The sequence below is a fragment of the Rhinopithecus bieti genome, unplaced genomic scaffold (genome assembly GCF_001698545.2).
Source record: "Rhinopithecus bieti isolate Rb0 unplaced genomic scaffold, ASM169854v2 scaffold_41913, whole genome shotgun sequence".
NCBI lineage: Eukaryota > Metazoa > Chordata > Mammalia > Primates > Cercopithecidae > Rhinopithecus > Rhinopithecus bieti.
Window position 1 is genome coordinate 5,458,587 of NW_016818964.1, and position 144,179 is coordinate 5,602,765.

At 39.4% G+C, this 144,179-nt stretch overlaps 1 protein-coding gene and 1 long non-coding RNA gene across 11 annotated transcripts; both read left to right on the forward strand.

Annotated features, from left to right (window-relative positions):
• The first annotated feature begins 8,782 nt into the window (after window positions 1–8,782).
• LOC108519090 (uncharacterized) lies at window positions 8,783–18,164 on the forward strand. Its single transcript, XR_001882521.1, has 4 exons — window positions 8,783–8,846; window positions 13,026–13,197; window positions 14,933–15,107; window positions 17,990–18,164. It is a non-coding gene; the product is annotated as an uncharacterized LOC108519090 (long non-coding RNA).
• Window positions 18,165–24,595: 6,431 nt separating this feature from the next.
• On the forward strand, window positions 24,596–109,832 carry VRK1 (VRK serine/threonine kinase 1). Of its 10 annotated transcripts, XM_017857979.1 has the most exons (15): window positions 24,928–25,257; window positions 25,740–25,847; window positions 60,942–61,106; window positions 65,252–65,307; window positions 73,606–73,675; window positions 74,761–74,848; window positions 80,580–80,688; window positions 80,824–80,916; window positions 82,971–83,103; window positions 83,884–84,004; window positions 84,286–84,344; window positions 88,276–88,454; window positions 104,297–104,387; window positions 105,748–105,822; window positions 109,397–109,832. In XM_017857979.1, exons 3-15 carry the CDS (start codon window positions 60,947–60,949, stop codon window positions 109,426–109,428), a joined length of 1,266 nt encoding a protein of 421 aa, XP_017713468.1. In that variant the 5' UTR covers window positions 24,928–25,257; window positions 25,740–25,847; window positions 60,942–60,946; the 3' UTR covers window positions 109,429–109,832. The 10 variants fall into 10 exon arrangements, with proteins under 10 accessions (XP_017713466.1, XP_017713472.1, XP_017713473.1 ...); XM_017857977.1 differs by lacking the exons at window positions 24,928–25,257; window positions 25,740–25,847 and adding an exon at window positions 24,596–24,739; XM_017857983.1 differs by lacking the exons at window positions 24,928–25,257; window positions 25,740–25,847 and adding an exon at window positions 24,596–24,739 and having other exon boundaries at window positions 104,300–104,387.
• The last annotated feature ends 34,347 nt before the right edge of the window (window positions 109,833–144,179 follow it).

Genomic DNA, 144,179 nt, shown 5'->3' on the forward strand with positions numbered 1-144,179 from the left:
GTATAAAGACAAATATATTAACATTGCATATTAAAACGTTTTCTGTGATCTAAAACTTCTTTTTTACCCCCCATCTAATTGTGAAAGAAAGTCAGACGTGTTTGTAGGCCCTGGAAAGTATGAGGGACCTGGCTCTGGGCCTGCGCTGCCTGGTGGGGAAGTCGACCCTGTGGGCAGGACCAGTTGGCAGGTGCCAGGGCCTTTCTGAAAAGGGAGAGCCCAGGATGGGCGCAATAGCTTCAAAGCCATGCTGCAGACCCACAGGACTCTACCCCCATCTCCATGCCAGACCCCCGGGCTGTGCTTGTGAGAGGTTTCATGCCCCCTGTTGTTGGTCAAACACGCCCAGTGGTTTGTCCATCATAAGCAAAGCTTCTAGAACAAAGGTTTGAGTAGGGAAATGCTCTCCTTAGATCTGAGCTTCCTTCTCCTTCTCTCAACTTCTGCACTTCAACTAAGTGTATAACGGGTTCTCCTGAAAGAACTGAACTCTGTATGCAAAAAAAAAAAAAAGTCATCCTTTGAACAACTTTGTCTGAGGGTTTGTCTGAGGTTTCTAATCCCCGCTGTTGGGAATAAAGGCAAAGCCCTACCTTGATGAAAAGACAAAACGTGTGAGGGGTGGTGGGGCCCATGGCCAAGCTACTGGCTATGTTGGAAGTCTGAATTTTACAATTTCTCTCTGCACATTTTACTTTTGAGAATCGTACACATGAATCAACTGATCTACAGCAAGGATCTAATAAGTAAAATGAGGTAAATTAACATAAAAGAGCAATTCACAATAGGCTTCCATTTCACAATAACGTGTAAGCACAAAGGCCCCAGGTTATAGCATTCATTTTGAATTTGTTACTCCATAAGAATAACCTACATGAGGCTTGAATAATTGAAAATTCCCAATTACGGTTCCGGCGAGCGGGGTTTTCCAGCCTCTTGTGAGTGACGTTCTAGACAGTCTGGCTAAACCAGTCGTAAAGGGAGAGGGAGATGCTCTCCCTCCTGTCTTTCTTCCCTGAACAAAAGCTACGATGCCTTTGTCAGGCCCCTCTTGGAAACACAATATCAATCTTGCCTTATCCATATTATTGATGGGTTGTGGGTATTCTACTGTAATTATGTCAAAAATGAAATATTTCAAAATGTGATTGGCAGGCTGATTGCAATAATGCATGTGATTAAGCCCAGGGCTTGCTTATGCAACCTAAGAGAGAATGTCAGTGGCAATTAACTGTATTTTCTTTAAAGTTTGCCAAGATTTCTCTTATTTTTTCATTGTGTTGTTGTGAAATAACCCTCCAAGGCACCTGGTGGTAGGCATATTTAAGTATTCTTCCTGGGAAGAACCAATGGGGTTGGAGGCAGGGATAATAGGAATCTTCAACTCCCATCACTGCGAGGTGAGCTTTGTCAGCCTCTGGAAGGGAGGAAGGGACTCAAACCAGGGACAAAGGCTGTGTGGATTGTATGTGTGTGTGTGTGTGTGCGTGCGCACGCATGTGTGTGTGTCACTTTGTCCCAGGTTCTGTTTGTGTCTGTCTCACTTTCACCATCTTTTTTCCCCATCCCTTCAATTCACAATCTTCAAAGAAGGGGCCTATTGGCTCAGCTTGCATGAGATGCCCAGTGTACTGCCATCTTGCACGGTGTAACTTCCTGTCTCATGACCCATTGCATTGGTCACAGATGGACTGACTTGATGAGTAGGTCCATGCCCCAATGTGAAAGAGCAGGTGTCCCAGTTGTCTGCAGAAGCTGTGCAAACACTTCAAGGCCACTGTGGCAACTGGACCCCAGGAATAGGCTGGGCTGGAGTCCAGCTCTTCTCTCACTTCTGTTCAATGAACAGTTTCAGAGAACCTGCTAGGTAATATGGATCCTGATGGGGGTAGAGTCAGGGAAATGAGATCCCTCCCTCCCCAATGGAGTTCATGTGGAATTGTGGAATCATAAGAGGCCTGGCTGACCCTCCCCAGCAACCTGGCTGCTCTTCTGCTAACGAGAACCCTTCTGTGGGAAGGAGATTCTTGTCTTGGTCACATCCAGACATTCTGGGTTTTGTCTTCAGATAGGAGAGAGTAAGCCCAGTGCCAGAATCCCCAAAGTGAAACAGAACAGGGATGCTTCTGGAATGGAGAACTTGTCCCTCAGAGTCCTGGGGGTTATCCAAATTTTAGATGTCACTTATTCTCATAAACCCTTCCAGATTCCCTGGGTCAGGTTGGGAGCCTCTTCTCTGCATTGTGTTCATTTTGAACTTAGCACGTTGCTTTTCACATTGGTCTGGTCGGGCTGCCATAACAAAGTACCACAGATTGGGGAATTACACAACAGAAACTTATTTTCTCATGGCCCTGGAGGCTAGAATTCCAAGATTAGGGTGTCAGCAGGACTGGTTTCTCCTGAGACCTCTCTCCTCAGCTTATAGATGGTTGACATCTTTTTTTGTTTTTGTTATTTTTTTGATACAGAGCCTCACTCTGTCACCTAGGCTGGAGTGCAGTGGCACAGTCTCGGCTCAGCAACCTCCGCCTCCTGGGTTCAAGCCATTCTCCTGCCTCAGCTTCCCAAGTAGCTGGGACTACAGGTGCATGCCACCACGCCCAGCTAATTTTTTGTATTTTCAGTAGAGACGGGGTTTCACCGTGTTAGCCAGGCTGGTCTCGATCTTCTGACCTTGTGATCCACCTGCCTCGGGCTCCCAAAGTGTTGGGATTACAGGCATGAGCCATTGTGCCCAGCCAGATGGTTGACATCTTGCTGTGTATTCATGTTGTCTTCCTTCTGTGTGTATCTGCGTCCTAATCGCCCCTTCTTATAAGGACACCCGTCCTACTGGATCGGGGCTCACCCCAAGGACTCATTTTAACCTAAGGCCTATTTCCAAATCAACCGTCACAGTCTGAGGGTTAGGACTTCAATATATTGAATCTAGGGGGGACACAATTTGCTCATAACACTTTGTGATGAGTTTTTCTCTCAAGGGGACACTTGAGCACAAAGAGACATGTGTCCTACCCATCTCGGTACATGGGGCCCAGGACATGGGAGGAGTTCCGGGAAGACGTGTTTGCGAAACAAATCAACCTTGTATTAGTTTCCCAGGGCTGCTGTAACAAAGTACCACAAACTTCTTGGCTTAGAACAACAAAAATGTATTGTCTCACAATTCTGGAGGCTAGAAGCCCAAGATCAAAGTGTGGGAAGGGCCATTTCCCTCTGAAGGTGCTAGGGGAGGCTCTGTTCCAGGCCTCTTTTGGAGCTTCTGGTAGCTCCTTGGTTTGTGGCCGCAGACTCTGATGTTCATACAGTATGCTCCCTGGGTATGTATCTGTGTCCTAATTTCCCCTTGTACTAAGCATATCAGTTGTGATGTATTAGGGGCCCACCCTACTCCAGTATGGCTTCATCTTAACAAATTATATTACAATCGGTAAGCTCCGATTTTAGGTACTGGGGGTTAGGACTTCAACATATGAATTTTGGGGAGACAAAATTCAACCACAACAATCCTTTAGGCTCATGGTAAGGCTCTTTCTCCCAGACCTGATAGAGAGTTTGCAAGTTTAATACCTCAGTGTGACCCTGTGATGCCTGCCGCTGAGACAGAGAAGCCCCCATCATGACACAGCGAAACCCTCATAATGTCACAGAGACTGTTAGGTTCCGAACCGGGAGCTGAGCACAGGTCTCTGATTATATTTCACTCTGAAATGTGAGTGACACATAACAAAACACTCTGAAACATGAGTGAAATATGATCCGAGACCTGTGCTCGGCTCCTCTCTGGCAGCGTCTTGGTGAGGATGCTCACTCTAGGACCCTCCCCAAACCCTTTCTCTTTCCTGCAGAATGGCTTCCCCTCCCCAAGGCCCCTCAGCACCTCCCCTGCACTTCCAATACGAAAGGCAGTGGGAGGCTGTGCTTCATCTTCAGCAATGCCTAGGCAGACTTTGAGCCTTGGGAGAAGACGAATGTCTTGAAATACCCAAAAGTGCCTTCCTTGAAGGGAGGCTTTGGCTGGCTTCGCAGTGAGGTCTTGGATTTGACCCAGGAACATAAGAAATCGCTGCAGAGATGGTCTTGCCATGGGAACAAAACGACTAACGTGGTGGTATTGCCTGGCTCCTGGAATTATATTAAATCTCATTAATTAATGAAGCCCACCTACTAATGAGGTTCTCCGTATTTAGGGCCATGTTCCTTCTCAAGGGACCCTGCCCCCAGTGCTTCAGAATTGTGGCTATGAAGTGACATACGCTAGGGAAGAGGACGTGGTAAGATTGTGCTGTGAAATAGGAAATGTGTCTGAGAAGTGTGTGTGCACACACGTGCGTGTGTGTGTGCGTGCATGCCTATGCACTACTCCCAATCTTTTCACAAGACAGAGAAATTTTTCATTGTGTAAAATACACATAACACAAAATTTCCCATCCTAACCATTTTTAAATGCACACAGTTCAGTGGCATTAAGCATGTTCCCACTGTTGTGAAACCGTCAGTGCCATCCGTCTTCAGAATTCTTCATTTTCCAAAGGGAAACTCTGTAGCTATCAAACAGTAACTTCTGTTCACAGGATGGTTTCACCAGGTGAACTTCAACTTGAATTTGTCCAGTATCATGTTTATCCCTTGCTGTGTCACAAACCACCCCAAAAGTGAGTGGCATAAAACAATAGCCCCATTGTATTATATGCACAATTTTGTGGGTTAGGAATTGCGGCAGGGCATGCAAGATAGCTGGTCTTTGATTCCCAATGGCTCCACCTCAGCTAGGATGACCTGAACAATAAGAGACGGCTGAGGGACCCTGCTGGAGCTGTGTTATTGGGGTCTTGGTTCTGGCTGCTGGCTGAATTTAATTTGTCTCCATGTTGTGTTTTCTAGGGCTGGATTACCCAAGATGGCATTTGCACTGACATGTCTGATGATTTGACTGGGATGGCTAGCACAGTGGGTCTCTTTGAATATGCACCTTTCCATGTGGCTAGCTCAGGCTAACCTTAGAGCAGTGTGGTCTTTCCTAGGGGGATTGGACAGTTGACTCTCTCCAGGGCATGGGTGTCCAAACTTTTGGCTTCCCTGGACCACACTGGAAGAATTGTCTTGAGCCACACGTGAACTACACTAACACTAATGATAGCTGATCACAGATTTTTTCGCTAAAAAAAAAAATCTGTGAATAATTAATAATAATAAAACCAGTATCCAGTGTTCTTGTAGGGATCAGTCAGTTCCAGTTTCTAAGAAACCTGATACATATTGGTGCTTGGTGAATGCAGGTTCCCTGTTCCTGGTTGGTGTGCTTCCTTCATGACAGAGGGATTCAGGTCCCCCAGAGAACAGTGATGTGGTGGAAAAAAACCAGTCTAAAAAACCATCATTAGGTGGGCCCCTAATACATCATAACTGATATGCTTAATACAAGAGGAAATTAGGACACACTATGAAATGTCCTCTCATTCAAAGGGTTGGACTCTACTGCTCTAGAGTGAGTATTCTAAGAAGCCTAGGTAGAAACTGCAAGGATTCTTATGACTAGGCTTGGAAGTCCCTTCTCCCACATTCCATTGGCCAAGCAAGCCACTAAGTCCAGTCCAGAGGAAAGGGGAGGGGAAATCAACTTCATCTTTCAACCAGGAGATGGACAAGGAATTTGCAGCCATCTTTAACCTTCTAAGCACATCTTGCCTATCAGCCATTATCAAATCTTCTGGGTGGTTTCTCCAAGCCCACCTCCATAGGGTTTTAGGACTGTTGTTAGCCACAAATCTAACCATTTCACCTTAACTCCACACTAAAAAGTATTTGACTATTCCATTGCCTCTGGAGGATACTTAAGGATACCCTTGGTATGCACGGCTCAGTACATTCTTCATGGCCTGACCCCTACTTACCTTTCCACTCCTCTCCTCTTATCCCTGGCTCTCTATCCCAATTTAATTCCTTGTAATTCCAGAAATCCCCTCTGCCATCTTCCTTCTGGGCCTTTGCATGCATAGCCTGCGCTGCATCCTGCCTTCTTTGACTATTTCCTAGGGGCAGCAACTCATCCTTCAAACAAGGCTTCTCCCCAAACCCTCTGCACCTCCACCAGGCACACATTTATCTTATGAGCCTTTTCACTCTTGTTTGCTGGTGTCTACCTTCCCTTTAGCCAGGAGTCATATTTTTGCAGGTGTTCTCTTTGCCTAGGAGAGTACATGGGAAGTGGAGTGCATTTTGTCAATGTGACTACACGCGCAGATCAATGAATGCTTTGAGAACAGTCATTGGTGTGGCCAAAGAATAGCTCGGCATTGGAATACCCAAGTGTAAGCATTGAAAGTGTCAGTAGGAATATCCAATGTAGGAAATATCTCAAAAATTACACTTGAGCTTCTGGAATCTTGGAGCCCTGCTCCCTCAAGTGTGCTCTGCCCTCCATCAGTGCTGTGAAATGGTGCTTGGGAAAATGTGTTCCATGGTGAAATATGTTTGAGAAGTCTAAGACTGAACAAAATTATTTCCCCCCTCTGACCGTAGAAATTAAACACAATGATGGGCATTGGAAATCTTGCAGAAAGTGCTGGATGCAATATTTCCTATACTTATTTCACTTTGGAACTCCGATAGGGCCACTGGTCCATGGTGCACTCTCTGGGAAATGCTCTATTACTCCAGCTTTTCATTGCCTGTCTGCCCACAGCCCCTTCATGGGATACTCCTGCCTATAGCCCCTGCTAACTTGGCAGTGGACCCAATTTCCCTGGTCCCCAGGTATTGGTAAAGGGTGAATCAATGACTAGGAGGTGCCAATCATATTCCCTTTTCCATGGCAGGCAACTGAGCTGAAAGGCCATGAGGAATTGAGGTTGGAGGCAGCCATATTGGCCCATACACAACGTGAGTGGCAATGACAGTTCTGTGATATATTAAAATGCCCCTTTACAATGAGGAAATGGAGGCTTAGGGAAGTGAATGAACTGACCAGGGTAAAGCTGGGATGTCAGGGGTCTCCCTGTGCTAAGTGTGGGTTTTTTCCCACCACATCACTGTTCTCTGTGGGACCTGAATCCCTCAGTTATGAAGGAAGCACACCAACCAGGAACAGGGAACCTGCATTCACCAAGCACCAATATGTATCAGGTTTCTTAGAAACTGTAACTGACTGATCCCTATAAGAACATTGGATACTGGTTTTATTATTATTAATAATAATTTTTGAGACAGAATCTTGCTCTGTCAGGAAGGCTGGAGTGCAACTTTGTCTCCCAAGCTCAAGCCATTCACATGCCTCAGCCTCCCAAGTAGCTGGGACCACAGGCATATGCCACTGCACCCAGCTGATTTTTGTATTTTCTTTTTAGTCGAGATGGGGTTTCGCCATACTGGCTTGGCTGGTCTTGAACTCCTGGCCTCAAGTGATCTGCCCCTCCCTCAGCCTCCCACAGTGCTGGGATTACAAGCATGAGCCACCACGCCCGGCTGGATACTGGTATTATTGAACCTATTTTACAATGACGTGACCTAATGGAGGAAACACACTGAGATTAATGAGGGGAGTTAAACTCAGGCTTCATGGCCTTTCTGGATGGCTCAGATGTCTTTGCTTGGAGTGATGTACTTAAAGCATTTTGTTGAAGTCCATCCAGAATGCTTTGGTATCTGCATATGGGCCTGCAGAAAAGCTCAGCCCTCTGAAATGTGTCTTACTAACCCGCAGGAGACCCAACCCCGCATGGGATTTGCTTCTGCAATGGCTGCTTCCAAGAGCAGTCTTCAGGGGAAAAGGATCAATGGCAAAATTGGTAGATCTAGCAAGGCTTTTGCAATAAAAGCTTTTTATGCTTCTTGTTCAAAGCATTTAAGTGCCTTTTAGATCACAGATTGAACCATCGACATTATAAAGTGGAACCTTTTAATACCGAAATACACTTCCAGAGTAAAATTCCATTATGGGAAAAAGCATTTCACGGCACCAGGCTAGATAATAATTCTCTCACGTGTAATAGGAGGTATGAAATGTTTGATGATAATCAGAGTTTCTCAGTATTGTAATAAGACAACTCACATTGCAACGTGTGTGTGTGTGTGTGTGTGTGTGTGTTGTATACACATAACAAACCACTTCTCATCTCTGGACACCAGTTTCTTTATCTGTAAATAGTGGGAATTGGACTTGATGGGCTTCAAGATGCTTTCTCCTGTCAGATTTTGTGGAAAAGCTACTTTTTCATTCTGGGTTTCCATTTTCTCATCCTTAAAATGAGGGTTTTTTTTTTTTTTTTTTTGGTATCAATCAGGAAACTTAGTTGCAAGTGATGAAGTGGTTTAAGCAAAAAAAAAAAAAAAAAAAAAAAAAAAAAAAAAAAAAAAAAAAAAAAAAAAAAAAAGAAAAGAAAAAAAGGAGAAATTAAAAAAAGGAATATAATTACTCTGGCTCATGTAACTACAACTAGAGCTTGGGCAAGAGTGTTTGGAGCAAGAGTGTTTGGAGCTCAGGCAAGGTTGCATCTAGACACTCCAGCAATGTCAGTATTACCAGGACTCGGTTTACCATACTCAAGCTCCCCTTTACACTGACCTCCCTGGCTCACATAGTGGGATTCTCACTGCTTGGCAATACCAGCAGACAGAGAACTTCTTTCTCCCAATATTTGCAACAAAAGCCTCTGTACTGAATCTCATTGGCTCAGATTGGATGGATATCTATTCCTGAACCAATCGCCATCTTCAGGGTACAAAGTGCTCTGATTGGTTAGGCCTCAGTCACATGCTCACTACAGAGCGGAAGTGGTCAGCTCTTTTCAACTGCAAGGTAAAAGTTACAGATGATGGTTCCCCACTGGAAGGGTGAAGTGCAGGTAATAGAGGAAGGGGGAAACGGTGGCAGGCAATGGAAACAACCAATGTCTATTTGGGGTTTGAACTAGCTTTAGTTGGCCCTGAGGCTTGCCCAAGCTCTAGGAGCTTCGGAATAATACATATTTAGTGCTAGAGGCACTTTTGAGATTATTAAATCCACGTTTTTGCTGAAAGTTGAGGAAACTGCTGCCCAGAGGGGAGAAGTGGCTACTGAAACTACTGAAGCTCAGGTCACTAACACTCGTTCCATGCTAAAACTCTCCTATCTGAAGTGTTCAGTTATGGAGGCCTCCCGGAAAGAGCTGACCATGGGGAATCTGTCTGGGACTTTGCTGTTTAAGCTGATTCCATTGATAGCAGTCCTTCAACACAGCCAGTTTAGGATCTCTCAATTGACCGATGCGTTCCAAGTTTTCTGATGCGGAATCAGGATTCCCAGGTCTGATTTCTGATTTGCTATGTACTCCTGCTCCAGTCACTTAACCTCTCAGGGCATCCGTTTCTCAATGTGTGAGTTTACCCTCATACCAAAGCTCCATCTTAGTGTCTCTCCCTACGTGCGTGCCCCTAGGGTTTCTCAGGTTCTAGAAGAAGATGATCTAATATAGTCTTCCACAATCTGGGTTTCTAGGAAGGCTTGGGTAACCTCTCTCAGGAAGTGTCTGTGTTTTAACAAATGAGTTTTGAGAATATAGTGGCTCTCTAATAGAAGTGTTTCAGGCAGTGTGGGACGGCCATATCTCTGGCTTTGGAGAAGATACCCCTGAATTCAAACCTTGTACCTCCATGTATGTGACCCTGAGCAGCTGATTTAACCTCTTAGGGTATGTATTTCCTTCTCTGGAAAGTGGGAACCTTCCGGAGTACTTGTGAGAATAAAACGACACCCAGCACTGGGCTTGGGCCAGAGCAGGCTCCAATTTGGAGAGGACACGTAGCCGTGGAGACATGCCCAGCTTCACCCGGGGGCAGGGAAAGTTGACTGTCAAAGCAGTCTCCACTCTTTACCTCCATTAAAGGGAATTATGCAGCAACATCGGCTGCAGTGGGTTGAATTGTGTCTCCCAAAAGGGTACGTCCAAGTTCTAACTCTGGGTGCCTGTGAACGTGATCTTATTTGGAAACAAGGTGTTAAAGGATGTGGCGATGAGATCATCCTGGATTTACAGCAGGCCCTAAATCCAGTGACTGGTTTAATTAAAAGAGGAAGGAAAGAGAGCTCTGAGACATACAGGGGAGAAGGCCATGTACAGACAGAGCGGGGATTGGAGAGATGCAGGCAGTAGCCAAGGAAAGCCAGGAGCCACCAACAGCTGCAAAAGATTCTCTCCTAGAGCCTTTGGAGGCAGCATGGCTCTGAGGGCACCTTGCTTTAGGACTTGGGCCTCCAGAACCGTGCACTTCTGTTATAGGTCTCCATGTTGGTGGTCATTTGTTGCAACAGTCCCAGGAAATTAATATAGCTGCCAGCCTAACACACAATGAAACAGAAACTTTAATGGCCCGGCGTGGTGGCTCACGCTTGTAATCCCAGCACTTTGGGAAGCCAAGGTGGGTGGATCACCTGAGGTCAGGAGTTCAAGACCAGCCTGGCCAACATGGTGAAACGCCGTCTCTACTAAAAATACAAACAATCAGCTGGGCATGGTGGTGCATGCCTGTAGTCCCAGCTACTTGGGAGGCTGAGGCAGGAAAATTGCTTGAAAATCTGGGAGTTGGCGGTTGCAGTGAGCCAAGATCATGCCATTGGACTGCAGCCTACAGCCTGGGCAACAAGAGTGAAATGCCGTCTCAAAAAAAAAAAAAAAAAGAGAGAGAGAAAAGAAAAAGAAACTTTACACATTCAGTGGCACTGACTCAAACTGCTTTTCTGGCTACAAAAGAATTCTTATCTCTGTCCTTCTCTCTCCCTCTTTTCCCTCCCTTCATTCATTCTCAGCATGTGCCCTATCTTTATGTTCAGTCTGATTACCCATAGAAATTTTCCCTACTGAGCTGATTAATCAAAATACTGAGCCATTCATACTACACTTAGGAATTCCTGATCATGCTTAAAAATAGTCAGTAACAGATATGTACAAATAAACCCAGCTATAAACGAGAGTGATTATCGGTGATTTAATTCACTCCAGGATCACAAGGGGGTGAAATCATATGGCATGGATGCGTTTTCAATGATATATTTTTGCTACCAGGAGAGATATTAATACATTATACATGCTCAGGCATTGGTAAATCAGCCATACCAAATGATTCATTTATTCATTCAACAAATATTTAGTGGGTGTGGACCATGTGCCAGGGGCTAGGTAAGCTCTGTACCCAAGAATCTTCGCCTAGAGCAGAAGACAAACCACCATATATGCAATTACATTTGGATATTGAGTTTGGTGATGGGTGCTTTAAAGGAAAAACGCAGGGCACAGACAGAGACGCTGTGGAGGGCAGTGGCAAGGGCATGGGCTATAGGGTCTATCATCCTAAATCACAACCAGAGGGAGGCTTGCTAAAAGAAAAGCAGTTTATTTGGGAACAGAGCATTGGAATGGGGAAATGCATGCTCCGGTAAACTACGTGCATACTCGGGAAGGTAAAGGAAGACAAAGGTTTTTAAAGAAGAAAAATGAGGAGGATTACACAATTGTTTGGAAATAATTATCCTTGGCTACAAAGATCAATAACAAGGGTGATGCCAGTCTGAGGTTAGACAGGCAGTTGCTGGGAAGATGTCCTTACAGAAGGATTTTTTTCCGCAATGGCCTTTGTGCAAGATTGTGGTTTTTGCAGTCTTTCATGAGAGTTTTTAGTCAGAGACATACAAGCATGAGGAACTTCTCTTTATGGCCTTCCCCAGCTGTCTTTGTTAAGATTTCCTTAATATCTGTGACTTCATTTTGATTCTGACAACTTTGACAAGCCAGACCAGGGGGATTTGAATCCCAGCCTTAAACTCAATGACTGTGTGCCTAAAACAACTACTTGACATCATTGCATCTCTGTTTCTTAGTTCCTTAGAACTTGGACATAGCCTTTCATCTTCAGTCATGGTCTTTTTGTGGGTTTTCAATGGACAGCCTGAAATGTTTATTAAGCTCCTCTAACTCGGCAGGACTCAAACCCCAAACTTGGTCTTCCCCACAGTGGGCAGTTGTTGAAATCTGTGCATTGTTCTTTTAGCCTTCCAATTATTGTTTCCCCCTTGGGCTCCTTGAAATCTTGCTCATGCATGTGCAATTCACTAATCAACCAGTGATTTCAGCGGTGTATATATGGGGGTTTTAAGGCTGCCCCTTGTGGCTACCCCCATTCTGGGACATCTGCCTTCCCTCGTTTCCAATTGTTCTAGCAGTTCAGAAACCCATCCCCTGACTCCTGAGGGTAATAAAACTGTGGTTTTCCTCTTTTTTTTTTTTTTGAGACAGAGTCTCGCCCTGTTGCCCAGGCTGGAGTGCAATGGCATGATCTCAGCTCAATGCAACCTCTGCCTCCTGGGTTCAAGCTATTCTGCTGCCTCGGCCTCCCAAGTAGCTGGGATTACAGGCTCGCACCACCACGCTTGGCCAATTTTTTTTATCTTTAGTAGAGACGGGGTTTCACCACGTTGGCCAGGCTAGTCTCGAATTCCTGACCTCATGATCTGCCTGCCTCAGCCTCCCAAAGTGCTGGGATTACAGGTGTGAGCCACCACACCCGGCTAGTTTTCTTCTTGAGTTCTAGCCACGCTGTGGCATGCAGAGTGGGAATTGTCCTCAGTAGAAAAGTCAAATAAACAAGGCTATCCCCCAGTGTGGCTCCTTCTTTCAAGGGTCAAATCCACTTTGGTTTCTGCCTGCTTTTGGCTGCTGTCCAGTGGGAGGTTAGTATGATGGAAGCTACTTCACCTTTACCACTGACTCTGATTTTTTTTTAAATCTACACTCACTTCTTAGGGTGATCCACTCCCATCTGCAGCATGCAAACAGATGTTAATAATTCCCCAGGTTTCATCTCCACTCCTTGATATCCATTAGATTTGAACATAAAGATCCAAACATAAGCTGGGTGCAGTGACTGACACCTATCATCTCAGTTATTTGGGAGGCAGAGGCAGAAGGATCACTTGAGCCTAGGAGCTCAAGACTAGCCTGGGCAATAGAACAAGATTCCATCTCTTTAAAAAAATTCTAATTTATATATAGAGAAAAAGGCCTTGAAGACTTAGAAATTGGAGCCAAAGAAGAAATGTTAGCATGAGGAGCTTTCGGAGAGAAAAATAGAAATCAGGACAAAGCAGTGTTATAGAAGGCAAGAGAAGAAAGTACTTGAAGAAAAAGAGAATGGTCAATTGTGGTGAATGACGAAAGAGCCCTGGTGAGATAAAAACTGAAAAATGGTCATTGTAATTAGTACCATGTGGTCATGGGTGGCCTTAGCAAGAATGCTTTTGGTGGTATGAAGGAGGTAGATGCTGCATTAGAGAGGGTTAACGTATGGCTGGAGATGAGGAAGTGAAGACAGAGATCCATCCAAAGAGAGGGGCCGGAGCTAAGGAGGTGCTATCCCCGGAGAGTCAAGAGATGAGGGTAGCAATTTCTCAAATGCACTGAGCCTCTTTCATACTTCCATGCCTTTGCATATGCTCTTCTCCCTGCCAGGAATGCCCTTCCCATCCCTATTTGCTTGAGTCATATCTACTCCTTTTTCAGAACCTCACTTGAGGGTCCAGCCTTATCCACCAGCCCCTTCCCTCCACTGGGTTGGCTATTTCTCCTCTTTGCTCATTCATTTCCTCCCTCTCACCACTGTCATAACTACTGGTGATTAAATAACATTCTTTCTTTCCCTATGAGTTTTGAAATAAATGGAAGTATAGGCATAGAGCCACACAGATGATATCAAACTGTTAGCCTTATTATCGGTAAAGCTTGATTGGAGAATATGGGTTGACCTGTGGCTGATTGAGCTTCCTTAGACTTTGGCTGCAGATCTAAAGTTTGGGGCAACTCTGCTGAGGCCAGCCATTCACAGCCAAATGCAAGGAGTCCCTGCCCCACACCTGTGAGCCTCCAGAGAGAGATTTGTCCTTCCAGATCTGAGTTAGGAAGGCAGGTCTTGGGCCTGACCCAAGCTTTCTTTCTTTCTTTCTTTCTTTTTTTTTTTTTTGAGATGGAGTCTCGCTCTGTCGCCCAGGCTGGAGTGCAGTGGCGCAATCTCGGCTCACTGCAAGCTTCGCCTCCCGGGTTCACGCCATTCTCCTGCCTCAGCCTCCCAAGTAGCTGGGACCACAGGCGCCCGCCACCACGCCCGGCTAATTTTTTGTATTTTTAGTAGAGACGGGGTTTCACTGTGTTAGCCAGGATAGTCTCCATCTCCTGACTTCGTGATCCGCCCGCCTCGGCCTCCCAAAGTGCTGGGATTACAGGCGTGAGCCACCGCGCCCGGCCCAAGCTTTCTTACACCTTGGAGGCAGGGGCAGGCAAGCAGATAAAGAGAGACAATGAGAGAGTGGGTGGGTCAGAGGAACTCAGCCTCATGTTGGATTCTTTCTCCAAGTCTTACTAATCTGGCAAGTCACTTCTCTTTACTTGGGAAGAGTGAGTGGGAGAGAGGCTACAATTTCTTCCCAAGAGTACATCTCCTGGGGTGTGGAATTGAACTTTCCTCATGAAAACTGGCCGGTGGGAGCAGAAATTCCCCTCATAATGCCACTGTCCCCTTGTCCTATAACCATAAGTTTGTGTCCGTCTGCCCCCATAGAGTGTGGCCACCTGAGGACAGCAATCTTTTCTTGCTCATTCCTAGCCTGAGAGCCTAGCACAGTGTCTGAGACACATTAGGTGCTCAGTCTTTATTTGTTCAATGGTAAATGAGTAAATGTCAGATTAAACCAACGGAGGCACCCAAAGGCCCTGCAATATGTCCTGACTCCTCTTAAAGCTGCTTCACAGATTTGCAGAACACCTGAGGCTTATCTCTGTGTTAAGCTGAGACCAGTGACAGTGAGGGGAAAGAATGATCAAGTTCACAACTTATCCTTTGGTTTATATTTTAATTCCCAAAGATAAATGGTACTTCAGTTAGATCATGCTTTCTGTCTCTTTTGCAGGTGTTAGCTTATGAAAATATTGGCTGAGCTCAGCTCCCTGGTGTGAAATGCAAGTCCCGGGAAATTGAAACATACTTGTGTGTGGTAGCCTGGTTTCTTTTATTAGTGGTCACTAATGGTCAGCAATCAAGCCACACCTGTGAGAAACAACCAACAATTGGCTTGTTTGCTTGAAGTGAGTATAATGTATCAACTTGCTGATTGTTTATTCTCTCTCTTGATGTATTAGCTAGAGATATTTGTGCAGAAAGAGAGAGAGGAAAATGCCCACTTACCTCATTTTAGTAGGCAGTGTGGAGTTATCATGGCTTTGGAGTCAGACAGCCTCGGCTATAAAACCCCACTCTCACTAACTAGCCATAAGCACAACTAAAGATCCTGTTTCTCCTCTGTTAGGTCGCGGTAATCATACCTGTCTTTCGGAGTTGATAATGAAGGTTAAACAATCAGCATTGTCCACAGGCCTCCCATAATAGGAGTGCAACACAATTCCTTTATTATTATTCTTATTTTCTTATTAGAAATTCAATGTGGAATTTTTTCTTTATTATTTAATATTTTTTTCCTTTTAGGAATTCAATGTGGAACATAGTTTCATTCCTGTCCCATTCTGCTATTTTCCTAGGAATTCTGTCAATCTATTTAACATTTAAAAGCAGTTGCATCAACATCTCTCTCTCTCTCTCTCTCTCTCTCTCTCTCTCTCTCTCTCTCTCTCGGTTCACAGTCTGGCCTCTTAGAAGTTTCCCTCTAATCTGAGTGACAGAAGAAGAAAGGACTCCTGATGGGGCTCACACATAGGTGGCTGCAAGATGCTGGTGCAAGATGGAAATGGAGCACTGAGCCCGGAGCCACAGCCCAGACTTCAGGAGGGGCAGGGGGAGCCAACCTCTGGGGTGTGGGGATTGGCCCAGATCAGAGCCGCGCAGCTCTGCAGCTCTATGGTCATGTGTTAGTATACTAGGGCAGTCAGTGACTTGAACAAGAGAAGCTTATTTTCTCACGGTTTACTCCTGTTCTCACAGTCCAACATCAAGGTGTTAGTAGAATTGGTTTCTCCTGAGGCCTCTCACAGAGTGTGGATGGCCGTCTTCTCCTTGCATCTTCAGAGTCTTCCCTCTGCATGTCTCTGGGTCTGAATTTCCTCTTTGTGTAAGGACACCAGTGAGACTGGATGAACGCCCACCCCAATGACCTCATTTTTAAGTGATCACCTCTTTATAGGCCCTGTCTCCAAATGCAGTCACATTCTGATGTTTTAGGGGCTAGGACTTCAGCACAGGAATGAGAGGGGATGGAGTTTAGCCTGTAACACCACCAAACCAGTGCCTGAGGGAGACAGTCCAGGACACAGGTGAGACCTGATGCTCTGAGACCCATCAAATGCATCCCATGTGAGATTCTATATCCTCCACTGTCTGGGATTTGGTCTTGGGGCAAGCTACAGAGAGGGCCCTTCTCAAAGACACCTTGGCAATGACACCCTTTCTCCCTTCCTTCTTCTCTCTGTTCCTCATTTTAGGAAACATATCCACTGTTGCACTGGAAAAAGGTTTTCTGAAACTTCTGCTATGCTCTGGCCTTTCCTCCAAGGCCTTGACATTTGATACTCCAAAGCACACATTTCTGAAACTCTGAAAATCTTCTCTGAAATACATTGCTTCTACCATGAGTTTCAAGATTGTATTTTAAAATTTGGAAGCCAAGAATTGCCATCATCTTTGTTCCCTTTCTTGTGGCATTCCTTGAGGCATGGGGCTGGAAAGCCCTTGTTGCCTGAGCAAGGAGGAAACCACGAGGTCAGAGAAATTGGTCAGGGAGCAGAGAAGGGGACATGGTAATTCATATAAATAGACTATAGCCTCTGAATTTTGTCTTCTCGAAGAACCCTGGCTCACTAAGATTTCTGTGACACCTCAACTGCTGGGACAGCTGCTAGTGTGCCAGTCACTTGACATTTATCTTGATAATCAGATTACAGATTTCTGAGGATCAGGGACATGTACCCATCTTTGCTGTGCAATCCCATATTCCCTTTGACATAGAGGAGGAACATAATGATTGACATCATACAGCTGCATTCAAATCCTGACTCTACCTCTTTTTAGCTATATGACTTTGAGCAAGTTGCCTAAGTTCTCCAAGGCTTAATTTCCTCACCTGTCAAATGTGCTAATAATGATACCTATCTCGGAAGAGCTGCTGAGAAGACTGAATGAGATATGAGATATAAAATACTTAGGACCATGGTTGGCACATGGTAACTGCCAAAATATGTTAGTCATTATTATTTAAAATATTTGTAGATAGATTAATTGATAGGGTGTGGGTTTAGCTACAGCACAGTGGTGGCAATGGTGATGATGTGGGGGAAAAGGGGAAAAATGCATTTTCCATGCAGTAACTATATTTGGCAACAAGTCTTTCCAATTCTCTATAATAAAAGGATTTTGTTTTGCTCAGAGCCCCCTTTGAGTCTCATAATAATGCTTACATATAGTGCCTTTTGTCCCAGAATCTTGGAGCAGCCCTGAAATCAAAACACGACAGGAGTTAGATGGTTGCAAAAATAAAAGCAACAATTTGCTTTTGTTTTTGACAAAACTCTCCTTCCTTTCCGAGTTTGCAAGTTGGCAACTGGATATGAACATGTATGTATATTTGACTTGAGTCTATGTCTACCCACGGACAATAAATGATAACAGCTGCTTGCAGCTTGGCTCTGGCACATGGAGTGATATGAGAGGCAGACCTCATGATGTTCAGAAGGAGAGCAATAAGAGAAGGATGAGCAGAAGGAGGAGGGAAAGCCCTTACTGAGTGCCTACTAGGGCCAAGAATTGTGTAGAGGCTATCTCATTTAATCCCAACAGCCACCGTCATTCATAGATGAAAAGGAGGCTCAGCAAGATTAATAATTTATACAAGGTCGCACAGCAATTAAGTGGCAGAGGAAAGTTTCAGATTCAGGCCTCTCTCAATCACGAAACCCACGTCCTATTGCATTAACACATTGCTTCTCTCTTTCTCCAATGGTATTTGTCTTCCCTTTCAAAGAGTGTGAAGTGAAAGAAAGGAGGAAACCCTCACCCTTGGGTTTGGGGGCATTGGATCCAGTGTGCAATGTGAGAAGTAAAATGAAGAGGAGAAATGATCTGGAGAGACTTTCTAATGAAGCAAACACCAAGTATCCTAGAATTTCAACAAATCTAAGACTCTGTCAAGTGTTAGATACCCCATTATTTTATGTATTATTAATAAAGAAATTGCCAATTATAATTGGTATTGATTGAAACATACATCCAGATTTCAGAGGTATTCAAATAGGAAAAGCATTCATCATAGAAGTGATGATAGATTGCACTTATTGGTGTCTCTTTTCTCTCCTGTATTAGTCAATGTTTAACATGGGACATAGTTAACTGTATCCTGTTAACCTGTTAACCTGCTAGATGTTTAAAGCACAAAGGGATTTAATATAGGGATTAAAATATTGAAGGGCCACACTGGTAGGCACTAGCTCAAGCACTGCAGAACTGCCTTGTCAGGGGAGCCACCAGCTCTGCAACAATCTAAAGGGGAAGAATGAGGAGGCTGCCACTGGCGCTAGAGAGTTTAAGAACGCTGCAGGAGTTTTAGCCAACTGTACTGTTGGAGAGAATATAACCCATAAGACTTGCCTCACTTCTGAAATTAATTGCAAAATTTGAGGGGCTCCCTAAACCTTCTTCAGTTTGGAAAATTTGCTAGAAAGATTCCTAGAACTCATTAAAAGCTGTTATGCTCATGGGTATGGTTTATTACAGGGAAAGGTTACAGGTTAAAATCAGCCAAGAGAAGCAGCAGAGGCTAGAGAGGGTTCCAAATTCACGGTTGTGTGGTCTTCTTTTCATGGAGTTAGGATGGCGTTTCTTCCCAGTATCACTTTGTGAAAATACACATGGAGTGCTGTGGACCAGGGAGGCACATCCAAGTCTTGGTGTCCAGAGTTTTTACTGGGGCTCTGTCATGAAGGTATGGTTGTCCATATGACTGATCTCAGTCTCTGGTCCCTATGGACCACACTGACACAGTGTGACCCAAAGCACTCACCCTAAATTGCCTTGCTGGTGTTTCTGGCATGAGCAACCAGCATCCTAAGACCATCTGGTATGACCAGCCCCCACCCTAAATTATATTCAGACTATCTGATGACCCAAGGCCCCCAGGCAAACAAAGACACTTCTATCAAGCATGATATTCCAAGGGCTTTCAATTGCAGAGAATGAAGGCCAGACCTCTCTTTGGGCAAGGTCCATATCTTTACTACATAAACTCACAACTATATCGGGAAGCTGATACCGCTTCCAACCCAACATATGAGCGTCTTCTGAGTCATTACATTAGGGACAAGGCAGTGGAACACGGCTGTGGAAAAATCCCAAGACAACACCATGACCATGTTGCTACCTCACCCTGCCCTCCAAATCTTTGAGGACTTTAACTGGTGGAACTTTTTGCATCCAGAGCCCTAAGTACTAGGGTTTCTGGGAAGTGCAATTTTAGTTTTGCAGCCTGTGCAGTAGGAAGGTACAGAAGAAGGCAGTAGAAATGGATGCTGAGTGTTGACAGATCATATCGAGCACACCTCCCAACAAGGTCGCAGAAACCAACCCACCTGCAGGCAGCTTACATCATCCTCAGCTCAGAGAATTTCACCAGGGTACTGTGAAACAATTCAGTCATTCTTGGAGGCCCACACATTATATTTCCCTCTATTATTAATTGCTCAAGATTTCAGGAAGATAAAATAGCCATGGCATTTTGAAAACCATCTCAGAAGATATAAGCATATCAAATGGTGAGTGTTTGGTGAACCCCACGGTAGAATGGTTAAGCATTTGGTCTTCTGAGTCAGTAGAAACTTTGGCTTAAAGCCCAACTGCATCATTTACTAACTGTGTGAACTTCAGCAAGTGACTTACCTTCTCTGAGCTCTGATATCCTTATCTCTACACTGGGGGTAAAGTTACCAACCTCCTAAAATATTGTGAAGATTTCTGGAAATAGTGTTTATAAAGTATTAGTGCAGTTCCTAGCAAATGCTTCAAACTCAATAAATGGAAGCTGCCATCGTCAGTGTCATCATCATCATCCTTACCATCATCACCACCACTGATGTCATTATCAGGAGGAAGAAAAGAAGAAGGAAACATTTTGTAGGCTTTTAAAACTTCTTTCATCCACTTCTGACCTCAGAATAATTACAATAATCTATTATTGTGTCATAATATCTAAAAGAACCTATCTGTACCATTGTGGGAGGAATCATATTAATTCAGCAGAGTAACTGGGTTCATGCTGCCTTCTCTACCTTCTCAGGCTTCTCTGTGAGGCCTAGGAGAACACTTTGCTCTTCTTCCTGCATTCTCACTGTGTGGAGTCTGTGTACCTCCAGTTAGCTCTTTCCTCATTACCCTTTCCTGTGTCAACAGCTGTGATTAATATCAGGATGGATTTCAAGTCAGGCAGCTTTACTGGCCACCAGCAGTGTGACCTTGAGCAAATCAGTTAATTTCACTGGGGCTTTGTCTCTTCATCTGGACACTGGGGTCATATTACCCACCTCACAAGGTTACATGAGATGGTTTTCCCAGCATGTAATAGGTTCGCATAAACATCATAGTTACTAGAATTCATGGACATGTCTGGTTCTCCCACTGTATTATAAATATGTTAAGGACTATATTAGTCTGCTCTTACGCTGCTAATAAAGACGTACCTGAGACTGGGTAATTTATAAAGGAAGGAGGTTTAATTGACTCACAATTCAGAATGGCTGGGGAGGCCTCAGGAAACTTACAGTCATGGCAGAAGGGGAAGCAAACATGTCCTTCTTCACAGGGCGGCAACAAGGAGAAGTATGAGTGAGAGGGGGAAAAGCCCCTTAAAAACCATCAGATCTCATGAGAACTCACTCCTCCCCATGACACGTGGGGATTATGGGAACTATAATTCAAGATGAGATTTGGGTGGGGACACAGCCAATCCATATCAGACACTCTGCCTGACACATGGTAGATCCTCAAAACTCCTTGCTAAAAGGGAAATAAGGGTTCTGGGCACTTGGGATGAGATAAAGCATCAAGAGCGGGTGGGGGAGTACGAACCAGGGTCAGGGTACTCAGCAGACCCTGATCACATTCTGCCCCTCACTCCTCTCTCCTTCCCTTTCTCCCAGGAAGTGATATTTCCTTGGGCTTTTCCTAGGCTATTTACACTGAGTAAGGACACCCCAGTGACTTTGTTCTGGATAGATCAAAGCCCTTTTCAAACATTACCTCATCTGCCTCCCATCAGCCTGGGGTGGCAGAGAGCTGGTTGGCCCAGAATGATTGTTCCCATTCTACAGGTGAAAACAACAAGGACAAGCATGCATAAACTGACTCACAAGTTGAATCAGTGCCTGCTGGGCAGCCACCAGGACAGTGTTGCTTCCTAATGACTATGGCGTTTGTTTGAAGTTTATAGATTGAGTTTCTGCCACGGTGGAGCCAAGACCAACCTTCTCACACTTTCCCAAAGTGCCTGGATTATTTTTATTTCTCTATTCCTTTGTGTTAGGGCTCCCATAGATGAAAAAAAAAAAAAAAAAAAAAGGAACTCTGGGGTCTGACTATGCAGCAAATCAATACAGATCCCATGTATAAATTTTTAGTTGGTTTGCCTTTACCGGGAAGCTGGAAAATTTTTATTAATGAAGTCACCCTGCTTCATCCATGATGACCCCTTAACCAGGAATCTCAGTACTAGCCTATGACAGCATTCTGTACAAGTCTCCACCACTGTGCTAAAATTATTTCTTTATAAGAATTGTCTTCATGTATTGATGCTGGGCATAAAGGGGCAGTAAAAAGAACATTTGGAAGTAGATTCAGGGGACCAAGAATCATCGTCTAAATTCTTTGAGATTTTTTCCCCTCTAAGAATTGGGGAAGTAATGTGTGTTGAAAATCACAGTGCCTGACAAATAGTAGGGACTCCTTAAACATTAGTTAAACCAGAATCCCTGGAATTTGGTTCAATCCCTGGCTCACAGTAAGTGCTCTGTAAACATTTGTTTGGACTATATAGGTATTTTGAATATATGGCAGGATTATTTTTATGAGCATTTTCTGCCTAGTTTAATTCTTAATTTTTTTTTTTATTTGAGACAGAGTCTCACTCTGTCACCAGGCTGGAGTGCAGTGGCACGATCGCGGTTCACTGCAACCTCTGCCTTCTGGGTTCAAGCGATTCTCCTGCCTCAGCCTCCTGAGTAGCTGGGATTACAGGTGCCACCACGCCCAGCTAATTTTTTGTATCTTTAGTAGAGACAGGGTTTCACTATGTTGGCCAGGTTGGTCTCAAACTCCTGACCTCATGATCTGCCAGCCTCGGCCTCCCCAGGTGCTGGGATTACAGGCATGAGCCATCAATTCTTAATTTCTAAAGCCCACCAACGGCAAGTCCTCACTGGTGAATCTTATGTATGACCCTGATCTTGATACCAAGCTATCAACTCATAAAAACGTATCAAGGGTCTCCTAGCTTCGAGAGTTGTATCCCCATCTACAGCATTTCAGACGTGTTGTTTCTGTGACAGCAGCTTGGACTGGTGTCCTGCCATGCTCTGCACTGGGAAGCACTGGGAAGACATCTCAGCATGTGTGGATGATGTTGTAGGTGCTGGCAACTGCCTTGGAACATGGTTGCACGTAAGGAGTGTTTAACAGTGAGCCATCAGATGAAGGGTGCCAGGGCCAAGAGCTCCAGAATAAATGCATTCCATTCTCTCCTTACACTGTTGCTGATTTAACTGTGCTTTAAGGCCAGCCAATTGTCAACCCAGCGTGGAAGCAGGGGCATTTCTTCCCATGTCTATTGTGAGGTTAGGGGAATACGGTCACACTGTGACAGATAAGCCCTGTTCCAAGTTTTCTTAGCATGTGTGTGTTTGTATGTGTGTGGGTGTGGGTGTGTGTGTCTTTCTCTCAGTGGATCCTGGCCACAGAGTCTTGCTGGGGGATTCCACACCCATGAGATGTGCAAATCTTGAGACTTTTTTGCCGACAAATTTTATCAAGTGTTCACCTTGCCCATGTGTTTCTGTTAGGGTCTCAACAGGAAGCAGATGACATAATTCAAAATAGGATAATTTGAGGAAGGTTATTTGCAATGAGACTATTTACAATGGTGTTGGGGGTAGGAACCACGACAGAGGGAGCAGTAACTTGTGGGTCAGCAGCAGCCATGATGTTATCACTTCCAGACCTGAGGCACAAAGGAAGGGCTATTACCGCAAACTGGAGGGAGGGCCAGGGAGCAGTGACCTTCAGCTGAGGGACCTGCCAACTGGAGGTGACCTTGCCAGTAAGGATCCAGGGGCCTAACCTACTCTAACCGACCTTTCTTTTTCCTCCAATCTTCTGTGGGGTTCTCCACTGAGCACACCCTAAAGCCAGGGAGCCCAGGGAGCACGAAGCAATTTGTAGAGGTCAGCCTCCTGGGGCAGAGGGCAGGCAGGAGAAGTATTTGGAGCATACGCAGACGAGGGTATCTGGAGGGGAAAATGTAAGACATCAGGCACTATACTGAACTGTCTAATGGACAGAGTGATTCCAGGTTTTGTAGGGACTGAAGTTCACATAATTTTGGAGGATCTACTTTAAGAAAAATCAGCTGGGTGTGGCGGCTCACGCCTGTAATTCTAGCACTTTGGGAGGCCGAGGCAGGGTGGATTGCTTGAGCTCAGGAGGGCAAGACCAGCCTGGGCAACATGGTCAAACCCTGTGTCTACAAAAAATACAAAAATTAGCCAGGAGTGGTGGCCTATGCCTGTAATCCCAGCTACTTGGGGGGTTGAGGTGGGAGGATTGCTTGAGCCCAGGGGGTCGAGGCTGCAGTGAACCGAGATGGCGCCAAAGCACTGCAGCCTGGGTGACAAAGTGAGATTCTATCTTAAAAAAAAAAAAAAAAAGAAAAGTAAAGTTGACAAATAAAAAACCAAAAAGCTATGTAAACTCATTGAGGGACCTGCGCAAGTGAGGTCCTGAAGCTTATGCTTCATTGGCTTCATTGTTAATCTCCCTCTGCCTGTGACTTCAGTGATTTTGACCTAGAACAGTGACCCAGTGGCCAATAAGCTTTCAGTCTCATGGGTGATGGAGACTTAGCTGATTATAATAAACACAACGCAAACTGTGGCATACGTTGATTACAGATGAAACACTGCAGACGATTAGGTAGACATTGAGATAGGCTTTGAAATAGGCTTCGAAAAACAGCAGGATTTAGACACATGTCAATGATTGGGCAGAATAATACTAATACTATCTGCTATTTATTGAGCACCAACTAAGTTTAAAGTACTGTCTATTGATTATTTCATTTAATCCTAACAGAAACAGGAAACTTATTTTACATCCAACTCTCTGCCAACACAATAAATCAAGCTACTAAGAACAAGGCTGTAAACCATATTTCCTAGAAGGCTAGGGAGCAGATGGACGGGGATCGCCCTTTGCTGCTAAGAGACTCCAACTCCCAGGATGCCTTGGGAGCGCTGGACCACAGCTCCCGGCATTCCAGGGGAGGCGCGGGGCTAGCGTAGCCTCCGTCCCGCCCCGCCGCGTTCCCGCTCGTCCCGCCCCTCCCCGTCGCCTCCGAGCCAATGGGAAGGCTCCATACTGCAGGGTGCGAAGGGGCCGGCGCCGCTCCCGAGTTGCGAGTCGGCGAAAGCGGCGGGAAGTTCGTACTGGGCAGAAGGTGACGGGTCTGCGGCTTAGGGTAGGGAGGCCGCAGGCGACACGCCTCGAGGACTCGCGCGCCGAGCTGGGGGCGCGGAGGAGGGCGGCCGGGGGCTGTGCTGGCACTGGGTCTTCCGGGCGGTCTGTGGGTCCGCCGGGGTGCGGAAGGCGCCGTCATCCCCGGCCGCCCAGCCGGACCGCGCTCCGCCGCGTGGCTTCCGCCTGCGCGGGCGTTCACTCTTTGCTTGTCTCGCTCAGGCCCTGCCGGCGATCGCGGGGATGCCTGGACTGGCCAGGCCCGCCCCCATCTGAGCTCTACGTTCTGGACGCGCGTGGTGTCGCGGCCGAGCTCGCAAACGCCGCCTCGGGCCTCGCCGGGAAGCCGGGTCTGTCAGGCGGGGCTCCGGGTGAACACCGCAGGCGAGGCCCCTGCCCCGCGGAGCTCTGTCTAGAAGGGAAACAACACACGCAGCTGCGATGCTTTGCGGATACGGACATGCTGTCTTAGAAACGGGACAGGCAATTGCGGGCTAGAGGAATGGGCGCGAGGCTCTTTAGGTTAGGTGATCCGGGAGGGCATCTCAGAGGATGTGACCTTTGACTTGAGACCTGAGAGGGAAGAGGGAGGCTGACCCCTGAGGATAGCAGCCAGGCCTGGGGACCGCGAGGCCGCCCGTTATTTCCCTGTCACGTCGCGGGGAGGCCCCGTGGTCTTGTACTTGAGGGTCTGTCTGGTGCAAGGCAGTTAGAGCCGCTTGTGGGTTTTGCAGAGGACTTTCGTATCCCGTTTGACAGTTCCTCCTCTGGTCTGTCCCTACCTGGCAGGGTGGCATCCTTTACTGATGCAGCTCCATTCAAGGGCAACGCATAGTTTTTCCTACCACCGAAATAGTATTTTGGTTCTCGTGTCAAAACTCTTAGGTGATTGAATTAAAATTCGACAGACAGCAGCAGAGTCAGACTATAGGTTCCTGTTGAGGCCACCCATTTTTCTGATGTCCTTTCTTTCGAGTCACCCATTTTTGTTTTCCTTTGTATAGGCTCTTGCCTTCCCTCTCCTGTGTCCCTTTCTTGGAACAACTTGGAAACACCAGTTTTGCTACTGGGAGGATGTTTTAGGGAACTGTTGAAGAACCTCATTAATTATTGTGCGTGTGCTTTTCTTTTCTTTTCTTTCTTTTTTTTTTTAAAAAACTGGAATTGCCCATCTGTTGAATCTGAAATTCAAAAGAGTAAAAAAAATGTAGGGCAGCATTTATTTTCAAGAGTTCACAATAAAGGCACCTTTCTTTATGACATGCTGAGCATGATACTTTGGGGGAGAATTTAATCTAGAATTTTGAAGCGTTTTCAGAAGGAAGCAAGGTTTCTTTATATAGTCATTTTATGTAGGTTACGTTTATGTTCTTCAAAATGGCATGTAGTGATTGGAATTAAATTTCTGGGTGGATATTATTATGTTCATCTGTTACCTATAGAAGGGAATGTAACTTAGTCACTTAATAATAGCTTTCTCTGTTGATGCTACCACAGATGGTATTCTCTACATCTCAACATTGCTGATCAGATTCTGTGTTAATACAGTAACACAACTTGAATTTAATAACAATAAACTTGTGTTAGGCGTTACTGTCAATTTAGTTCTGGTATCTAGTACAAATACCAGCTTTATAGTGCAGTGGCTTCTTGTTATGCTCAGTGCTGCAAAAATTATGAGAGGATATTTGTTAAACAAATGAGATAATGGAGTAATGTGTTAAGCATAGAGCCTGGCATATAGTAAGTTAGTAAGTGCCCAGGAAATGGTTATATGGAAAGCTTATGCTAAGTTTTATTCCAGTATGCAAGTGTATATTTTAAAAATAACAGTAATGCATTCAAAATGTTGACAGACCCTAAAATTAAATTTCTTAAAGGAAATAGGCCAGCTTTTTTTTTTAACTTTGAGAACTAATGTGAAATAATAATAAATATATAAGTGAAATGTCCCAGATGTCTAGAAATGAAAAAACAAGATTTTAATTTTGACAGCTATAGTTTTTTTCTTAAAAGCATCCCTAATAAGATATAATGTACTATGATTAGGATTGTGATTTGAAAATAAAACTTTAAAATAATTTTGATTTGAAAATAAAACTTACTTGGAAATGAAGCGAAGCTTTAAGATTTACCTTATATCAAATGAAGGATGTCTCCTGAATTTATGCAAATGTGCAAATGCTTATATCTCCATAGATCAGGCAGTGAGCCTAATGGGAATTAAATGCTGCCTCTTTGTGCGTGTGAGTGAGGCTTTCATGAAAATTGCTCTTGATGGGTTCTGAGAATGGATTGGTAACTGAATAGGACTGGAGAATATTTTTCAGACTGGTAGGATATTTTACATGCTTGCCAGGGTTATTTTTCGGAGAAGGAATGGACTCATTTATTCACCAGAGATCACGTGCCCCCTATTTTGCAAGGAATTGTGCTAGGTGCAAAGTCTATTCTTGCTATTGTAGTGTTTTGCTGAAGCAAGTTTTCTTTGTTTTAAATTAATATGCGTCTGTTTTGTTTTTTTTTTAAACCTTATCTAGCATCCAGCACAGAATAATCCAATAAATGTGTAGGGCACATTTGAAAAACTGTACTATTAATGTTAAAATGTAGAAAATGTTTAATAAAGGTGCAAGATTAATTTAAAAGGGTGATAGAACCCTAATAAAACATTTAGGTAGGTGTTGTAACCAAGATGGAATTTTACCCTAGGATAAGTTTGGCTCCTTTGATGAAAATTCCTGTGAATCTATTTCTCATTGCCGTTATAAAGATGCAGAGAGCTGTGTCCTTTCGGTTTTTTTCCCTTTGGTGCTTGAATGATATTTAAGCACCCAGCATTCCAAAGTTGCTGTTTTGAAGTAATTTCATGCACTTTCCCAATTACTCCTGCTCCATCTCTCCCAATGTTGTCTTAAATCTTTGCACTCAAATTCAAGCACATCCTACTACTCTTGTCCTGAATGGCATATGGGCAACACTTTGAAAAAGAAAAGCTCTCTAGAAAATCTAGAGAGGTATGAGCGATGGCCCTTCTCCCATATTAGGAGTTAGATTTTTAGTATTCATCAATAAATACTAATGAGAAGAAACTGCTCTACTTTTACCGACATTCTTCAGGAAATTTATTAAGAATTTTATTAGCCACAGCATCTTTGTCAGCTTGGAAAAATATATGTTTGTGAATCATATTTATTTAGTCTTTAGGTAAGTACATGGATTTTGATGATTCTTTGCAGTTACTCCTATCTCTCTATGGGTCTCTTGCCCATAGGATGGGAACCAGTGCTCTAGGATTTGAAAATTAAGGTAGATACTGTTCACACTGGCAAATATTGAAGATGAATATTAAATGTGTATACTAAAATGTTTATTGGTAAGTCTTATTCATTAAATGGGAAGATACACTAGATGAAGTAATAATTAAATTGCAAGGTAATTTGAGATTTGGGAATGTTCTGTCATACACTTTTAAAGCAAATATTATACTGATAATGGAAGGACACGTGTCTTGTGGAGCTCAGATCAGGAACAATATAGTTGGTCCTCTAGGGGACTAAACATGAGAACTGAAAGTCATTAGGAACACCAGCAGCCCCATTCTACTGTTTCGAGGACCTTATAATTTCTTTCTGTGTATTTTCTTTTCTTTTTGAGGACCGTCTGTCTGGGTGTTTGTATGTCGGCAGATATGTCTGCTCTAGACTTAGATACTTGCTTTAAGAATCCAAAAGAGATTGCATTATCTAATTGTCATTTATATCTAAAATTAAACCATGACTTTAGACATAGCTAAGATAACCATAGCTTTATTTCAGGTTAATTGCTTTTCTTAAACTGTTTATCAAGTAACAGCTAAAGAAAAGTCATCATTTGATGACACTAAGTATTAATGCATTGTGATTGCATTTCACAATATTAAGTGTTAGAACTGTTAGACCTTAAGTCTTTATAGATTGTGTCTGGAAAACATAGGGAAAGAAACGTTTACCGTTTCTACTGTAGTCTTTAGAGTTGCTTTTTTCACACTTTATTGCAGTTTACTATATAATTTGGCAACAGCTATCAACATAGAGATTATATGTAATTACAGTGTACCCTGGAACAACTCAGGGGTTGGGAGTGCTGACCCCCACGCAGTTGAAAAATCCATGTATAAGCTTTGACTCCTCAAAAGCACAACGACTCAGCCTGTTGACCAGAAGCCCTACCAATAGCATAAACAATTGATTAACGCATATTTGTATGTTATATGTACTATATGCTATATTCTTACAATACAATAAGCTAGAGAAAATAAAATGTTATTAAGAAAACCCTAAGAAAGAGAAAATATATTTCTTGTTCATGAAGCGGAAGTGGGCCATCTTAAAGGTCTTCATCGTCATTGTCTTGGTGTTGAGTAGGTTCAGGAGGAACAACAAGAGGAGAGGTTGGTTTTGCTGTCTTGGAGTGGCAGAGGCAGGAGAAAATCTGTGTATAAGTGGACCTGCACAGTTCACACTCATGTTCAAGGGTCAGCTGTATACATTTTTTTCTTAGAGGTAATAAAACAAATCTGTTATTTGGGAATCAGGAAAAAAGTTCTAAGATTCATTTTTTAATAAGTTCAGATTATAACATTTAAGAAGTTTAATCTTGTTTTTTCAGACTTGCAGAAAATACTTTAGAAATGCTGATTGTAAAATTTATCTTTCATATGTTGCTGGTAGGAATCTAAAATGATTGCTGGAAATTAGTTTGGCAATTTCTCGAAAAGTTAAACATACACTTGACACACAATCCAGCAGTTGCACTCCTGAGCCTTTATCCTAGAGAAATGAAAACTTACAAAAAAACCTGTACATGAATGCTCGTAGCAGCCTTGTTTATAGTAGCTAAAAATCAGAAACAACTCACATGTCCTTCAATGGGTGAATGGTTAAGTAAAATGTGATAGTCTTGCGGTAGAACACCACCATCAAAAAAAGAAACAAACTTGGTACATGCAACAACTTGGATGGAGTTTAAGGGCATTGTATTGAGTGGAAAATGCCAGTCTCAGGTTGTATGATTCCGTTTATATAGCATGCTCAAAATGATAGAATTATAGAAATGGAGAACAGACCGGTTTTGCTGGGGTTAGGGCTGACTTTCTTTGAGATGATACAACAGTTCAGTGTCTTGTTTGTGGTGATGGTTACATGAATCTGTACATATGACACAATGTCCTAGAATTAGACACACAAAAGAATGTAAAAGCTGACATTTCAATAATTAGTTCAATGATGAATATTGTATTAGTGTCACTTTCCTGCTTTTGATAATTGTACAGTGCTTGTCCATTTTTTGACTGTATCACATTTAACCATTTACCCATGGAAGGCCATGTGGGTTGTTTCTGGTTTTTGGTGATTGCAGATAAAGCTGCTATGAACATTAATGTACAGGTTGGTGTGTGACTGTAAGTTTTAATTGTTCTAGAATAAATGCCGAGAAGTGCAACTGTTGGGTCATATAATGATGAAATCTTGAGCCCTCTTACTCTGTCCCAGGTGGGATGTGAATCATCCCTTTGTCCACCGTGTCCACACTGTATATACCACCCACCAGCTAGTTAGTCACTCTTGGTTATCAGATTGACTGTCTGGTATCTTGGTGCTTGTGTTCAAGAATCCCTTATTTTACTTAGTAATGACCCGAAGTGCAAGACTAGTGATGCTGGCATTTTTTTTTTTTTTTTTTTTTGAGACAAGTCTCGATCTAGTCCCCCAGGCTGGAGTGCAATGGTGTGATCTCAGCTCACTGCAACCTCCGCCTCCCAGGCTCAAGCGATTCTCTTGCCTCAGCCTTCCTAGTAACTGGGATCACAGGCGCCTGCCGCCATGCCTGGCTAATTTTTGTGTTTTTAGGAGAGACAGGGTTTCACCATGTTGGCCAGGCTAGTCTCGAACTCCTGACCTCAGGTGATCCGCCTGCCTCGGCCTCCCAAAGTGCTAGGATTGCAGGAGTGAGCCACTGTGCCCGGCTGCTGGCCTATTGTTATAATTACTTTAAGTATTGTTGTAAATCTCTTAACTGCCTCTAATTTATAAATTAAGCTTTATCGTATGTATATCTAATGTATATATAGGAAAAAGCATATTTATGTGGGGTTTGATACTCTCCATACTCTCCATCGTTTAAGGTATCCACTGAGGGCTTTGGAATGTATCCCTCACAGATGAAGTGGGGGCTACTGTATTTGAGAGAGAGTTTCTTCACATCCTTACTACCATTTGGTATCGGTGATATTTTTTGTGTGTACTGGTATCTCCTCATGGCTTTAATTTTCATCCTAATGGCTGATGATTTCATGTGCTTATTTACCATTTATGTTTTTTTTTTTTTTTTTTTTTGGTGATTTGTCTGTTCAAACCTTTCACCTGTTTTGTGATTGGTTTGTTTTCTTACTGATTTTAGAGCATTCTTTATATGTTGTGTATACAAATCCTTTGCCAAATATATGATTTGTAAATATATTCTCTTGGTCTCTGGCTTGTCTTTTCATTCTCTTCTAGTGTCTTTAGCATCTAAAAAGTTTTAAATTTTGATAAAGTCTAACTTCTCAATATATGGATCGTGTTTTAGTGCCTTTCTTAGAACTCTCTGCCTAACTCTAGGTCAGGAGGATGTTCTCTTTTCTTCTAAGTGTTTTACCCGTATATGTCTTACATTTAGATCCTTTTGGTTTCATTTTGCACAGGATGTGAGATTTAGATCTTGGTACATTTTTCTTTTCCTTTTGTCTATGGATGTCCAGTTGTTCCAAAACCATTTGTTGAAAAGCCTACCCTTTCTCCATTGAATAAGTTTTAAAAATCAAAATCACTTGGCCATATACTGTAAATTAGATATCAAAACAAAGACTGGAAGAAATGAATGAGCAATTAAGTATGAATAAATACAGGTTTATTGAAGGTATAACATGGCTGGAGTCTGGAAAAAGTGGGCAAACATTTTAGAGAATAACATGGGCAAAGATCTGTTCTAGAGAAAATAAGTAAGAACTGGCCGTTTTGGGGAGTTATGCAAGTGAAGGGAAGTAGAGAAGTAAAGGAAGAATCATTGGTTCATGAAAAAGAAAGAGTGTATAAACTTCTGGCTAGATTGAAGCATTTGTAGTCAGTTTCATTGGCCATTAGGAGGGTGCTGTATATTCTTAAGCAGGAAAATGGTATGATAGAAATGGTATTAAAGAGAAGTTGTTTTAGGACGATTTTTGGCGGTGATACGTTGGTAGGAAGAATGGAATATAATCATGACCCTTGACTTACTACTTTGTATTACAAATATCTGCCAGAAAGCTAAAAAAGTGGTGTTATTTCAGAATGTTATAAATTCCTAGTATTTTCTAGAAGGCAGTGGTAGATTTCAAAGTTTGCTACTGTCCTCAGTGATGGATATGGAGAAGTCTGCAGGACTTCCAAACTGTTTCATATTTATGCTACTGTTATTAAGTTATACATGTGGGAAAAAGAGTAGTTTCCATTGGCTTATTGTTGATGTGGGTGACATTTCTTACCAGGCCTGAAAAGAGTCCAAGAGTTGAGCAACTGAAATGATAAAAACATAAAGAGTTCATAAATCGGTCCAATGAGGAAAAGTTAATGGGATCAGATTTATTTATCATGGCAAAGAGGAGACTCAGGGGTTATTAGATCAGTATGTCCTGATACTTGTATGTGAAGAACTATACAGAAAATGATGGTGACCAGCTGTTCTTCAAAATCCTGAGGACTGTATAAGAACAAATGGCTCAAATTGCAGCTTTAAGGTTTTGGTCTTAGGGAAGAATTTCCAGACAGTAAGGACATGTATTTCATGTGAGATATCAAAGGATACACTAGAAACCTAGATGTAGTATAGGAACATTTTGCTTATAGTCGGGGGGATGTGAAAGATGGCAGATCTGTGTGTTTGCCCTTGAGTCCTGTTAAATTCATGAGTGAAAGTACTCACTTTCCATTTTGTTAGTGCCTGCTTCAGTTCTTGGTTTCTTTCTCCCGGCAAATTATACCCTTCCCCTCCCCCACCATTTATCTGTGGGGATCTCATTTGGTTTCTGCTTTCTTTTGTGCATTTAAAAGATTATCATGGCTGTAGATTGGACTTAAGTCATTTTAAAAACAATCAGTCAACAAATAGAACCTGTATAGTGTCGAACTACTAGAAATCAATGCATTTCTGTTCCTAATTAGAACATGGAAAAATGTATCATCCCATTAAGAAAAAAATCATTGCTGACTTGTTGGGCCAAGGATTTTACAGTGTAAGAGGTTACCATTGACACGTGTTAATGAAAGAAGGGCAGTGTTAAAAGCTTTCATGCAACAACTCAAATGTTTTTAAAGTACCTTTTCTGTTTGATTTAACTTCCTTTTTCTGATTCTTTTCTACTTGTCTAGATCTTTTTTCCACTGAAATGTTGAGATTGACCAAGAATATTTCACTTGTGATTGCAGCCCTTCAGTATTATCACAGAGATTTTTTTTTTTTCTGCAGAAGAGCAAGCTCTTATAGTGCTGTGCAAGCTGCCCATTTAAAACTATCATTGCTTGGCACCTATGCCCTAGTGACAGTTTGACCAACATGTGAGCAGGCAAACTGCCATCCTGACAGATGGGCGTGAGTATAGGCAGCCAAGAAACCATGTATCTGCATCTAGTGTATTTGTTAAGGGCAGGATTCCCAGTCGGGGATGTTCAAACGTCTGTCCATCCTGAGCTTTCACGCCTATGGATAAAGGGATGTCATCATTAATCCCAGCTTCTATGGGTATATAAGAGCTTCTTGGCTCTTACAGAAGTAGGCAATTGGGGACAATCAGGATAATTGTTCTCTTCTTCATCACAGGACTACTTCAAATAATCCTTTCCTCTTTCTCCTAGCCAGCTAGGTTTACAGTGAGTACAAACCTGTTCAGACATTGTCCTGATACTTGTGGAATATGTGCTTGCTCATTTCTTTTCCAGAGTTTGAAAGCTTTGAAAGTTATTTGATGTTTATGCTTTGGACAGTGACATATAAAATTGGATCAGGTAGATCTAGTTCAAACATTGACTGCTGTGTGACATTAGAGCAATTCAATTTAGCATCAAATCAAGGTAAAGTAATACCTATCTTAGAGTTGTTGAGAGAATTAACTGCAAAATGTATACATGAGTCATTTGGTGTAATGTCTGGCCCACAGTAAGTGTTCAATAAATGTTTGTCATCATCATCATTTTCACTTTAATATATCTGAAGATATTTTTTTCTGGAGAGGTATCTGAAACAGAAAACTTTTTTCAATTCACTCTCACTTCCCATCATCCTCCCTCCCTCCCTCCCTTCCTTCCTTCCTTCCTTCCTTCTCGCTCTGTCAACCAGGCTGAAGTGCAGTGGTGTGATCATAGCTCACTGCCACCTTGATTTCCTGGGCGCAAATGATCCTCCTCCTGAGTAGCTAGAATGACAAGCCACCATTCCTGGCCCACCATTCTTGTGACATCATCACATGGTCTGGTCTATAATGAAATGCCTCCAATGACAGAGAAACTCACTACCTCTAGGGCAGAATTTCTCAACTATGGGACTGTTGACATTTTACATGGGTCGTTGTTTGTTCTCTGCACTGTGGGATGTTTAGTAGCATCTCTGGCTACAGAGACAAAATCATCTCGGGTTGAGAACCATTGCTCTAGAGACAGCATATCCTATTTTTATTAAAGTTTTGACCGTTAGAGGGTTCTTTCTTACACTGAGTGGAAGTCTACTTGTTGCTTCTACTCACTTCTGCCTTTTGGAGAAATGTAGAACAGGCTGAATCCCTCTTCCACGCAATATCCTTTCAAATATGTGAAAATAGTCATCAAGTATTCTCAGTCTTTTTGGTTTGAAACATCTCCAGTTCATTAGCTGTTCCTTACATGGCATGGTTTCATGTCAGTTTACCACATTGGTGGCTTTCCTCTTTTTAAAGAAATTTCATTTTAAACTGTAGTGCTTTGAATTGAATTCTGTGCTCCAGACATGGCTTGATACGTGAGAAATAGAGTTGTATCTCTTGTTCTAGATATAACACTTTTCTTCTGTGAGTTAAGGGAAGATATCACCTTCCTTCTTCTACATACTATATTATTAGTATTGGCTATATCATTTTGTGACCACATCATACATTGAACATAAAGTTGAATAAAATCCCTGCATCTATCTAAGCTATGTCTTTTCATCCTGTTTGTATGCATTAGTTTTGGGGTCCAACCATGGGAGCGTATGTTTGTCTCGTTAATTTTCTTTTTATTGAATTTAGCTAACTGCAACTTTTAAAGATATTTTGCAATCCTAATTCTTGGTTTAATTGGAAGCTTCTAGCCTAAAAGAACGTGTATGTGATGATGCTATGCACCGAGACTGGAAATACAAGAGAAAGAAGTCATTCTCTCTCTCTCTCTCTCTCTCTCTCTGTGTGTGTGTGTGTGTGTGTGTGTGTGTGTGTGTGTGAGATTGGACTCTCTCTCTCTCTCTGTGTGTGTGTGTGTGTGTGTGTGTGTGTGTGAGATTGGACTCTCTCTCTCTCTCTCTGTGTGTGTGTGTGTGTGTGTGTGTGTGTGTGAGATTGGACTCTCTCTCTCTCTCTCTCTCTGTGTGTGTGTGTGTGTGTGTGTGCGAGATTGAAAAGAGATTGAGTATGGAAGCCTGGGTAATACCAATATTAAGAGGCAGCTGGGCAGAAAGGAAGTAAGAAAGGAGACCAAGAAGTGGTGGCCAAAAAGTTAGGATGAAAATAATAGGAGTGTCTTGTAATGCTGGAGTGACTCTGTGGTAGATACTGTGGTAGATACTTGAATAAAAAATGAATAAGACATGGTCCCTGCTTTCTGCCCCGTTTTTGTTTAATTGTTCAGTTCGTGTAACTGCCTGGTCAGTCATTCCTCGAGACTTGGAGGTCATCCTTTATTTCTCCCTCATACCCTTGCCTCTTTGGGTTACCAAGTTCCACTGATTAAAATAAATTTTTTGAAGTGTAACAAAAAGGTGCACAAGCATCAAGCTCAATGATTTTTAAAGTTTTACAAAGTGAACACCCTGTAATCACCACTACCCAGATCAAGGTATTCATTTTCTAGCACCCCAGAAGCCCAGATTATGTGAGGATATCTTGCAGACAGTAGTTACTCCCACCCAAGGTAACCACGATTCTGACTTACATAACTATAGTTTTACCTGGTTTTGAACTCATGTGTAAATGGAATAATGCCTTCTGGACTTTTTTTTTTTTTTTTTGCCTGACTTCTTTTACTCAATGTTGTATCTGAGATTCATTCATGTTGTTGCATGTAGTTTGTTATATTTAAAAATAGCTCTATAGTTGTGGTTATCTATCCCTACATAATACACTAGTTTTGATTATTGGTTATTGCATAACATACCACTCCAAACTTAGTGGTATAAAATAACAGCCATTTTATTATGCTCATGGATTCTGTGGATTGGGAATTTGGTGGTTATGGCTTATCACTGCCCTATAATGGTTGGGGTCTAGAATCATTTAGAGGCTTCTCCACTCACGTGTATGGTACCTTGACTGGAAAGTCTAGAAGGCTAGGATCATCTGATACTATTGACCAAACCTATATGTGGGGTCAGGAGGTTTTGGATTTTCACAGCATGTTGGCTGCGTGTCCAGAGGAAGCTTCCTGAGAGTGGCTTATCTTCAGAAGTCATATAATCTCACCTCCACCATATTCTCTTGCTTGACAAAGACACAGCCTGCCTGGATTGAAGGGGAGGGGACATAGACCTCATATCTTTATGAGAGGTGTGTCAAAGAATTTGTGGTCATTTTTTAAAACTACCACAAATTACATAGCAAAATTCATTTATTCATTCTATTTTAGGTATTTGAATGGTTTCTGTTTTGAGGCAATTATGAACAATGTTGCTATAATCATATACATATGTATATGTATGTATCCTTTGGCATACTTATATATTCATTTTGGTTGGGTATATATGTAGGAGTAGAATTCCTGGTCAAAATGTATATGCATGTAGCTATATTTCTTTTTCTTTTTCTGAAACGAAGTCTCACGTTGTCACCCAGGCTGGAGTGCAGTGGTGTGATCTTGGCTCACTGCAGCCTCTGCCTCCCAGGTTCAAGTGATTCTCCTGCCTCAGTCTCATGAATAGCTGGGATTACAGGTGCCTGCCACCAGGCCTGGCTCATTTTTGTACTTTTAGTAGAGATGGGGTTTCTCCATGTTGCCCAGACTGGTCTCCAACTCCTGACCTCAAGTGATCCACTTACTTTGGCCTCCCTAAGTGCTGGGGTTACAGGCGTAAACCACTGCACCTGGCCACGTGTCTGATTTTAATAGACACTGCCAAACTGTTTTTCATCCTTGTTGTACCTATTTATACTTTTACCAACATATGAAAGTTCCAGTTACTCTGCAGCCTTGCTTCCCTTGATATTGTCAGTTAAATACTACAAAAAAATTAATCACTAGCGGCTGTATAGAAGATCTCAGTGTGGTTTTCATGGGCATTTCTCTAATGACTGATAATTTGAGTACTTCTTTATATGCTTGTTGGCCATTTGGATACCCTCTGTTATAAAGTTCCTCTTCAAGTCTTTTGTCCATTTTAAACAGATTGGATTGTCTTTTTTCTTATTGAAATGTGGAGTTTATAAGGTATCTGGATTTGAATCCTTTGTCGAATATGTGAATTATAAAAATATCTTCCTGTCTTACAGCTTGTCATTTCACTTGTAATGTGTTTTTGATGAACTGGAATTCTAAATTTTAATCAATTCCAATGTATCCATCTTTTCCTGTATGGGTAGTGTTTTTTTGTGTTTAAGAAGTTTTTGCTACTCCAGGGCGATGAAGCTATTTTCTTATGTTATCTTCTGGAAGCTTTAGTATTTTGCCTTTCAGATTTAGGTCAAAGTCCCCAGGAATTTGTTTGTGTGTTGTGAGGTAGGGATCAAGGCTTCTTTTTCTTTTTTCATATGGTAATCTATACACGTAGTAGCAGGTGGCATTGGGTCTGGTGGGCACAAGCCTGGGAGTTAGGATTCCAGTATTCTCCACCTTAGGTTATCTTTAATGAGCCTTCGGCACTTGGGCATATTCTTAAATCCCTCTTGACTCAGCTTCATTTGTGAAATGAAGGATTTAAATTGAATGTTTTCTGATTTTCATTCTGACTGTGGTTTGCTAGATCTCTACCTACTTTTGTAGTTGTATTGAGGCTTGTTAGAATCTTTTTATATCTGGATTCTGTTATCTAAAATATTCATAACATCTCCCAGCTTTATGTTGTCCCCAGTTCGAATATGCCATCTAGAACTTAGCTGCTGCTGAAAGATAGTTTTGTTGATCACGTAGGCAAGTCCAAGATCACCTGTTCTTCTGATTTTTTTATTTTTTATTTTTTTGAGATGGAGTCTCACTCTGTTGCCTGGGCTGGAGTGCAGTGGCGTTATCTCAGCTCATTGCAACCTCTGCCTCCTGGGTTCAAGCAGTTCTCCCACCTCAGCCTCCCAAGTAGCTGGGATTACAGGCGCATGCCACCACGCCCAGCTAATTTTTTGTATTTATAGTAGAGACGGGGTCTCACCATGTTGGCCAGGCTGGTCTTGAACTCCTGACCTCAAATGATCCACCCACCTTGGCCTCCCAAAGTGCTGAGATTACAGGCGTGAGCCACCGCGCCCAGCCTCTGATCTTACTAGTATAGTATACTCTGTCCCTTGCCAGGAGCTCATCATGCTTTCTTTAGTAAGTCATGGTACAGGACACCAATTCCATTTAAAAAAAAATTAGCTATCTCCTACAGAAAGGAGCAAATTCCATTTTTGAAAGTCATCTGCACATACTATTCATCTTACTTGTCCCTTCAGTTTTGTACTTGAACTTTTAATAATCACATACACAGCATAGAGTTTCATGAATCAGCAGAAGTCATTCAAGATCAGTGAGTTGTAGTCTCGGCAAATTCTGTCTTCCATCTTGGAAAGTGGCATACATTCCAAATTACTATATCAGGTTTATGTAATATGTTTGTGTCTCTAAGAAGAGTGAGTCAGGAACAACCCTGCATGACAGAACAGAAAATCTATCATTTGCTGGTTTCTTTGTGTTCTTAGTGGCCTGCTTTGAGGTGCTTTTAACCCTTCTTTGAAAAGATCTAGTTTGGTTTCCACAGAATGCTATAATCAATTGTAGCTATTCTTTGTTATCCTTATTATCACATTGTTCCTCTCATTAACCCCCTTTTTAAAAATCAAACAGCTTTAGTGAGATATAATTTATGTACCATACAATTCATTCATTAAAAGGTATAATTCAGTAGTTTTTAGTGTATGCACAGGACTGTAACCATCACCATAATCTAATTTTAGAATGCTTTCATCAGTGCTAAAAGAAACCCCCTACTCATTAACAGTCATTTTCCATTCCCTATCCGATCCCTAAGAAACCACAAATCGTTTTGTCTGTAAATTTATCAATTCTGGAAATTTTACATAACTGGAATCATACAATATATAGTCTTTTGTGACTGGTTTCTTAACATGTATTCAGGGTTCATCCCTGTTGTACATGTGTTAATACTTTATTTCTTTTTATTGCTGAATAATATTCCATTGTATAGATGTACCATATTTGATTTATCCATTCATCAGTTGAAAGACTTTGGGGTTGCTTTTACTGTTTGACTGTTATGAATAGTGCTGCTATGGACATTTATGTACAAGTTGTGTGGATATGTGTTTTCATTTCTCTTGAGTTTGCCTAGGTAATTCTTTTAAGTTTTTTAGGGACTACCAAACTTCCCCAAAGTGGCTATACTGTTTTATGTTCTTACTAACAATATGTAAGGATTCAGATCTCTCTAGATCCTACCAAAACTTGTTACTGTCTTTTTGTTTATATACATCCTAGTGGGTAGGAAGTGGTATCTCCTTGTGGTCTTGACTTTCATTTCCCTAACAGCTAATGGTGTTGCACATCTTTTTGTTTGCTTGTTGGCCATTTGTTTATCTGTTTTGGAGAAATGTCTGACCAAATCCTTTACCCATTTTTAAATTGGCTTAGTTGTCTTTTGAGTTCATTAACCTTTTAATGTTCACTCTGATTTATTTTTAACTCAAAATGTTTTTTCTTTTTCTTCCATTTTGTTCAGAGACTCTTCCTTCTGTATTAAGCAGGATGGTTAAGAGGGTTTTCAAGCCCTTTTACATTTTCTTGGCAACAGGTTCCATTAGCAGCATACATACATGTGGATTACCTTAGACTGAAAAATGTACATCTACTGGTTATTGGAATAGATCATTTGTGGTTCATACTGGTTATATTAATAAACTGAACTCTGCTCCTTTCCCTACAAACCAGGGGGTAAAATGCCTGGCTTTGACTTTAATCCAAGCCTTTCATTTTACAGGTAAGGAAAAAAAAAACCTGGAGAAGTTGGGTCTCAAGGTCTTAAGTTCCCAACAGGTAGACCTGGACCATGACTTTAATTCAGCCCATTCTTAAGAACTATCAGTTGGTTTCACATCATGTGGCAGATACGTCAGAATGAAGGGATACCATGGTAAGACAGGGTCCCTGATTTGGAGATCCTCACAAACTGTGTCACAAGAGATTGACATATACACAACTAATGGTTATACAGTATCACAATTGCTGTGAGTTGTGTACAAGGGTGTATAGTCAGTCCAGTGCTCTTAACACTCCTCGGTGCTGACTGGGATTTTTGCCTTACTTTCTTTTGCATATAGGCAGAATTAGATTCTTGAGTAGTTGATTTTGTTTGGGTCAATTAGTAAGAAATGATAACACAAATGCCATCATTCGAACCCTGAGATTACAGAAGAAACAGACTTTAGAATCTTCAGGGTTTTGGACTAGAATCTAGAAGATAGTCTCATTAAGTGCACCATTATTATATATGTATTTTTTTTTTTAGCTTTTTTCATATGTTCTTCAGTGGCTTATACATCAAGTTTTTTTCAACTGAATTTGTGTTAGTGTATTAAAAAAAACTAAAAACTTTTCTGAAGATGTTTTATTTACATCAGTGATTTATTTCATTACTTTTGTCCTTTGGATTTTTGGAAGTCATATTTCTTTTCACTTGACAGAGTTAGGCCATGGGATATGTATTTATAGTAAGATGTAAGTATGTTTCGGTTTGATCTTTTATACTATTTTTATGGCATTTATATTTATGGCTATGTTATTAGTCACTAAAGCAAATGTTTTTCCACCTTAAGACTTCTTGTTTTGCACATGATTTATTCTGCAGTATGTGCTCTCTTTTAATTAGCAAAAGGCATTTTTACAAAAATTACACTTTCCTTGCAACTTACTGGTTGTAAGGCCATGGACAAATTATTTAATTTCCCTTATCCTTGGTTTCCTTATATAATGATACAGTCAGTATCATTACACCTTTGTTTTATGGTTATCGTAAGAATTAGAGATGATGTGTTTAAATTACCCAGCATATAGCTTGCCACATAGATGCTTGAATATTGATGGCATTAATTGTAATATATTAGTTCATTTATACATAAGAGCTATAAATTCTAGTTAATGGTTAATTGATTCTTCGTGGTATGGATTACTCATTTAGGATTAATTGAGCAAAAATAAGTGATCATATTAATGTAAGAACTTGATGTCAATATTCATTTTCAGTTACTTGTCTTTTAGAGACTGTAGTACGTTAAAGACTAGAGACTATTGCTGTTTAAAGACTGACCTCATCTTTATCTTTAAAACATGAAGGTATGATCCTGTCTGCAGATTGAGGTATTGAGAGTTATTTTTCTATGTGGTCAATTGCAGTGTTTTAACTTGTGGCAGTTGATAGGGCTGACCGTGTTGATTCTGATGCTTTAGAAGCACTGGTAAATTCCAGACTAATATTGGAAAGAATTACTTGGCATTTTATTTACTAAAGTTCTTTTTGTTATTCATGAAGAATTCTTAAAAAATACCTCAATTGAAAAATTAATACATGCACACAACAATACATTTAAACAGTATAAAAGAGCCAAGAATGAAAATTAAGCTTCACACCCTTAAGGCATCCTCTGCTACTAATTGATTATATAGCCTCCTAGTAATGTGCCCTATGTACACGCTTGGGGATACATTGTTGCACAGCTCCCAGGGGTGTGGTCATACATATTCAAGCATATATGCAGCATATATATAATGGTCCTTTTATATAAATAGGAATGTTCTAATACAAGGTTCTTTCCTTGTATTTCTCACTTAATGATATGTCTTGGTGAATATTCCATGCCAATGTATGTAGATCTACCTTATTTTTAAAACTGCATAATATTCTATTCTGTGGATATGCCATGCTTCATTTAATATTATGTTGATGCAAAAGTAATTGCGGTCCAACCCAAAAGTCCCCTCTTAATGGTAATTAAGGATCTTTCTAGTCTTTTATTGTATATAATGCTGCAGTAACTGTCCATGTATATTTGACAGTATGTGAGTATACCTACATGATAAATTACTGAAAGTGCACTTTGTGAGCAAAAGGGAGTATGCATTTAAAATTTTGATAATGCCAAATTGTTATGCCCTTTTCCTCATAGTCTTACCAACCCAGTGCATTTTCTTATTTTTTGAATTTGACTAATGTGATAACTAAAAAATGTCATTTTAATTGTAGATTAAGTCTCACTGTAATTTTAATTTGCATTTTATTAATGAATGAAGCTGAGTCTATTTGTTATTGATTTCCAGGATATATTGTTAGTGAAAGAAATCATGGTGAAGAACAAGCTGTATAATATTCTATCTCTCATCTAAGAAATGAGGGATGCAGATAAATATATTTTATTTGTTATTTAAAAGGAGAAAACAGGAAGGATAACCCCAAAACGAATGAAACCAGTTATTTGAGGGGAAAAATCATAAAGAGGGAGGGATAGAATCTAGGATTCTCTGAAAATACCTTATATTGTTTGGGCTTTGGAAATGTAAATGTTTCATACATTTAAAAAAAAGAGGAAAATATATCAGTTAAATATTTAGGTTGACATTGTTAGGAACCAAGGTTTTTAACAAGTGAGAAAAAAAGCCGGGTGCCGTGGTTCGTGCCTATAATCCCAACACTTTGGGAGGCTGAGGTGGGAGGATAACTTGAGCTCGGGAGTTTGAGACCAACCTGGGCAACATAGCCAGACCTCGCTGTACTAAAAAAAAGAACAGAATGAAACAAATTAGTGGGCATGGTGGCACTGGTCTGTAGTCCCAGCTGCTTGGAAGGTCGAGGTGGGAGGATCGCTTAGGGCCGAGGCTGCAGTGAGATTCTGCTATTGCATTCAGCCTGGGTGACAGAGTGAGACCCTGTCTGAAAAGAAAGAAAAAAAAATCTTGTTGTTCTGTCCACTCAAAAAACCTAGAAATAATATCTTAGAGCCCAGATTTTGGGCTCTGAATACATTTTCAACTAAAAGGGAATAATAGGGCCCCTTGTAGAAGTGGCTGATTGTAGGCTTGGGACAGGAAAATGTACAGAAGGAACCTGGAACATTTTGTACTAGGAAAGCGAGGAAAAGCTCCACGACTAGTAGGGTTGTATCAGGAAACAAACTGGCCAAATTGAAGGGGCGCCCATTGTCCAGCGGGAAGGAAAAAGATGAGCAGCCCCTGACGTTCGGGAGCCTCACGTCTAGGCCATGTTGTCCTACCAAACACGAGCGGCCTCACAGAATACTTCCAACAAAGTTTCTCCGAGATCATGGTAAAATGAGGCAAAGCATAGACAAAAACCAAGGCCACTGTGCCACCTGTAAAATACTTAGCCAAAATGAATGACTGCTGCTTCTTTACCCATTACAGTTTTATCTTCATTCTCAGCTCCCCTCCCTTAGGTAAGATTTATTGAGATACATAACCACAGAATTACCCTCCTTCCTCACAGCATCCAATGTGGAGAAACCCCTCCTTTCTCTACATTGGATGCAGAGGGGAATTTGGGGGAAGACTCTCCCCCAAATTACCAAACTGAGGGCCAAAGTGTGTAATAGATTTTACCATCTTCTAACTGAGATGCCCCATGGTGCCCTGTGGTGTGTGTTCTCACTCACTGCAATGAGTAATACGCCTGTCTTGTTTAATTATAGGTATATTCCTGGTGGTCTTGGCTGAAGGGCATTGATAATAGGTAGAGTAATTTGAGCAATATCAGTAACAAAAAATACAAGGGAACAGATTAAGTGACAGTATAGGGTCACAATCAGCAAAATTCAAAATGGGAAATTTTACAGGACAGATGACAAGAGGAAGGACAAAAAAGAGGACAGTGGCACTCAAAGAGACTCAAAGACACATCAGCCAGATGCATTGATTAGCATTTGGGTCCTGAGTCAAAGTCAACTGTAAGAAGACATCCTTTGAGACTATTGGATAAATTTGAACACTTCTTATTAGATGACATTAAGGAATTACTGTTAATTTTGTTAGGTGTAGCAATAATGTATGGTGGCTTTATTTTTAAAAAGTACCTGTTAAAAGTATTTACATATGAAATGATGTGTTGTCTGAGGCTTGCTTTAAAATAATCTTGAAAGGGGTTAGTAGAAACAAACAAATTGGCCATGCGTCGTTGATAGTTGTTGAAAATAGCTGATGTTTCGGTGGGTACTCATTATATCGCTTCTCTACTTTGTATGTATTTGAAAATTCTTCTAAGGAGAAGTTTTTTTCTTTAAAGTCATATTTATTTCTTTTTCTGTGAGTGTGCCTCTTCCTTTTCTTCCATTTTTCTGTTGGGCTTCAGTCTTATAATTTAAAGGGTTCTTTAAAGACTAAGAAGATTTGCCTTTAGTCATATGTTTTGCAGATAATTTTAATTTGTCTTTTGAACTTGTGTTTGGTATTTTTTTAGCCTGTGGAGTATTTCTATTTTATTTTGTTAAATTTATCGGTTTTCTTTATGGCTTGAGTGTTTTGTGTGTTGTTTAGAAAATCTTCTTGCCTCTGAGTTTCTGAAAAGTTCTTTCATGTTTTCATGAATTTTAAAATGACCACAGTACATTTCTGTTATACTTTATTTAGTCACCTTAATTTCCTCTTAGAGTATTTGGAAATATTCTTCCATAGAGCCCTGCCCCAAGACTATATAGGGAAAAATGTTGTTCAGTAGCTGTTCTATCAGATCTATTGATAGATTATTTATATAGTGAACATCCAGAGAATTAATTGTAAAAGTTTGCTCATTAATTTTGTTCCCTAAATAGAATGAATGAGAAATCTATTTACCAAATTTTGAAAATATGCTAAGTGTTATGTAAAAGTATTAGCTATATAGTTCACAGTTTCTAATTTTAGAAAAGTTTCAGTGTTTGCTTTATATAAAGAAGCATTCCTTTGAGCTCTTCTCATAGGCCATAGGGTCAAGAAGCCAGGTATCACCCCTCTTTGAAGTTGACATCTTTTGGCTTGCTCTTCTCCTAGGTCTGACTGTTGGATAGGCAGAACAGTGATTCTGTTTTCTAATCTCTGTAGGAATGGATGTTACTGTAGTGTCTTCATCACTTTTGGTTCTGGGAGACCTGTTGAGACCCAGGAATGGATCCTTCTACCTACTGTCTCAAAAGTCAGAAACAGAAATACAGCTAAGGCTTCATGGAATCCTTCCCTGGTAGGGGAAAGTGGTAGCAGTGAGGTATCTTGGGCTTGTGTTTGCAAATGTACCACACTGTGCATTCTCAGTTGAAAACTAACTCTGCAGTTAGGGTTTTTCTTTTTTTAAGGAATAAAAGTTGAGAAAGTGCATTTGATACTATATTTTAAGCATTTTACTCACTATACCAAAACGTTTTATAACCTAACATTAATCACTTTTCTAATACAAGTAAAAAAATTTCTGACTAGGAAGAAATTTTTTCTTCTCTGAAGATAGCCACTTTCTTTTTCAGAGTTAGAAACGTGAGTCTTCACCTAGTTCTTTCCAGCTTAGGTGTGAAAACATGACTAGTGTGACAATTGCTGCTAAAGATTGTATCACAGTTTGAGTTTAGCTTAACGTTTTTCAGGGATAAATCTATGAATTTATGGGATCATTATCTCTGGAGGTTCACTTCTATATTCTCATGGTTTGTTGTGTTATATTTTGACACTTATTTTTTTTAATGTTATAAAGGCAACATATAGCCATGAATTTTTTTTATACTTTTATTGATATGCATAATTCTCCTCTGAGTGAAACCTGGGGACTGATTGGGTGTTCCTAACAGGAACCCAGGGACAGTTTCCTTAGGTTTTTTATGTTTAGTGGTTTTGGTCATAAGTGAATTTTAGTATCTAATGAATATCCTTACAGTTCTGTCTCAATCATAGGATTTGTGGGATCAAAATGAAGAAAATGTATGAGGACCCTCTGTGGCACTGGGAAGCGTCTTTATAAACTCAAGATTCTGTATTTTATTTTTCAGATGATTTCTTAGCACTAATCAAATGCATTAATCAACTTCTGATTAGCTGGCTCATTTATAAGAGGATTGTCTTTAGATGTATTGCTTTCAAATTGTTCCTGATGTAATTTAGCAAAGGAGGTGATGGAGTGCTTTGTTGACCGATTATCTTTCGTTTGATTTTACTCTGACTTACTGTAGTTTGGCAGGAGGCCAGTTATACCAAAATATATAATTACTTCTTAATTCCAAATAAGTTTGAAATATAAATGAGTCATTTTGTCTTAGGGATATGATGGGATGGGAAAAAAGCGGTGTTTTTGGCTCCTCCTGAGTCACTCATGAATTTATTTTTTACCCAACTTCTAAAATGAACTGGAAAGGTCTTTTATGAAGATCCTCAAATATAATAGACTTGTATGTAATAGAGCAATTAAAGTGAAAATGAATGACTTAATGAAGAAGGTAAGATGCACCAGAATATCTAGGTCAGTGGGTCAGTCTGTGCATCACAGTACCCCGTGTAGCATGAAAATATAAAGATGCTGGGGCTGTTGCGGAGTAGGGCCTTTATTGTTCCAAAGTTCCACTGATAATTAGGTTGGTGCAGAAATAATTGCAGTTTTGGACTATGAATTTTAAATCATTATAACTAGGCTGAAACACATCTTTATTTATCAAAAATAGGAACCATTACAATCAACACATTTTGCCAGTGAGAAATAAGTTAGTTTATTCCTGTAGTGTAAAAATCTGTGTTTTGGGATTTGATGAACTCTTGGAAAGCATTTTCTGCATCCTCCTGGTTGTGCAAGTGTTTTCCCTGCAAAAAGTTGTTGATATGCTTGAAGAAGTGGTAGTTGGCTGGTGAGAGGTCAGGTGAATATAGCGGATGAGACAAAACTTTGTAGCCCAATTCATTCAACTTTTGGAGTGTTGGTTGTGTGACGTGCAGTCAGGTGTTGTCCTGGAGAAGAATTGGGCCCTTTCTGTTGACAAATGCTGGCTGCAGGTGTTGCAGTGTTTGGTGCATCTCATTGATTTGCTGAGCATACTTCTCCGATGTAATGGTTTCACCAGCATTCACAAAGCTGTACCAGATTAGACTGGCAGCAGACCATCAAACAGTGACCATGACCTTTTTTTGGTGCAAGTTTGGCTTTGGGAAGTGCTTTGGAGCGTCTTCTCAGTCCATCCACTAAGCTTGTTGTCACTGATTGTTGTATAAAATTCACTCTTCATCACTCTCTGATCGAGAAATGGTTCATTGTTTGTAGAATAAGACAGGATGACACTTCAAAATGATGATTTTTGTTGTTTGATTTTTGCTCAGCTCATGAGGCATTGACTTTTGGAGCTTTTTCACCTTTCCAATTTGCTTCAAATGCTGAATGACTGTGGAATGGTCAACGTTGAGTTCTTCGGCAACTTCTCATGTAGTTGTAAGAGGATCAGCATCGATGATTGCTCTCAGTTGATCATTGTCAACTGCCAATGGCCAGCCACTACACTCCTCATCTTGATGCCTCTCATTTCCTTTGAAAAACTTCTTGAACCACACTGCACTGTATGTTCGTTACCAGTTCCTGGGCCAAATGCGTTGTTGATGTTGTGAGTTGTCTCAGTTGCTTTACAACCCATTTTGGACTCGAATAAGAAAATCGCTTAAATTTGCTTTTTGTCTAACATCATTTCCATAGTCTAAAATAAACAAAATAAACAGCAAACAATAAGTCATTAGCCAAAAAACATAAAGTGAGAAATGCCCATTAAAAGGATATATAGCATAACCACGTTTAAGAATGTATTCCAATATCAAACAGCAAATTCCAACAATGCAAAAACCACAATTATTTTTTGCACTAACCTAATAATTTTAATGTATAGTTCAGATAGATGTTACTGCCTTAGATGATGGATCGTTACGCATTTGGCTTTATAATTTTGTTCTGAACTTCCTGGCATTCATTGCAAAAGAGGTAACGGGAGTTTCATAGCTCTTGATATCTTAAACACTTGCATCGTTGGAAGAGACTTTTTTTCCCTACCGTGAACCTGAGAGGGTTTGATTTTGTAGTTGTCTACAACTGTTCACTATCTTTAATAAATACTTTTATTAAAGGCTTCAGAAACATTCTTTCTCTGGGAAGTTTTTTATTGATCCTTGTTTGAAGCTGATACATCATGACTGTGTGATGCTGTTTCTGCATATAGGTGAATGCAGCTTTTTGAGACTAAAGGTTGCGTTTCATTCATCTTTGAATTTCCAGCCCCTAGCACAGTTCCTGGCACATATTTTGGAGGTATTTTACAAATGTCTTTGGAAAAAAGGAGTTCAAGTGTTTAATTTCCTAGCGAACTAAATTGCTATAAAGAGAAAGCTTAGAAAGTCTAGAGTAAGAGATGATTAGCATGCTTCCTAGACCATCTGTCACTAATACCAATTGTTTCTACTTGGCACTGCAGACGTGTTTTTTTGAGGGGGAGGGCAGCTTGTGTAAAGTTAAAAAAAAAACAAAGTACCAGAACCCTTAGGTTATTCTGTACCCCTCTGTTTAGTGGCTAAAAAGTCATTGCTGTCTTCTAAAACACATTGACATTCTTATTATTCAGTAAAGATAAATGCAATTATTGCTTTTTCCAATAGCAATACAATTGTAGTAACTGGTAGCTGTTTCTGCCTTGCCCCCTTACCATCTATTCTTGATGCGTCAACCGGAGTGATCCATTCAAAGTGCAAGTCAGAATATGTGACTCCTCTGCTCAAGACCTTCCAAGATTTCCCCACTCAGAGTTAAAGTTGAAGTCCTTACAGTAGCCTGAGTGTTGGACATGTTCTTTACCTCTGTGCTCCTTTACATCTGACCCCAGCCATTGCTCTCCCCTGGCTAATTCTTCCTTAGCTGCACCAGTCCCCTTGCTGTTTCTAGAACAAGCTGGGCATGTTCTTGCCTTAACACCTTTGTAGTCGCTCCTCCCTCCATGTGGGATGCTCTTCCTCTAGAGCATGTGTGTGGCTAGATTCTCTCACTTTTTTTTTTTTTAAAACAAGTTTTGCTTAAATGTCACTTTCTTGTGAGGCTTTACCAGACCATCTTTTAAATTTCATTCCCTTCCGCCCCAACTCCCTGTCCCTGCTTTTTTTTTTTGTCCTTAGCCCTTATACCATTGGACATATGACATGTTTTAATTTTTTAAAATCATTTTCTCTACTGAATAAAATATAAGCTCCATGAAGGCAGGGGTTTTTGTCTGCTTTGTTCACTCTTTATTCTTGTCTTGTAGAACAGTTCCTGCACAGAGTATGCTGTCAATAAATATTTGTTGAGTAAACAAATTAAGCAGGCAGTATATGTTGTAATAATGTAGAATTCCAATGGGACTCAGTATTGTTTTTATTTTAAACTTTAAGAAGGATGTAGCATGGTAAAAGTTTTTATATTTCTTGTCAAAAAGTTGCAAACCATTCACTCTAATAGCACTACTAAATTACTGATATTTACATTAAAGGGAGAGTAGGGTCTAGTCCTATTCTCTACTTTTTAGAAACGGAATTTGATTCATTGCAAAACCATTCCTATCTTGAGGTGACTTGTGACAGAGGCACTATAGAAGCATTTAACATTTTGGGTTTGTATCAAACTTATATAGTTTATAGATGGAATGTATTTTAAGAATGGACTTAGCAAAAGTATATTAGCAAAAAATATAACAAATGTAAAATCTTTGGTGAGAATTAAGTCAGCAGGAGAATTTTTCTTGACTCAGGTGTTCAGCGTATGATTTTTAATTTGATTGAAGTGTTGTGAATTACAATGCAAATATACAGCAAGTTCCAAACGTTGTAGAAATACATTTACCCTGTGGTGAAATTCAGAGTCCTGACAGTGGCCTTCAGGACCCTACTTGATCTCTTGCTCCTGTACTAATCTTTGGGACTTGATCTCCTGCTTCCCCCTTGCTCACGCCACACCAGCCACACTGGCATTCTTACTCTTCGGTTGCCAGGTATGCTCCTACCTTAGGGTCTTTGCTTATACTCTCTGCCCAGATACTCACATGGTCCTCTCCCTTAACTCCTTCAAGTCCTTGTTCCGATGAGCAAAGTCCTTTCAGAGGAGGCTGAACATGACCACTCTAACACTGCAAGCTTTCCCCTTCCACCTTCTACTCGCTATCGTCTATCTCCCTTTACCTGCTTTATGTTTTTAAAACATGACTGCATTTTCTGAAATATTAGGTAACATGCATTATTTGTTCTTTTTATCTGTCTCTTCCTGAAATAATGTGTCAAAAGAGGAGGACTTTTGTTTTGTTCCTTGAGGTATAGCAAGTGAGGTATTGGCACATTGTAGATTATCAGTGACTATTTGTAGAGTGAGTGAATGAACAGACTATGTCATTACCCTTCTTCATGAATTTACATGATCCACAGTTAACATTTATTGCTGTGATAACTAGTAGATTTATGTAATTAGCATCTATAAGAATAATCTCTGGAAAAAATACCAGTTGCAATGCTTTTCTAATTGTGTGTGTCTGTGGTCACCAGGAACATGTTGGTGTTATCTTGATTCAACTTAATTTCTGCCTTTTTTATCTGCTGCATCTAGAAACTGTTCTTTAAAAAATTGTGGTAAGAAACAGAAGATTTCCCATCTTAACCATTTTTAAGTAAGTGTATACAGTTCAGTAGTGTTAAGTGTATTCATATTGTTGTGAAGCAGATCTCCAGAACTTAATTTTGCAAATTTGAAACTCTATATACCACTAAACAACAACTCTCATTTCTCCCTCCCTCCAGCCTCTGGCACCCGTTCTACCTTCTGTTTTTATGAATTGCACTACGTTAGCTACCTCGTATAAATGGAATCATACAGTATTTCTCTTTTTGTGACTGGCTTATTTCACTTAGCATAACTGTCCTCAAGATTCATCTGTGGTGTAGTGTGTGTCAGAATTTACTTATGTTTTTCAAGGCTGAATAATGTTCCATTGTATATACATGCCACATTAATTCCTTCATCTGTTAATGGACCTCAGGTTGCTTCCACCTCTTGCTATTATTGTGAATAGTGCTGCTGTGCACATGGGTGTACAGATAACTCTTTGAGACCACAGACATTTTCCTAGAGATCTGTTAACTTGAAGGAATAAATGTCAATTATTTTTTCAAATAAATGTCCTGAATTTCCAGAGATCTTAATTTTATTTAGTAGCACATTTTTAAATATATAATTTATTTTCACATAATAAAATTTGTATTTTGGTGTAAGCTGTGGAAATGTAGGTGGTCTGCTTTTTTAACATGATAAAACCCTGGAAAACTGTGTATGATAAAGTGGAACAAGCTGCCTGAACGAAAAAGCTCATTTCATCTTGAAAGAAGAATTTAATGTATTCCTCAAATTGCCTAGGACTGTGAGTAGCCTAAATGGTAGGCTGGAATCCAGGATACTACTGTATTTTGAAAGCAAAGGGAAGAGAATGTTTCAAGAAAGAAAGAATGAACAGTGTTAAGTACTTCTGGGCAGGCAAATGAGATGATTCAGTGTCAGCTAGATTTCATAACATGGAGGTCACTGGTGACCTTAGCAAGGGTTAGAGAGGAATCATGAAGGCGGATCTCAGATGGAGTGAGTTGGATGAGTGGGAGAAGGGAGGTATTGGCACATACAGACGATTATTGAAACATTTGGCATTGAAAGGGAAAAGAAAGGATGATAGCAGAGGGGGATTAAAAACATTAATTTTTTAAAATGACAGAGCCATAAGCATTTTTAAAAGCTGATGGGAAGGATCTAGTTGACGGAGACATTGAATATATGAGAGAAGGATTAATGAATAGCGTAAGTCTTGACAAGGTTTTAGGGGATGGGATCCAAAGCAAAGGTGAAGGACTTGATGTTTGATGGGAGGAGGATAATTTCTTTCAATGTGATAGGAGATAAGGAAGCTAGGATTGGCTTGAAGTGGGTGCAGGTGGTTTGTAGGAGTGACTCTTAGAAAGATAGGAAATTCCCATCTGAAGTTTCTGTTTTCTGTCTAAACTGGAGTAGGTCATCTGTTGATAATTATGGCTGAGGAAGGGGAATTAGAGTTTTGAGGAAGAATAGAGTTCGATATAGTCATTGTAGAGGGTGGTTGCTGGACTTTTGAGGAATGACATTGTCCTTTGCAGTTGGGTGATATATATTAAGCATAAAGTTAGACATCTGGTAGTAGGGGAAAAAATACTAACTTAACTTTTTTGCTGTTTAATTTAATGAATTTAGTGAATTCCTACTAACTACAGTGTATTGTGACTAAGACATTTCTCGTATACCAGGAGCTTATAAGCTTATAGGGAACAGTTATTTATCACATTCAATAAGAGGTACAAACAGTACTGAAACTTCAGAGGTCATATTTGACTTCAGAAGAGATAGGTCTTTAGTTATGGGGAAAATGTCAATCAATGTGTAAGGAGAGGTTATATGAGAGAAAAGGCTTTGTGCTGGGAAGAATGGAGATAAAAATATATTGGTTCCATATTAATGGAATGGTGGGGTCCAGTTTGTCCAGAATTATCCTTGAATCAGAGTGTCTCTATACAATATAAAACATATCAAAGAAGTTTATGACTTTAAAGAAAATTTCATAAAAACATATGACCCCTTAAAGGAGTTGACATGCATAACTATTTTAGGGAAAATTTATGAGTAGTCATTCAGTGTCTAACGAGCTTTATTCGGCATTGTAATTTTCCAGTTTGGGTATGATAAATTCATAGAGCTCATTAAGTGTAAGTGTCATTGTTGTGATTCATTCAAGCCTTTTTCCTCTCTTCAGCAGAAGGTTAAAAAAAAAATTCCAAATTTGAATCCAGGACTTGAAGAATGCCAGTTGTCTAAATACAGTACCATATTGTGATAAATATAGCTATTGAAATTTTAAAAAATCTATTCACAAAACTTTGTTTTAATATTCATAGCAGAACTTTTTTTGGAATGTTATCTGAAAAACAGAGGACCATTTTATCATCAGAGCTGACTATTAATTAGGGTATTGTTGCAGATATAAAAGTTGATCTGCCACTGAAATTCTATTTGAATATGTATAGTTCCAAGCTTGCTTTGTGTATTTAATAACTTTAGTACCATAATTACTCTGTTTACAATTAAATTTTGGTGAATATGCTAATATGGAATATACCAATGAGTGATTTCAGCAAAGGGCAGTATTGATTTGCATCTTGATGTGCTTTTCAGTTGCATCTGCATTTCATTTAATATCAAAGGAAAAGAAGTGGTCAGATTATGTAATGCTAAACATTTTTTTTCTTTGAAACCTCTCTGTCGCATTGGCTACTATAAAAGTAGATTTGCATAGAGTCAGAGGGGCTGAAATTATGTGGAAAGATTTAATTTTGTTAAAGTTTGTGCCTTTCAGTGTATTCATTAATAGAAACCTTAATGCAAGCGTTGATTTCATTATTAGAAGAAACCTATAATGTACTAAAGCAATTGTTTAATTCGAATTAGTATTTTAAGTTCTTCAGAAAACTCACTAACTTACTGAAGCAAATACTTGTGATTATGTTATTTCTTTGAGCAGGGACTTCCGGTTTTAAATAATTCCTCTTCTTTTAAGAAATTGCCCGAAAGCAACAAGGAGATTGAAACACAGTGATTTCATATTCTCAGAAACTGAGAAGCTTCTGTAGCCCTGAACCAGAAAATAAGGAGCTGCCAAATGCAGTGAAGGTCAAATAGGGTATGGGAGGATGCTGAAAGGGGACCTGAGACACAGATGTCAGAAAAGCTGGCAGAATTGTATTCTCGAAAGAAAGTGGCACACCCTGAGAGGCACGTTAATAAGCCTTTGTCTAGGAGAACAGGAATAGGTGTTGGCAGGCAGGGGCACTAGGGAACTTTATGGTGTGATGAAAATGTTCTCTGTCTGGTGGTCGCATAAGTGTATGTACATTTGTAAAATTTTATCATTTTACACTTGTGCAAGTTAGTAATTTATTGCCTCTCACCTCCAAGTTCACCCCCTTTTTTCTCTGTTTATATACTTGAGCTAGATCTTTTAAATATTTTTTCTTTTCCTGGACAGTGTTAAATTTTGTCAGTAGAAGGTGAGGAAGGGATATTGCAACACTTAGCAGAGGAAGGGCTTCTCGTTGCTGTGTGCTTGTTTTTTTGTTCATTTGTTTGTTTTTCTTACTCTCTTAAGGTGTGGCTGTCAGCTCTGCTTACTCTCCTGTAAGCTTCATTAGCACCCTGGTAGGCAGCTTGTTGCTCCTACCAGTATCTCGTGGGCAGCAGATTCCTGTGGATCAGCTCTAGCCCACTGGCCCTGCAGAGAACTACCCTACCACCCAGTGGGTCACTGCCACGGTGTGTCCAGTGAAGTTTTCCTTTCTTGGGCACTCTCCCCTAACCTTGGAGACAGTAACTGCTCCCTGCATTTGCTAGTTCCATATTCCTTCAAGTTTTCTTTTACATCTGTTAGCACTTGACAACTTTTTACAGATTAATAATTTTTTATGTTACATTTTCTTGTTTTAATTGTGTGTTTTCTAGCTCTTGAATGGACACTGTTATAACACACTTGTGATTTGTGTACCTTACTTACTGTGTTAATTTTACATACATAAACAGGATGAAATAATAAGTATACTTCTTTATTACTTTCTATAACATGAACCAATTGTTTTAAAACACCAAGATTGGGATATAGAATGCTACCAGATCCCTAGGAACCTTCCACCTCTAGCCATTTTTTCCTACTCTTAGTCCCCAAAGTGATATCTGCTGTTTGACTTGTATCACTATTGATTTGTTTTATTATTGAAATTCATATAAATGGAATATAGTATGTACTCTTCTGTCTGGTGCTGCTTTTTCTTAACACAGCATTTGGTATGTTCATCCGTCTTACTATATTCATTTTCTGTTGATGGACATACAGGTTTCCAGTTTGTGGCTGTTGTGAATAAAGCTGTTACTATCATTCTTGTACTTGTCTTTGGGTGGACATGTACATACATAGAAGTTGAATTGCTGGGTCGGTTAGCAGGTACTGCCAAACGAATTTTCAAAATGATTGAAACAGTATACAGTGTAGAATTCTGCTTATTCCACCTCCTTACCAACACTTTGTAGTGTCAGACTTTCACAGTTGAAGTCTTCAAAACCTTAAGGAATAGATCAAATGCTGGTTAAACTCCTTAGATTGTGGTAAAGGAAGAAAAGCTTCCAAAATCTTGTTATGAAGTGAGCATAATATTGATACTAAAACAGATAAATGTAGCAGAAAAAGTAAACTACAGACCAGTCTTATGAAGATCAGTCTTGTCTACAGCTATACCACCCTGAATGCGCCCAATCTCATCTGAATATCAGTCTTGTTCCTAAATAAAATGTCAAATAGAATTCAGCAGCACACTAAAAAAATTATAACTGCCACCAAGTACAATTTTTTTTTTTCTAGGAAGGTTGTGTTAAATAGCTCTATATGAGTATGTGGTATACCAGCTGTATTTAAGTCTTCTCCGTTTCTCAAGATGTTAAAAGATTAAGTATTGAACAAATATTTATTAATACACTCCCATTGGCCCTGCTTATACCTGACTGAAGCAGCCCCCGAGGACTGACAGGGCCATTGGTTGCCTGAGGCCACCTGAGATTATAGGGGCCAGCAAGAGCAAGAGGGAATCCTTCACATCTTTTTCCATTAGAAGCCACAGGAGGGAGTTTCATTTAGATACATTTTGAAGAAGTATTTCTGTCATAGTGGCCTCGTGCAGAGCAACTGAATATATTTCAGTGACTTCTTAACGTTTATGCGGAGATTTAGATGTGAGGGAAGTTTTAACCTAAGCACAAAGTTAGTTTCAAATGCTAGTTCATAAATCTGATTTTTTTTCTATTTTTCTTTTTTTGCAAAGAAACTGGTAATCTAGAATGTACGTGTGAACAACTTTATATGAATGTTTTTTGTACTTGGTTTAGTTGGGTTGGTATGATGTGTTATATTTAAGTTCTTTAAACACTGGATTTCTTTAATGTATATTGACTGAGGAAAAGAAAGAGAAAACAAAGCTGGATATCCCATTTGAAAAAAGCTGGACTTCTCCCTCATATCTTATACCAAAATAGGTGTAAACAGATCAAAATGTTAACCAGCAAAAATATGAACCATAAAATAACCCAAAGAAAACATGGGATATTAAAAAAATATAATTTGACTGGAGGAGGCCTTTCTAAGGGTAACATGAAATCCAAAGCAAAAAATAAACAGTGCACCAAAATAAATAGTTACTAATATATATATTGGGAAGACTCTTTGCAAGACACAGAGGTACTCTATTTAATATGCAACATATAAGATGTGCTTGGAAATAAAAAGCAAGACTAATAATTCGAAAGAAAAATGGGCAGAGGTTACTAATAGTTTACAGGAAATGAAATACAGATTTTACTTAGGAGTGTTTTCTTTTAATATTTTTTGAGAGGGAGGTGGGAATGCACTGGGCAGGCTCATTGAGTATGAGAAAATTTCCAGTTTTGATCCCTTGTTGATTATTAATTATAGGAGCAATAATCATTTTGTTAAGGGACCTGGTTTCTTTTCATGGGAAGTGGTATTTCAAGAATACAATTTGTGTGCTTAGGGATGCTCTTTGCTGCTGGGTTGATTATTGTTTCTAAGCTTTTTAGTGAATGGGGCTAGGAAATACAAAGATGTGTTTCTGTGTATGTGATTATTTTAAAGATACTTTCTGAACTAAAATATTTCCAAGTACAGCATTTTGAACTTTACCTCTCCTGTCTTTTGTCTCTTTTTCTTCCATATCTGAATCCTGATTTTTAGGGACACAAGGGAATGATAGAATAATAATATCACATACTTACTCATTTGCATCATTCCACATGTATGCACACAACAGTCTTAGTTAACAAAACCAAATATCACAATATGAGTTCTGGAAAGTTTCCTTTTTTGCATATGTTATCCCATTTTTTGATAGTTGTACTATATCTACAGTGTCAGTACATTTGCCCATTATATACTCTTTTCTCTCTTTTATAACCCTCGTTGAGTTTCAGTTCTACAAGTATACTTTTTCTGCTCACTGTTACTGACATTTCTTTAGTCATTTTGGATATTGCTGTGGGAGTGGCCAACCCCTTCTACTGGACTTCTTCTCTAGTAGATTCTTATTGCTGTTTTCTATATTGATAACACTTAGCAGTCTTTATACTCGAAATTTAGCTGGGTATAAAATCTTTGGTTCATGTTTTCTTTCCTTGAGTCTTAAATATGTTATTTTTTTCCCCCCTGGCATAAAATGTTGCTGTTAAAGTGATGACAATTTGATTTTATTTTCCTTATAAAATATCTGCGGATGCTCAAAAAATATTTTCATTTACTGTTAACTAAATTGTATCTTGGTGATGGTCATTCTGGGTCGATTTTTCAAATGTATGTGATATGACCTTTCAAAGTGTAGTTTTATGTTTTTTTAAATTAAATTCAGGAAAGTTTTCTTGAATTAAAGGATTTTTAATGTTCTGTTCCCTTGCTTTGATTTTCTTTGTTGTATGTATATTGGTTTTTTTGTGTGTGTTGGTTTTTTTGTGTGTGTTTTCTTCAATTTTTTTTGTCCTGTTTGATTTTTTGTTTCTTTCCTTTTCACTATTTCTCTTGTCGTTAAAAGTTTTATTTACTCTTATGTTCCTTCTAATTTAGTTTTATTTCTGAACTGATTTTTGTCTTTCATTTTCAGTTGTTCTGTCATCTGATTTCTGAATTTTTCTAATTCTGATTGATGTTAGTCTGTATTCAAGTGTTTTCTAGCTTGTTTTGAAATACTAATTTATAGCTATCCACCTTTTGGGAGGCATGTTTTCTTATGTACTTTTCTAAAGGGATTTTTTTTTCTCTTTAAAATTACGAACTTAGTGTAGGACTAGGCTTTGATCCCTTTTTGTTGCTCAGTTTTGTATGCAGCCAGTTTTCCCTTATTTGCAATTAGTTTTAGATGGTATGGTTCAGGGAGAGTGTATGTCATTCTCTAGATCCCACTCTTCACTTGTTTTTGTGTAGTATTCCAAAATACTGAGGCTCACTTATAGATCCACTTTCATTTGAGCTTTCTTTTTCCTTTCTTTGTATTATCCTTGTGATGCTCACTTTGGCTTCATCCCTAGCAGTTTCTCCTTAGCCTGAGGCTTTGACCTAGAAGGGGCCTTGACTGGTTAGTTTTGAGAGTTTGTAGAGGCAACAGGCTTCAGCCTCTTGAGACCTCACCAGGGACCACTTGCACTTCCTGGCTGTGGGAGTGGCAGAGCCCTTCTTGTTTCAGTTGCTTTTCTCACAGGGTCTTGTGTGCTTCCAAAACAAGTGGCTCCTGATAGATAATTTTGGGATTCTCAGATTTATCAGAGGCACCACACTTGCTTCTGCTTCCTTCTTTACAGTTGCTGATACCACACACAACTTGTTGCTGTTTGTCATGGTCTGTCTTCACCAGCTCAAATTTTGGGATTTGTAGAGATAAGGGGATGCTGTTCTTCTGGTTGGTTGGAGAGGTTATCCATGGGTTTTGAGTTTCGCTCTCCAGTTGTCCTGTCCAGGTTTATGGGGGAATTCAGGGAGATGAAACAGCTGTGCTGCTGCCTCCACCATGTGCAGCATTAACCTTCAGGAGCTGTGATTTAGAAGCGTATTGAAGAGACTGACAGTGATGACGCTGTTCTGTGGGACTATTTTTAGGAAAGAAAGTCATTCCAAGCCTTAATTAATTATTACAATTAGTTTCAATTAGTTGGCCACAGAAATAAAACTAAAAATAAAAGCAAACAGCTTTATTTGGAGGAAAATCACTTTTTATTGACCACAATTTACATTGAGTAGATGCTGAGCCAGAATATTTCATTTAAAATATGATATTTTTGTCACTTCTGGAAAGGAATTTCAGAAAAACACAAAAGATTGTGCAGTCACTATTTTGAGATATATAAAGATAAAAAACATGTCCACTCATTTTAAACTACTTTGATTACTATAAGGAACCAGTCAAATAAGAGATTACTTCGATGATTTGATAAAGTTGGTTAAAATTCAGAAGGGCATCTGTTTTAATATTTGGAAGTACTATGTGTTTTAGTTGTTTCTCTTATTTGGTTTACTACCATAGGTGTAAAAATAACCTTTTTTTGTGTTTGAGTCTAGGCTAGCTTGGTTGGCACTGAAATTCCATTTTGCAAGATTTTACCATGACTGAAAACATTCATTGAGAGAACTAATTGATACGAAGAAATAACAGAGATACGTTTATTTATTTTGAAGATGTTTTTGTTAACTTAGAGAAGATTTAGACAGCAAATATGCATTAGTATTCTATAGGAAAACTTCAATTAAAAAATCCCCAGTAAATTAATACGGAACATTTGCAGATAAGGAGTTTGTATATTTGAAGAGATACTGGGTGAGTTGCTGAAAAATTCCAGTTGAATGTAGTGTGTATGTATGTAGCATATCTAGGCTCAAAACTGAGCTACAGACTTCTTTCATGTGAATAGCCATTTCAAGTATTGCATACTGTCTTAATGATTCTTGTTAACCTTCTTTCTTTTCTGTATCTCCAGTATGTTTTTAGGAACTATGCAACCTAACAAATACTTGTCTTAAATCTTTTTTGATTAATATTTGTAGAACCAAGAGTTTGAAATCACACAACACGCACATGTACACATGCATACTAGTACAAATTGAGTTCCTTCAATCAACGAAGTGAGTTACACCTGAGGGCACTTGAAGCCCAGCGTGAAGTGACTTGATCAAGATTACCCAACCAGCCGGTGTCTTACCTGCAATCCAGGCCTTTTGATTTCAGTCAGTGCTCTTTTCACAATAAAACACTCCTTTCTCTGAATGTTATGATAAACTTACGTGTTACTGAGAAAAGTGAGTCAAGATCCATCTCCTAAAGAACAGTTAATGAGAAAGGAAACTTAGGAATGCTGGGTGTCACCAGCTTTGCCCAGATGACTAAGCCACAGTTTCTCCTGTCAGTCTTGAAAGTTGTGCTCCTTTGTTACAGTGACTTCCATAATTGTGGAGCATGTTGGTGAGGTCTTGGAGCCAGGTAGTCATCAGTGCAAATTTCTGTTATTCCACCACTTACCAGCTTGCTGAGCCTTAATTTCCTCGAAATGGGGATGATGATGTAATCTTCACAGAGTCATGAGGATGGATGGGAACCTGTGTAAAGCATTTACTAGCATGTTTCAGGAACCTTTGCGCTTTCCCCTTGTGCTCAGTTGCCTTATGTTTTCAATCTCTGTACTGTGTTCTGTCATATCGGTATTGACCTTAATAAACTCTTCATTTTGTTCCTATAAAATGTGCATTCTGATTGGATGCACCTTTCCCTCTCAACTTCATAGAGCAATTCTTTGTTGTTAAATAGCATTTTTAGTTGTAGTTGATCATTATGCTATTGGAACTTAAACCTAATTATTTCCTTGAAAATAATTGCATTATGATTTTATTGTCTCTTCTCCAAAGTTAAGAGATAATCAAATAGGATTTGAGCCATTATAAGTCAGAATTAACAGATACCCTTTAAGTTTTGGAGTAAGTAGGAATTTGAACAGCATCTCCGTATAGAAGTTTTCCTTAGGGAAAAATGTTTTGAACACTTCTAAGATTATAATTCTGACCGTGTCCTTGTTTTATGTTATAGTGAAAATGCCTCGTGTAAAAGCAGCTCAAGCTGGAAGACAGGGCCCCGCAAAGAGACATCTTGCAGAACAATTTGCAGTTGGGGAGATAATAACTGACATGGCAAAAAAGGAATGGAAAGTAGGATTACCCATTGGCCAGGGAGGCTTTGGCTGTATATATCTTGGTAAGTGTGAGACTGCTTCTAATGGTCAATCCGAAGATGTATATGCTTTCTTATGAAAATGGTTTCTCAATTATGAGCTATTATAGGATGTTCCTAATAATCTGCAGTCAACTTAATAGTTTCTGATTAAGCAAAAATGCATCTCTGAACTAGGAGTGGAAATTGCTAATGCAGTCACAACAGAAAAAGAGGGTAAAATAGCTGTAATACTATCGTTAGTGAGCACTAGGACTTTAGATTTTTAAGATACTTTATGTAATCTTAATCTCTTTTGAGACCCACAGAAACCCATGTACATATCTTTCCCCTCCCACCTCCACCTATGTGGGATTTATTCCCTCTGTGTTTGTCTAATTTGGAGGTTTGCAGATCTTTTGCAAGTGTGGGTTTCTTGTTTCTTTCTGTGCAACCCTCTTAGCCATCATACTGGAACTAGGAGAATTACCTAGAAACTGCATATTAGGCCTGATTAAATGTGCAGATAACTAACATACTTATTCTGAAATTTTTGGAGACCCCTTGTGGAATCCTGAAATTCTGTTATATTAACTAAATTATGGACTTAAAAAATATTTTACCTGATTGCTTCTAAAGCCGTTTCACCAATAAACGTTAGTAGTGATACAATGCAATTCATATTTGCTTCTGATTTTTCTAATTTTTCCATTCTATATTCTCACTCTACTTCTAATCTCAGATTAATTAATTTCTGCCATGGAGGTTTATAAAATTTTATTTTTAGCAATATCTTACTCAGAATACTAATAATATGACAGATTAGTGTCACCTGGAAACTTGTTAGACCTGCAGATTTTTGAGTCTTACCTCAGACTACCAATCAGAAACTGCAGGGGGAGGGCCCAGCAGTGTTTGATCAGGGTGATGCTGATGCATGCTAAAGTGTGAGAACCACTGACATAGGTGAAAGACCACTGCCCTTACTCAAGAGGAGTAAACACTTCACCTGCTCCAGGACCAGTGGGCTGCCGTTGGTCAGTTGCAGTTTCTGTAGCTATCTTTATGAAACATAGCTTGAAATCTAGTGCTTTATCATATTTTATACATATGATTCCTGTCGGTCAGTGGCACCCTTTTTGTGAAATATGTGTTGATTCTCTGGTTTTGTTGAGAGCCAAACCCATTCCAGTGAACTAGGCTATATCTCTGATTTATGGCAAAAATCCTTATAAATCATGAAAGAGTAGTGGCTATATTAGCCAGGTATTTATTTTTGATCTTGTGATTTAGGGGAGATGGTAGATTTTATAAGCTGTCTTTACTACAGGATATGTGGACTTATGCCATCATGTAATAATAGAAACCTGTCTCTAAAAAAATAGGTTCTTCATTTTATATTAATTTACTTTTGTAACCTTTTGCAAATTTAAAACTTGCCTTGTGTGTGTCTCTGTTTTATCTGTATTTATCATCAAAAGATGCCATCTAATAGTATTTTTAATAGGTAATGATTTGACCTCTGTAATAAAACTTAACTTTTATAAGGTTGGGATGATTAATCTGTAAAAAGAGGCACTTGCTTGAGTATTGTCGCCTCCAGTCTGTCTCTCTGTGATACACTGAAACAGCCAGATTCAAGATCATCAGCAGTTTCTGTTAATGAATTAAAAAGATTGCTTTTGAATTTTCTTTGCATTTTTTTCTATAGCATTTGATACTGTTTATCTTTGTTTCTCATAACAGTTGCTTCCATTATCGTTTATGATAACATACCTTTCCCCTAGTTTTCTTTCTGCTTTTCTGGCTGTGCTTCGTCATCTTTATAGGCACTTCTGTGTGTTCCAGCTTTTCTTCTTCTGTTCACTTTTTATTCTATATATTCTGTCTGAGTGATGTCAGGCTTCTCTTACTGTCTCTTTACTGTTGATTTGCCTATGTTTTTTCTGTAGCCTAGGACTTGATTTCCTGAGTCCAGGTCCGTAGCCACTGGCCTATAAGGAATCTCTACTTAGATGTTCCACAGGCATTTCTAAAACTTGTATCATCATCTTTTATCTCCTGATCCTGTCATGAGGATTGTCTCAATGAATGACAGCCTTGAAGCCAGAAACTGGGAAGGCATTCTTGAGCATTCCTTCACTAATATCCTAGTTCCTTTTCTAGTCTTATTGCTTTACCTGGGTGACTTCTCAGATCCATTCATTTCTCTCCACCTTTGCAGCCACCGTCCTGGTCAGGTCATTAGCATGTCTTGTCTGGACTCTGACTGTAGCGCCGAATGTTCTCTGTCCCAGTCTTGCTGCCTTGCACACCATTGTTATCAGTATGGCTTTTATGACCAAGTACACTGATCAGATAATATGATCATCCTGTTTAAACCTCTCTGATGGCTCCCCAGTGCCCTTCAAATAAGGTGCCAGACTTTTAAAGAGTGACCTACAAGACCCTTCATTCATATACAACATTTGTCTTCATCCCTTTTATCTCCTCAAAGTCTGTGCTTCAGCCGTCTTACTGCCCTTTGACTCTTGATCTTTATATATGATGCTTTAAAATTTTTTTAATATATTTTATTTTACATTGTTTTTGTATCAAACCTTTGAAAAATTTTTAGTAGCCTTCCTGAGGTATAATCCATATACTTAGACTATTGGTTTAGCCTCTTCACTGATCTACCTGCTTCTGCCCCTTGCCCCTATACTCCATTCTCCACAAAGCAGCCCAAAGAAGTCTTTGTTACCACAGTCTGATTTTGCTGATGCTCTACCAGTGGCTCCCCATCTCATTCATAGTGACAGCCAAAACCTATATGTTACCTGTTAAACCCATCGTGTTTGTTCCCTGCTGCTTTTGCTTTCTGATCTCTCTTCTTCTGCCTCACTTAGTTTTCCCCAGCTACTTTTGTCTGCTTGTTTTCCAAACATGTCAAACATACTCCTGTATCAGGGTCTTATTTATTTATTTGTTTATTTAGAGATGGAGTCTCACTCTTTTGCCCAGACTAGAGTGCAGTGGCATGATCTTGGCTCACTGTAACCTCTGCCTTTTGGGTTCAAGTGATTCTCCCACCTTACCCTCCCAAGTAGCTGGGATTACAGGTGCGTGCCACCACCATGCCCAGCTAATTTTTGTATTTTTAGTAGAGAGAGGGTTTTGCCATGTTGGCCAGGCTGCTCTCGAACTCTTTACCTTGGTAATCCACCTACCTTGGCCTCCCAAAGTGCTGGGATTACAGGTGTGAGCCACTATGCCCGGCCCACATCAGGGTCTTGGTGCTGCTTTCCCTGGGGTGCTCTTCACTCAGATGCGTACATGGCTTATTCCCTCCCTGCTCTCAGGCCACTGCTCAGGTAACACCAAGTCAGTGTTACTTGTGGCCACACTGCTTAGCTTTCTTTCCTGCTTAATTTATCCTCTACAGCACTTCACACTGTCGGATGTACTTCATATTTTATTTCTGGTCTGCATCCTACCACTGAAATGATGGCTTTGTAAGAGTAAGGATTTTCTTTTTTTTGTAAGTGAGGATTTTTTCCTGTTCATTGCTAAATCTCTATTTCCTAGAAACTGACATTTAGTATGTACTTGGTAAATATTTGTTTAATGAATATGGGCAACCTTATTTTTCTAACTCAGTATTCTGGGGCAACTGTACTTCTTTATTTGCTTGAAATAAAATGACAGCCACATTAAAATTATTCTGATGGCAGTTGAAAGTTCTAGTGCCAACATCCTGAACTATTGGTCCAGATAAGTTTTCCTAAACTAGTGCTTTTAGAACTTTAGCTTCCTCATTTTTTACTCTTCAGATGCTCCTCTTAAAAGAATTTCATAGTTTATTAAATTTAAGAAATCTATCACTTATCCTCTGAGGAATTCACAATATCGTTAGCATATCAAAGGCCATTAATATTTTTGAATTAAAGAAATCTTTATTTAACTCAGTTTCCCATATGTAATTGATAATCATGTGGAAGAAACCAGAAATTGTAAGATGTATTCTAAATTCAGATATGTTAAAACATGAACAAAAGTCTTAAAATATATGAAATGTACTGTAATATTCTGAGAAACATATATGGGAACTGAAGTGTATTCTATCAAGGGTTACAGATACACAAACCTAAATATTAATATATTTATAACATTACTTGTTCTAATGTTAAATATTTTACTTTTTTAAACAGCTGATATGAATTCTTCAGAGTCAGTTGGCAGTGATGCACCTTGTGTTGTAAAAGTGGTAAGAAATATTTTAGCTAATTTGTTTCTTTTCTGTTGATTTGGTGTCGTATTTATTTTGTAAAATGCCTTTTTTGATGAACTAGAATTAAACCATAAGATACCACATAATAATTTTAAAATATGTAATAAGACACAAAAGTAGCTTTATAGTTTTAAATCACTTGAGTGTGAAAATATCCTCTCTTGAAATAAAGTGGTTCTGGTATTTGGGGGTAAATGAATGAAAGCATAGAGGCATGCAGATGTGGAATAAAAATATTCAGCTCATTTAAGAAATTTCAGCTACTTTTACAGATACTTTTTATATTTATATCCTATAAGACTATACTAATTTAATATAATTTTATTGTATTTTAGTTTGCATTTGCTTCTGGACTTCCACTTGGTCAGTTTTTTGTTTATTCCCAGTTTTCTTCCCCTTCCATTTTTGTAAATTAAATTACTTATTTAATTGTGATTGTTGGACCTTTTTTGCTATAATAATGTTGAAATTAGTTTGTAATGAGTAAAGATTGGCGACATCCTGTCTGACATAAGCATACTTCTGACAGCCAGATCAATTTATGTGTTGGCAAACTAGAAGACTTTTTTAAGTCAATTATGTACCTTTTTGCTTACCAACATTTGTTACTCCCCTTCTTCAAAGTTATTTGATACATATGAAGAATATGTTTTGGTTAAATAGAAGAACCAATAGGATGTATTATCTGGGCAAATTAACATATAACTCTTCCCTTACTTTTTCTCCTATAGGATACATGTATTAGGGTTCTCTAGGGGGACAGAACTAATGGGATAGATGTACATATGAAGGGGACACCCCCACGATTTAATTACCTCCCACCAGGTCCCTCCCACAACCTCATGGGGATTATGGGAGCTGCAGTCCAAGATGAGATTTGGGTGGGGACACAGCCAAACCGTATCAGCCAGAACTCAGGAATTAGGATTACTCTGAAGCTTTTCATTTTGTTTCATTTTACTCCCTTTTATATTTTATCTCTTAGGAGTTAGGAGTCAGCTTTTTTGGACCTTTTAGAGATTTTAAACTTTTTTTAAAAAATTGAGGCATAATTTTTACAGGGAAGTACGTAGATATAAAATGAACAATTTGAAAACTTTTGATAAGCACATATACCTGTGTATCCCTCACCTCTTAAAATGTAGAACATTTCCATCACACTAAAAAGATTCCTTATGTTCTTTATCAGTCAAAACCTTACTCCCTTGCACTGTTGGAGGCAACCACTTGTCTTGAGTTTTTCTTTTTTTTTTCTTTTTTTGCCGTGAATGAGTTATTCCTGTTCCAGAAGATTATGTAAATGGTATTAAACAGTATATATTGTTTTGTAACTTCTTATGCTCAGCATAATGTTTTAATGGTTCATCCATATTGTTGGTGTATCAATCATTTGTTTCATTTTATTGCTGTCTTGATAGACATTGGGGTTGTTTCCAGTTTTTGGTATTATGAGTAAAGCTTCTATAAACATTCTTGTACAAGTGTTTTTATGGACACATGTTTTATTTTCTTGGATAAATACTTAGAGTTGCTGGTTAATAGGGAAGATGTCTATTTAAACTTATAAGAAAGTACTAGGCAGATTTCCAAAATGGTTGTGCTCTTTTACACATTGGCCAATAATATATGACAGTTCTGTTTGTTGCCTCTTCAACATTTGGCATTGTCAGGTGTGTGTATTTGTTTTTTAGCCATTACAGTTGGCGTGTGGATGTGAGTTATAGTTTCAGTTTGCATTTACTTGATGTCTAATGATTTTGGGCAGTTTTTTGTTGTGCTTATTGGCCATTCATGTATTTTCCTTTGTGGAGTGCCTCTTCCATCGTTTTGCCCCTTTCCTCTGATTTTATCTTTTAAAATAACTGGGTTGTTTCGCTTTTATAATTGAGTAGTAAGAGAGTTTTTTTCTGGATGCAGTTCCTTTTCAGATAGGTGTTTTAAACATTTTCTACTGTAGTTTGCCTATTCATTTTTTGAATGCTTTTTCTACATCTGAGATGAATCACAGGATTTTTCTCCTTTATTCTGTTAATGTGGCAATTACATTGATTGATATTTGAGTATTAACCAAACTTTGTATTCTTAACATACACCCCACTTAGTCGTGGTGTATTACACTTTTTACATACTACTAGAACTGATTTGTGAATACTTCGTTAAGGATTCTTCTGTCTTTGTTCATGAAGGATATTGGTCTTTCATTTTTTCCCCCACTGTTTCTTAATTTGAAGTTTCCAATCTCATTGTTGATTTTGGTAGCAGAGTTCCCTACCTGGCACTCTGTTTGGTCTTCCTCTTTTTGCCCTGTAGGTCTCTTAAGTCTCCTCCTTTTTACTCCTAGGGCCTCTAGGGGAAAAAACCAGAGCTGCCGTGGACTCACTTTGTTTTCTGTCTTTTAGGGGTCACAGTCCTCCTGTCCTGCCCATTATCTAATTTCTGAAAACAGAAATTTTCTTTTTTTTAAGTCCGTTTTTATCTTTGTTTGCAGCGGAAGGGGTGGGTCCCAGTCATTCCCTCGTGCAGGGAAGCGGAAGCAAAGTGATGCCTTTCAAGTTGTGTCAGTGCTTTATTTCTCCTGCCCCTTTTCATGATGGCCTTTCATTGTGGATTTTCTTCTTTTCATTTAAGAAATAACATTCTTTTTGGAATATTCAGCCTGCTGCTAAATCAGAGGAACTAAGTTCCTACTGTTAAATTGGGTCATTTGTATTTAATTGCAGAATATTGTGTGCATTTGTTTTTGATAATACAAATTAAAATATTAAAATCTATGGGTAAGATGAGTTTCTTCTTAGGTTCATTAAGAGTTCTGTTGTGAGAAGAAAGCAAGTCTCCTTATGACGTCTCATAATGTTGAGGTTCAAATGATGTGGTTCCCTCTGACCCCTTGCAGTTAGTTGGCATAGTCGTTTCTGTGTCTTGGAAGGAAAGTGTGCCAGTGTCATATCTTGTAGGTGGAATGGTGTATAATCATGTCTTTTTTGTTCTCTATAGCCTGAACCTTTTTTTTTTGTTTTTTGAAAAAGGGTCTCACCCTGTTGCCTGCGCTGAAGTGCATTGGTGCAATTATAGCTCATTGCAGCCTTGATCTCCTGGTTTCAAGTGATCCTCTTGCCTCAGCCTGTCTAGTAGCTGGTACTACCAGCATTCACCACCATGCCTGGCTGATCTTTTTGATTTTTTAGTGGAGATGAGGTCTTGCTTTGTTGCCCAGGCTGGTGTCAAACTCAAGCTCAAGTGATCCTTCCCTCTCAGCCTCCTAAAGTGCCGGGGTTACAGGCGTGAGCTATGGCACATGGCCTCTGAACTTAAGTTGTATTTTATCTTAGAATGATGTGCTTTCTTATTGTACTTAGAAATATTTCTGTTGTTCTTTATTGTGAGTAATTAGAAGTATTTCTGTTGTTAGTCAGTGTAACTTGACTTTTACTGCCTTTTTAACTTACACGGTTAAGAAAAAACATGGCCAGGAACAGGTATTTTCTATATGCTTAAGGTAATAAATTATATTTTTAAGTTTAAGACCAAGTACCTAGTTTAGGACTGTGTATCTCCTGTCTCCTAATTTAATTATATTTCCATTATCCTTTATTATTTCTTCTCTTTGTAATTAGGACAGTGATACTCAGTTGATTTTTCTTTTGCATTTAATATTTTAGTAACTTTTTCGATATTGTAGTTATCCTAGAAGAATGTAATACACAAAACAATATTACTGACCAGGCGCAGTGGCTCACGCTTGTAAACCCAACACTTTGAGAGGCTGAGGCGGGTGAATCACTTGAGGTCAGGAGTTGAAGACCAGCCTGGCCAACACGGTGAAACCCCATCTCTACTAAAATTAACAAAAATTAGCCGGACGTGGTGGTGCATGCCTGTAATCCCAACTACTCGGGAGGCTGAGGCAGGAGAATCACTGGAAACTGGGAGGTGGAGGTTGCAGTGAGCTGAGATGGCGCCGCTGCACTCCAGCCTGGGCAACAGAGTGAGACTCTTATCTCAAAAAAAAAAAAAAAAAAAACCCCAAAATAAAACAAAAAATAATATTGACTTTCTCCTTTCCTTTGAAGGGGAAATTTGTAACTTCTATTTGCTGCTTTTCCCCTAGCACTCTCTCCTGAATAAACACCTACAGCACTCATTGTATTAACATTTATTTTAGAATTTTATTCTTCTTATGCCACTAATTGTTTTTAGTTTTTTTGAATGTGTTTATTCTGTCTCTCTAACTAAATTTTAAATTATCTGATAAGGACCTTGTCAATGAAGTTTGTTTTCCCTGTGTAGTCTTTAGATGCTTGTTTTATTTATTCTTTTGAATACTTTTTAGCCATTAATTGCCCATTGCCTTTTTACTACTCTCTTCATTTACTCTCAACTTCCTGATGTCATTCACTTTCCTGTCTTATCTTTGCCATAGAGAGTAGGCCCACTGATAATTTGCCTTCTCACAACTTTATAATATTAATAGTTGAAATGTTTCACCAAATAACAAACATGTAAAATGAGTATCAGTTCTTCCTGGTATTAAAATCAGAACTGTTTATGAACATTTGTCATTTAAAACATTATGGGCTATTAAAGATCATGTTTTCAAAGAACATGTACTACTGTTTGGGGAAGTTTTATAGTTATTTCTAAAAAAGCAGGATACAAAGTTCTATATGTAGTATGAAGGTTGTTTTATAAAATGGCTATTTATGAAGAAAATATATCAATTTCCATATTTTCTAAAATCAGCATGTATTTTATCATTAAAAAAAACTTGCAAATGTTACTTAAGAAATAAAGGCAAATTGATTTTCTAATGTGAAATTTTACTTAATAATGGACTAGCATATCAAACAGTGATTCTCAATCCTGGTTGTAGAGTATAATCAGAATCTGGGTGCAGGGCCTGGTTATTGGTATTTTTAGTAAAGCTTCCCAGGTGATTCTTTTGTGCATCAAGATTGAGAGCCACTGGTAGAATCTGGCACACAGAGCACCTTAATTATTTTAAATGGAATCATGCGTGCAGGCACATTTTTATCCTTGTTTTCAGTAGGGGTTTGCAGGTACCCTGTGCTGCTGGTAAGAGTTTCTAACTTAATGTGGACACTTTGTCAAGAAATTGGTTATTGCTGATAATACATGTATCTGCCTTATGAAACAGCTCCAGATAGTTAACCCACAAATTTCTTATTTGGCATTGGAGTGAAGTTAAGACACACCCATTCAAGGTAGATGTTAGGCACATATTAAAAATGTTCTCCCATGTACCAAATGATGGTCTCTGGTTTTGTTTGGGGGCCTTAATTCTTGACTTACAGGAGAAACACTGTATTTTATTTCTGAAAGTAACTGTGCAGAGAGAAAAGTTAAATTGATAATAAGTTGGATAATGCAAGGAGAAAGAAATTTTCTTTTGTGTTCTCTTGCTGACAGGCTTAATATGAAATTAGTAGTTCTTTGAATTGCACTTACCCTTAGTCATTTCAGTAGCAGAACTAGAGGCAGAGGTCAGGCTTTTGGATGGTATCCTAACAGGTCATTGTATCGTGGTCCTTTTCTGATGTGAACTGATCCGAATCTATATTTCACAGGTGCTTGGAAAGAAGTTTGCAGACTGATGTTTCATTTTCCTCACTGATGTTATGAGAAGTGACCTGAATTTTAATTCATATATCATAATTTTTTGGTAGGAAGGAGAAATTTTGTACAGCTTCATTTTAAATGGCAGCCAGTTGCTTTTAGCTGGTGCCATTGAAATGTATCACATTTTAATTTTTTTTCTGTTGTCATCTTCATTTTGACACTTAGAAGTCTTAAAGAAACGTTTAGTGATATTCTAGTTAAAATGTCAGTCCCAATTTCTTTTCTAAATCTTGGCTATTATAGAGTTGGCAGAGTATTTTAGATTTGAAATATGTTAATAAAATTTTAGTTATGAGTTAAGGTATTTTCTTCAACAGGAATAGCTAGCTTTGGCTAGAGTGCAATGCCAAGGAAGTAGCTCCTTTATTTTGTGATAATGGAAGTTTATTGGATTAGAAGAAGTATGAAATGAGCCCGGAGAGCCTTCTTGTAGTGGGCTTTCATTATAATAGCCTGATTTATATGGTTGATTCTCATTATTATAAGTTTAATAAATTATTGCCTGAAGGAAAACTTGAAAGTTAAAGTTGATATGACATAGGCTGAAACTGAATAAATCAGAATTTTATACTGATTTGTCTTAGGAAAACCTCTTTCAAACCTGAATTATATAAATGAACTATTCCAAAGGTAAGCTTTGGAGAGGAACTTTACCAGAATTCCTCTTTTTGAATTTCTGTTTCTTACACTGATTCTGTGATTCCTACCGAAGACCTATTCTTAGCCATTGGCTGGAAACATTGCAAGTTTCTCTTGCTGATGCTTGCAAGTGTCAAGCTATTGTTGCTGCTAGGAAAGGAGCCACAGGTTATAGAGAAACTTGGGTGCTGAGTCCATAAATTAAGGAATCAGCACTCATACTTTCAGTATGTTGGTTAGTTCCTGCTTCTTAAGGAGTTGATGCATGCCAAGCCATGATACTACTGTCTTCCAAGGTTAGGGTGAAAAGTATACTTACCTGTAACAAATAAGGCAAGCTTATTTTCAGGTTGTGATCCAAGTGTTAACGTGTGTTGCCCATTTGCTGTTAAATGCTGTTAAATCAGTTTTCCTCTAAGTACTTTCTTTTTGAGACGAAGTCTTGCTTTGTCTCCTAGGGTGGAGTGCAGTGGCACAATCTCAGCTTACTGCAACCTCCACCTATTGGGTTCAAGTGATTCTCCTCCCTCAGCCTCCTAAGTAGCTGGGATTACAGGTGCCTGCCACCACAGCCAGCTAATTTTTGTATTTTTAGTAGAGATGGGATTTCAGCATGTTGGCGAGGCTTCTCTTGAACTCCTGACCTCAAGTAATTCACCTGCCTTGGCCTCCCAAACTGCTGGGATGACAGGCATGAGCCACCATGCCCAGCCTTCCTCTAAGTACTTTAATTGGGGATTCCTATTTTCTGAATTATAAGAAATCTGAGATAATTAAAGCAGAGAGTATGGAGTGGTTTTCTACAGTTGAGGATGTCTTCAGTGAAGAAAAGGTGAACATATTTTAAGTGCTTGCAAAAGTCATCTCTAGTAACCCAAAACTATAAATTATCTCTCATTTAAGATAGTAGGCCTCATTACTCACTTCCCCCAATGCTTTATTTAACTTTGAACTCCAGCTACGCAAGATATTCTGCCCAAAATAATTTTTTTCTCATACCTCCTAAAAGAAAAGCAACCCCAAATTAGTTTAAAAATGTTAGTTTCCTCATTTGAAGTTTTCACTGCTTTAAATACTTCTTTCTGATTCCCAATAAATAATGACTAACACAAAATACCAAACATTAAAGAAATACTAATTTTAATCAGATGAAATTTACTATTTAAAAAGTCCACAGAATTATAAGATCTTTTCCACTCTTACATATTTACTTAACAAGACAAAACTGCTGACAGGCTGTCATTTCTTGTTTGTGCAAATACCTTTTTGTGAATGTATGTTTCTTTAGTAATAATTTTGATTGTTAATATCTCTAAAACTATAAAATGAATGTAGTCCATAATGTTGGTAGAAAACAATTGTTAATGAGCCCCATGTTTTTCTTGACTTTAAATCATGTGGGAAATAAGTTGAATGGCTCTTTGGTTTGACAAACGTAGAAATCCATGCCAGAAAGGAAGGATGCAGGTTAGTGGACAGTGCATGCTTGTTAAGGAGATGCAGAATATGCACTCTTCTTTGTGGTAAGGTCTGTTTTTGCCAGTCCTGATAAAGTAGATATAACTGTAATGAAAACAGGAAAGGAATGGGATTTTGGCATTAATTGGTTAAATCAGGTATTGAAATTTTATTAAATCTGAGAAATATCTTGTAGCCCCTTGGTGATACAGTTAAGATGGTTGCTCATCTTTGCTTAAGGGAAAGCTTAATAAACATGAAAATTAGTTTAAACATTTTTCTTAAACTTCTGCAGGCTGAGCTATATATCTGATTTTGTATAATTTATCACTTATAGAAATGGAACTTGAGCAATATAAGAAATATAGACTAATATTTCTCTGAACATTTCTAAGGAGTTTGACTTAACATAGTTATAAACTTAAGTATCAAAATTACATTGGACAGAAAAATAGATTTGTTGGTCTTCTTTGAAGGTTCATTGAAAATATCTCAGTAATTTTAACTACTGCTAGTACTAATTAACTCTTATATTTTAAGGAACCCAGTGACAATGGACCTCTTTTTACTGAACTAAAGTTCTACCAACGAGCTGCAAAACCGGAGCAAAGTAAGAAATACAGTACACATACATTTACACTTTTAAAATGACCAGTTTTTTTTTAAGCCAATACCTAGAGCATTATCTCTTATTTTTTATGACTCTTTGTTATTTTTTTGCTTTACAAATTCCACTTACATGAGATTTGTATAAAAGAATTCTGGTCTTTTAATGGGTTTGTTGCAGCAAGATTTTATCTGTATTGATATATAGAATAAAGTTAATAATAAATGACCTGTGGTTTAGGAAATATTGTTAAACATTGAGAATTATTGATGAACTACAACAGGATAGCAAGGTAGAGAGCCAGAACCTCTCCTAGTTACTTTAGTCCCTTCTGTCCTTTTTCCATCTCTCCTAGATCTTGATTTCCTGGTTGAGGACTTTTATATTGAGGAAGAAAAACCTCTTAGATTGGTATGAAAAATAGGTCTTCCTATAGAAGCAAGTAAACATTATGTAATTAGAGAGATAAACTGCAACTTCAGGATAGTCCACCCCTGTATTCTCAGATTCCACATCCTCAGACTCAACCAACCAGGGATCAAAAATATTCCAGAAAAAAAACAAAACAAAACACTACAATAAAAAATAACAATAGTAAAAAAAATACAAATAAAAAACTAGTACAGTATAACAACTATTGATACAGCATTTTCGTTGTATTACATATTATAAGTAACCTAGAGATGAGATAAAGTGTATAGGAGGACGTGTGGAGGTTATATGCAGCTATTACACCATTTTATATGAGGGACTTGAGCATCTGGATTTTGGTATCTTGAGGGGTGGCGGTTCCTGGAACCAAGCCCCTAGAACAAAGGAATGACTGTACTGTAGTTGTGATTTAAAAAAAAATGCTTTTTGTAGATTTTTCATTTTAAAGACAATTTTAAGGGCAGGATAACAGTTTTGTAGGTTAATAAAATGTTTTCATTGTAAAATGCTTTTCATTACTGTATTCTTCATTTTCTTTTATGAATACAGGTGAATTCTTATTGCATGTTTAAATACATTTTGCTCTTAATGATTTTTTTAAAAATTATTATTTATGTGTAACAATTGAAATCACGAAGATCTGTTTGAATTTGTAGTTCAGAAATGGATTCGTACCCATAAGCTGAAGTACCTGGGTGTTCCTAAGTATTGGGGGTCTGGTCTACATGACAAAAATGGAAAAAGGTAAAAATACGTGTGATTTGTCTTTCTCCTTCCCTTTTGCAACATTCGCTATTTAGCTGGTTTAGTCAGTAATTGTTTGCTGATCACTTACAATATTGCTAGGCCTCCCTCTGGACTGTGTGGAGTGTATGTGACAGAGAGGAATAAGATGGTATCTCTGTCCTCTGCTTTCCATAGCAGCAGGCTATAATGCCCTATTAGAATAGGGGTGCCTCTCTAGTAAGGGGACTTCTACAGAGCAATATCAACTGACTGGAACCCAACTGACAAGGAGGAACAAAGCCAAACAGACCCTGCATTTTTTTCCTTTGCCCTTAAAAATAAACAAACTATGTTCTTTATGCAAAAGGGAACCCCTTCAGGATTCCATTTGGTATTTCATGTTGGATACGTAATCTGCCCACACCAGATCAGGCTCACCCTTTATGAGGGATTTAGTGTAGCTGGTGAGTGAAAGCAAATATGTATGAAACAATTAGAGAACAATTAAGTGCAAAATTGTATGATACTGACTTGTGTGTCTTAGGAGTTCAGAGAATGGAGAAAACAAATTATTTGGGATAGTTTATTTGGAGAAAACCTCTAATACTTTGGTGCATAAGCAGCACTTGATACATATGTGAATGAATCAATGGAACTTCATGCAGTAAGGCTTTGGTACTGAGACGTGAAGGGTAGTTTTAGTTTGGAACTGGGGATACATTGCTTAGGATGATTTCAGCTGCAAGTAAAGGAAAACTTTGACTCAGGCAGTCATCAAGGGCCCAGGTTCCTTATCTTGCACCTTTGCCCTCCTCATCTTAGTTTTGTTCTCTGTTAGTTCTCCATTGTGTGGTCGCCAGGTGGCTGCTCCATTTCTAGGCTTCACATGCAGGCACAGTACCCAAGGGCAGAAAATGGTATCTATCGTGTGTTGTGAGTTTCACTTTCCTGGCAAAGAAAGCTTTCCCAAGAGCCCTGTGGCAGACTTCTTCTCATGTTTGCTTGGTCAGAATTTTATCAGTACTTATTCTTAAACCATTCACTGGCAAGGACCAAGTGATCACAGTGATGCATGTGGAAAAGGATGGAATGCCGGAACCAAATTGGTGCTCTGTTAGAAAGGATTGAGAGGAGGGTTAATAGTTGGGTAGGCAGCCAGTGTTGTTTACTTGGGAACCATGCCTCTCTTAGGGAGTGTGGGATTCCTGAAGTCACGCTGAACGTTTTATTTTATATGGTTTTTCTGGGATAGCAAAATATGTTACAGTTTTTATAATATTTTCTTGAGAAATACTATAGAGCAAGGATTAGTTAAGAGCAAGGATTCTAGAGCTAGACTGCCTAGTTTTAAAACCTTGTTTTGCCCTTTAAAATGTGTGTGACTTTGGGCAATTTTTTGCTTTAATTTCCTCATCTGTGAGATGGAGTAACAGCTAACCACTTAATGATGATTAAGTATAATGCTACAAGAGTATATGTAGAACATAGATGTTAGCTTTTGCTCTCAAAGGGGTCTTTATTTGCTTAAATGTTAAAACCTACTGGTTTAGAAAATCATTGAGGAGGCGGAATAGCATCTTAAGCGGGAGATTAATGTGAGCACAAGGATAGACTTCTGTTCTACTGTAACTCAATGGCCGTCTTCCTCTAGCAGAGGAAGAGGGCATGCATGTAAGAGAGAAGGAAGTAAACTTGGAGAAAAAGTCGGTGGCAGATAATGAAGACCCATAGAGGAAGGGACAGTTTGGAACCAATGTCTAGTAGGTAGTCAGAAGCTATCACTTGCTCTTGAGCAAGGGATGAGGTAACACGGTAGTGAAGGTGGCATTTGGGAAATGGTTTACATGGTAAATTAAAGGCTGTCTAAAGGGGAGTAAGACAAGAAAAACCCTTAGTGATGACTTGCTGGGAAGCAAATATGTTTGACTTGTGCTCCAGTATATAATAGTTATATTCCTAAGGAACAGTACATTATGGAAACTACATTTCATAGAGATGATTGGAAGAAAAGTGTGCCTGGGGCTAGAGCATTTTTACACCTGGAATAACAGCCTTTTCCTCTTTCCGTAATTTCAATATAAACGTCTGAAAAAAAAAAAACCAAGTACAGTATATTGCAGCAAAACCTAAACACCAAACAAATCTAGCACTAGATTGATTGTACTTGACTGCATCAGGTGTGGTCATGCGCTAGTTAACTTTCTGTCTCTCTCGTTTCCCTGTCTGTGAGATGAGGATAATAGTACTTTATGAATTACTGTGAAGATGAAATGAAAACATGTAAATTGTAAGGGGCACATAGTAAGTGCCCAGGAAATATTTCTTGCAGTCATCATCACCGTGATTATCATAATTGGTTTCATTTGTTTGTCTATGATTTTTGTTTGTCAGTGGTGATATTTTGCTTAAGAATGATGGTCTTTTTAAAAGTAACCCACACTGTCGTATCACATTTTACCATATACATTCTTATCACCCATTTTATGATAAAGTTTGGAAACAGTTACACAGGGCTTTTGTTTGTATAACTCCTGTGAGGTGACCGGGGGCTAATTGGGTCCAAGGTTGACACTGTAAGCTGACTGACGAGGGTACTGCTGGAAAGAACTTCTCTGGTGTGGATCAGAAGTGCCTTAGAATGTGGTGACAAATGAGAACACAGTCTAAGTCTTAACTCAACATTTATTAGTGATGACTTTACCTCCTAGCCCGTTTCTTCTATAAAATGAGGTTGCTAGAAATGTCTCCTTTAAAAGGTGGCATCAGTCATATATCAGGCATTGATTTGCTTTTAGGTTGAAGCTCTTAAAAGAATCATCGTAAGTCTTAGAAAGTAAAGAAATAGAAAGTAGATTATTCTTCCAGCCCCCTGCCGTACCAGACATCCTTAGTTTTTCTTGTAACTCCTTTGAATTAATATGTATGTAGGGCTTAGAACAATGTTAGCTGCTACCATTATTAAATTATTTATACTGATATATATTTTTCTTTTACTTGCACATTTTTATCCAAGTCTCCAGAAAAGTATACATCAAAGGTTTTACTTTAGAGGAGTTACTTAGAAATAACTTCCATTTTACTACTCAATGGTAGCGCTGTCTTTCCAGAAGAATGTGGTAATGGTTTCTATGAAATTTGTGGAATCATGTTTCAGTTGATGTTTATGATTTCAGTATGGTGACAAGATTAAGGGCTTAATAAGAATGATGGTAGGGTAATTTGTGAATAAAAACAAAGACCTATGTAATAAAATTTTTTTTTTTTTTTTTTTTTTTGAGATGGAGTCTTGCTCTGTCACCCAGGCTGGAGTGCAGTGGCCGGATCTCAGCTCACTGCAAGCTCCTCCTCTCGGGTTTACGCCATTCTCCTGCCTCAGCCTCCCGAGTAGCTGGGACTACAGGCGCTCGCCACCTTGCCCGGCTAGTTTTTTGTATTTTTTTAGTAGAGACGGGGTTTCACCATGTTAGCCAGGATGGTCTCGATCTCCTACCTCGTGATCCGCCCGTCTCGGCCTCCCAAAGTGCTGGGATTACCGGCTTGATGTAGTAGAATTTATTAATAGACCCCATGTTGAATTAAGCAGTTGTGTTTTAGTCATCTTTCAGGCTGTTACAGAGGTTGTATTTTTGTTACCTGTGTATTACAGGCCTTAAGTATCCCTTATCTGAAATGTTGGCACCAGAAGTATTTTAGATTTGGGATTTCTTAAGGATTTTGGAATATTTGCATTAATACCTACTGGTTGAGCATCCCAAATCCGAAAATGGGAAATCCAAAATGCTCCAATGAGCATTTCCTTTGAGCATCATGTTGGCACTAAAAAAAACTTTCTAATTTTGGAGCAGTTCTGATTGCAGATTTTCAGATTTGAGATGCTCATCCTATATTATAATCATTACACACATCACCTATTTAGTAAAAGCCAACATGTATATGTGCTCTGGTTTCATCTCTCAACCTTTCAAAACCTGTTATACAAAGGAAACCAGGAAGTCAAAGTTACCATTTTCACTTTATTATCTTACAAGCCAAGGTGCTAGGAAATCCTACATGAATGAATACATTTTGTCACTTTTTTTTTTCCCAAGATGGAGTTTCACTCTTGTTGCCCAGCTGGAGTACAGTTGCTCAGTCTTGGCTCACTGCAATCTCTGCCTCCCAGGTTCAAGCAATTCTCTTGCCTTAGCCTCCTGAGTTGCTGGGATTACAGGCACCTGCCACCATGCCCGGCTACTTTTTGTTTTTAGTAGAGACGGGGTTTCACCATGTTGGCCAGGCTGGTCTTGAATTGCTGACCTCAGGTGATCCACCAGCCTTGGCCTCCCAGAGTGCTAGGAATACAGGCGTGAACTACTGCGCCAGACCACCACTGACTAATTTTATAATCTTGGACAAATCACTTTACCTCTGAAGACCTTAGTTATTTTATTTATTAAAAGATGTTTAGACAAGATGATTTTCTAATTTTCTTCCAGTTCAAAAATGAATAGAATTCTGAGTTACTTGTTCAACATCTTGTCTTTTAGTGTTAGTCAACTCTTCCTTCCCTATTGAACTTGCCATATTGTTATCATAGAAGCCTACAACATATAAATGGGGTTTTTGTATCCTACTGACATTTATTTCAGTATATGTAGTGCAGTGGTTAAAAGCATGATTTTGCCACATACTAGAGGACAAATTACCAGTTTTCTTCTGCTGTAAAATGGGGATAGTAGGAATTACCTACCTTGTAGAGTGATGTGAAGTTTAAAGGCATTAATAACATTTTAAGTACTTACAGTAGTGCTGTGCTTATACCAGGTGTTCAGTAAATGCTAGATGCTAGGGTGTTGATGATTCATAATCTTCCTCGTTGGAGATGTCCTGATACATTCTGAGTGTGGTTTTGGTTTTTATTGATTTACTGAATGATTTTACCAGACAAATTAGAATCTGGAAAACTGTTGAAGGTAAAAGTGGTCCTCAGAGCAGAAGCTGAGCAATGTTATTGCAAATAGGTGATGCTTTTCTGTACATACTGAAATACAACATGATTATTGAATCTGAGTTTTGGGTGCTGAAAGTGACCTTAGAAAGGGTGAGTCCCTACTCTGTCGTTTCACTTCTGTGGAAATTGAGGCCCAAGGAAGTAATGTGACTCAGCCAAGGTGACATCGCTGCTTTATGGCAAAACCAATTATCTTCACGTTTTCCAGGATATTTGTTTTCCCCAAATCTTGGCCATTGAGTGTTCAATGTACAATCCTTCTGTGCCGTTTAAACAATGGTATTGAATCTGGCTCTTGTTAAAGCATCTGACGAGAATCTTGATTTTAGCAGAATGTTGTTACTGCTGAATATACCTTAAAAATACAGAGAAACAGTCACAGGAAGGAAGCTGATATCCAGAAACATTAATTAATTTTAACTATGAGAAAAATCAATGCTGTCATTTTATTTAGCTTGTTTTATTTTTACTGTGAATAAACCTGTTGGGTTCTCTCTGTGAGCATTATCTTAAATTGAATAATCTCCTAAAACTAGCTGAGACCAGGAAGAGGCCCTCCACGTAAAAAGCAGGACCTGAAAGCACTCTGAACTCTTGAGATTACTAGTTGGGAGAAATTGTTGCCAATGTTTGTATTTCTTTTTTTAAAAAAAGTATTTACTAAACATTGTCTTGAAAAGATTACTTTGAGAGTACTCATTGCAAAGTTGGTTTTCTTGAATTGTATTTTGTTCATTGGCTTTTCGTATTTGTCTTCAGTTATAGGTTTATGATAATGGATCGCTTTGGGAGTGACCTTCAGAAAATATACGAAGCAAATGCCAAAAGGTTTTCTCGGAAAACTGTCTTGCAGCTAAGCTTAAGAATTGTATGTGAGCTATATTCTTCTTGTTTTTAAAAAATTGTTTTTAGTGTACAGTAAAGCCTAGTTTATGTTGAAGCTTGGTCCTCTGCTGGCTGGTGTTAGGTACTGCATTAACTTATTCTGTATGTACTTTCATAGCTGGATATTCTGGAATATATTCACGAGCATGAGTATGTGCATGGAGATATCAAGGCCTCAAATCTTCTTCTGAACTACAAGAATCCTGACCAGGTAGTTTTATAACTTTTATTTCTACTATTTAAAACGTGTTGTTTGAAAATAAATATGGTTGCTTTGAACTTTTGAACCTATGTAGAAGTTTTACTTTTTGAAGTAGATTTGGTAATAATATTTCTTCTTGACACTTTGATCTAGTTAACATTCTACGTTTTTGATGTGATTTGTTGGCACTTTATCAAGTTGGCTATTTTGCCCTAAATAAGATTCAGAAGAAGTGCTTGTGATACAAAATGAATTTCAAATAGCTATTTGGGGGTGGAAGCTTAAAATTATATAGTACACCAATGAATTATATTTGCCTGTCTGCTTTGTCACTTTTTTTATTCCTTTGTTCAAGAAATCCATCAAATGTAAGTGTTCTATTACTTGGAAAATTTGGTCTTTAACATGTTGATTATTCAAATCAATTGGTTTACAGAAATATCTTAGCTGTCTAAATTTGTATACCCTTAGTGTTTGGAATTCAAATGTGCATTTTTTTTTAGCTTATTACATTCCCTTGTAATTTTTACTTTCTAATGAAAGGAGAAAAGCTAATGTTATTATACCTTTATTTAGGTGAGTTTAGTTGAAGTAGAGGGATCTATACTATTTTCCTGTATAGCTGTTTCTGTGATTTCGGTGAAAGTAAGGTTTAGTTGACATTCATACTTAAATGTATGTTCTCACTTCTTTCTTGATCTTAAATAAAAAGGAAGATTTAAACATTTTAAGTGTGTTTGGGTGCTTTGATTATTATAATTATTTGTCAGTACTCTGTACTTCATTATTTCTCTCAAATGTACCTTTAACTACCTTTGCTTAGTTTTTCCTTTTTCCTTTGGGTCCCTTTGCTTTTTCTGTCGTCTCATGCTTGCTTCCCTTCCTCCAATGTCAGTTATGGTGGATATAAGGGAATCTATATAAGTATAAAAGAAGGAAGTTACTATACTATTAATACCGTGTGCGAATGGAGAAATCTTAAAAAGACAGTCATCAAATTCATCTCTGCTGTTTCTAGCCATTTCTTTTGGATGTTTTAGGCCAAGAACAAAGAAAACGCAGCTAACAACCTGAACAATAAGGGTTCCATTAATTGAAATAGGCTGGACTTGTACAGTATAATAAAATACAACTTATATCACTTTGCAGGTGACTAAAACATGCTGCCTTTGTTTATATGGAAATATTTTTGCAGCTCTGTTATCCTTCAGACATATGCTTTGGATGGGATTATTTTTCCAGTGTTAGATGTATGTGCTAGATCTAGCTACATATTTTTGCTTCAGTTTCCTCTTGTGCCCAGATGCATGCATTTGTGACATTTACTCAGAATTAGAGATGTAATGTGTGGCTATGGAATAGAAGAAAGCCAAGTTTATTAGCTTTGTATGCTAATCAGACCCACATGTATATGCCCATGAATAAGTATGTATATAATATTAAAATTTACTTTTAATCATGAAGACTTGGCTTTAGAATATAGTATTTAAATATAGATAAGAGCCCGATCTAACAGTTCTTTAGATCATTATTATGATGTATGAAATATTTTTATAAAGTAAATTGAGATTTGATTATTTTACAAGTGAAGAAACAGAGGAATGGAAGGTAACTAACATATCCTGTGTCAACATCATTAGCAGTCTTCTACTGGGTGTGCTTTTCTGTGTGGGAAGTCGCAGTTGTATCGCAACAAGTATTGATGGTTTGCTCTGTGCTCAATTTTAGAGTCTGTAAGATAAAGTATAAAATGTATAATTATCGTTCAAATTGAAGAGACGAGATTAATTACAAGTATAACATATACTTATCTCAAAAAAGTATATAAAGTCAAGTGATTACACTATAGCTGTGTGGTCATTTAACATTTTATTAAAATAAAAGCCTTTCAGAATTAAGTATTTGCTGCTGTTTGCATTTTGGATCTAAATTGTTTGGAGTGTTATGGAATGACCTTGTAGATGAACCCACCTTCAGATGACAGTATTTTGTTTCTATGCTTTAAAGGGGTATATGTGCAGTGATTTTGACTTTAGTTTGTATCGGTGCTTGGAAATTTATAGGTGTACTTGGTAGATTATGGCCTTGCTTATCGCTACTGCCCAGAAGGAGTTCATAAAGAATACAAAGAAGACCCCAAAAGATGTCATGATGGCACTGTTGAATTCACGAGCATTGATGCACACAATGGCGTGGGTATGTCAGTAGTACTTGAGTGAGAAATCGACTGCTAATGTTTTCACCCAGATTCCTACATAGTTCTTAATTATGCATAAATAAATAAATAGATACATAAATAAGAATTGAAGAGGCACAGGGGCATGAGGAAAGAAGGCAGAGGTGAGACTCCTACAATTGTATTCCAGGGCCATTTGTGTTCTTCTCTCCTGCCTTTTCCTTGCGGCCTTCAAAGATAACCAAGAAGGTGGTAGTGGTTCATTCAACTGCAATGAGGATTTCTTTTTGGTTTTATTTAGTTTAATTGGAATGTTTGTTTGTTTTTGTATTTTTTCTCAAGTTTCTTATGTATCTACAACTTTATAACAGCTCACTTTTATTACCTGTTAAGTTAGTTTATTTCCTCAGCAGTCATTTCTTCTGTGCTCAAAGCTGTGGAAGAACTCAAACACCCAGTTCTCTGGGCCTCTTAATAGCATATAAAAATTTTAAGAATATCTTCAAGTTTTCCAAAGGCAGTATTGAGTCTATCATTGTTTTATTTCTAGAGTAACAGTCTCCGCTTGAAACCCTAAAATTTACCAGTTTGGGTTTTAAAGTAGAAATTATCAATTGAAAGTAAATTGGGAGGTAAGCTATTTCTTTTATACTGTCCAATACCTAGGTGAAATGCAGTCAGAATTTTATGATGAAAACACTGTGGAGTTGACTTGTTTTACCTTATTACTTTATATATACTTTAAATTATATATTAAAAATTATTTCAGTCTACCTAATGTTCTTCTCTTGCATTTGTAGCCCCATCAAGACGTGGTGATTTGGAAATACTTGGTTATTGCATGATCCAATGGCTTACTGGCCATCTTCCTTGGGAGGATAATTTGAAAGATCCTAAATATGTTAGAGATTCCAAAATTAGGTAAAGGAAAACTTAAGTTATTTCTAGCAAAATCATAATAAGCCAAATGTTTTTAGTCACAGCTTCTTGACAGGAACTATAGTTTCAACTGATACTGATATAGAAATAAGAAAGTACTTGTTAACCAGTAAGGTTCCTTGGTCTTTTGTTTAATTTAGAAAAATGTCTGTAAGCATATTTAGGATGTAGCACATATTGCTTAATGTGCTATGTATTTTTATTTCATGTTAATAACATGACATCAAGCTTCAAACAGTGACTCATCCTTTAATTTTTAACAGATATAGAGAAAATATTGCAAGTTTGATGGACAAATGTTTTCCTGAGAAAAACAAACCAGGTAGGAAAACATTTCTTCAGTGTTAATAGGGATTTTGTTTTCTGGGGATAAAAAGGCATGGTATCCATGGAATAGCCCTTAATGTGAGATGTTAGGTGGTGGCCAGGCATGGTGGCTCACTCCTATAATCCCAGCACTTTGGGATGCTTAGGTGGGTGGATCATGAGGCCAGGAAATCGAGACCATCCTGGCTAACAGGTGAAACCTCTTCTCTGCTAAAAATACAAAAAATTAGCCAGGCGTGGTGGCATGCACCTGTAGTCCCAGCGCTCAGGAGGCTGAGGCAGGAGAATCGCTTGAACCCAAGAGGCAGAGGTTGCAGTGAGCTGAGATCGCACCATTGCACTCCATCCTGGGTGACAGAGCGAGACTCTGTCTCAAAAAAAAAAAAAAAAAGGATATTAGATGGTTTGTTAAATGAATACTTGAGCCTTATTCAATTATTATTCAGTGCTTTTAGCAAAGGAAGCAAATTTCATTCATCCATTAAGCTAGTAAGTATTGAGGCTTTATTGTGCGCCAGGGACTGGGGATACATCAGTGAACAAAACAAATATCCCTGCCCTCATGAAGCTAACATTCTAGTTGGAGGAGTTAGATAGTAAACATATGAGCAAAATTTGTATGTTCCCCTGGTTAGTACTGTGGAACTAGAAGAAAACAGGGTATAGAATTAGGGGGTGGAGATGGGGTGGGTAGTAAAGTAGTGAGGAGGACTGTAATTTTAAGTAGGCTGTCCAGGGACAGCCTCACTGAGGAGGTGATATTTGAGCAGTTGTAGGAAGGAGATGAGGGAGGGAGGGAGCTGTGTAGAAGTCTGGGGAAGAGAGTTCTAGGCAGAAGGGGACACTAGTGCCCAGGAGATGCGAGGACTGTGTCTTTATAGGTAATCATGAGGGCTTTGGCTTTTACTTGAAGGAAGAGTGTGAGGTTTGGATTAGAAGAGTGATATGAACTGTTTATCCTGAGGAGAAAGGTCTCCTGCTTCTGGCGTAGGGATGGACTGCCGAAGGAGCAAGGATGGGCCTAGGCAGAAAGCAGGTTAAGAGACCACTACAATAACCCATGCAAGAGAAGTAGCAGCCAAAGAGTGAGAATTGGTCAGTTTGCATATATTCAGAAGTCTTTCTACGCCTTTGCTCAGTTGTCTCCTTTTCAGGAAGGTCTATCTACCCTGACCTTATGCTATTTAAAATTGCAACCTATTCCCCATATCAATAAATACAGTGTGGATTTCTCAGAATTATGCCTTGGACCTCATAGCGATCAGTAGCCTCTCCCTCGTGGCTGAATGAGTCACGTACCTTAATTTCCAGTACCAAATATTTGTGTTAAAATTTATAGAAATGGAATAATACAGTGAATGAAATAGGTAAAGATCCCTGTCCTCATGAAATTGTTGTTTACTTCTGTTAGTGTCCTTTTCTTTCATTCAGTAATGTATTTGTGAAATTCATCCCCATTATCGCATGGTTTTTTTGTTATTTTTGTTGTTTCGTTTTTTTGAGATGGGGGTCTCACTCTGTTGCCCAGGCTAGAGCGCAGTGGCACAGTCACAGCTCACTGCAGCCTTGACCTCCTGAGCTTAAGAGATCTTCCCACCTCAGTCTCTGAAGTAGCTGGGACTACAGGCACACGCCACCACACCTGGCTAATTAAAAATTTTTTTGTAGAGATGTGATCTCACTATGTTGCCCAGGCTAGTCTTGAATTCCTGGGCTCAAGCAGTCCTCCTACCTCAGCCTCCCAGTATTGGAATTGTAGGCATGAGCCACTGCACTTGGCCCTAGTATTGTATATTTAACAGTAGTTTCTTCATTATCATTTCTATAAGGTATTCTACTGTAGTTACATACCATTATTTATTCTGCTCTTAGTTCATCTCTAGTTTTTGGCAGTTGCAGCTTGCCAATTATACATACAGATGTATAGTCTACGAGCAGTTGATTTTTGGGTATTATTTCAGGAGGGGTCATGTATCTTTCCTATCCCCATATTTATATCTAGTCGACCCAGCAGCCTTCCTTGAAAAGACCATTCTTTTCCTTTGTTGTCATGTTTGTCATCAATCAAGTGTGGATTTGTGGATCTGTGCATCTGTTTCTGGACTCTTTTCAATTGTTCTTTTTGCCTATTCTTGGACCACGCTGTCTTAGTTACTGTAGCTGTATTTTAAGCTTGGTATCTGGTAGTTGAAATTCTTTAGCATTGCTTTTCTTTAACTAGACTTTGCTACTTTGCTATTCTTTGCCCTTTGCATTTCTATTTACATTTTAGAATCACCTTGTCAGTTACACACACACTCACCCACCCCCAAGTTTGCTGGAACCTTGGGATTGAATTTGACTCTGTAGACCAATTTGGGGAGCACGGACATCTTTATACTGTTGAGTCTTCCAGTCCACTTGTATGGTATATCTTTTATTAAATTTGGTCTGTCTCAATTTCTCTCAACTGTGTTTTATAGTCTTCTTTAGGAAAATCGTGCTCATCTTTCATTGTACTTGTTGCGAAGTATTTGATGCTATTTTAAGTATTTTCTAAATAGTTTATTTTCCAATTGCTTTTTGCTAGTATATAGAAATAGGATAGATTTTTATATATTTGCCTTGCATCTTATGACCTTGCTACATTTATCTACTAGTTCTAGTAGTTATTTGTAGATTCTGTAGGATTTTCCACATGTAGTATTATGTTGTTTGTGACTAAAGTCTGGTTTACATCTTCTGTTCCACTCTTTATGCCTTCTATTTATTTTCTTATTGTACTAGCTAAAAGTACACATAACTATTCTATTATACTGAAGGGACATGGCAAAAATGGACATTGTTCTCTCCCGGGGGGAGCATTTTCAATGTTTTATCATACATAGTGATAATTGTTTTAGTTTTTTTTGTACATCTCCTTTATCAGATGAAGAAATTGGAAGTTAGGTACTGTTGTCTGTTTTTTTCTCAGTATATTCCAAGTATTTAGGAATAGTGCCTGGCACATAGGAAGTGCTTAATAAATATTTGAGTTAATGAATGTGTGTGCACGTGCGTGTGTGTGTGTGTGTGTGTGTGTTTAGAACTGATAAGATGTCTTGAAGGACTGGTGTGAGAGGAAATGATTCAAGGATGACTAACTCAGATTTTGGCTTGAGGAGCTAGAAGGATGAAATTCTCAGTAACTGAGACAGAGAAAACCTCAAGTTTTAGGGATAGGTCAAGAGTTTAGATGTGAGTTTGTTGGAATTAATGGTGATATTTACACATCCAAGGACTAATATATGAATGGTAGATATACAAGTCTGGAGGTCGGGGGAAAGGTCTGTGTGTGTCATTAGCTCAAAAGTGGATTTTTGATGTTGAGAAGTGTTAATCTTGACTAGTAGGATTTCTTTTTTATGGTGTGGTTCTGTCTAAGTGTACGGTAAACCTTTATCATTTGGAAGCTGATTTTTCTCTTATAGGAAAGCCAGACCTTATTTCTTTCTTCTTTCTTTGACCTCTTTTTGGTGTGTTTTATTTCTCTCTCTGCTATAGAGCTAATGGCTTTGATGGCAAAAACAAATTGGCTATGATATTCATTGTATTTAAGGACATTTTACTTTCATAATCTTTAGATCCCTTTGTATTTTTTTATAACTTTAATACTAAAATAGTTATTTTTATGAATATTTAAATTTTAAGTTCTGTCTTGTTTCTTACAATTACAAAAGTGTGTTTTATATTTTATCTCAAAATACTTTTTTAATTTCAGTTATCTGACAATTCCTGAGTTCAAAAGCATACTTTTTATTGAAGTGATTGAAAAAAATAGGTATCTTAACAAGATGTGTGTTTGCATTCTAACTTTACTATAACCATGAATTGTTTTTTTAGAGGTAAGAGAGAAATATATTAGATTTGTGATTGAAAGTTATAAAATGATTGTGTTATTCTTTTAGGTGAAATTGCCAAATACATGGAAACAGTGAAATTACTAGACTACACTGAAAAACCTCTTTATCAAAATTTACGTGATATTCTTTTGCAAGGACTAAAAGCTATAGGAAGTAAGGATGATGGAAAATTGGACCTCAGTGTTGTGGAGAATGGAGGTTTGAAAGCAAAAACAGTAACAAAGGTGAATTTTGTTATCAAATTATTCTTTGGTCTTGTGTTTATAATTGCAACAAATACTATAAGAAAGTATAGCAGTAGTTCAATGAAGAAAAAGAACAGATTGCATGGCAATTAAGACAAATTTTTTATAATACAGAACAATGTGTAGAGGGTTGTAGAAAAATAGTTACTTATATATTATGTTTGGTAGCAAGTTACTAAATTTCTGAAATGATTTTAACTTGGAATACTGATACCTGACAGAGAAATTTTGATGGTGCACTGAATTCATAATTTATATGTTCTTTTTTCCCAAGTCACCCCTTGGGGTTCATATTGTCTCGGTTGTTTCTTATTTGTGGATATGGTCATAGTTTTACCAGTTGAAAACGGGTATTTGAAAAATTACCATTTGAAAATTTCCTTGTTTGTTGGTGTGGTGCATTTTACCATTTGAACATTATTTTGCTCTGTGAAGAAGTATCATTATATAAAGCTTATATCAGCATATAAGGGCATTAATTGGAGAGAAATGTTAAATAATGAACTTTATGATAGAAGTATTATACAAGCATGTAAAGAACTTCTGGCATCACTTTAGATTTTACAGGTATGCATTAACTTGCTGATTTGCTATTGGTTATTTTTGATAATTAACTTATTGATAAACTTACTGGTTTCCCTTATAATCTGAAATTATTTAATACAATGTGTCAGCTATTTTATATGAGGAAGGAAAACTTTTAGAAGAAAAATTTTTTATACATTAATAACCATTTTTACTGTCATTAACTTTACAAATTCTAATAGATTTTCTTTGGGAATCATCAGTATTCCAAACTCAGAAAAGGTTAAAAACAGAATTTTCTCTCTTTAAAATCAGAAGCAGCATGTTCTAAAAGTTTTTATCTTTTTCAATTAACAAAGGGAGATGAGGAATTTTTGAAATTGCCTCTTACTTATTGCCGTACCAAAAATTTGCACCTTTCTGTGCCAAGATAGCAGGGCGGCCCAGCGCCCGCGTCTCTGTAATTTCATCATAGCAATCTGAAATTAAGGGTAGTCAGGGGGCGCGGATGCTCTACATACACTTTTTTCTATGATAAGTTTTGTCCTTAATTAGCTCATCTGCCTCCAGTTTTGTGGCTCAACAAGTATGCTGAACGCCTCGCTATCCATGTTGAAATGGAAGAGGGTTTAAAATGGAAGCCTGAGTGAATTTTTAGTTAAAGTCTTGTTAGTAAACTTACTTTTTGCGCATACATTGCATAAACAAAAAGCCAGGAAAAGGTGTTTCTTATGTGCCTCAGGATAGATTTCTCTGCCGTTAATATTATATTAGCCGAAGCCAGTTGTATAGTGTGTTCTCTCTAAAATATTTGTTTTGTGATTGAGAAGTAGAAGATCCTCTGCCTGTTTATGGAGAACTTGCTCCAGAGCAATCAGCCTTCCCCCCTCCCAACCCCTGTCCCCTTGCCCCCCTCCCTTCCTTTGCAAATCCCCTGTGTTTGGACCTACATGCTGGGGAGAAAATTTAGTTTCGCAGGCTTTGGCTGACTTTTACAGCTGGGAGTAGGTCAGTCTGCCCTGCACAGAGCATAAACATCTGCTACCTTATAATTCTGTGTGTCCTTGGTAGGTTCAGAAGGCGGAAATTCCTGTTTGAGATATCCCTGACATGTATAAAGCTTCATTTAGGGGAAATAAAATGAATATAAGTTGAACAAGTTGAAACTATTAGGAGTTTACTTTCATTAGTTTACTGCTTTTTGTACACTCCTTGCTGACACCAGGATTTATTGTTTGCTATTAAAAGGAAATTAATAAAGTTAGATAAAGTGTAGGTAAGATCATGCGTACTGCTCGATAGCCAATGTTGTTAACTGAAGTGACGCTCTCATTAATTTTGTTGGCTCTTTTTTTTTTTTTTGTAAAGTGAAAGGATTGGAGCCAGACCCAATTCTTTTCAAGCTTATGCTTTTCTTTTAAACTGCCCCAGAACATTTTCTTCATATAAATTGTAAATGCTCTCATTGAAACAGATCAAAGCAGAGCCTCTGCTGGATGAGAGTTTCGGGGGCTGCCTACAATGAAAAGCTTTCTCCTTTGACGGAGATGTACTTAGCTTGCGGCGCTCTGTTTGCATTCAGAGATCTATAACCCAGAGCGCTCTTTCGTTTTTTGCCTCTGGATGTCAGGAGGCTCAAAAACTTAAACTAATGCCTATATTCTTAAGCTACTTTGTAATTTTTAATTAGTACATTTGTTTCCTCTCTTTTCCTTGGTTTTCCTTTGGTCATAATTTTTAACAGCAGACGATCTTTACTTCTCAATCAACAAAACAAAATTTTAGAGAAAAACACTATACAAGCCAGTCGCTATAAATGATTAACGCCAGAGAAATCTTATCACTGAGCAATTAGAGCACTCTGTTGTTTATGGCATGTATGCAAAAGTAGTTTACTACAATACCTTACTAAAAATTCCACTCAGGGCTTCCATTTTACCCTCTTCATTTCAAACAGGGATACAGGCGCTTCAGCATACTTGTTGACAACAGAAAACTGGAGCCAGAGTGCAATTAAGCAAAAGACTTTTCAAAGAAAAAAAAGTGTATGCTACGATGCATGTATATAATTTCAAGATTCTATGATGAAAGTGTTATTTTCTGTGTAGGTATCAGACTCAGGTCTCTTTTGGAAAGGGGTAGATTTAATTAGTTTAATATATGTTTGTCTTTAGGTTCCTAAGAGATACTCTTTTTGGTAAAAACCTACAGGAATTGATGAACAGTGGAATGAAGCAAGGTTTCTTGTCTTTTTTTTTTTGCAGCCATGCTTGATTATGGTGCAGTATATTTGGAAACTAGAGTGAAACATGAATTTACCCACTTGGAAATGTTTTCTGCTTAATAATCAAGGAGCTTTATTTAAAGCGTAGAATTTTGGGATGACATAATCCTGAAGGAGAACAGAGAGATTAAGTATATATCTGCCCTTAAAAGTACAAAGTCAAATATTTTATTGTTGATTAGAACTAAACATTTTCAGTTTTTAGAATCTGGCAGTACAGTGCAACAGTTACTGGATTCAGTGTATACTCATAAATTAGCATTCAACAATTATGTAAAAGGTCTAATTTATGTACCTGATCTAGGCTAGGTCTCTAGGGCTACGAAGATCAATGACATGTCATCCCATCCTTAAAGAATTCCTTCCTGTTCCATCTGGGTTAAGAACAGCTTAATTTACTGGAAAGAGCTCAGCAAGTTAAAAGGACATTAACACCTCCATGAACTATTTTAGAGTTTTAAGTTGCCTGCCTAAGTCAGCAAAAAGGGTTGTTGACTGGAATCTCATCCCTGGAAAGTCGATGAGTAAGGTCTAGATCATGGCCTTGCAATTTGTATTTTATTTTTTCATTTTCAGACAGCCTATATTGTTGCTCCCTATGAATGATATTCACATACCTTTCTTTCCTTCTCTATTTTACCTCCTAATTTTTTAATTTTTTAATTTTATTTTTCTGGCTGCATTATGCTAATTGGTCTTTCTAGAGTTTCTCTTATTTAACCATTGTTAAATAAACCCTTGCTGGCACTTAGCCTGGAACAGGGTACAAAGAGTTGAATAAGAGCAAAGCCCTTCCATTGCAAATCAGTAGCCTGCAGCTGCTCTGGTGGACAGCTTTCTTCCTTTCTTTCCGAGGGGATTGACCTCATACAGCCTTTATATCATGTAGTCTGTAGTTTCAGTCAGGTTGCCCTGAACGTACTCTTTAAATTTGGTGAAAATCTATCTAGCTGTTTTAGCCTGATACAGTAATAAAGATAAACTGTATTGTAATTATATAAATTTAGATTGTTGAAGTTGGTACATTCCTGTTTTCTAATGGTTTGATCATAGTACTGTAGTTAAGTAGAGTCAGCATTTGCTAACAATTTTTTTCTTTAGGTCTGTTACTGAGTTCTTTATTTTCAACTTCTCATTTGGCTGAATTTTGTCAAGTGGACCTTTTCGCCCTAAATTGTTAAGTGAAGTTGTTACATATGTATAGAAAAGTACATGAATAAGTACACTTTTACACAATATTCACTTAAACATCACCCAGATCAAGATATGGATCATTGCCAGAATTAGTTTTGCCATATTTGGGGAAATTATAGTAATGGTATCATATATTACATACTCTTTTATTTCTTTCATTTAGTTGTATCTCTGAATTTCCATGCTGTTGCATGTAACAAAAATTATTGTTTATTGATGGACATTCAGATTGTTCCAGTTTTTGGCAGTTGTGATAATGCTGTTAAGAATGTTATTTTAATTTTTTGGGGGAAACATATACATTTATTTCAGATTGGGTCTGTACATACTGGGGTTGCTGCAGCATAAGGCTTACTTACGTTGAGGGTTTGTAGATATGGCCAGTCAGTTTTCCAAAGCTGATCTCTCAGTTTAATTCCTATCAGTAGCATAGGGGAGTTCCAGTTGCTCACTGATACTAGCTGTTGCATTATATTTAATTTCACCTATTTTGGTGGATGTTCACTGATTTGTTTATGGTTTTAACTTAATCTCTTTGAAAAGTACTGATTTGAAACATTTTTGTATGCCTGCCAGCCTTGATAATCCTGTTTTTAGTGAAGTACACTTCAAATCTTTTGCCTATTTAAAAAAAAAAAAAAAAAAGTTGAGGTTGTCAGCTTTCTTTTGATTTGCCAGAGTTGAATACTTTGTATGTATGCAATGTGTGTGTTACACATATTACCTTCCAGTTGGTGGTTTAATCTTTTTACTCTTAATATGGTATCTTTTGATGAATGGAATCTCTTCATTTTAATGAAGCTCAGTTTATCAGTCTTTTGTTTTGGTTAGTGCTTTTATATTCTATTAAGGAATATTTTGTCTACTTAGGATCATGAAGATACATTATTTTCAAGAAATTTTATCTTATCCATCACATTTAAGTCTGCAGTTTAACAGAAATTGATTTTGTGCATGGTGTGAGTCAGTATTTGTTTTCCTTCTTTTGGATGTCTAGTTGATGTAAACCATTTGTTAGAAATATGATCCTGTCCTTACAGCATTGCAGTGGTAACCATAGGTGTTTGAGTTTTTTTGTAGAGGCCCTATTCTGTACCATTGGCCTGCTTGTCCATCTTTGTGCCAGTGCCACACTGTTTGAACTACTGGCTTCATAATGCTATCTGATAGCATATATTCTCCAACTTCTATTTCTTTAGCATTGTCTTTGCTCTTCTTGGCTCCTTGAATTTACATATAAATTTTAGAATTGGCTTATTAGTTTCCTTAAAAATACTTCCGGGATTTTGACTAAAATTGCGTTTACTCTATAGAGCAATTCGGAAGGAACTGACATCTTCTCTTCCATAGACATAGTAGGCCCCTATAGTTACTTAGATGTTCTTCCATTTATCTCAGTCGTGTTTGTAGTTTTCTGTGTCTGTAGAGATAATACACAACATCCATGTCTGTTTTCTTCTAACTGCTTAATTCTTATTCTGTTTTTTTTTATTGGATTATCTGTGATTATACAAAGTCCTTCCTTTATGTCATCTGGTTGTCAGCAATGTCTGCTCTGTTTTTTACTATTCCTAATATATATATGTTCTATAATGATTGTTTTGTTTAGCTGTGCGGTTTCCTTGCTATCTTTTTGTCTTTTAAAAAATCATTTCCTCTATTTTTTTAAAAAAGTATTTTTTAATCTATTTTTTAAGCCTTTTTTTAAGCCTCTGATGCATTTTATAAAATTTTCTTCCTTGGGGGAGGACTGTTTTCTTTCAGAGGTGGAGTCTTCAGCTGTCTTTTGCATGTTACGAGCTTCTTTTTCAGTTTCTTTTCTTGTCTCCTGATATTCTTTGTTGGCATGCTTATTCTATCTTATTCATATTGGATAAGGATAGCTTTATTTGAATTTACTAGATTATTGTATTTGTGAATCTTTGACTTTCCCATCTTTGAGAATGTTATTCTTTATAGTTTGGATTTTAGGGCTTGATATATTGTCAATTCATTTTCTTCGCCTATGAATACATATTTGGGGGTGGGGTCTGGTGAGCCATAGGCCAAATTTATCAGTCATTTTCCAGTATTTGCTTCCGTTCTCTGCCTACCCAGAAGAAGCAAAAATGTGAGTTTATTAATTTGGGATGTTCTTAGTGAATCCACAGTGAAAGAAAGACTATATTGGCGATCTCTTCTCCATAGCTCCATAGCTTTAGTTCTTTATGTTTCTGATTTATGTTCTCTTTTCTCACTGGTTGTGGTAGTTCCCTGTTTACTGTTGAAGATAATTAGTGATTTTTATTATTCTGCCCTCTTTCTCCAGGTTTCTTTCCAGCCAGGGAAGAAACAAAATTACAGGTCCTGCTTTTGGGGAGTCACTGTGGGAGTAGGGAGGGTTTCCTCTTTTCAACGGGCTGAAGTCTTTTCTCCCCCAAGCTGCCTGACTTACATCTTCTAAATTGAGGACTACTGGTGAAAAATTTCAGAATGATGTTTGCTCACATTCTTGAAGTGTCTGACAGACTTCACGGTCGTCACTTTTCAAAGGCTATGCTGCGAAGCTATGCTACTTCTGTTTGCTGCTGAAATACTTCTTAATTGTTATTTTGGGTTCATTACTTCAGATTTTAGGTGGAGGGAAGTTGTGAAATCGTAACCTCCAAAATGTCTCCACTCATTTTTTAACACATTTTGTTTATGTGTGTGAACATTTAGAGTTAATTAGAATTTATATCCTTTTCTCACAAGAGTAAACAGAGCTTGTTTTTACTTTTACCCTCTGAGCCCTCCACAAACCATCTCTCACACTACAATCATCTGGAATTTTTAGTTCTAGTTTTTTGTGTCATTTATATAGTGTGTGTTGTTATTTAGAGTTCATCATGAGTCTAACATATTTTGTGTTTTTTGTTTGTTTGTTATCCATGTCCTTTCTCTTGGCTTTGTTTCAGAGTATATGCTAAATTTTTTTTTAAAGAAAGCTTCTGAATGATAAACTTGTAAACCTTGAGAAGTCCAAAAATATCTGTCTTTCCCTAGTTGAAAACTAATGTGGCTATATAGTTTTTAATCGAAGACATTGCTTTTTTGCCTTCTAACATCTGATTTTCCTGATGTTTGTTTTTTACTAGATTTCTGTTTTTTCCACTCTTGCTTTGAAGCTTCTTGCCTTTCTCTTTGTCCTGGCATTCTGCAGGTATCTGTGCACAAGTGTGTGTGTGTTCTGGTTTGTTCTTTACACTTTGTTTAGTTTTCTTTCTTGGTATTTGGTGGACCTTTTTCATCTAAAGGCTTAATGCCTGTATTAAACACTTGAAAAATTTATTTTCTGTGTACGTGAGGATTTCCTTTTCTTTCCTTCTCTCTTCTGTCCCTCCGGAACTCCTACCACATGAATCTGGGAACTCTGGAACCTGGCTTCTTTTCTCCATGTCTCCTAACTCTTCAATCACATGTTCATTTTCTGTCCTTAACACTGTTCTGTATAGATCTGTGGGCTTCTGGTTGCTCATTTGTTACATCTGTTTTGTTTTTTGGTCATATTTTAAGGGTACTAGTTCTTTTTTTAATATGCCAGCATATTCTTGTTTTATCGGTAAGATAGCCTCTTAAATCCTTTGAGAATAGTAATTATGAGACTTTTTTATATTAACTGTTTTGGCAGAGGGATTGTTCTTTTTGAGTTTAATTTCTTTCTGTTTTGGTTCTGTGATATTGCTTAGATTTTTTTCAATGTTTATTATCTAGTCATTTTTTTTGTTGTTGTTTGACTGATTTTAATAGTGTATACCTCAGTCCAAGTTGTAATACCTGTTTTCCTGTTAGTTTAATAGAATTTTCATTACAGACATCTACTTCCAGTGATTTCAGAAATGAGTGAAATTTGTGACCAGATAGCTTGTTTTTTGGGTGCCAGGACTCCCTGCTTCTCCAGTTTCTTTTTCTGGTCTGGGAGGGTCCGTTAACACATAAGTACCTCAGATCATTTTAATGGAGGTGCTTGTGAGGCTGTGGGTGGCATCCTTAGTTGCATATTATAATAGATTCACCTGGGAGCTTTTAAGTATCCCACTATCTGGGCTGTACCCTAGACCAAGTAAATCAAAAGCTATAAGGGTGGGACCGTCAGGATTTTTAAAAAATTTCTTAGGTGATTTCATTTTGCAGACATAGTTAAGAACCACTGCATATTAAAATTTGCGTGTCTGAATAGCCTCTATGCAGAAAACAGCCCTTCTGCAAATAGGCATAGCAAATATCGGGCATTTTAGACTTTGCATTGTAGCATCTATCAACCCCATGACCAACTTTTGCATGTGGGCAGTGATGCACACTTACTATTTTTTGATCTCTGTATATGTAAGTACCTTACTATAAGTGATACAGAAGGAAATTTGGTATCATATAAATGTCTTGAATGGTGCCCAGAAGAATTTCTTGAAGTAATGAAAGGACATGCTTATAAGAAGTACTCAAAATTGAGATCTCAAAGGATACTATTAGATTTATTTTTCTGATATAATGACCAGTTCTTTGGAAATGTTAAACATTTCTGTGCATGTTTTTTTTGTTTTGTTTTGTTTTGTTTTGTTTTGTTTTGTTTGTTTGTTTTTGAGAGACAGAGTTTTGCTCTTGTTGCCCAGGCTGGAGTGCAATGGGACGATCTTGACTCACTGCAACCTCCGGGTTCAAGCCGATTCTCCAGCCTCAGCCTCCCAAGTAGCTGGGATTACAGGCATGCACCACAACACTTGGCTAATTTTGTATTTTTAGTAGAGACAGGGTTTCTCCATGTTGGTCAGACTGATCTCAAACTCCTGACCTCAGGTGATCCGTCTGCCTCAGCCTCCCTAAGTGCTGGGATTACAGGCGTGAACCACCATGCCCGGCCTCTGTGCATTTCTTTTTAATAATGGATGAAGTTTTTTAAAAAGTTCTTTCTGTTGAAATAAGAATGTTATCTGCCTTGCTTATAAGATTGTTGTGAGAATTAAAAGATATAAAGTGCTTAGAACAGTGGCAGGCACATAGCAAGTGACCAGTAAATGTTAACTGCAATATTATTGTTAATGCTGTTATTTCATCCACTATTTAACTTTTCCCATCTTTCTAGTTTATTGATGATAAGAAAATAACATGGAACATTTTCATTTGAATCTGTTTTCATTTGAACCTTCTAATAAACTAAGATCTTATATCTTTAAAAGTTCAGTTTATTAAACAGGTTATTAGGCACATGTGAGTGAAGACTCGGTTATATTTCACTTAGTGAGTATGTGTGTTAAAATGGATTGTTTGGAATAGTAAATGATTATGAATTGGTAAAAGTTGATTTTGCAGTGAAAGACAAGATGTTAATTACTGTGAAATGAAGACTAAAATGTAACTCCATCTTGTTAAGGCAGAATATAAACAAATTTTTAAAATAAGTAAAATGTAGCTCTATAACTTTTATTAAGAACATATAAGTCAAATTAATCAGTTTGTAGTTAACCTTTTTTTTTCTTAAGCTAAATAATTGATACTAAAGGATAATAGGTAGTTGACATAAAGCAGAGGATTCCTGACCACCAGAGAATTCTGTGTCTGCTATTTTCTGCCTGTGTGTTTAGGAATTAGGTGTTTTGGGACATAAGTTTATTGAGGGAAGATCAGGTAGTATGTTTTTAATAGTAACTCTAATGTAGCCCAGTTTGTTCTGTAATACACTTGTTCGTGTGTTGCCTTGAGATTAGTTAACTCCCCACCAGTATATATATAGGTTTTGGTTTTCATTGATGTATTTATAAAGATTAGCCTCCTTAGTTTATAGTATTATATTAAATGGTTTTTAAAATCTTACGTTTTTAATTATTGAGAATTCCTCAGAAGACTTGATTGTGCTAAGTACAGGTAATAGGATATTGACCCTTTAAACTGTAGGTTATCACTGAGCATTTTTGTAGTTTCTGTATTCTTTCAGGACCTTTAAATTATTTTTTATAACTTTTGCAGCATGCCTGTGAAATTCATTTGTTCATAAATGATGGGACTAAAACTCAGAAGAGGCTGGGTGACTTGTTCAGGGCCACGGAATCATTATTATTATGCATTTATACAGAAAGTTCAAGGCGTCCTAGTGATTTTAGGCATAAAATGTTAAAGACAAAGCATGACCTGGCCACTTATTTGCCTTTACCCATAAATTGTACTTTTGAAACATCTTAACTTTGCCAAAAGTTTTTGACCTTAATGGTGCATGTCATGGAACCGTCAAAGGAAAACATGAGTGAAGTGGTGTCACGTTGACTTTAATCCAGAATAGAATACACTGACATATTAGTCTTCTAGACCGTAGTTCATTGAATCTCTGGAAACAGCTTTCATCTTGTTAAGTGACTATACATTTGATCATATTAAAGTTTCATGATCTCCTTGTAATATGAATGATGTTAGAATCCATTCTGCCAATTAAAAGCCATTGCTGCCAACAAGTTGGAAGTTGAATTTACTGTTTTCAAAAGCGTCATTGGGAGATTTTTCTAGGTTGTGCTTGCTGTTATTGTGCGACATCTTGATGAAAGTTCTGAAGCATGTAGTACTCCTGTAGATCATGTAATCAAGGGTTAGCTTGTTCCACAGCTTGTCTGCTCATTAGCTGAGTGTTTTTTCTAGGAGAAAGGATGACAGTAGAGCTTGAAGGCAGCTTTCCCTAGTTCTGTAGTAAGCCAAGCTGAAGGGACATCCATGTGCTCTAAAATAAGTGAATAGACAAATTATGCTGACTTTATGAAAGCAGTGCTTTTGCTGAAAAAAATGTGGTGCGCATGGAGCCCTGATGGCCAACCAGATAGTTTTTTCCCCCATTTATTCTGACGAAGTCTACCATTGTATCAGTATTTTCTGGCACATTCATATAAATTACCTGCAATTTTTGTAACTATATTTGGATAGTTACAGTAAATCCTTAATTTTTCATGGTTTTGTAAGTAAGGGTGGGATAGCTTGAACTAGTGAAGAACATAGATATTCCAAACTTCGTGTGCCATATAATCATATTATTTTGCTAACCTCGTTCCTTCAGACCTGTTAATAATAATTAGCAAAATTGCTTGAGTTGTACTTCCTATCTCCAGAGTAGATGACTAAAAATGTTGACAGAAGAGATCTAAATTTAAACAAGTAGACAACAACAACAAAATCCAGGGTGGACTGTGAGGTAATGTGTGTGTTACATTTACATGTGGATTGATACTTCATAGAATGAATTTCCATGTTAGTGGGATTACACTGGACACTTACGTAAGAACACTCATTTATGGAACCCTAAAAGGATTTCTTAGTGTTTGCATCAAAACAAATAGTTGCAGAAATTAAACATGTGTGTATTTAATGTTTTTATAAAAGATGATGGTTCTCTTTTGCTTTAACTATTTTATAGTGTCTATTTTTCAGCTTGAAAATGACAGTGCCAGGCACACAGTAGATGCTTAGTAAGTATGTGGTGGTGATCTTCACCTCTTTTCAGATGGAGGTCAATGCTGTTGTGGAAGGAAATTGCAATAGTCATTATTTTTATTACAGTCTTCATCTCTGAAGCTCATTGAAAATAGTAAATCACTTGAATAAATTCTAGCAAATTTTTATTTTTATTTTATTTTATTTTTTTGAGATGGAGTCTCGCTCTGTCACCCAGGCTGGAGTGCATTGGTGTGATCTTGGCTCACTGCAACCTCCACCTCCTGGGTTCAAGCAATTCTTCTGCCTCAGCTGGGACTGGTGCCTGCCACCACACCTGGCTAATTTTTGTATTTTTAGTAGAGACGGGGTTTCACCATGTGGCCAACCTGGTCTCAAACTCCTGACCTCAAGTGATCTGCCCACCTAGGCCTCCCAAAGTGCTGGGATTGTAGGCATGAGCTACTGCGCCAGGCCTCTAGCAGGATATTTTTAGATTATCCCTCAAATTTGTCTGTCTCTTTTCAAGTCATCTGTTCATTTCCTAACTCTCCATCTTTTTATTTCTTCTCCCTGTAATTATGTTTGACCTTTTTCTGCATTTTCTTGAAACATATCTGTAATTAATGTCCATTCAAATATTACAGTTTTTGAGAGACTTAGAGGAAGATATGAAATTATCTCTTTATTACAAGAATAGTTTAATAGTTCCTCTACAGGTGCACATCTGTATATGTGCAAAACACTATGCCAAGCTCATTAAGGGTTAGAAAAATGAGGAAAACCATAGTCCTTGCCCTCAGGGAGCATACATAGTAGGAGAGAAATAGAGGAGGTTATGGAAATAGTTTACATGAAATACACAAATTTGTGTACTATAATATAACTCTAGAAAAAATACATTAAGAACACAGCAACTAGAAACTGCTGCTTCCTACTGAAAGCTCACATAGGGAGACAGCGTAGTGCTGTGGAAAGGAAATTGCAATAAGAATAAAGAACTCTGAGTTCTAGTCTTTTCATCACCATCAGCTGAGAAATACTGAGCACATTCTCTGGCTGTTTTCCATCCCTAGCGTCAGTTTTTTCTGTTTATGTAGTAGATTTTAACTAACTCTATTAGTTTCATAAATATTGTGGTATAGTAACATGTTTGCTTTACCTTCATAGAAGATGTGTCATATCTTTTTAGTTACTACTAATATTCTGTTTTCAACCACTTAAGTTAGGGAATGTAATAATTTAATCAAATAAATAAAATAAGATTAACTGATTAGTGCAGTCACATGGACTGATTCATGCAGTGTTTAAAGTTCTTTGTTCTATGACATATGTGCTGTATGAAGCATTTTAAAACTTTTAGGCTGTATATTTTAAGTTTCTAAAGTAAACATGTAGACTTCTGTCATAAGGGATGGGCAAAACCCAAATAACACTGCCTGAGTACTCATCGCTTGGAGATAGCCATGAGTCTGATTGGCTTTTCTTAGAAGCAGTTGAAAGCATCTGGAGGTGACCTTGTGATGCTTGACTTGGGAAGCAAAGAATAGGTCTTTGGTTTTTGCTTCTGAAGATTTTTTTTCTCTTTTCTATTAAAACAACTTTAAGTCAATAGCAGGTCTCCAGTCGGTGTTTAGACTATTAGTAAAGTATCAGTTCAAATGCATCTAGCCTATTTGTCTTCCTGTTTCTAAATTGGAAGTGAGAAGCTGCTAATTAACTAAACTTTAGCATATCTAAACACTTCAAAAATATAATATGTAATATATATTCTAGTGCCCTTTGAAATCTAATTTCTGAAGATATTTTAGCTGTGCTGAATTAAAAGAATACTCAAGTTTATTTTATAAGTTAGTATATCATACAATATTTTGGTTTCATATTAAACACAAAGGCACCTGTGAGACCTCATACAGAATGTGACAAAAATCAGAGATTAGCATAGTCACTTTGTGAAGCCATTTTTCTCTTCAAAAGGAACTAAAATATGCACTATCTGAAGCCTTAAGGATGTTGACAAATAACAAAATGAAGCATTTGGAAATATTCAGAAGGAAGAAGCTGGCAGCAGATTGCTTAGAATTTTACTCATTGCCTTATAAAACTGATAACATACTTAGATACTACTAAACTTGAAGGGTTTTATTTTGGTTTTTAAATTCATCTGTAGACCACTGGCCCTTTGTATCCAGACTATGTACATTGTTAGAAAAGTTGGGCAGGAGTTACCTGGCTGAAGTGTGGATTAATGCAGTAGAGTGCTTTACCTAATGCATACTGCTTAAAGCACAGGTGTTGTTTTTGTTGGTTGAATACTGTCTGATTTTCCTTCCTATGTAATTTACCTTCATGGAGATTAAGAAAGCCCCCTTTTATTAAATAAGCTTGAAAACTAGATGAATGCACTTAGGTTCTTGGGTAAAATGTATTGGATAGCTAGCTCCCTTTATAATGAGCATTTAAAAATCTGCTCTCCAAAAACTGGAAAATGTATTCTCTGCTGTATGGAAAGCAATATAGTACTGAAATATTCCTCCTTAATTTTGGTCTGAACGAACAAAAGTGTCTGTGTTTATTCCTGCCTAATGCATCACAAATCTGCTGACATGCTAACCTTGGAGTCTTGGCTGGCGTTAATCAGGCCTGTGCACAGGCAGGAAAGATGTACCTAATGCACTCCATCAGTGCAGTTTGCATATGGAAGTTCTCACAGGGGAGCTGCCCTGTGCCAGCTGAGGGTTACCTGCCCACTGCAGTTATTGTATGTAATTATCGAACCAATCTGTTCAGCCCAGCAGGGTTTAGATGGTAATCATGAAGCAACACTTTGGAAAAGAAAGATGTAAGGCATTCTCCCCTTTTCTCATCAGTTATATGAAGTTATAGCCACTCTTACAGCTATTTTTGAGAGGCAATACCTCCATATACAAATCTGCTAAATGAATGCCTTTGAAAGTTTCTCAAGGTTCAGTCAAGTTGTTACTTTTGTATATGTGAAGCATTTTCTTTAGGAACATGGTGGGTATCTCTGAGTTCTAATTTTCCACAGCCACCTTAAGAATGTTTTGAAACAGTGGGATTAATTGTAATACATAGATAATAACAGTTCTGACCATTTGGAGGTTTTAAGATAATGTGGCTTGAATAGAGTTCAGCTTTCCCATGTAGTTCTCTTTGGAACAGAACCCATGGTTGCCATTAGGAAAAGGAACAATGTGCTGTCAGCAGGCATTATCCTCTTTTCTAGCTGTACACAAAATGGCCTGCAGCAAGGAACATTCTCAGATGAAGTTTAACTTATTGTTAATTGTTAGAAAATATAAATGAGGACATTCTGTTGCATTGTGAACCTGTGAGATTTGGGGCATATCAGATGGTTTTCTAAATGATACAGACTTATTTTAGGCAACCAAAAGAAGCTTTGGATTAAAATTTGGATTTTAACCAGTTTAAATTTGAAAGTACACAAGATAAAGTTATATACAAAATTCAAAGTTTCATATTTATTACTAATGTCCCTCTATAATTTTACCTATGTATAGAGATGTTAGAGAATTTAGAAACTTAACGCAGGACTGGACCTGTTAAAAAATGTTGTAGTGGTAGAAAGTAATAAAATTAAATTGAAGGAACATTTGGGAAGAATGGATAGTGACAGAATATAAGCACTGACTCCTAAATAACACTTCACTAGAAAAATAGGACAGGCCCAAGAGAATGTGGGAAATCCAGATGGTTTTTGAGATTTTAGGAGAGCTTTGTACTTTTAAGACTATTCATTTACAGTAAGGTTTATGGCCCTCTTAAACTTTTAATAAAAAGTATGCTGAAAGAGAAACATTTATTACAAGTTTTCCGTTATTGATTCATAAATAGAATTTTACCACCAGTGTTATATGGTACAAACACTGATGTAATATATGGGACAAGACATACATTTTTTCCATGTATCAAATAGATTATCCTCTCTCCATCCCACCCGCATTGTACTATGTGGAGAGTATCATTGGCCTGAGTGGTGATCGTGAGTTTGTAAAACATTTTGTTTTAAGAGTTTCTGTATGATCAGTCCTGATGGTTAAACCATAGCTTTCAATAATGAAGTATATAAAGCATGAAAAGTTAGAGGTGGATATAACAAATATACCTACCATCTGGGTTAACTGTCTAGTTGACAGTTCTCGTACTCCCCCTTTCTTCCATCCTTCATCCATTCCTTTAGGTAACCACTATCCTGAAGTTGAGAATATTTTTCCTGTGTATTTCGACACACCCACACCTATATACAGTTACACACAGACACACACACACAAATACGTGATGAGTTTGTAGTTTACTTGACTGTCAGACATATCTTTCTCTCTCTCTCTCTCTCTCTTTAATTTTTATATGTAAGAAGCGAAAGAAAGAAATTGAAGAAAGCAAGCAATCTGGTGTTGAAGATATGGAATGGTCGAACACACAGACAGAAGAGGCCATACAGACCCGTAAGTTGAACAGTTTTGCCTAGCTGCTTCCATACGTAAACACAAATTTTATTTCCTCCCATTAGATGAGGGGTCAACTATTTGGGTCATGACCTTTTGATTTTATAATAAAATGCCATAAGATTTTTGTATAGTATGTATTGCAGTGTCTTTTGTACATACGTTAGATTATTTACTCTCCACAATAATTATAAAGTTGAGACTGGGAAGCTTCCTTCATTTTGCAGATTTGGAGCCCAAGACACTGAATGATTAAATGGCAGAGCTGCCAGGCGTGGTGACTGACGTGTGCCTGTAGTCTCAGCTACTCAGGAGGCTGAGGCAGGAGGATCACTTGAGCCCAGGAATTTGAGTCCAGTCTGGGCAACATAGAAACCCCATCTCTAAAATAAATAAAATAAATGACTGAGCTGTTGTGAAAGGGTGATAGAGACCGGAACTCTTAACTGTCAGGCCAATATCTTTCCACTTCCTCACACTGATCCCACATAACTCTGGGTATGATAGTGAGTGTCAGGGGTCAGGCATGGGTCTGTTGTAACTGAGCTGCCTAATTGTTTCTTATAAAGTTTGTCGACCTCTTCTTTTTTTCTGAACAAGTTAAAAGGAAAAGAATTAAAACTTTATGGCTGATCACTTTTCACAGTTCTTGAAGCAAAAAAAAAAAAAAAAAGATACGAAGTCATTTCTGAGATGGCTTATAAACTGGCACTGAAGGCACTTCCAATAGTTCCAGAAATGACATGAGCAAAGGCAACATCTGCAAATGGCAGAACTAGGTTGGACTTTGGTCTGATATGTTTGATAAACTGCCAGCCAGTATGTTCCAGGATTCATATGATATGATGATGTGCTTGACTCAATAAACAGAGCTATTCAGTATGGCCCCAATACATTTTTTAAAAAAGATTTTCCTGTCTGCCTTTTTTTTTTTTTAATTTTAATTATTTTGTTTGTCCTGAAATATTTCTTGGTTTCTAACAAAAAAGGCTTATTTTTGGTTAAAAAAAATTTTTTTAAAGCATAGGTACCATATTGAGTAATGCCACCAATTTATTTTACCTTCCTTTTGCTAGTGGCATCAGTGCATGTTTGTGGAAAGCAAAGTATTCAACTTTCAAAGAGAATCATTTTTGTCCTGATTTTATTACTATGTTCTTCATTACATATTATGGTTAGAACATCCTTTGGTTTAATCTGCTTTAACCCAAAGAATACTTGAGATACCTGAAGAGGGAATATATAACTTCACACTGAAGGTGAAAGGTTTTGAAGTAGTCCCTCTCTTTTTTCCGCTGCTGTCTTGCATTCGCTACTGTCTTTTTTCGCTTTTCCCCTGTCTTGTTCATTTTGTTACTAGGAAGTGAGGAGTCCCAAGGAGCAATAATACATCGAAGCATGTCTCAGCCAGAGGCTAGCAGCAGCAGCTATGACAGTGAGTGGGAACAAAATTAAGGAGTATTTATAAAGATACAGCAGTATTCTTAAAAAACAATCCCTTAAATTTTAAAACTGGCAATTTTAGTTTCAGAAAGATCCCGCATTGTTCTAGTGAGATTGACACTCATTAAGTCTAAGGCAGAGTCTCAGCTGTGCATCGGGAAGACTCATCCCTCTCTTGACTGCCTGGACATCATTTGTTACCTGAACTTTGCTTAATGAGCATCAAGGGTTTTTGTTTTGATAGATAAATGTCTTTAAATTCTAGTATAATTATGAAATTTTTTTAAGCTAAATTTTAGTGTAAGGTCTTCTACTGATGGTTTTCCCATGAGAAAATATATTAGTATTTTGTTATTTTATTAATGACAAAAGAGTATAGTAAAGTCATAAATAATTTAAGGAGAACAATTCAGTTTTTTTGACATAACTTTTTAAGAAGATAAAGAATAATCAGATTCACCCATATTCATATAAACTCAGAATTGCTTTTCTTAAAATGCTGTTTATTTCCCCCATTACAGTTCACTTTTTCCCCCTGAAGTACAAGGCAAGTTAAGGTATTTTACTATCAAAATAATCATAAGTGAGAGAAATATTATCTGATGGTAAAATGTTATTGCTTCCAGCAAAAGAAAAGCTTTTGCTTCCAGCAAAAGAAAAGCCAAGAGTTTGTGTAAATGTATATTTTAAATTTATCAGTGTAAAAGTAACTTGAAGGAAAAGACACATTATTACATTTTTTTTTTGATTTTAAGATATATAGTGCAATTCAGTGAATACTGTGTTGGAGGGCTTTAAGATTTTGTGTCATAAACATGTTTCAAGAATGGTTACCTCTAACAGCAGCTTTAGAAATGTCAGTTTCTTCATTAACAATTTTATTTTCAAACACAATTTATGATTTACAATATGGTAAGAGATTTTTCTCACTGTGTGATCTTTCAGAATGCTGTGCCTAGCAAAATGGGAGCAACTCTCCTTTAATATCTATTTAGACCATTTTAAAAACGTGTATAATTTTCTTGATACACCTAAACTCATTTTGAATAGTTGGGAGTCTATTGTGTAAGAACACATTCTGAAAGCTTTCAAAATGTGTATTGTGTAGGTTTTCTCAAATAAAGAGAGGAGGTGATGGGATGGTTTTCAAGAAGAACAGAGGCCTCTAATCCTTTTACTTTTATGCAAGGCATAATTTTTACCAGTTGAGAAAATTTGATTATTTGCTGCAAGTAATTTTCCCCTCACAAAATAAGCCTTTAAAATCATGCATATTCTGGCATTTCAAAATTATGCCAGTATTTCGGAATTGTGCTAAAAATTAGCTAATATAGTCATGATATTTATGGCTGGTGTACTTTCCCCCCTCCTTTTCATAAAATGGAGGCTACTTTTGTTGGTATTATTTTTAAGAACATTGGATTTTGGACCATTCCTGAGGAATCTTTGGAGAAAGCATGACTAGTCAAAAAGTAGATATTTTTAAGGGAACCCTACAAAGAAATGTCCTACTTTTTTTCCTACTATGTTATAAAGTCATAGAAAAGCATCCCAAACTCGTATGCTATTGTCCAAATATCAAATTACATACATTAGTCTTATGATTGGACCCTTTGCCAGTAGTGTATATTATGAAAATGGTTATATTTTAAATTAAAGAGATAAGAAGATAGATTTTTTTTGTAACAATTAGAATTGATTATTAGGGAAAATATTGAATTGATTTATGCAGCAAAGTCAATAAGGTGCGTAGGACTGATTATATAATAAATTCCAGGCAGTAGTAGCCCTTTTAGTTGCAGTGAGAAACTTTGTATTGAAGGAGATAAGCAGCAATGATATTTAATTTCAGAGTAAAATGGCAAATTAAGACATTAATGAGAAGAATGCTATTTCAATATAGCTTTGTAGTTGTTAGTTTAGTGTTCTTTGTAGTGTGGTTAAAGATTTAAAATGTATTGAAAGGGAGATACAGTATTGATTATTGACCTTGATTTTATAATACCCTTTATGCCAATCTCTCTATCACAACATTTTCAGTTTTCTGTGCAGAATTAATTTCAAATTTCTTGAAATAGGCCGGGCGCAGTGACTCATGCCTGTAATCCCAGCAGTTTGGGAGGCCGAGGCGGGTGCATCATTTGAGGTCAGGAGTTCGACACCAGCCTGACCAACAAAATACAAAAATTAGCCGGCTGTAATCTCATCTACTCTGGAGGCTGAGGCAGGAGAATCACTCGAACCCAGGAGGCAGAGGCTGCAGTGAGCCAAGATCATGTCACTGCACTCTAGCCTGGCAACAAAGCGAGACTCCCTCTCAAAAAATAATAAAAATAAAATTTCTTGAAATAAAAACCTAAAAATCTACTGTGGGATATTTTTAATAGATGGCTATGTTACAGAAATTTAAGAAAAAACTCAAATTTTAGAATCAGTCACAGTACAGTATATAGGGTATGTATTATGAGTGGCAGAAAAAAGGATATTCATGTGAGCTTGAAATTTGCTTTCATTGAACTGTATCGTGATTGAACAGAAACTATAACTTGGAAACATTAAAAATGCTAGTTTTGAAACTGACCTCCATGTTAAGTACCTAAATAAACCCATGATGAGAAAACCTTTAGATACATATGGTAGAATTTTGTTCCACATTCAAAGAATATTTTGTACTTTTCAGAAAAGAAGTATTGATCTTTTGTGTTTTTTTGGTGCAGTCATTGATTAATTATGAGCACCATGCTGTCCCTCACTCTGGTGCCCTTGCTCTTTCCTGGCAAAGCATAGCATGCGGCAGTGGGAAAGAAATGGCCCTGCTTCTTTTGCCAGCCCTAGGCAGCCGTAATCAGGCTGACTGCTGCGCCCAGAGGTGAAGTAGGAGTAGTAGGTGGGGTGAAATGTCTCGTTGGTGAGGCAGAATTCCCATGCCCCCAGCAGAGAGTCACTGATTTATTCCAAACCAAGAATAGTTAGACAGGAGCTGTCATAAGGGACTAAGACCAGTATCACATATGATCATTTTCTAGGAGGCTACTCATTTGGGACCTGTATAATTCCTAGCAGAAAATACTTTCCATTTCAGTATATCCCAGTGCTCTCCTGCCTAAAGGCTGTAGGTAATAGGCTTTAAAAAGCAACTCATTCCTTTGCTTTTCATAACATGCATGACCTCATCGCTTCCGCCTAAGGAGTGAATGCTTATCTATATTGCTAAGGTTTATATTTGGAGATAATGTTTTAAATTTTACAATAAATTTAAATTTTGGAGAGAAATATTTCAGTATTAGTAAAATTAGATACGTTTTATCAGTCAAAGCATTTTATATGGCTTAAGATTAGAAGGTAGGTTTTGTCAGCATATTTTTTGACATACTAAAAAATGACCCAATTTTCTAAGATTTTCAGAGTTTTAGCAGTCATACCTTTGTATGTCAATTTTATCTTTGCAAATCACCAGAGTCAATTCAATTTTAAAATGTACTATCTTTAGAGATATTTATATTTCTTTTCTTTTGCTTTTGTCAATTATTGATTAATGATTTCAGTTTCTTTGATTTATCTTCAAGGTTCAAGAACCAGAAAGAGAGTCCAGAAGTAATTCAGATGCTGTGAACCAGCTTTCCTTCTCTTTGTTTTCTTTTGACTTTTTTCTCCTTTTCTATTTGAAGTGTTTTATTTTCATGTGAGTCTTGCGAGGTGGAAGTAATAATTAAATACCCATGTGTTCAGAAAACAAACTTTTTTAATAAAAATAAATATTTTGTACAATTCATTAAAGGCTAATTTATGAAATTTCAAAATCTTCAGATTATACTCCTTAAGTTATTCCAAAGCCATGTGTTTGTGATGTTTTGGAGTACATATATATGAAAATTATTATGACATGCACTTTTCTAATCACTGTACATTTCTCAGAGTGGATAAAAATGTTTGACAGAGTCCTCACTTTTTAGGAAATGCAAAGCTTAAAATAAAATCTCTTTTGTTTGATACAAACGCACAGTATGTTGTGGCTGTAAGGTTTGGTTTGGTTTGTATTGATTTTGTTCCAAAATCTTTTATTAAGCACCTGCTGTATGAGACAGGACGTACAAAGATGGAAAAGGAATATGAAATAAAAAGTGGAGGAAGTGTATCCATGAGAGAGAAAATCTACATAAATGAAAGATTACATAAGAATTATGTCTGTGCAAGCTGTATGACAAGAAAACAAGTGACAAATGATGAAGTGGTGGTGTAATTAAAGATTGTGTAAAGACTAGCTTTGTCTACGGAAGACCTATGAACTAGATATTAATAGATAGAGCCTATTCGTTCAGTTTATTTTTCTTAAAAGTTTCACTTTCATAGTATGTGATATTTATATAGTAAACCAAGCACTTCAGTTTCAGTAATCAGAAAGTTTAAGATCTGGAATTTTTTTAGTTGCCTTGGGAACAAAAGCTTGTAATTTTAACACATTTATGAACAATTTCGTGATTCATTCCTCAAAGTTTTCTTGGTCAGAGAAATCGGGATTGGACTCTATTTTCTGATGGATGGTGTGCCTTACCATTTAATAACATGCACAGTGTGTTTAGAAGGTATATGGACATAGTTTCACTTAAATATTTAAGTATTTTAATATTTATTCAAAATACAGCTATCACATTAAACTGGTGATTTGTCTACTACTTAGGACAAACCTAAAGTAGGTATTTCAATTTTTAAAAGCAAGTCAATTTGAGGAAAGAAGTAAATGTACAGGTGGGATATGGACATACCAGAAATTGTCAAGGTTGTACCAAGTTTGAGAACCTATGAACCAGTACAAAGACTATAACTTTTGGCTTTCTTATGTGGATATTTAGTGATCATGTGAAGCATTTATCACTGCAATGGTTAGATACTGAAAAATGCAAAACATCTACAGACTTTCCTTTGAAGATTAACCTTTTAATGCCTCCTGAAATTCTAGAGCAACATATCTTTACAGATTAGAAAATTTGACTTTGGGCAGAGGCTCCTCCTGCTTTCTGTAGAATGTTAGGTTTTAGTACTTATTTAGTTGATGCCCCCAAGTTTATTTGTAACACCTAAATCAACTCTCAAGTTCTGTTTTAAACACATTAATGCATAAAATAGAGTAAACTGTGTGTGATGCGTTTTTCTGTGTATGCCTCAGCCTCCTTATTTTCACAATATAAAACATGGAAAACTTGGTTAAATATTAAGAAAACAGATATTTCCTCCCATATTGTTTTAAGTAAGTACTGGCATTTTCTTGAATGTTACTGTATTGGCAAGGCTACAGAAATTAATGAAAAACTACTGGCCATAGAATCCAGTTTGATTCGTTTGCTGCATCCCTCGTTCTGTTTTATTCCCTATCTCGTACTGTTTTTTTTTTTACTCCCCTTTTAAGAAGTGATTAAGCAACCTCATCATTCAGAGTAATTTTTTTTTCTTGTCCTTTTCAGTTCTATATTTAGTATTTTTATCTTGCATTGTTTTTATTTTCTTTCCAATCCCTGAATGGAGTGGATTTGCCATTTTTGGTTCTCCTTTCACAATCCAGCTTCCATATTTTAACATGTTCTTGATTCCATTTTCTCTTGCCTTCTCTGCCATTTTCCTTAGGTCCTCATTGAGCTGAGGTTTTCTAATCTGTTGAGGATCAACACCACTGCCAGGCTCTTGTCCTTCACACAAGAGGATGAATGTGCTCTACATTTTCTAGAAATGTATATGCGCTCTACATTTTCTGGAAAGCAACTGATAAGTCTTTGGTAACTAAGCCCTGAAGTTAAATAGCTTCTAGGTGTTCTTCAATAGGGATCTAAGACAAATCAAACACTAATAAGCCAGTTATAAAACCCTGATTATTGCTTTGAATTACTACATTAAGTATGCATAGAAAGACCCAAGTTGCATAGCAATAAAGTAGTGGTGGAAATATAAACAATTTATTTGTATTTGTGTGGGGAGATATATATGTCCACAGTTGAACATTATATTTTTGTTAATTCTTTAAAATTCTGTTTTAATATGCTCTATATCCTTTGGATTATAAGGGTGTATTAATAATACATGGCCATTTGATATAATTTAGAACATACAGAAAAGTGTCAACAGACAAACCAGCCATAATACTACTACCCACAGGCAACCACTATTAATGTTTTGACACATTTTCTTCAGTCATTTCTATGCACTTTTATTTTTAAACAGTTACAGTTCATATACAGCTTTACATTCTTCTTTTTAAAGTTAACATGAAATACTTTTACATTATTATAAATACTTCATGAATATAACATGTTTTCTTTTTAAAATGAATTTATGATACTTTCATGACCATTTTGTATTATTGGGCATTAATTTAAGTTGTTTTCAGTATTGGGATATTATAAACAATGTTCTTGAACAAAATTGGGCAGTAATCTTCGCTGACATGTGAATATTCTTAGATTTTCAAAAGGGAGCCACTGGGGCAAAGACTATGAAATGAAAAGTTGTGGATACTTATCAGATTGCTTTGCAAAAATCTATCAGTTAACACTTTGCCCAGTAGATCTGAGTGCCCAACCTGCATTTTTGTCATCCTTGAGGGTTATAGACTGAAAGTTGGTGTGGCCCGCATTGTTCCTGTGTTTAACCCCTAAGATGATGGTCCTTGGAGGTGGACCTTTGGGAGGTGATTAGGTCATGAGGGTGAAGCCTTCATGAATGGGATTAATGCCTTTGTAAGAGACAGGGGAGAGATGATGTCTGTCTCTGTCATGTGACCATCTGCAAACCAGCCTCCAGAACTGTGGGAAATAAATGTTTGCTATTTAAGCCACCCAGACTAACACATTAAATTTTATTTTTATAATTTGATTAGGTTTTTTTTTTTTTTAATCGCTAGTGCACCCAAACCTTTATTTGTAAACTAATCACTCTTTTCTTTTTGGTGTGTTGGTAAGTACTGTTTATACAGTAATGACCTTAACTCTTGGCCATTTTGTTGCTGACTTTTCCTGTTTATTTTTTGTGTATGATATGTTTTAATTTTATGAAGTTTAGCTTTTATCGCTTTAATCTATTGATCTTTCATTGTAATTTCTGTCACTGTTTTAAAATGTTTTTCATCCAGCAATTAGAAATATTTACCATGACTTTTTCTAGGCTTTTTTGTTTTAATGCTTCTAAATTTTCAATCCATATGGGATTTATTTTGGTAAATGTATGCCATGAGGTGAAGATCACAAAGATTTTTTTCCTAAGCAACTAGCCAGTAACTTCAGTACCATTTATTAAATAAATGATCTCCCCCACCTTTCCTCCACCCTGGTTTGGGATGCTTGCTTGATTACATGCTCTTGTTTCTAGACTATGTTCGATTTCATTGATCTGTCTGTTCTTATGCCAGCACCACACTGACTTAATTAATGCCATTTTACTTATTAATTCTAATTTAGTGCCCAAACCACGTTAACAGAAATCAAAATTCACTTATGATCCCACCGCCACTACAGAAATCTAACTCATCCTTTGGCTGTGTTATTCTTAGTCCTATTTCTTGCCTGCTTAATTTTTTAGTTATAACAGTTGCATGGATAAAATTTTTTAGTTTTTTTAAAAGTTCCACAGGTTATTCTGTAATCTTCTAACTTATTAAATTCTACGGATAAAGTACAAGTCACATTAAAGGATTAATATTATAAAAGGGTCTTGACATGCAGATAGCCTTATACACTATATTAGTAATTGTATGCAGTCTACTGCTGACCAGATAGTTTAGACAACTCTTTTTTTATTTTTGAGACGGAGTCTCGCTCCGTCCCCCAGGCTGGAGTGCAGTGGCCGGATCTCAGCTCACTGCAAGCTCCACCTCCCAGGTTTATGCCATTCTCCTGCCTCAGCCTCCCGAGTAGCTGGGACTACAGGCGCCCGCTACTCGCCCGGCTAGTTTTTTGTATTTTTTAGTAGAGATGGGGTTTCACTGTGTTAGCCAGGATGGTCTCGATCTCCTGACCTCGTGATTCACCCATCTCGGCCTCCCAAAGTGCTGGGATTACAGGCTTGAGCCACTGTGCCCGGCCTTAGACGACTCTTTATCACTTGTGTGTTACACAAATAAAATGCTTACCATTTCCACTGTATTGAGGATGCGTTTGTACATGCAATGGTGAGTTTATGATGGCATAGCATTTTGCAACTTATGAATAGCATTCTTGAATTTTTGTAGTTTGGCTTGTCATGAAGTTCTCTGCAAAACTTCTGCATTGAGAAAATTCAGTTTCATTTGTAAACCACTGCAGATGATCTTCAAAAAACCGTGTTCTTACACTAAGTGAAGTCCAATGTTAGAATGTTGTTCTGAGATGGCAGCCATGTGAGTGGAGATGATAATGTAATCTTTGTGCCTGGGATGCAGCAGGGAGGAGTGAATCCAGAGTTTGGGGAGAGGGTGGAACAGTTGTCTGAATGCTGTTTCCACTTTCCTGTGTGTTGGTTTTCTGCTTCTGATATCCTATAGAACCAGTGAAAACCCATCACAGTTATTTAAAATGAACACTGTATAATACCTGGACAATAGTTTCTTTAAAAATGGAAAAATTGCTGTATTGAATATTCTCTCTGGCCTTGACACAAAAATCATAGTTCAGAAGTTCATGGTGGTGGTCCTTGGTAAAATTCTCAGATGTGAGAAGGGTCCCTACACATTTTTGTAGACTTTCCCCATAAGAGACCAATATGTATTAGTACTTAAAGTAGAGCCACTGAAGGGTCTGCTAAACCTGGAGACTGGAAAGTTCTAGACAGTACATTGCAGGGAAAGTTAAAATTGGGAAGTGATTCTATTAGATTGCCTGGTGAAGAGAGAAAAGAGCGCATTTCTTGAACTTATCTAGGTTGAGAAATGTGCCTTCAAGTTTCTTAGGAAGACCTTTGATGTGGATATTTTAGTTCTTCCCTACTCCTTCCCCCGCCCCAACACAGACATCCTAACTTTGTTCTCACGTCTTCATTTATTTAATTAACTATTATAGAACATTTTGGTGCAAACATGTGAGTCAGTTTAACTGAAGAAGTAATAGGTACATTCCAATCTGCTTGACATTGTAATTGCAGAAGTATATGATTTAGTCCCTGTGTACCTCCCCACCCCAAGTTTCTAGTCCAGAAATCCTTGACAGATAATTAAACAGTTATGGCAAAGTATTAGGTTGGTGCAAAAGTAGTTGCAGTTTTTGCCATTTTTTTTTTTTTTTTTTAATACAGTGTGTCCTAGCTTTCATAATTTTAAGTAGGGTTATTTAGACATTTCTTAAGATATGCATACAGTTGCAATGGGGTTTTTTCCTTTTTTTGTTTCTAACTAGACTTTTGAAAGAGAAGCCGTCTGTATTCCAGGTGCTGCAGCTCCAAAATAAGTCTTTGATATGTCCTGCAAAGTGTTCAGAAAGCAAAGGTGGTTGAAATGATATCAGAATGGTTTCCAAGGCCCTGTCTGTTCCTGTAGAGGTCAGAGAAACCATAGCCTGCAAAAACACAATTTGAGGTCAAGAATCTAAAACACCTGCTGTTCCCAGTGAACTGTGTGATGCACACAGAAAGTGTTTGGAAGGGAGGGTCAAGCTAAGTGAACAGTCATGATAATACCTGGTTGGTCTTGTAGCAACAAAATTGAGGGGAAATATGAAAGTTAAAAAAAAATTTTTTTGATGTTATTGTTGATATCCCTATTTGAATGTAAAGTCCCTAACACAAAGAAGCAAGCTTCCTTTAGACTGCATTTACTGCTCTTGATGACTCCAGTTGTGTGTAAATATTAGAAAACAGCAGGGTCCTGCATTCCAAGAATCACTTGAGCAGTACCACGAAGACAAGTGTCCTTACTGGTATTGTAGTCATACTCCCAAGCTCTCCTGCTGTTTCTAATCTGTGCGCACAGCCGTGAAAAAACTGGACTGACATTTACAGGCACAGCAGGGAGACACTTGACTAGGGAATGTTAAAGACTACAGTACCTCCAATTCAAAGTGGCCACCACACATGATAAATCTTCACAGGAGAGCCAGTCTGCACTTCAGCTGATGCCATAATGAAGGTATCTGTAATGAAGCAAAAAGCAGAACATTTTCTCCTCTAAACTCAACTTTTAGCAGTCGCATATTTATTGTTGCCTTTTTAAAGACCTAAATATCTAAAGGAAAAGTCTAATTCTGCATAGGTGACGGATCTATTTCTTTGAAACTGTGTTTTTTGGAAGGTCTGTTTCCTTACTGCTCAGTCCTCACTAGGGTTTTACAGAAATGTTCCTTAGTAAAAGAGCATTTACTCATCAACTCTGAATAGAAATAACATTTCCTGGAATCTTCTCTAACTGGCATGTAAAAGAGGGTCAGTCGCTTTCTGCCTCGAGTTCGGCAGATTTTATTCCCTGTTTTGTCCCAGGGAGCTGCCAGATTCGTATGCCATAATACCAGGAATGCAATTAGGTTTGCTGCACATTGTCTGGTTGACTTCTCAGTTAAGAGTTTCTTTCCCTATGGGAATAAGACTAGACAGACTGTCATTTGCTATTACTAATTCTGCTTAGCATTATCACTGGAGCTTTTTTGTAATTAGCTATCTTAGTTGGCTTTTAAATTTTAATAGCCAATTGAAGCTACGTTTTAGCCAAGTTCCATATCTAAATTACATTCAGTCCATTAACAAAGTTGGTTAAAAGGCTATTAAAACAAAAGCCAATATATGGTGGTTTGCACTTACATCTTCGCGGCAGTAGCAATGCTGGCTTCCCCTGAGTTCTCTAAAGGAACTTACTCTCTTCGAACAAAGTTACACGTAAACTGGACACAAGTTCTGAATGGCAAGAAATTAATGACAGGATTTTTAGCATGCTAACATATTCATAAACGTCACTACCTACCCCCTTTAACTTTTGGTGAGGGTTTTTCCAGGGTTTGGTTTCATTTGGTTGATGGCGATGAAGAGAGGAAGAAAGAGACATTTAATATTGTAACTTAAAATTGATGGTTTTTGAAAAGTGAATAATTGAAATGATGTTTTTCTCCATTTTAGCTTATCAAAATTATTAGCAGAACCATCTGAGGCACCTTCTGGTAGAATTGTAGTCTCGCTGGGTTTAGTTTGTAAAACATGCTGCCAGACATTTAAAAAAAAAATTGTAGTGGAGCCAGCACATAGGCTCAGAGCACTCTTTGCCTAATTGATAGTCCTTGTTGTTGTTATGGTTAAAGTCAGAAGACCATTTCTAACACTCCCCCACCCTTGGCAAATTAGTTTACCATGATTTTAATTTCTACATTGAGTCCCCCTTCCTCCAAATTGGAATGTTAGTTCAGTTTTCCATTTTCAAAGATAATTAATTTAAAAAATTTTATAATTTGTAATGCAGGCTGTCAAAAGAAATTAGACTGGTACAGGGTGCATTCAGTATACATTCATCTCTGAATCATCAGTACCCTGGGAATGAAGACATGGAGAGAAACTAGTGGGCAAACACATCCTGTCACCTTTACTCAGTCGAGTGCAACTGAAACAGCTCCCCACCCCAACCCTGCCCCATTTTGCCAATGTCCTATTTTGAAAAGAATAGTTTTTCTGTTTCAAAAATCTACAGATTTGTTAAGACACCAAATGATGGCTTTTTCTATCGCCCCATCAGGAGCTATTAGACATTGTATTTAATCTTACATTTTTTAAAGTCACAAGAGGGGTCAGATGCTTTCCATCTCCCTCTATTTGACCGTTCTTCCACAGATAGCTTTCTCTCTCACCCCCAGAACTGTGATCAAGCTTTGTCTTTGATGATGCTATCTTCCTTACTGAAAGCCACGTGGCAGACAAAATCTGAGTAGAGGTAATTCTACTAAAATTACATTTCCATTTTAGTAGCCCACATTCACATGGGATTTTTCAACCAGGTTTACTTTTTCAGTCTCTGGCTAGATGGCTGAGGCAACGTCAGTGAAAGTATGGTCTCACTGACTAGGTGAAAGCTTCACATGTCTTAGCAAAGCAACAGCAATGCTGGATGGTCTCTGGTGATTTTTATTCTATACCAGAAGCTGATAGAAAAGGACAAGAGAGGTCATTGTATCCATGTTAAGATTATAATGCAGTAAAATTAATATGCTATTGTATATGTAACTAATTGGGCTTTAATAAAAATAAGACTGGCTTTGAAAATCATGTCAGAAACTCTCTAAGAAATGAGTTTGATGGCTGCTCCTATGGAAGACAAAGCAGGAACAGCCCTGCTGTGATTTTATTTTATTTTTATTTTTATTTTTTCTGAGATGGAGTCTCTGTCGCCCAGGCTGGAGTGCAGTGGTGCCATCTCAGCTCACTGCAACCTCTGCCTCCTGTGTGATTTTTAAGAGGACCCTCTAGCTGTCTGTTTGTATATGAGTCAGCCATTAAACAGGTGATTGGGAGTTGCAAGAGTGTGCACATGTGGTGGGGTGGGGCTTTGGAGCTTTTTTTTTTTTTTTTTTTAACTTCTCAGGTGGGCCATTTTTAGAAGGACTTCTCTTTTCACCTGGGATCTTCAGAGAGCTAGCCTGAGACAAAGCTTACGTGCAGTTAGTTTATTTGTGAATGTGATCTTGGGGAGGAGAAGTGAAGGACAAAGGAGTAAGAAGGGAGAGCCTGCATGGGGAGGCATCATTAAGTCAGCCGAACCACTGAAATCCTGCAGGACCTTCCAAGGAGCCCATGAAATGCGTCTCACAACCTGCTTTTGGATGCTAACTTTCCCATGCTCCTGAATTGCACCTGTGGAATGCAATGTTCCTGGCAGGCATCGCATACAAGCCCTAGAGGAGGAAAGGAGAAGGTCCTTCAGGAAGCTGGTAGAAGCCTGGGCAGAGTTGGCTGACGTCAATTGGTCTGGAATGAGTGAGGATTTGACACCGCACACAGTACAGGAGGCACCTCTTGTGCTGCCATATGATTCCCTTAAGGTCTTTTCTCTCGGACTGGTCTATTTCCCTAGAGAAGGTCCTATCTGTTGCTATCTGTTGCCCAGAAGGCTGAATTTTGAAGACCATAGTTAAGAGCACCATCCAGTTCATCAGCTTTGCCTTTTTGGGATTATGCTTTTGGTGTCTGGTCTAAGAACTTGGCCTGGCCCTAGATTCTGAAGATTTTTCAGTTTTCCCTAAAAGTTCTATAGTTTTATGTTCTACATCTAAGGCTTTGATCTATTTTGAGGGTATTTTTGTTTTTTTTATAAGTTGTGAGTTTTGAGTCAAGATTCTGCTTTTTGCCTATGGATATCCAATTGTTTCAGAACAATTATTATTATTTTTTCTGAGACCACGTCTCACTCTGTCACCCAGGCTGAAGTGCAATGGCGCGATCTCAGCTCACTGCAACCTCCGCCTTCCAAGTTCAAGCAATTCTCCTGCCTCAGCCTCCCAAGTAGCTGAGATTACAGGTGTGCGCCACTAGACCCAGCTAATTTTTGTATTTTTAGTAGAGATGGGGTTTCACCATGTTGGCCAGGCTGGTCTCAAACTCTTGACCTCGTGATCTACCCACCTTGGCCTCCCAAAGTGCTGGGATTACCTGTGTGAGTCGCCGAGCCTGGCAGGTATTGTTTTTAATTTCAGTTTCCACAGATTCATTGTTAGTGTAAAGAAATACAATTTTGAGTTTTGTGTTTTTGAACTTGCATGCTCTTACACTGATGAATTTACTATTTATCAATTTTAAAACTTAAATATTGAGTTTTTATTATGGTAGATGAGATCTTGGCTGTCTTGTACTCTTGCACCTCCCTATCCTTTCGTACAATTAGGTATTTTTAGATAAATTGATAGTCAGTGTTTACATTGTTTCGATTAGGTAGATATTACTTACTTCAGTGTATTGTGATATCGTTTCCTTTTTTGGTAAAACTTTTGCTTCTCTTGGAATTAAAATTGCCTCATTAATTTTTTTCTAAGTTTTCTACATATGTTTGATTATTTACAGTTACTCCATCAGATCTATTATAACACCCGCCAGTAGCCTTTTCATTTCGCACGTTCAGTCATATCAGAACATTTATCAATTTCTTTTTAAATTGGATGCCTCCCTTCTGGAGTGTTTCCTTTTGCTCCACGTGACACCAAGTTGTCTTGGGGTTCCTGTGCAGAGCTTCACCTAAAGCTTCTCCTCACCATCATTTTGGACTTTACCACTTTGCTGTATTGTATCTCCCGTTCCTGATTTCTGTAGCTTCTTTCCTGATTTTGTCTCTTGCTTTGCACTAGTACATCCTGCAGAAGCCTCTTTTTTAAAAAGATGTATGGGAGGCTATTATTTTTAATTTATGCATGTCAGAAAATATCTGAGTTACCTTCACATCTGTTAGATAGTTTGGCTAGGTATAGCAACCTGGTTTGAAAATTGTTTTCCTTCAGATTTTTGAAAGATGGTGCACTACTCATTGTGTTTTAGCATTTGATGTTGCCTAGGGGGAAGCTTAGTGCATTCTGATGCCCTTTCCACTTTGAAACTCTTAAGATCTTCTCTTTGTCCTTCTGTTGTGACATTTCATGGCCATGCACCTTCATGAGACTTCCTGTCATTTGTTGTGTTGGTAACTCAATTATTTGTCAAATATTGAATGCTTACTTTGGCACTATTCTGAACTCCAGAGATATTGCAGTGAATAAGACAAGGTTTTCACCTTATGGAGCTTATAATCTGGTAGGGAAAAAAGATAAGAAATATATAAATACAATAATTTCAGTCAGTGACAAATACGATGAATATAAAACAGAAAAGGGAAGTTGAGGAATGTTTTTTGGACTGTAGGTGCTATGTTAGGGTGACCAGGGAAGATCTCTCTGAGGAGACAATGTGAGTGCTGAGGCCTAGAGGTGAGAAAGAAGAAGCTCCTGGGGAAGATAGAGGATGGAGGCAGAAGCAGGTGGAAAGGACCTGTGGTTGGTGTGCAGGAGGAACAGAGAGCACCGTGTGCCTGGAGTGGGTAAGGAAGGAGTGCCAGGCAGGAAGTCTGAGAGTCCAGCAGAAGCCGTATCACACAGGGCTACTGAAAGGAGTTTGGATTTTATCCTGTTTGAAATGAAAAGCCCTTGGAAAGTGACACTCACAGGGGCGAGAGGCTCTGCTTGACACAGCTCTGGGAGGACAGACTGGAGAGGAATATGAGTTGTAGGAGGGTGACCACAGAGGAGGCTGTTTCAGACTTTCCTATGGTGGGTTTTGACTCAGTGACCCTTTCAGACCAGCGTACTGTGCTTTTCAGTTCTGGGAAATATTCTTGTATTACTTCTTTGATGATTTCCTTCCCTCCAGCTTCTCTGTTCTATGTTCCTAGAACTCTCAGCAATTATTTGTTGCACTTCTCCCCTGTTTTTTTCTCTTTATTTTTTCATTCTATTTTTTTGAGACATTTTTGTTTTATCCTTCGACATTTTTAGAGATGTTTTAATAAGATTTTGGAGGGTTAGGTCTTGCTGAGTGGGGAAGGAAGGCTAGGGTCCAAGTGAGCCCCCTTATTTTCAACCCTGTGCCCTCTCCCCAGCTCCCAGAGGAACCTGGAGGGCCGTGTCACTCAGGAGAGCCCTCCAAGGGCTGCTTCTGCTGTGTTAGGTCCGTTACTCCTCTTCCATCCTCTCCCAAAAATGTATTTATTTAACATATTTACTTACCGATCGCAATGCACTTATCTAACATTTCCTGGGTTTTCACACTCTGCCAGGCACTGTGTTAACGTTGGTAGATGAAAAGACCAGCAGAACTATTTGCCTGCTAATTTGTTTCCGTTTTCTTAAAAGAAAAATGCTTCCTTAAGGGATGCGCAAAGCTCAAGAGAAGTATGATGTCAGGAGGATAGTTATGCGGTTGAAAAGAACCCAAGTGTCCAAGCATTGGCCTGTTGCACACCAGGGACAGCTAGAGTGTGCTGGTGTGTGATGGCCAAAACACTGTTAGGGATTTCTGAGTAATCACAGAAAATGTAAACAATGTCAGAGACCTGAAATGGGAAAATATTCTACTCGTTTCCAAGCGTCAATGCCCTATAATATTCTGGGTTTGCGTGTTTAAATATATGATGGTAACCTAAATCTTTCCTCCTTCTCTGTTCTTTTAAGTTTTCTTTCTTTCTTCCTCCTTCCTTCTCTCCCTTAGGAGAGAATAAAAAGAGTGAAAGTTTATTTACTTTGCTAGTACTTAGGAGGAATAAAAGGAGTGAAAGTTTATTTTTAACGAGATCAAGGGGCCTGGAAAAAGTGCAAAATCTTGGCGTGGTAGCCTCAGGCGGAGTTGTAGCTAGGACACAGTCATCCAGAGGAGTCGCTGTTCCGCTGTGGGCGCTCAGTCCTTATTTTCACACTTTCATCACATTTCTATGTGAAGACACCTGCATTAGTCTGTTCTCACGCTGCTGATAAAGACATACCCAAGACTAGACTGGGTAATTTATACAGAAAAAGAGGTTTAATGGACTCACAGTTCCACGTGGCTGCGGAGGCCTCACAATCATGGAGGAAGGCAAAAGACACATCTTAAATGGTTTGGAAAACAGGGAATGAGAAAGTGAAAGGGGTTTCCCCTTGTAAAACCATCAGATCTCATGGGACTTATTCACTACCACAAGAGCAGTACTGGGGAAACCACCCCCATGATTCAATTATCTCCCACCGGGTCCCTCCCACAACACGTGGGGATTATGGGAGCTACAATTCCAGATGAGATTTGGGTGGGGACACAACCAAACCATATCAACATTGAAGTCAGGCTCATGCTTGCCGATGAAACGGTTTGTACTTTGCATGATATCAAGAGTCAGAAGATTCTGGAGGATGTTTCTGTTTCCAAATCAGTTTCCCTCAGCAACCTGTGAACCTCTTGTTTCTTGATCTTTTTAGCCTCTGTACCAAGCACAGTGTCTGGCTCCTACACGTGACTGTACAGGAGAAATATTTGTTGAATAAATGAATGAATGGTTGGGAGATGAGGAAAACTAGAAAATGAAATCAATCTGCCAAACATTTATATTAAGAAAAAAGAATAGCAATTACCTAAGAATAGGCTGAAGGAGGCGTGGCCTAGCAGCAGATGGCGTGGGAAAGAGCAGGAGGTTTGTGTCGATTGCGGCCTCCTAGGCTGGGTGGAGGCTGCTTAGCCCATGTGATCGCGCCCTCCTAGGCTGGGTGGAGGCTGCTTAGCCCATGCGCTCTCTCTGTACCCAGTGGACCGCATCTTGGTGCCCTGATTTGCATGGACCTGGAAGAATTGAGGTGGCTCCAAATGAGGGCAGGCAGCATGGAGAATGGTTAAGAAACCCGTTACACAAGGAAATGGAAAAACTGGGACCTCAAGAGAGGCACACAGAGGTGGTCATGGGCAATGTGGCGGAGAAGGCCAGTGTCTACAGATATTCAAAAGTCTGTTACGGGAGAGAAGAGTACGACTCTTCAGAGTCACTGGAGAAGGCAGAACTAGGCCCAGTGAGGTGCAAGGTAAAGGGAGATGTCTCAGTACAGAGGTGTCACTGATAGGTAGTTAAGTTCAAGTGGAACCAGAAGACCTAAGATGCTGTGAACTCACCTTTGGGAACTTCAAGCAGAGATTGCTGTATGTATTGCTGTGGGGGTTATTATATTAGAACCTCCATCTTTAAATAATCAAATTATGAAGCATTAATATTAACTAACTTTTATGGGGAGCTTGCTATTTTCCAGGCCCTGTGCTATTTTATACACATTATGTCATTTAATCTCCATTAGCAACCCTGTGACAGGAGTGCTAAGATTTTCTAGGAATCTGATGCTTAAAGAGGTCAAGTGACTTGCCTGAAGTCATAGCTAATAAGTTGTACAGTAGCATCTGAGCCCAAACTCATAAGGCTCCAGAGCCACCTTCTTCACAGCTCTCCCTGTGGCCATAATCTCTGACTTGATACCATATACAGCCATTGCAGTGTGGCCCTTGTAACCCCCAAATATTTTTGACCCTGATTGTGAGCTAAGTCCTACTGCAATAACAATTCCAAAACCTGTGGCTTAAAAATCACAAGGCTGGCCAGGCGCGGTGGCTCACACCTATAATCCCAGCACTTTGGGAGGCCGAGGTGGGTGGATCATGAAGTCAGGATATTGAGACCATCCTGGCAAACATGTTGAAACCCCATCTCTACTAAAAAATACAAAAAATTAGCCAGGCATGGTGGCGGGCACCTGTAGTCCCAGCTACTTGGGAGGCTGAGGCAGGAGAATGGTGTGAACCTGGGAGGCGGAGCTTGCAGTGAGTGGGGATGGCACCACCGCACTCCAGCCTGGGTGACAGAGCGAGACTCCGTCTCAAAAAATAAAATAAAATAAAATAAAATAAAATAAAATAAAACCACACAAGACTGATACTATAATGAACAATACATGTCATTATACACTTGTCCAAACCCATCAAAATATACAATGCTGATAGTGAACCCTAATGTACGCTGTGGACCTCGAGTGATAATGATGTATCAGTGAGATTCATCAGTTGTAACAAATGCACCACTCTGATGGCGAAGTGGATAACAGCGGGGGAGGGGGAGGCTAGCACATGTGTGGGCAGGAGGTGAGGGGCAGGCACCTCTCAATTTTGCTGTGAACCTAAAACTACCCTAAAAGGAAAAATAACATCTTTGGGGGAAAAAGTCACAAGGATTTGTCTCTTTTCCATGTCCCATGACCTAGGCTGCTCTGTTCCCAGAGCAGATATACGTGATGACCAACGAGTGGCTTTCACACCTATGAAATAGGAAGGTAAAGTAATAAATTATTGGTGTTAGATCATGGCCTAAATGGCATGCATGTTAAGTAATAAGATTTGAATTCCCTTGTGGCTTATGGAATGATATCTTCTTGTTTTATAATTACCCATGGACTTTCTCATTTTGTAGCTCCCTTGGGTATAATAAGCCTTGGTGGTAGAAGGGTGGGCTATGCTATCACTGCTGCCATAGTCAACTGAGATATAGGAACTTTGGGGTCCTCTCCATGCCTCTCTTCTGGCGTCTGGCATTTGGTATGGGAACATAGGCGGGCATCCACCAAGCATTTTCTGTCTATAGCAGAGGGGATAATTCCTGTGTCTACACACTTCCAGATTCTCTCTCTCCCTTCCTCCACTCTTACTCATAAAATAATTCTCCATCCTTGTTTGGAAAGTTAGGCACCAAATCCAGAAATAAACCAATGTGTAAAAAGGGAGAGGTTCTTACCTTGACTGATAGATCCCTGCCATTTTCAGAACATAGATATGGTGGATAAAGTTGCAGGAACTACTGATGGGGCAGTAATTGAGGTCAGTTAGAAGACATTCCACATGGCACAAGTTGTGTTCTATGTATGTGAAGCTTAGGGGGACTTTTTTCTCCATTTTTTTTCCTACTACAGGATACAGGAATACCTCTAAAATTCATGATGTTTCAAAGGTAAGATGTTGTAATTTCAAGTCATTAAAATGTTGCCATTGTTCATCTCCTCTTGTATATGCCCCTCCCCACCAACCAGAAGGGTTGGCAAGGGTGCATGATTGACAGTGATGCCCATCCCTCTGAACCCAAAATAAGGAACATGGCCAGAGCTGCTTCAAGTGGAACCTCACACATTTCTCTTACTCTTTTTGATTTCTCGAATTTTGCTACAGTTAAGGTTGCCAGATAAAATACAGAACACTGTCTTAGTTGATTTCTGCTGCAAAATACCTGACACTGGGTAGTTTATAAATAATAGAAATTTATTTCTCACAATGATGGAGACTGGGAAGCTCAAGACCAAGGTGCCAGCAGATTTGGTGTCTGGTGAGGTCTTATCCTCTGCTTCCAAGATGGTGCTTCCTCCCTGGTGTGCTCATATGGCAGGGGGCAACTGTGTTGTCCTCACGTGGCAGAAGGGCAAAAGGGCCAGAGAGCTCTCTAAAGCCTCTTTATAAGGGCATGTAATTCCATTCACAGAAGCTCTGCCCTCTTGTCTCAATCACTTCCCAAAAGGCCCCTCCTCTTAATACCGCCACAATGGGGGTTAAGTTTCAACATGAATTTTGGAGGGGACACAAACAGTCAAACCATAGCAGATGCCTGGCTAAATCTGAATTTCAGATAACAAAGAATTTTTTAGTATAAATATATCCCCAATATTGCCTAGGACATCCTTATACTAAAACCAGTGTTCATTATTCATCTGAAATTCAGATTTAACCGGGTGTCCTATATTTCTGCTTGCCAAGCCCCACCTAAAATGCAACTGCTTCTAATTTTCAAATGATAGGAGACAGAGCTCAGGAAAGTGCACGCCAAACAGCTACACGGTTGCAATGTCTCAGATTGTATTCCCGAACACGTAATTTGGGAATCAGTAAGGTGCACAACAGAATACTAAAGACCAATGCCTTTCATCTGCTTCCAAGAAAGGCATGATTCTGCGTCTTGGGTTACTAGAAATCCTCTTCATTACCCTCCACAAGGAGAGAACCGCAGCAGCAAACACACTCCAAGGTAACAATTAGCCCTCAACTGTAGCTGGACGGAGGTAGATAGGGGTAAGACTAATCTGCTCCATGAAGCAAGAGAGTGATGCCAAAACCCAAGGCAGAGCCTTTTCTGTACACGAGCCAGTAACCTAACGGTGGGAGGCAAAACAGGATGCTTCTAAAGAGGTGGTTTCATTCAACTCTTTGGCCATTAAAACCTGTCCTTGTGTTTCTGGGGACAACAGATTAAAAATGGGAGTGAAAAATCTTACGTTTGAATTGGTTGGTCATCGTTTCTCTCCGCGCTGTGTTCTGCTATGCAAAGAGACAGACTTGAGCTGTTTCATCGAATCATTTGACACATTTTTGAGCCATTAGGTTCTGGGTGAGTAATGAATCCTCCCCTCTTGGGACCACAGTCCAGGAGCATTTGATGTATCACAGTATTTTGCATTCATTTGTAGGGAGGGTTTACTGGGCTAGGCACTGAAGTAGAAGCTTTCTGTTCCTGGGTCTCATTTACTCCTCAGAACCACCTGAGAGGTTTATCCCTGTTTGATAGATGTGGCCTCTAATGCTTTCTTCTCAGGCCACATGGAGATTCGTTATCCTTTCCACGAACTTCGAGATGCCCTGGGCACTCAGCATCCACTTAGCGTAGCCCCAAAACACATAGATCCAGGCCCCATCTCTCACTTTGAGATGAGAAAACTGAGGCTCATTGAGATGAGGTAAAATGTCCAAAGTCACAGTGGTTGTGATGATACTGATTTGCAGATACATCTCACCTAAGGTCATCTGGTGTCTTAAGTTGGGTCCCCAAGAAACAGACCCTGAGATGGGGAGGAGTCTTGCATCGGAGTTTGCTGAGGAGCCTTGGGATTCGCAGTATGGACAGCCGTGTGCTGCTGAATGATTAACAGTCCTCTGGCATGGGGGTTGGGGGTCTTGATTTGTGGAGTTCATCAATTTTAGTGTAAATTCTCCCACCATGGCCTATTTCTAAGCTACCAACTCGACGTCACTGAATGGGTGTTGGGAAGAGGTGCATGGAATTGGCTCTCACCAGCTGTTGCCATCAGTACCAGCACACCACTGCCTGTGGGGTGGGTGAGGGAAGCCGGGCTGTGCAGAGGGAGAAATTAAATCATAGGGCAGTCACAAGAAAGGCCTTGGCCAATCCCAGGAAGCTTGAACTGGGATGGTCCTTTGGCGAAGTCCCAAATTGAGGCAAAGGATAGAACCTTTATGCCCCCTTTCCCCATATGGACTGTTTTTAAGATATGGGCTGCCCCAAAGTAAAGCAGCTCTCTTCCACCAAGGGCAGTTCTTGAGCAACTCTCAGCAGTCAGTGCCCATATTCCCAAAAGCTGGAGGAAGACACATCAGTCCTGCAGGGGCATTGGGGTGATACATCACTGCATCTTGGCCTCCTGGCAAGCCAGCAGTAGTAGGTCTGGAATCCAACCAGGTCCTTCTGAGCAAGTCCAAGACTGCTCTTTTCACTACACACACAGATCCCGTAGATGTTCGAGTCATTGCCAAGCATGTCATGGACGTCTCCAGTGTGAAGCTGCCATAGGACCATGTATGCCTAGATCGGGGACTGGTAAGATTCCAGGATTTGTCCTGAGAATCAGGGGTCTCTGCAGTTCCTCCCTATCCTTCAAGGTCTGGAAGGAATACTTCACCCACATAACATCTACCCTGTTTAAGGTGAGGGTGGATGGTGCTTTCCTTCCTCTAAATTCCCATAGCACCATATGTGCAGCCCTCTGAAGTGCCACTCTAACATTGCAGTCATGTCTCCCCTTCTTGCTCTTCCTAAGCAAGAAACACTTTGCTTCTGTTTCACCTTTGTATTCCCCATGTTTTTTGGAACCTAGAAGGTACTTGGTAAACATTGGGAGGGAGAGAGATGGATGAACCAGTGATTAAATAAATGGTCAATAAAGATCTGGATCTCAATTCATACATTTCAGGCTTTTGGCTATATTCTGTTGTGTGCTCTTATTTCCTTTGTGAAATCTCATTTTCCCACCTGAGACCAAGAGTTCATTTGCCTAGGGCCCATGCCTTCCATTTCTTCTGTGATCACAAAGCAGCTAGCCTAGCTCACTCATTTTAAGAGAGACTGGTTGAGTGTGGAGCTCGTGTGTTGGCATAATCAATAAATTTGATAAGGAATTTCCTTGGGTAATTGACTTTTTGGAAGAGTTTGGAAGCGTTCCAGTTGCTGTATTTCCCTTTTCTTTGGGGAAGTGGAAATACTGGAAATCAAGAAATCAAGAAAACAATGCAGTTACTACAAATTTAGAAATTCCAGGGCCAGGCACGGTGGTTCACGCCTGTAATCCCAGCACATTGGGAGGCCAAAGCAGGCGGATTGCCTGTGCTCAGGAGTTCGAGACCATCCTGGGCAACGTGGTAAAACCCCGTCTCTACTAAAATACAACAAATTAGCTGGGCGTGGTGGCATGCGTCTGTAGTCCCAGCTACTCAGGATGCTGAGGCAGGAGAATTGCTTGAACCCTGGAGGTGGAGGTTGCAGTGAGCCGAGATTGTGCCACTGTGCTCCAGTTTGGGCAACAGAGTGAGACTCTGTCTCAAAAACAAAAAAAGAAAAAGAAAAATTCCAGTGAATGGAAAGTGCTAGATGATAGTTGCATTACACATTATGTGGGTGGGCACCACAAAGAAGCAACACTTCTGGAAGACCTCAAGAGGGCAAAGTCACGCCCCTCCCCCATAGTTACAGACACTTCCTCTCCTGAGGGGGCAGGTGGAATCGTGGGGATGCCCTTGCTTCTGTGACCAGCATCCTGGCAATGCTTGTTGTGTAGACAACTCAGCCTCCAGTCTGCAATTACTTGTTTTTGATGAAGTGGCCCTTATTCCTGGGCTTTCTTCCCAGGCCATGCAACAACTATCACTGGTCTAGTGAGCCCTCTGCCTGCGTAAATGACCCAAGAGCCTCCCCCAGTGTCCCCTAGTTGTGTGTGTTTGCACACACACAAACACGTGTTCAGGGAGATGGGACTGTAGAATTCAAGCCCTCTGATGGATTTTGCATCTACTGAAAATCTCTGTGATAGTCAGAGTCACTTCCTAAGGCCTTTGATCCTTCTTTTGCCAGGAGCTTCTCTGCTCCCATAAGTCCTTTAACTCCCATTCATCTCTCTAGAAGCCTCTGTTACCCTGGCATATGTGTTCTTTCTAATATTGCCTATCTTCCAAAACAAAGATACAATAAACTTAGGGACATTGATTCACACACATAACTTAAGGGGAAAAAGGAGGAAGATTTCAAGGAGGTCCTCTATTTATCGCACAGAAAACCAACTAGAAATAAGGGACTTGCCACTCATGGTTCATATCGATGTGATGCATCTTAAAGATACGAATTGCGGTTTTCAAATGAGCTGCTCTCTCTATCAAGCCTCTGAATCCTTGCACATGGCACAATCTTTGTCCCCAAATCCCTTTCTCCTCTTTTCCATTTAACTAATTCCTACTAATTCCTTAAGAGTCTGGTATCACTTCCTCTGGGAAGCCTTACCCAATCCTATCACTCTGGGTGAGGAGTCTCTCCTACCTGCTCCCTCTTTTACAACTGTTTTTATAATGATATATGTTATTTTGCCCCAACAAACTCATGGAAATACTGGAACAATAATTGTCTGCTGACTTCGTCTTCGATGCTCAGTGGCTAGAACATAGTGGACACTCAACACATGATTTTTTTTTTGGAGGGTGGTACAAATGAATAACAAAATGATTTTAAAAGAACTGTATCACTTCAAAATGGATTTGATCTTTGAATGATAAAGCACCCATATTTGCAGAGTTGGGGCGGGGGCATAGATTAGCTACCAAGCAAAAGAACAAGAACAAGAGACGATGGAGGAAGTGATTTTCACTCACCTTATTTCAAAATCTGACTGAACAGACGGAAGTCAACAAAATTTAATTCATTCAAATAGCATGCTATGTATACTTCCAAACCTAATGGATGAAATTTATATCTTTTCAATCTTCGTAATGAAAATTCAAAGACAAAGGGTAAAAAAACAATGATTAGTCACATTATTTAAGTATGAAATGAATACAAAGATTCAAGTGTATATGACGTTTTCATGCTGTTTTCACAGATTGCTTCATATGTAGTCACGTGGCAGGGGTGGGGGCATAAAAAATTTTGGTATTTTCTCTGCAACTAGAGGAGGCCCGAGGTCTGATGTATTTGAGCTGCTCTGAGAGGTGCCCCGCTTCCTATTCCTTCCCCGAGGGTTAGCCGCTCTGAGGAGTAATATATGCTTTTTCATATCTCCCCAGTAATTAGGCAATTTTTATGTACGAGATGGTTTATAGCACGCACACCTACATCATTCTGACCTTTCTTCCGTTTACCTGCAGCGTGTGGTATTTTGGGAAGTGACTTTTCTTGGTGAGTGACAGTGTCACACTGCTCGCCGGCTCCTGTGGAAAGCAGGGCAGCCAGCCGCCCTGGTTGCCCTCGGGAGCAGGAACTGTAGACCTCACCAAGGCGCCTCAATCTGCAGTCCCCAGCTTGGAAATGCCAGTCTTTTTCTGTGATGCCCTGTGTGATTCTGGGGTTTTGTTTTCAATAGTTCACAGCATGTAATTTTGAGAGCCGAAGTGGACATTGTAGAACCATCGTTTCCTCCTTGAGGTGAGGGTTCTGGACTGGGGCTTACAGACCAGTATCAGAGAGGTAGCATGGTGGTAGGGGAGGCTCCTCTGTACATGAAGGCAGGTGCTCAATGCATTGAAGGAGGAGAAGCTTGTGACTAGTATGCTGGTTTAGAAATGGGCTCTTGGTCCCCATTGTCTATCTGGGTTCAGAATCTTGCTCCCTCCTTAAAAAGGATTTCGCACACATTTTTAATGGAAAGTGCTTTGTTCCTCTCCCTGGCACTGACCATATACAAGGTGTGGCTTTTAATGAATGATCAGACTTTTCAAAACACACATTCCACGTTGCTTGCATCTTAATCAGTATGTGGTCTGTCAAAGTAAACAGAGTCTTCTATTGCTCCCTAACTCCCAATCCAAACTGTGGGATTTTAGGCTGCTCTGGCAGGCCTTATGCTACAAGAATCTGAAGTGAAAATGAGCATGTTGAGATGAGAGTGAATAAGTTGGCTGAGTCCTCAAGGCGGAGGTGGTGACAGGATCAGCTTAATAATCACACTGAATGGAGGTCAAGTGCCACCCACAGACATAGTCCTTATACTTCCAGTACCAGGCACCCTGCCCAGAGTAGCTGAAGATGGAGATTCCTTTCCCCTGGGCAGGGATGAGAAAGATGGCACACTGAGATGTACTCTCTTCCTACAAGAGCACATTTCTTTGAACACACTCAGTGCAGTGGCCATCATCAACCTTTGAGGGTACGTTTAATGTTTGGAAATGGTTCCAAATTCTTTAGAGCCAAATTTAGCAACAAAATGGATAGTCGTGCCAAGGAATATAGCACCTGGGATCAAAAACAATGTATTGCTGTAAAAACAAAAGCATTATATGGCTTACAAATGGACTCCAGTGGCAATTCTAAAATAAGAATCCAAGTGAGGTTGGAGTAATGACAGCCCCAGTGAAATGAGTATGTGGTTTCCCAAGAAGATATCATGAAAGCTTCCATGGAAGCACGGAAGTGGACATATTTGCCAAACAACTGGACAGCACACAAGCATGAAAACTATGGATGCTTAGTCAAGGCTGGGAACTTGAGGTTAGGCCACACTCTGCTATATACCCTTGGCACATGGGTCCTGGAAAACCTCTTCCTTTCCTGCAATAGGCAGCATTTGTTTACTGCTCTAACTGGGATGTCTTAGCCTCCTCCTCACCAGGTTGACTTCTAGGCATCCTTCAGGACTCAACTTGACTTTCAGTTTCTCAATCCTCAGAGAGTTACTGTCCTCTGTGCTCCATCTTGCATGTGTATACATCTCTGTAATGTTAACTTTCCTGCTCCATGATTATAATTTGTTTGCTTTTTGGTTTTCCCCATCCATACCCGCATGTTATGAACATCTTGAAGGCAGGTGTTGCCATATTCATGTCTGCATTTCCAACGCTTGGCATATAGTAGATGTGTGGTAACATGCTTCGTGATCCAATTTTGATGAACCTCAGTGTCCTCATTTGTTCCTTGTTCTTTTAAACTCACAGGGTCTTGAAAAATGAGAGAAAAGATGTGAGAATTCTGTGATCATCTGCGTGGTTGCTGCATGCACACTCAAATTATGCCGCGATTTCTGTACACTGATAACTGCGTGGACGTATCTCATGGACCGTGTTTCTTGAACATTAGTGTGTGGCTGGCACTGTGGGAGTGCCTCAGATCTGTAGAGCTGGTTCCCTTAATGAAATCCACTTCTAGATCCATTGTATAGCTCAACCCTGCCAGAAATACTCCTGTTTAAGTGTGATATGTAACAAGTATTATTTGAAAGTCAATTACCAAAAGGATACCACTGCAGAATAAAAAGGAACTAACTGTGGAAAATTAGACAGCTACTCAGAGCAGTCTTTAGTCTCAATTAGCCACATTTTCCTGTCTTCTAGCAGCTGAACTCAGAGTGTCATTTGAGTAGGAGCTTGGGCCTGGCAGCTCACGGCACTCTGTTGCTTCCGAGGTCCCCAATTATGCAATAATGGTAATCACTGATGGAGGGCTTGGTTGAGAAATGCCTGTTTCCTCATGTCTAGAGCTCAGTAATCATAGGGGAGGAGTATGTCAGCACAGGATTCGTTGATTTCAAATTATTGTTTGAGAAGGAGCTAAGTGAGATCAGGCTTTTACAGACTGGATTGCGGAGGCTGAGGCTTGGGAATGCCACCCTCAGAGGGTGCTACAGGCGGACAGCTCTGAACACTCTCTGAAAGAAGATCTGCCCTAAGCCTGCACTCCATCTTTCATCCCCAAGAGTTCAAGGGCCATTTGAGACAGAGCAGAAACTACTTATGGCATAGCCCACTTGCCACTCAAAATAATTAGTTCTTATCACAGAGGGCTGGCAAGTAGGGATATGGGATGGGACAGGCTGGTTTCCCATTTCTCACACCCAGTAGGGCTTCCAGTCTTTTGTCAAATCTGGTCTTTAGCAGAGGCCTCCTGAGTTCTCTTTAGATGCCTTTGCCATTTCTGAAATAGCAAGGGCAGTCATAGATTGCAAAAATGGTCACAAATTCTTCCCCTCCTATTAAGGGGTGGAGCCTGTTTCTCTACTCCTTGAAGTTGGGTTGGCCATGTGATGTTTTGGCCAATGTGACATATTTGCAAAATGATATAAGCAGAAGCTTGTATAGTGCTTGTACATTGGGGTTACTTTATCTTTTTGCACTTGGAAACACTGCAACTGCCACCACATGAACAAGCTTGAAATGGTCTGCTGGACATTGAGAGAGACACATGGCCCAGATACCCTGTAACTCCAGCTACAGCCAGATAACCATACAATATGCCAGTGAGGTCACTGATTGCCAACTTGAGCAGGAGTGAGCCCAGCCAAGACCAGCAGAAGAACCTCATGGTTGATCAAGATGAACCCAAATTGCCAGACTACTGAGTCATGAGTTAAATAAAAAATTGCTGTTTTAAGTCACTAATTTTGGTGGGCTTGTTTTGCAGCAAAAACTGATACATGACTGTTATGTTACTATCGTACCATGTACTGCCCTAAACACCACACGCATGAACTCATTTCATCTTCTCAAAACCTTAGGAAGGAGGTACTATTTTCATCCTCATTTTGCAGATGAGGAAGCTGAGATTGAGTGACTTGCAAAAGGTTACAAGGCTTGTGTGGGGACAGGGGTCATACCTGGCAGCCTGGCTATGAAGTCTACACTCCTAACCATTGCACCCACTGCTGCTGTCAGGCAGGTCTGAGAATGTCACAGCTCTGTCCAGACCCTCCAGTGGCCACCCAGTGCCTCAGGAAGCAAGCTTGGCATGGGATATATCCTTGGCATGGGATACAAGGCCTTTCATGATTTCATTCATTCAACAAAGCTTTTACTGAGGTCTACTATGTGCAGGCACCGGGAACGTGGCAAAGGAGAAAGCACACAAAAATCCCTGCCCTCATAGATTCTACAGTCTTTGGTGGCAGAAAGAGACAACAAGTAAATAAGTAAAATAATCAGTTTGTTAGGAGAGTGACTGGAAGGAAGGGCAGATGGACAGTGGCTCGGGGACAGAAGCTCTGTGCCTTACCTAGAGGTCAGACAGAATGAGGGTGTGGCAGAGATGCCTGTGATGGTCTTTCCAGCAAGCCTGCCCCTATGCTGAGCTCTCCTCAGCCGTGCCTGCTCATCCACACATTTACCCCCAGCCAGTGAGGCCACCTGACTGCCATGTAGCTTCACAGCATGAGATGGGATTTCCCCTGTCCCCACTGGTTGGTGCACCCCCTCCCATGTTCTCCCAATATACAGAGCCTCTCTACTTCTTGCAGGCATGGCCTTGGGTTCCAGTTCCTTGGTATTTCTTCTGCCGCCCTTTTCTGGCCTGAACCTTTGATAGGTACATGGAGAAAAAGGCTCATCGTGGAAAGACCGTAAGTTTTGTAGCCTCACACCTGGGCTCACAGTTCAGCTGGTTCTTATGAGCTCTGGGTCCCCAGGCAAGAGAGTTCCCCTTTCTGAACCTTAGTGTCTGCCCTTGTAAAGTAAGGGCAATCTCTCTGCCTTGGCAGAATGTCATTAGGCTAAGTGTATCATGAGGTTAATCCTGTACACAGTAGGTGCTCATAAATGGGAGGTCTCCCTCTCCTGGACTCGGTTCCTTATTCCACTCTCTCAGATCCTTGGTTTCCTCATCTTTGCACTGCAGATGTAGGAGTTGTGAGTATTAAAAGAGTATAACATGTCATCTCTCAACTTTTGCAAGACCTCTTTCTTCTTTTTGTCATTGTCGTTCTTGTTAATTACTTATGTAGTTACTCCACGTTCTCTCCACTCTCTTCTCCTTTTATCCTCCCTCCATATAAGCAACTGGTCCAGTAAGTTTTGTGGAAATTACTGTTTTGATTTACATGAACAGTTGTGTGTATGTGCCCTCTGTCCAGTGCTTCTAGCTGCTACACAGAGCTCCATGGCGTGTCTCCACTTCATTTTCCTCATCTATATTAGTCTGTTCTCACCCTACTGTAAAGAAATACCTGAGGCTGGGTAATTTATAAATAAAAGGGGTTTAATTTCTTTCATAGTTCTGCAGGCTGTACAGGAATCATGGGGGCTGGGGAAGCCTCAGGAAACTTACAATCATGATGGGAGGTAAAGGGGAAGGAGGCATATCTTCACATGGCTGGAGCAGGAGGAAGACAAAGAGCAATGGGGAGGTGCCACACACTTTTAAACAACCAAATCTCATGAGAACTCTATCACCAGAACAACACAAAAGGGAGAAAACCACCCCTGTATTAGTCCGTTCTCACACTGTTATAAGGTCATACTTGAGACTGGGTAATTTATAAAGGAAAGTGTTTCAATTGACCCACAGTTCCACAGGGCTGGGGAGGCCTCAGGAAACTTACAATTATGGTGTGAGGGGAAGCAAATATGTCCTTCATCACATGGTGTCAGGCAAGAGAACACATGCAGGGGAACTGCCCTTTATAAAACAATCAGATCTCGTGAGACTTATTCACTCTCATGAGAACAGCTTGGGAAAACCTGCCCACATGATTCAATTACTTCCTACCAAGTACCTCCAATGACACGTGGATATTATGGCAGCTACAATTCAAGATGAGATTTGGGTAGGGACACAGCCAAACCATATCAGCCCTCATGATCCAGTCATCCCCCACAAGGCCCCACTTCCAACATTGCATTACAATTGAACTTGAGATTTGGGTGGGGACACAAATCAAAACTATATCACTGTCATTCCCAGATGGCTGCCAAATCCACAAACACAATGTCTTAGAGATTCGAAGATGCACATTGTTGGTTATTTTAACATCTCACGCTGGGTGGCTTCTTGTGCTTGCTATCTTCAGTTGTGACAGTTGCCACTGTCTGCCCTGCACAAACATTATCAGTAGTAATGTTGGAACTGGCTTAAGGGGTAACTGTAACCTGGAAGCATATCAGGAGGTGATAGTGCAGCATGCTGAAGAAATGCTTCATGATCACACTCTTGAAGGCAGCACTGTGTGGGTAAAGATGGACACTGACAACTCTGGGTCAGAAGGTGGTTTAGAGAGCTGGGCTTGGGTTGTGAGGGAGAGCTAAGAAGACTCAATTTGTTTTACTTCTATTTTTCTTTCTATATATGCCTAAGGGTGAAAAATGATTTGAAAAAAAGATCAATAAGATTAAAAGTTTCAAAATAAGCATTTTGAATTCCAATTGTATGAAAAGTCTCTGACAAGAGAGTATTTTTTCATTGTTTTTCCTTTCTTAGTGTTACATAAAATACTGGTGTGTCTCACAATGGAATGAGCCTTGGTTTGAAGGGAATGCAGTCATCCTGCAGAATGGCCTTCTAAGTCACATGTAGGCCACTGTGGGAATTCCTGTGGACTGTAAACCTGGACATGGAATTGTTTGTGGCACAGAGTATCTGGTTTGGCTAAGTTGTGCCAGGGTGTATCTTCACCAGCACTTGGCACAACTTATCTTTCTAATTTTTGTGAGTCTAATATGTGTACAGTGATCTTTGTTTTAAATAGCATTTCTCTAATTGCTAATACATTTGAGTGTCTCTTCATGTACTTGCTGGTTCTTTTGTTTTCTTCCTCTGTAAGTTGCCTGTTCTTTTCTTTTGCCCATTTTCCCATTAGGCCTGCTTTTTCTTATCTATTTGCAAGAGTTTCTTGCACATTCTAGATCTATTCTATTGCTGACTTAGATGTTTCAAATATGTTTTTCTTTTCTATCCCCCAGAGCTCTTTGTAAACCGCCATGTGCCTTCTGGGCACTGGTTAATTACAGGTTCTCAGTGTGATGTGGATATGGGAAGATTTAGCTTTGCCAAAAGAGCACCCTGCCATGACCTGGCCCCTCAGTGTGCTGTGCCTTCCCCTAAAGCAGTTCCTGAAGGAGCTGCATTCTGAAAGAGTGCTCATGCCACTCAGGAGACCCACTTTCAGCTCTGCAGTTGCCATGCACCAGGCTGGCATGTTTAACTTTGCATTCTTGTTTAGTAACAGCTCCCTGTGTCTGTGCCCCAGGTGTCTCCATCAAGCCAGCTAGTATTTTCTGAGCACAGAGTTGCTTTTAGGCTCTGGGCTTCCAGAGACGATTGGGGGAAGCTCAGACATAGCAGAGGCACTCAGACTAGCACCAAGTGTAATGTGAAAGGGGCAACAGGGAGCAGCTTGCCAGGTGCTGCCCAAGCACAGAACAGGTATGGAGGGACAAAGAAGGCTTCCTGGAGGAGGCAGCATGAGACCCAGGTGCTGCCTGAGTACAGAGCAGGTATGGAGGGACAAGGAAGGCTTCCTGGAGGAGACAGCATGAGACCAGGGCCTTGTGGATGAGAAGGATTTCTGGCCTTCCTTCCCAAACTGCAAGGTCCTGAGAGCAGTGATCAAGTTGGGGGACTCTGCTTCTGTTGAAGAACAACCACAGTTCCCATGTAGAGAGTCCTTCAGAGTTGGGTAAGCACACTGAAAAGGAGAGACTGCAGCTCTCACCCAAGCCTGCAGGGTGATTTCACTCTGCAGAGATAGGCACTAGGGCTCACCCAGGATCTCTGAGGCTCTGTGACTTTTCCAAGGTCACCCATTCTAAAAATGTAAGCCTGCATCTAGAGCCTGACCCCATGTGTTCCTTATGCTTGTAACCAGTCTCATGGCAGGAGCAGGGGTGATACTTGGTGCTGTTGTCCAGAGTTACAGACTATTCTCCATCCCAGACCCCAGCCACCCAAAGCTTGGGATGCCCACAAAGATCCACCCTGCCCTGTTGAGCCTGTGGAATTTCATTCTCATTAGGCAGATGAGGGTGGGAAAAAGTGGAGAAGGTCAGGCTTCTGCAAATCCTAGGGATAGGCCCAGGGAAAAGAGAGTTAATTCAATTATCTTTTGCTTTTTCTTTCCCAAGAAGTCAAAGACACTCGAGTTTAGCATGCCTGTTGTCTACTCACATAATATTGTGGTAGAGAGAAATTCATTCATGTTAAAAAAAAAAAGAGTTATCAAAGATACACATTGATAGAAAACATATTGCTGGAAATAAAAAAAAGTAATGAATAACATTCCACATAATAGTGACTAAAAGCAAAATAGTCTTCGGCTGTGGTTACAAGTTGAGTTCAAATTGAAGGTGCTTTGTAATACTGATAAAACAGCTGTCTTTTCCAGGAAAAAATATTGTACTATATTTTATCATGTGGCAAAAGGAGGGGAAATGAACTAGGGAGAAAATCGCTCCGGGTGGATATTGTGGGTGGGTGATTGGCACCGCAGCCTTCCTGCCTCAGTCAATGTGCTGCTGACTTCAGAGAGGACCACAAGCATTGCAAAAAATGCAGGGCTTGATCAAAGGCGCGATTGTTATTCACAGCCAAGTGTTCTATCTCTGTCTTTGCACTTCTGTTGCACTTCTGTTGAAGGAGGAGCAGCTGTGACCTATGATGTTTGCCTCATGGCCTGTTTCCAGAACTTCCCCACTTACTTCTCATGGAGTAGGACTTATGGGAACTGGATTGAGGTTGCTAGACTGGGCCATGAGAGACTTTAGTACAGGCTGTCTCTCCCCTAGTTAATTAGGGAAACTTGGGCAGACCATGCCAACTCTGGGCTTGCCTGGCCCCTCTCACAGGCTGGCCTGGATGCCTCCACTGTGCAGGCTCTGCAGTGCTCTACTTCTGAGACTGTTTAAGCAAGGCTCTTGGCAAATCTTACTAGTTGCCTAGGTAGCATCCCTTCAAAACTCACCTCAACCTCACCTACCTTCTACTCTAGAGGCCCAAAGACCCTAACATGCCCTTTCCCAGGCTCCCTTGAAACTAAGCGTGGTTGTGTGTGCTGTGTTTGGATGATGAAACTCATAGAAAAGCTTCTGGGAAGGATTTCCTTCTCTGATGAGAAGAGAGAGGTGGATATGGGGAGTGCTCCTTCTTGCCTCTTGCTTTGGGGGCTGCAGTGTTATGTTATTCTTGGAGTCATGGCAGCCATCTTGCAACCATGGGGAGAATCATGAAAGCAAGAGCAACCTCACTGATGATGGTGGTTTTTAGTTTTGTGGTAGACATGCTTCCCAAATGGGCCCAGATTCAAGAGCTGGAAAAGGAGGGTCTATATTTTATGGCCAAAGAAATATTTCTAAAACCCCCCTGATATGGTTTGGCTGTGTCCCCACCAAAATCTCATCTTGAATTTCCACTTGTTGTGGGAGGGACCCAGTGGGAGGTATTTGAATCATGAGGGCAGGTCTTTCCCATGTCGTTCTCATGATAGTGAATATGTCTCATGAGTCCTGATGGTTTTCCAAGGAGTTACCCCACACAAGCTCTCTCTTTGCCTGCTGCCATCTGTGTAAGATGTGACTTTGCTCCTCCTTGCCTTCCGCCGTGATTGTGAGGCCTCCCCAGCCACGTGGAACTGTAAGTCCATTAAACCTCTTTCTTTCATAAATTGCCCACTCTCAGGTATGTCTTTATGAGAAGCGTGAAAATGGACTGACACACCCCCTCTCCCTGCCCTGTGGGCATGAGTCAGGAGGCGTACAGCCTCAATCGCCCTGCAGCCTTTTTGGTCCTTCCTCCAACCACGACTTCACTGAGAGTCTACGATGTTTGTGACATTGGCAATACATCAAGGAAGAAAATAGACAGAACGTTCTGCCCTTATGAGTTTACATTCTTGTAGGGGAAGCAGAAAGTAAGTGAGATTGTAGTTTGCTGGCTGGTGATAAGTGTCGAGGAGAAAAGTTAAATCAGTGAAGGGACACTGAAGTTTCAGATGGGGTTGCTAGGATGGGCCTTGCTGAGGAAATGACTGTTGAAGGAAATGAGAGGGATGTAGCTGTGTGCTGGAGGGAGAGGGAACAGCTCATGGAAGGGCTGAGGCAGGACTGCGCCTGTCGTGCTGGAGGGACGGTGAGGGGGCCGGTGGGGCTGGGGCAGAGTGAATGGGGAAGGGGGATGGAGAGGAGATGAGGTCTAAGAGAACATGGGTTGTGCAGGGACCCCTAGGTCACTTTGAAGACGCTGGCCTGAGTGAGATGTGTTGCTAATGGGCAGTTTTGGTGTAGACCAGATCTCCAATTTCGTTTTGAAAGGATTATTCAAGCTGCTGTGATGAGAAAGGGCTGGAGGAGGAGCAAGCCCAGAGAGGAGGCAACCAGGATTACCCAGGTAAGAGATGATGGTGACATGGACCAGAGTGATGGAGAGGAGGCCAGGGTCTGGAGATGCCAAGGCAGAGCTAGAGGGATTTGCTAATGGATTTGCTATAGCGTATAAAGCTTGAAGGGTTCAGGGTGAGTCCAGGGGTGGACTGGACCACTGGCAGAGTGGTCTCTGTGGGCAGATGGGGGGAAAGGGAGAGATCCCAGGCACTTGAAGACATAATGAGCCACTGAGCCTCTGACATTCCTTCCTGTGGGCAGATGCTGGCTAGCTCCTCACCAAGCCCCTTTCCCTTTCTCCTGGGCGTGCCGTCAGACTGCTTTCCAGCCTCTTTTTGTGGTTAGCTGCAGACCTGTGAATGGGTTCTAGACAATAAATTGTAGGTGGAGGTGATGGACACTTTTCCCCATCCGCAGCCCCCAGCCCATCCTCTGTGCTTTTTCCCTTTCTGCATATTTGATGCGGTTTCCATGGCGACATTGGGAGCCACATGTTGAAGATAGGGGAGCCACAAGATGGAAGCAGCCTAGACCTCTCAATCACCCCTTGGAGAAGAGACACCTGCTAATCAGAACCCTGCATTAGGCTTCACATGAGTGAGAAATAAATCTCGGTTGTGTTTGGAGCTCAGTATTTAATCATCTGTGAGTTTGCTTTTGCTTGCTGCTAGGGATCCTCGAACTAATACAATGTGCCTGGAGTTTACCCCAATTCTAGTCTTGCATTTTTAGCAAGGAAAACATTTCCTTTGAGAGAAAGGCAGCTTAAGCCAGAGCTTTGGTTTATGGAAGCCCTGCTATGGTCTCAATGTTTGTGCCCCACCACGTTAATATGTGAAATCTAATCCCCCTTGTAATGACAATTGGAGGTGGGGCCTTTGGGAGATGATTGGGTCATAATGGTGATTAGGCGCCATGAGGCCTCATGAATGAGATTAATGCCCTTATAAAAGAGTTCCAAGGGAGCTTGTTTGTCCCATCCGTCGTGTGAGGTTACAGTAGAAAGACGGCTGTGGACAAACAAGGAGGCAGGCCCTCACCAGGCACCAAATCTGCTGGCACCCTTATCCTGGACTTCCCAGCCTCCAGAATTGTGAGAGATAAATCTCTGTTGTTTATAAGCCACCAAGTTTATGGTATTTTGTCATAACAGGCTGAAAAGACTAAGACAGCAAGAGTGGGCTTTGGCTTGGCAGCCTGGAACAGCTGTCCCTGGTGGGCAGAGCACATCTAGAATCAGGGGACAAACAGCAGGTCCCCTCCCTTGAAGCCCCAGCCACACTGGAGAGATGAGACTTCCTTAATGTGTGGACAGATTCCTAGAATTACCTGGTAAATATCCCTGTTAAGGCTTCAAGGGCAGTGGTTGTGGGTTTGCTTCGTGTTGGTTTAGGAGTTCTGCCCCATGGCCGGGGTGAGCCAGGAGCCATACCCATTCCTCCAGCTTCTCTGGCCACACAATCCAGCTTCTATTCCTTTCCCAGGTCCAGCCACATCAGAAATCCTTTAGGAGCTTTCTAGGTTGGGGATGGTCAACCTCAGAAAGCTTAGAATGTCTTGGAAGGACCTGGAGGCCTGTGATTTACATGAGTGAGAAATAAACCTCTGTTGTGCTTGAAGCCCTAAACATACAGTCAACACTTCTGCCCCACTCTTCGTATACACTCCAGAGTTTGTGGCAGATTGTGCTTTGCCAAGATGGGTGGTACAGTAGCTCCTGTCCCATGTGCTCTGCTGGAACCCTGCCACTTTCCATCAAGAGGTGGAAATTCCCTTCCCCTTGAATGTGGGTGGGCTTGTACATTAGTTTCCTAGGGCTCTGTAACAAATGAGCACAAACTGGGTGACAAAACAACAAAAATGTATTCTCTCACAGTTCTGGAGGTAGACATCCAAAATCAAGGTGTTGGTCGGGCCAAACTCCCTTTGAAGGCCCCAGGGGAGAGTCCTTTCTAGCCTCTTCCTAGTTCCTGGTGTCTGGCAGCCATCCCTGGCGTTCCTTGTAGCTGCATCGATTCAATCTGTCTTCCTCTTCACATGGCCTTTGATATGGTTTGGCTCTGTGTCCCCGCCCAAATCCCCAGTGTTGGAAGAGGGGCCAGTGGGAGGCGACTGGATCCTGGAAGGGCATTTCCCACTTGGTGCCATTCTTGTGACACTGAGTGAGGTCTTGTGAGATCTGGTTGTTTTAAAAGTGTGCAGCACCTCCCCCGTCTCTCTCTTGGTCCTGCTCCAGCCATGAAGACTCCTGCTTCTGCTTTGCCTTCTGCCAGGAACAAAAGCTCCCTGAGGTCTCCCCAGAAGCAGATGCTGCCATGCTTCCTGTACAGCCTGTAGAACCACGAGCCAGTGAAACCTTTCTTTATAAATTACCCAGTCTCAGGTATTTTTTTTTATAGCAATGCAAGAACGTAGGAATGCAACCTTTGTTCCTGCCTCCTCTGTGATGCCTTTGTGTCTGAACCTCCCTCTCCTTATAAGGACACCAGCCATATTGGATTTAGGGTCCACCCTTGATATGGTTTGTCTCTGTGTCCTCACCCAAATCTCATCTCGAATGGTAATTCCCACGTGTCAGGGGAGGGGCCTGGTGGAAGGTGATTGGATCATGGGGACGGTTTCCCTCATGCTGTTCTTGTGATAGTGAGTGAGTTCTCATGGGAACTGATGGTTTAAAAGTGTTTGGCAGTTCCTCCGTTGCTCACACTCTCTCTCCTGCTGCCATGTAAGATGTGTCTTCCTTCCCCTTTGCCTTCTGCCATGATTGTAAGTTTCCTGAGTCTTCCCCAGCCATGTGGAACTGTGAGTCAATGAAATCTCTTTTGTTTATAAATTACCCAGTTTCAGGTAGCATCTTTATAGCAGTGCGAGAATGGACTAATACAGCCCTTCTCCAGTAAGACCTCACCTTAACTAAGCACGTCTATAATGGTGCTGTTTCCAAATAAGGTGGCATTCTGAGGTTCTGGGTGGACAAGAATTTTGGGGGCAGTACTCAGCCGAGCATGGTGTGACTGTAACCAATTGAGGAGGTGGAGGTGGTGCCACAGCATGGCTCTGTACACCTGCCATCTTGCTCGCTGGACCCCTTGGGTCACACCCTGTACTGCTATACAAGCAGACTGACTGCCTGAGGGCCACCATGCCATGAGGAAGTCCACACTAAACCACATGGAGAGACCACCTGGAGAAACCTTGAGACTGTGTGAAGAGAGCAATGCTGGGCCAGTCTCCGGGTGCTCTAGCCCCCACCGTTCCATCTCCATTCCCCAGCTGAAAACCAATGGCATGAAAGTGATGCTGAGCTTGAACTGTCCAGCTAAATCTTCTAGAATTCCTGACCCACAGAAACAGTGAGAGGTCATGCTATGGGCTGAATTGTGTCTCCCTCCACAACCAACCCACCGCCCAAATTCACATGTTGAGGTTCTAAACCCAGTGCCTTAGAATATGGGTGTATTTGGAAACAGGGCCTTTAAGGAGGCAATTAAGGTCAAATGGGGCCATAAGTGTGGGCCCTAATCCAACAGGATT

What these genes read in the sequence shown, in the direction of transcription:
- VRK1 (XM_017857977.1), top strand. Translation starts at nt 60,947, where the DNA reads ATGCCTCGTGTAAAAGCAGCTCAAGCTGGAAGACAGGGCCCCGCAAAG. An exon ending in TCCTGAGAAAAACAAACCAG is followed by an intron (nt 84,345 to 88,275) that starts GTAGGAAAACAT and finishes TTATTCTTTTAG; the next exon opens with GTGAAATTGCCAAATACATG. An exon ending in AAGCAAAAACAGTAACAAAG is followed by an intron (nt 88,455 to 104,296) that starts GTGAATTTTGTT and finishes TTTATATGTAAG; the next exon opens with AAGCGAAAGAAAGAAATTGA.